Source organism: Phascolarctos cinereus, unplaced genomic scaffold, assembly GCF_003287225.1.
Source record: "Phascolarctos cinereus isolate Bilbo 61053 unplaced genomic scaffold, phaCin_HiC Scaffold_7;HRSCAF=346, whole genome shotgun sequence".
Lineage (NCBI taxonomy): Eukaryota > Metazoa > Chordata > Mammalia > Diprotodontia > Phascolarctidae > Phascolarctos > Phascolarctos cinereus.
The window spans coordinates 126,580,070-126,724,248 of NW_027556180.1; the positions used below are offsets into that span (position 1 = coordinate 126,580,070).

General features: G+C 35.1%; 1 pseudogene; it reads right to left on the reverse strand.

Annotated features, from left to right (window-relative positions):
• Positions 1–17,614: 17,614 nt before the first annotated feature.
• LOC110200131 (zinc finger protein Gfi-1b-like) lies at positions 17,615–79,082 on the reverse strand (annotated as a pseudogene).
• Positions 79,083–144,179: the final 65,097 nt, after the last annotated feature.

A 144,179-nucleotide genomic window follows, 5' to 3' on the forward strand; every position in this document is an offset into this window, starting at 1 on the left:
TTTCTAAGTCTAAAAATCTTTAACTCTATGAATAAGTCATATGTCACATTCTGACAGTTGGTTCCCAATTCAACAAGCCTTTTTAAAGAACCTGCTATGTACAAGGTACTGTCCTAACATTATTAATCAAGCATATATAACAGTGACACCAGTCTGCAAAATAGGTAGTGGGTTGTGACCACAGATAGCAGCAAGTTAAGGTTAAGAGCGGTGGAAACCAAAATATACTACAGCACACTGAACCTGTCACTTCTCGATGCCATTCTCTCCAAAATTTTACTTCACTTTACCTTATGAAATAGTGTTTCATTACTTGTCAGCTAAAAGAAAAAGATGGTAAACATAATGGATCACTATTATTGCTATGGAAAATAAATATCCTGTGTGCCCATTGAATAGCAAAAATCAAATAATGCATACATTCCAATGTCAACCTGAAGTGACCTGCAGGCTTCCTCAAAATGTGAGAAGACAGTGCCAGCTAGGTGGTGCAGTGGATAGAGCACCGACCCTGGAGTCAGGAGGACCTGAGTTCAAATCTGACCTTAGACACATAACACTCATTAGCTGTGTGACTCTGGGCAAGTCACTTGACTTCAATTGTCTCATTCAAAAAAAAAAAGTGAGAATACCACTTTGATTGCAAAAATGACAACAACTATAACAAAATGTATTTCTTTCCCTTTGTTGAAGTCTGAGAATTAAGGCTGACCAATATATTCCTGTACTTTGAAGGGCCTGAAAGAGAAAATATATTCAAGATCTTGTCCATAACTTGAATTTGTGAAATCTTTCACTAAGGAAATCCAGCATTTCCTCAGCTAGGATTTTGTTTAACTTGGCAATTACTTGATTCTATCAGTTACTTATGAAAATATTTCTCCCAATTTCAATACTTATTCACCTTTGTTTATTTTTTTTCAACAAAAAAGGGAAAGAGATTTATCTGTAAGTTAGGATGAGTCATTTAGAAAAGTGTAGGCTAAAGGTAAATCAAGTAGGTAGCTATTGCCAAGGACTACCTGTGAACCTGGGTAAAGAGCAGAAAAAATTAAAGAGAAGTAAGAGAAAAAAAAAACGGCTGTGTATTCTGAGGGCCCTCCAGTTGCTCTATAATTATGAAGCATAGTGACATGTAGGAAGTTCAATTAAGACTTAATTAAAGGGGGGAGACTTAAAATTCAATAGCTATGCCTGTTTAAAACAGGAAGGATTCCTAGGCTCAGATGGCTTATGATGCTAAAATGATTTGCTCCAATTAGCAGTGCATGTATTGGCATTGTGTGTTTACAAATGTAATTTTTTGAAAAAGAAAATTGTATTGCTAGATTGTAAATAGAGATTAAAAAAAGATTAACTGGATGTTAAGGGGATAAAGGGTGACTTCATATAGAGCTCAAACTATGTACACATACATAGACACTAGTTGTCACCTAATGCCCAGAGACTGACTTGACATAAGCTGAAATATTCAAATACTTTTGACATATGATGTCTTCTATGCTCTTTGTCTTGATTTCTTCCAAACTAAGCATTCCTAATAATTTTTAAACAGTCCAATAATTTCAAATAACATTTTTCTTAGCTAGAGAATGTGCTAGACTATGATCTCTTCTAAAGGGCCCTTAAAGACATGTCAGTCTGAATGTCAATAGCATGAAAATATGTACAACAGGACACTATAGCATTTTAAAAATACTTGAAATTATTCTTAAGTAATTAAGTCCCATTCAGGTTCAGATCTCTGTTTTGCTGCCAGCTGGTACATTCCTTTTCAAATCTCATTCACATGTTTGTTACAAAAAAAAAAAGGATTCCTAAAGTATAGTGTCCCTAAAACATTGGAACATTCTTTTATTTAACATATATTCAGAGTACATATATCTAACTCTGTGTACCTCTGTGGATATAGGCAGGATGGTGTTTTGGATAAAAAGCTTATTTTAGGGTTAGGATAACTTTTCTACCCTTACATATATTGGATGGGTAACTTGATACAATTTAATTAACTTTTAAAAACCTCATGTAACTCTCTAATAATTGTTGTTGTTCATTCTTTTCTGAAGAAGACCGGTGACATCACAAGGTGATGATTTGCAAATGAATTGGATTTAAGTGAGACAGATTTGCACAAAGTTGTCATCATCACTCTCTCTTCACATTACAAGACAAAAGTCAAGACAACTGGCCATGGCCAAGGATGCAGTGGATGACCTCAGTATCTTCAGTCTGACCAAGCTTTAAGTACTCCACAGTGTTTGCTTCAGCCACCTTCATGGACGTTGGAACAAATTGTTCTCATCCTTCTATTCAACCAGGGAAAGGCCTCACATCCTTTGAGTAGACATTCCCTTAGCTCACTGATGGTAGTAGGTGTTTATGTTACATTAAGAGACATGTGCTAATGACATGATTTGATCTATGATTTAATTGAATCTTTAGCATTAAAGGAACTTTATTTATTTCTTCATTTTAAGATTATACTTAAATTAAGATTAAATATTTTCTCCTCAAGGCTTTTTTTTTACAGCCCAAGAAAATTAACCTATGACATAGTAGAGTTTATATTAGTCTTGTGTCTATGACAGTTGCCTGGAGGTAGAGAACAAATTATGTGGTTCTGTATTCTTTGAGGTATATTCAACATTCACTCTACCATGTGCTTTCTCAAATGAATTTCCTGACTATTGAACTTATTTCTCAATCCCAATGCTATAGACATAGCAATCAGCCCATATTTTCTTTGAAACTAATGGATTATTTAGAATAGAAAGTTGTCCTATCTGATTTATACAACACACACACACACACACACACACACATACATACATACATATATATATATGTATTATCCCAGACTTCTTTAGTTGCCACCCCCCCAACAGTTTCATTTGAAACTATTTACTATTTTTAATTTATACCTTAATCATCAAGCTATATATGACTTACATTTTAACTAGTTATTGTCTACTATATGCCAGGCATATATAATAATAACTAGCATTTATATAGTTATAATAACTTTTTATATAGTATTTCCTATGTGCCAGACCCTGTAAAAACACTTTAACAATTATGATCTCATTTGATCCTCACAGCAACTCTAGGAAGAAGTGCTGTTATTATCCCCATTTTATAGATGACAAAACTAAGACAAATAGAGGTTAAGTGCTTTGCCCAGTGTGACACAGCCAGTAAGTGCATGAGGCCCGATTTGAACTCAGGCCATCCTGACTGCAAGCCTTGCACTCTATCCATTGTACCTCACTCAAAGCACTTTACACAGAAGTCACTTAATAAATTATCATTAAATTGAATGGAGATCATAGATATAGAGATGAAAAGGACCATAGCAGTCACCTAATCCAACCTCCCAATTTTAAAGATGAGGAAACTCAGGCTAAGGGAGACTTGGCCAACGTAACACATTTAATAAATGGCAAATAGAAGATTTGAACTTGAGGTCATATCTGTCTGTATTGAGTGCTCCTTCCACTATATCATAAGATAGAAGAGAAGTGATTTTAAAAAATCAGTAGAGACACTTTTCTGGCTTATTAGTAGGTAAGTTCTTACTTGCTTTCAAACCTATATTTTGAGTGGGAGGGAGGTCAGGAAAATAATGGCATTGGTTTCAAGGTCAGTCACTAGAACACTTTTTTATAAATGTCAAACTCATAAAAATGGCCTACTATATACATACATATATATATATATATATATATATATATATATATATTTGATATAATATAATATATTGACATTGAAAAATGTTTTTCTTTTCTAAGAAAAGAATTACCTTTTTCATGTTTCAAAATTTGTTGTTCAGTTGTTGTTCAATCATGTCTGACTCTCCATGACCTTATTTGGGCTTATCTTGGCAAAGATTCTGCAGTAGTTTGCTATTTTCTTCTCCAGCTTATTTTACAAATGAGGAAATTGAGGTAAACAGGTGTTAAGTGACTGGTTCAGGGTCACACAATTAGGAAGTGCCTGAGGTCAGATTTGAACCCAGGAAGATGAATATTCCTGACTCCAGAATAGGCAGTCTATCCACTGCGCCACCTAGTTGCACCTTTCAAAATTATCCTATAAACCTGAAATTTTGGAGTTTTAATTTTTTTTTAGACTTCTATTTTTTTTCTTTTAGTGTACCCTTCCTAATATTCCCAAGGTAGAGTGTGTGAAGAGTGGGGGCTAGAGATAAGGAAAATTGAGAATTATTTCTAATGTATTCTTAATTTCCTTCAGCTCAATAAGCAATATTAATTATTGACCATAGGCAGAACATTATAGTATTATGATATGGAAAATATAAAGCAAATACAGCCCAATATTGGACCAGATGGGGCATAACCTGGATTGTCATTCTACCCACAGAAACTAACAAGAGGGTTTTTGCAAGGTAGTATTATTGTAAAGCAAATTGGAACTCTATCACTTACTACCTACATTATCATATTAAACAGTCCCAATTTATTTCAGTTTTTGTGTCCCTCATCTGTATGTGGCTAAGAGCCCTTCTACTGCCTCCCTCTTAAGGTGAAGGTGACAGAAGCATTTAATAAAGCTAAAAGTATAATAGATCATAATCCTCCTCCTCCTCATCATCATCCTCACGTCACTTTGCATGTTATCTTGACAAAAGTTCAGAGAGAAATGGTGTTGGAAGAAGTTCTATTTTCATATCATTCTTTTTATATGAATTGTTCTATGGACTACTGCCCATATGGAAAAAAAAATGTGACTGGTTTTTGTATTTGAAGAAAAATGTTAGGATAAAAACTTATCCTCTGAAGGTTCATTGAAAATTTCCTTAGTATGTAAGTAGCTTAGAGAACAGCAGGAGAATATTAGTGTCATTGTCAGCATAATCATCATTATCCTTGTTCTCATCTTATTTTCAATTAATCCAGAAACAAGTTCCTATCTTACTATTTAGTTCTTTTTTGTTTACCTTTATTTCTAATTGTTCTGGTGGACAAAATGATTGCTTTTGGAGTTGAATAAAAGGATTGGAATGTAAGCTCATATTATTTCAGTTTCTATGAGTTATTACCACTATTTTCAAGGACATGATATGTTTAAAATGTTTGGGAAACATAAATATCCTTTTAAATGTGTTTTTTATTGTTGATATGAAAATTAAGCAACAACATGTGAATACTAAACGATATCTAAGGGGCATGCATCATTACATCATTTGTCCCAAGACTTGTAGCTATTTTTTTTTATCAGACTAAGAGAGGTTGGAAGTTGTTATTAATAATGAAGGGATTTGGAATTGTGAGGATTTTATTTTTCTGTGTGGAGTTTAGTTATTCAATTATCTCTTCATTTTATATCTTCTCCCAATAGCGACCAAAAGTGATGGCTATAAAGAAGGTGATGGCTTATGGGTAAAGGGTGGAGGTAGTTTTGCTTCCCACAAACTCCTCTCTTGGCCCCTACAGAGAGTAGATTATAACAGGAAACTTAAAATTGGATTATCCCATTTTAGCATGCATCACGATAAAAGGTTACAATATCCACCTTCCTAAGAAGCTAGTCAGCATTTGAATAAGTGACCTCTCATAATATTCCATTCTGTGAAAAGTTGGTGGTCTGAGTGTGGTTCCTAGCAAACAGCATTTGCTTTATACACACACACACACATACACACACACACACACACACACACACTAAAACTTGCAACCTCAATTAGCACTCATTTTAGGCAGGCTGAACTCAAAAAGCAAGCAAAGATGGGCGTTGAAGTTTGGTTTCCCTATCAATCTTCACCACAGCCCTTTACATGTCAGGCTACAGGCACATTAGAGTAGCAGTATGGGAAATTTGCACTGGGGTCATCTCTATTCTATGTGTTCTGGGGACCAATGAGATCTTTAATCCACCTTGCTGTTAATTTGCCCACATTCACAAGGGCTTTTATTTAAACACACCTTTTGAAATAACATAGCTTGGGATCTCTGACCATCATCCTAAGTGAATAAAATAATTTCTAATGAATGACTGACTTACCATTTTCTGTTTTGTTCATTGAATTGCATTGTTGATTCCCAATGTACGTAGTTATATGTTAACAAAACTACTTTTTGTGCCCTGTTTAAATTCCCACTAAACAAGTAAAATACTTGAGAAATACTAATTTGTGATAGCAGAAATTATCAAATTCAGATAAAAATCTATACAGCGCTTGCAGTTAATTGATTAGAAGAGATGCTGATTTAGGGCAAAAAGCAGTACTAGAATGTAGCTTCAGCTCTACTACTAAGTTGGTTCAATGGCAGCTTTGAAGTTAGAAGTTACAAGACCTGGGATCAAATCCCAGCTCTGTTGCCCACTTACCTATGTGATTATGGGCAAGTCACTGAATCACTCTGTATTTCAATTCCCTTTTCTCTCAATTGAAAGGTTTTGACAAGTTGGTTTCTGAAGGCCCTACTAGCTCTAATATATGGTCTTATAAATATCTGTGAGGCTTTAACCAAATTATTGTTCTTCTCTCTATCCCCATCTGTAAAACAAGGTGGTTTTACTAAATGAAATCTAAGGTCCCTTGCAGTTCTAAAGCTTTATGACTCCTAACTACAAAAGTGTTTATTAAGTAATAACTGTGTGTATCTGCTTTCAGCAGAATATTTGTTTCTTCTTTTAATATTCTTATCCTTTTCTTACTTTGAATCAATTTACTCTTGTCTTTGGTTTTATTTTTTCAGCTTCACTATTTATCTATTGTTTCTGAAAATCTGTATTCTATCACAGTATTCAACTTGCAATCTAAGATTCATTTTGGACTATTAATCTGCCCTCAAGTAAAATATGCCAGTGGTTCTGTTTTGTTGAGTCTGTTATAACCTGAATGGCATTGCAGTAAGCTATGGCTGCTATTTGTCGAGATAGTTCCTTCTTGGTTGCCTTTTCAATCATTTAAGTTAGCATTGCAATGATGGAAATGACTTAATATCAAGGGAAACACAGGGAAATACTATAAAGGTATGTATAATTATATATAATTATGAATACATAATATAATATAAGTATATTACATATTTATATTTTACATATAATAAATATATGTGAACTATTGGAATATTTGTCCAGGTATATAAATATAGATATTCAATTGGAGAGAAATCTAGGAAATGTAATGTTGAAAGAGCTCTAAGATCATAGGCACCTGAAAATTGGTTTTAGACTCATAAAAGGTATATGATCAATTTTATACATCATGGTTCCAAAACAAGAAAAAGTGCTGTTTCTCAGTTGTGGATTCCATATTGTCAGAAAGATATTAGGCATCCAGAAGAAGGAAGTGGTTCTATTACAGACTAGCCTACAAAAGTTGATCCAAATCCTTAAACACATGTGATCCTTTTGGTTGAGAAAAAGTGAGACAAAAGGTTTTAAAACAAAAGTTAATGAAACAAGTGAGTAAAGAAAAGGATAGTTATGTGGTCCAAGAATATGGCTACTAGTTATCTGGGTCAGAGTTACAGAAATAAATTGAAGTCATTTAGGTTTTCTCTCCTGTTACCCAATAAATCAGGAGAAGACTCAGCATGAAGGAAACAAAATTGTCAAGATGACTGACAGCCTTGTTTTTGCTCCATAGGTGAAATTGTCATAATCTTATCCTTAAAATTAAATTTTCCTTAAATTATAGAAACCCAACCAACCCATTCCTCTTACTTGCAAACTTTAGTTGTATATACTGAATTTTATTTTTAAGGAAAAAAGTTACAAATTTCATGGAAATGAAAGATATCATAGATTTAAAAAAAAAACCAGCAGCAATTGAACCATTACCTGGCAATGTTCCAAAGAAGAGATTTTGCCTAAAACTTTACTAGGGATGTGATGAAGCTAGATTTTACATCAATTTTTAAATTTTCAGTAGAGCATTTACATAACTAAAATCATCAAATATACATATATATGTAGTATATACATGCCTACATATGTATATGTATATATAGATATATATGTAATACATATATAGTATTTATATGTAGTATATACGATCTACATATGTATATGTATAATGTATATGTATATGTATATGTATATGTATATTGTATTAATGATATTATATGTATATGTATATGTGTTATGTGTATGTGTATGTATATGTATATGTGTATGTATATGTATATGTATATGTATATGTATATGTATATGTATATGTATATGCATATGTATATGTATATGTATATAAAAACCAGGCTTTCATTTATTGTTTTATTGGTTATCTAGACTTAGGAAAGTGATTAAGAAAATGTTAATAAAGTGGATAAAAATTTCAATGTTTCTTTTTTAGAGGGCCAGTTGTTAAACATTTACTAGCACACTCCATCCCAACATCCTCTGCTTTTATGCTGACAACATATTATAGAATAAGAATTTGTGATCTTGAGAAACTATATTATCAATCAATTAAAGGAAAATTAATTAATACCAATATACTCTACTTATTAAATCAGGTATGTATATTTCCATTTTTACAAGGATTTTTTCAATACTAAGAAGGAAAAGAAAACATAACTGTTGATCACATTTAACTTAAAATTTAAATTAATGAGAACTTCTTCAAAATTTTTTCTCATCTGTTATACTATTGCAACCTCTTCAATAGAAAATAATTTGATTCAAGAATTGTAGCTAAAGTTTTAGAAAAATGGAAGTAACTCATTACTATATGATAATGGGAGTTCAGAATATTTTACTACTTAGAATCATTTGCTATATAATTATCAAATTTTAAGGGCAGTTAGGTGGGCAGTGGATAGATTGCCTGCCCTGCAGTGAGGAGGACCTCAATTCAAATCTGGTCTCAGACATGTACTAGCTGTGTGACTCTGGTCACGTCATTTAACTCTGTTTGCTTTAGTTCTTCATCTGTAAAAATGAGCTGGATAAGAAAATGGCAAACCACTCTAGTATCTTTGCCAAGAAAACCCCAAAAGGGTTCATGGAGAGTCTGACATCACTAAAATGAGTCAACAACAATAATCTAATTTTACTCTGGTAGCAACCTTGTGGAGATAGGCAAAGTAGGCACTGTTATTCCTTTTTCACAGATGACAAAGTAACTTAATATGATCATTGATTTGTAACTAGAAGGGAACTTTAGAGTTCTGCTAGTTCAACCCCTTTATTTTACAAATGAGAACAGAAAAGTTGACTTACTTAAGATCACATAGCTAATAAATGGAAGAATTAGGGCAAGATTCATGGTTTCCTTAATCCTTGTCCAATAGTATTTGTAAACCAACACAAAAGCCATATGAAGTTTGCGAGTTCCTTAAACTTGATCAGTTATAGAATAATGAGGATTTTTTGAGGCTTTTGATTGTATTTGTCTACAAATTTGTAGGATTTGAACTCAGGTCTTATTAACTCACTATCCCATCTTCTCCAGCAACCTTTCCAAAACTTTGCATCCCTCCTCAAACCTTCCATGGTTCCCTTTCTCTCTATTCTCTCAGCTGAGACTCTTGACTCATTTTAAAGATTAAAGTTGTGAGCTGTCTCTTCTCCTCTGTTCCTCATTTCATCACTCAGATGCTTTCTGCCACTATCTCTTCCTTCGCCCCGTCTCACACGATGAGGTACAATATTTCATGCAAGAGTAAGGGTTATATTTCAACAATCTAAATTACAATGGGAAGTAGAAACCCTGATCATGTATTCAGGGATGGAGTCAGAAAATATACAATGCTTTTATTATTAACCAAAGGTATGATTCACAGACTGAAGGAAATGCATTAGATGGTCAATCACAAATCATCAACCTTTGTGATAGCCTTTATGTAGTTTATGGCTTTATAGATTGGCTATTATGTATCTCTGTGTAGCAGGGAGTTGATTAACTTCCTGTTATATATGCATTTACGTAATGCCTGCTCTTGTGGTATTTTGACCTAGACATATATGACATTCCATCGTAATTGGTTTTTTTCAGATAAGAAATTTTAAGTACAGCTGAGATATCTGAATCCTGGACATTAGACTAAATTTCTTTAGTTTCTAGCCTTGTCAGTTCATGATCATGAAACAATCATTGTTCAACACAGTCAGAAACATCATAAATTTATATACTTATTTGAAAGGTAAAACTGGTGTTCTTCATATCCTGCTCGATTTTGCCCAGTAAGCATAGGCAAAAGAGAACTGGTTCTAAATTCAGAGAACCTGTGTTTAAATCCCTCCTCTGATTCTTAATCCCTGAGTGATTTTGGAAGTCATTTAATGTTTTTGTACCTCTGTGTTCTTGCATGTAAACTAAGAAGAATATGATCCTGATGTAGTAGATAAATTAGGAAATCATCTGTAGTAATAGTGATCTGAGAATTAGGGGAAAAGCTTCCTTTGCTCCAACAATATATCCACTACCCAAATGTCATAAGGCCTAAAATGCCATCCCTAATGATTTATTCCTTTGCAAAGAATAAGAGTGTGTGCACAAATATGCAGGTGTGTGTGTGTGTGTGTGTGTGTGTGTGTGTGTGTGTGAAAAATATTCATGGGGGAAGTTAATATACAAAGTCAATAAGAGCTTAATGAGATTTAATACTTTTCAAATGCTGCTCTATGTAGAGAGCCCAGAATAATAAAATCACAAGAACTGATATTTGCACACGTCATCTCTTAATTCTTAAAACAATCATGTAATAGACATTACAGATATTATCCCTATTTTATAGGAAAGAAAATTGAGGATCAGAGTGCTTAGGTAACTTGCCTATGGTGCAACATTTATTAAGTATTAGATGCTAGACTTGAATCAATCCAATATACCACTTTGCCTCTTGGAAAAATATTCGTGTGTCAAGCAAACATGTTGATAGGGTAGGAGGCCCAGAGAAAGGAGGATGGGTTCAGTTTCATTCAAAAAAAATTCCATTTAGTTCACAAACTAGTCGCTTCTACTTAATGTAGAAAATTAGGCTTCATATTTGTGTATGCATGCATGTGTGTATGTATGTGTATGTGTGTATACAATATTATAAATGTGTGTGTGTACGTATATGCATATGTGTGGGTGTTTACAATCAGTCAATACCAATACCACCTGTAGGCAACCTTTAGTTAATAATCAAAAAATCAATATGAATACTTTGCTATGGTAGATGATTATACACACACACACACACACACACACACACACACACACACACATATACATATACATACATATTTATATATGTAATATTATACCTAGCATAAGGGAAATGTTTTAAGAATAAATCAACTGCAATACTACGTGTGTATGTATGCACATGTGTGTAGCTCCACTGGTGATGTTGAATTATAAAAATAGATATAGCTATCTCAATGTTGTCAATGTCAAGAGAATATTTTTTTAAGAAATTAAATACATTGTTATTAGAAAGCCCACTTACGGAAGTCATTGCTGAAAAGTAAAAATAAATTAATTAATAAAAAAGTCCACATAAAATAATAACTCATAGAACTCACTATCATTCCTTAAAACCCACTCAAGATCATTCTATAAGCTAAATTGCCTTTTTAGGCATTATTATTTTATCAGAGGAAAAGGGTGCCCTCTGGTGGTACACTTCAGGATTAACGTTTTTTGAAGAATTGATTTGAGACAATGCTCATTACGTTCTAAATGGAAAATTCTAGTATTGTAAATGAAGACCTATAAAATGAATATTACATATTATATACTATATTTTATATATTAAAAATGCATTTTCTTTTCAATGAGTTTGGTCCCAAAGTAAAAAGTTAAGAAATACTTGTTGAAAAGTTACAAGCTAAAATAGTTTGTTTTACACTCAGAACTAACCTCTCATAAAAATTTGCTTATATTTGCAAACATTTATAATTCTCGGTACTAATTTAAATAACAGGTAATATGTATATAATGCTCAAGGACTACTGCATGTCTATATTGAGAGCTCCTACCCAAGTCTTTTGTTTCCAAGTCAGTCCTCTTTCTTTATTGTGAGTTGCTTTAAATGTTATATAAACATTAAAATCTATTCTTTTAATATACAAACAATATCTTAAATTTTGATCTTATTTCACATGACATTTATTATCTTAAGACCTCTAGGGTCTCCTGTTTTAAGGTAACAGTGCTAATTGTGTTTCTAAGCATGCTATAGGGGTTGGAGAGAGGAACTTGAAATTCTCCATGGGATCCTAGAGACATTTTGAGGATTGGGGGATTTGAACAAATGTGCCAGTTGTACCCCATTTAACTGGCTGATGATAGGTAGGAGTGCTGCATCAGTTTTTTTGTTCTTGTTTTTCAGTAGTAATTCTCCTAATCCCAGACTATGAATTGTAAACTGTTATTCTATTTAGAACTTCTAGTGAAGGACTCAAGAAGACCAGAGAATGCAAACCCTAGGAATATTTCCCAAGTCTCAGAAAAAGTGCCTACTGTTTGCAAGTGAAATGTAAAGAGGGAGGACATGTGGGAGGACAGTCAATGACCAGCAATAGCAGCACCCACAGGACTTTGGAGAACTCAAGAGGTCCATGGCAGCCTTGGATCCTAGCAACTTTGTGTATATCACAGGATAATTAGGTGTTTCATGGTGGGGCAGGGGTAGTCCACAGCAAGGCAAAAGTAATAATGCTCAGTCATCCTACAGCAACACTTTGTTCCAGTTTAAGGGAAAGTTCAGGCTGTACAAGTAGTGGTTCACCTGCTATATGACAAGGGGTAGCAGTTGATTCTGGCAGAGTGAGTATGACTGAGAGTAGGCACTGGAACAGGCAGTGACAAAAGGCCACTCTTGGAACCTGTTACTGTAATGTAAAACTTATTGATCTTTCCACATTGCTGTGAGTATAAGAGCCAGGTGTCTTTATATAGCCCCTTACCAGGGAGGGCCTGGAAGACTAAGGTGTAACATTTTGAGGGGGAAGCTTGCTTTATAGAAACAAGGGAGACATGAAAGCATCAAGCTAGCTCCTGGAGAAGAAGGAAGGCAAGTCTTCTAACAGGGCAAAGGTGAAGTAACTGGGCCATAGTTAAATAAGGCATATGAGGCAGAAATAATATTTCAACACAGGATCTCTGAACCAAGAGCTAGAACATTTTGTACTATACCAAAATGATGCACTGATTCAATGGACTGCTCATTCAACTACATGATAAACTGGGCAATATACATTCTCATCCACTTTTTTTTTCTTATATGGATTGCTAGTTTGATTTGAGTTAGTATGAATTTCATGGTAGAAACCTTATGGTAATCTGGGACTTACTGCAATTAATGCAAATATCATCGACAATAGCAATAGCCTTCTTACCTTATAATATATTCAGAAACTGTCTTCAATTTAGGTTACATATAGGGTGTGATATGAGAGTGACAAATGATTTTTTATCTTATGTGAATTAGTGGAATACTGAAGAAAATGATCTTTGTGACTGTCTCTTTCAAGCAATCTTCTATGATCCTAACATATGCAAGAGAGACTCCTTCTTGATGAGATTTCTTTCTGACTGCACTATGAGGTCAAATGTCTTTTCATAGTCAACAAAATAAAAGTATAAGGAACTTGTATCTGTCATAGCTTTTGGTCAAGAAGTGAAGTATTCATTGTTTTAAAAATATAATATGTGAAAGCCTATCTTGCAAAATTTTCTCAGCCTCGCTTTCCTCATAGATAGAAATCAACTAGGCAATTTCTGAGATTTTCCCCATTCCCCAGGCCTAAGTATGTGACATTATGACTTTTCCTATATTTCCTTTTTTTAAATAAAGCATAATCTTAATATATTTCTGGGTTATTATGATAAAGATTTTATATGTTCATGGGTGATAGTTGATATTTTGTCATTTTTTGGTCATAAAAAATTTTAGCCTGCTTTTTTAATTCTTTTATAATCATACTTTATTTAAAATATTTTGAAAATTAAAATCTTAATATTATCAAAATTATTTTAGCTCCAGTCCAAATTTATTCTATTTGTACTTGGTCAGGGTTTGCTGTATTCCCACTGAAGATCACTGCAGGCTTACCTTGCAGGTTAGGTATTGGAGTGGTTAGAGTCCAAATGGGAAGGTTATATGCTTGTTGGTATTGAGGAGAGATAGATATAGCAAGATTACTAAATGTTTCATATTTTGCAGTCATTTGTTGCTATTCAGACAGTTTGATTTATATGTCCTTTTTAAAAATATGATGATCTGGAGTAGTCACATCTCATGTCTTAGGTTCAGTTTTTCAGTCACCACTTTTCTTTCTGTTTTTTTGTTTATTTTTTTAGTGAGGTGATATTATTTACTATTTTCTTTTTTAATAACATTCCTTCATAATTGTTTTGAGCTTTTGTTCCAAGTTGTTATTTCTCTTATTGGTATGTTTCTGTTATGATGCAACAGAAATCAAATATTTTCCTGGTAATACAATTTTTGGGGTGCCTTTGGCTTTCGTATTTTGGTTACTTTTAATGTAAGGCCAAGTGACTTAAGAAATGGTGAAAATCAGAGTTGATATCTTTACTTTCCATATGAACTGATGCAAAGCAAAGTGAGCAGAGCCAAGAGAACATTGTACACAATAGAGGCACTATTGTATGGTGATCTGCTGTGAGTGACTTAGCTATTCTCAGCAATACAATGATCCAAGACAATTCCAAAGGATTCATGATGAAAAATGCGATCTACCTTCAGAGAAAGAACTGATGGAGTCTGAATGCAGACCTGAACACATTATTTTTCACTTTCTATATATTTTTTCATGTTATTTTCCCCTTTGGGTCTCTGTCTTCTTTCGCAACATGACTAATATGATAATATGTTTTGCACGACTGAACATGCATAACCTATAGAAAATTGCTTACTGTCTCAAGGAGAAGAGAGGTGATGGAGAGAGAAAATTTGGAGCTCAAAAAAATTTTTAAATGAATGTTAAAAATTGTCTTTACATGTAACTAGGGAAAAATAAATAGTATTAAAAAAAATCTTTGCTTCCCATTATTTATTTCCTGAGGAGGCAGCTAAGTGGCTCAGTGGATAGAGCACCAGGCCTAGAATCAAGAACACCTGAATTTCAATCTGATCTCACATACTTGCTAGATGTGTGCCTCTGTCACTTAACCATGTTTGTCTCAGTTTCCTCATTTACAGAATGAGCTAGAGAAGGAAATGTCAAATCACTCCAGTATCTTTGCCAAGAAAGCCCCAAATGGGACTGTGAAGAGTCAAGCACAACTCAAACAAATGAGCAAGAAATTGATTTCCCATTTTTAGAGTCAACAGCTTATTTTAAAAGGTTGAACTGGAATTGCTGAAATTATTCAGAGTACCTTCTTTTCATCTTTATCTTTTCTTTTAATGAGTGTTGAGTTTTACATTTTATCTAACTCATCGGTGACATCATTGTAAAAATACAGATGCTTGGGATTCCATTTCTATATAAATAAAAAGCCATTTCTTATGATCAAAAATGGAAGAGGCTCCTTAGAGATTGACTTGATAGTAAAGGTAATTGGCCCAGAGAGAGCAAGTGACATAACGAAGGTGGTAAGAAGAAAGTTCATTCTAATCCAGAACGTGTAACCACAAATGAAGTTCTAATACAATTATAAGAAAATATATACTTTAATATCCTCTAATGTGTTTTAATTAATAATAACTAACTTTTAAATAGTGTTCTAAAGTTTGTGATATATTTCTTATACACAATTTCATTTGATCCCCATAACAAGCTGGAGAGAGGTGCACACTATTTTAAAGATAAAGAAACTGAAACTGAGAGAACTTAAGTGACTTGTCCACAATCACACAATTAGTGTTGGTTTCAATGCAAACTAGTTAGGCTTTTCTATTAATATTATAGCACATTATCCACTATGCCACACATTCTCTTGTAAATAAAGTATTGTACTTTTCTGAAACTGAATATTCCTAAGTCAGCTTTGGTTTGCTTAGCAGATCAATGGCCATAGTTTTAACAACAATACACGATCATGTTCTACATTTCCTGAGGGTTTACAAAGTGCTTACCCAATAAAAACCTTGCAGAAGAAATTCAGTTTCAGAAAGATATGAGGAATGTTGGATGATTCTTCATTGCCATAATTTTTATCTAAACCATTTATTAAATATTTCTTTAGGGGTTTTTTGGTTTGTTTGTTTTTGTGAAGCAATTGGTGTTAAGTGACTTGCCCAGGGTCACACACCTAGTAAGTGTGAAGTGTCTGATGCCAGATTTGAACTCAGGGCCTCCTGACTCCAGGGCAGGAGCTCTATCTACTGTGCCACCTAGCTGCCCCTATTTATTAAATATTTTCAAAGGACATTGCAACTTATTTGATACCAAATGAGGAAACTTCTTTCAACAAATGAAAACAAATGCCATTGAAGAAGGCTCATTACCGTATACTTTTGTGCTATACTTTAAGATCTTCTTGGACTGTCCGTTGATACCATTTATATATGTTGTCTTCCCCTTTTAAAATGTAAGCTCCTTAAGGCAAATAGAGTCAATAAAGCACTGGGACTGGTTTAAGGAATTTCTGAGTCCAAGTCTGGCTTACTAGCTGAATGAGGCTGGGAAAGTCACTTAACCTCTGTCTGCTTTCCTTTCCTTTATAAAGTAGGGATAATAATAGCATCTACCTCCTAGAGTTGTTAGATTCAAATGAGATGATATTTGTAAAGTGCTTATTACCATGACTGGAACATAGTAGGTGCTTAATAAATGCTTGTTTCCTGCCTTGAGAGGAAGAACTATTTTCTTAATTCTATTTGTATCCCTAGTTCTTAGCCCAGTGCTTTGCTTGTTGTTGATGTTGACATTTGTCTTTTATGCTCAAAGAGGACCAAAATTACATGATAATGTTGGGGTCAACATACATCATACCTGACTGTGGTTATTCATACCAAAAAGAGTTCAGAAAGCTCAATCACAAGTTGGGCACAAATAGTCCATATGGCCATTTGGGAGGAAGATGTCTATAAGCTTGCCCATCTCACATTTCTTTTTGCGCTACCACTATTCTGCTTTGCTAATAGAATACAGTGCCTTCTTTGATGCAGGCACATCATGCCAGATGATCCTGTGGCAATGTCTCCCATGTCTCACAATCGACAGCAAAGTTCTTTAAAGAGACCTTGAGAATTTCCTTGTATTGCTTCTTCTGATCACCACATAAGTGCTTGGCTTGCATAAATTCTCTGTAAAATAGTCTTTCAGGAAAATTTGAGAAATGTAGCCAGCTCATTGGAGCTGTACTCTCTGAATAGAGTTTGAATGGTTGGCAGTTGAGCTTGAGGAAGGAAAAAGAAATAGATTGTCCTGTGACTACCAGTGGAGGGGCAGTCATCTTTCTTAGTCATTGCCAGCAAGATTCTCCCCAGAGTTCTCTTTAATATCCTTCACCTGGGAGATGGTCACCTACCCAAGAACCAGTATGGCTTCAGGAAGGACTGAGGAATGATCAACATGATGTTTGCTGGCCTACAACTCCATAAGAAATGCTAAGAGAACAATGTTCATTGATCTAACCAAAGCCTTTGATACTGTCAGTAGTGAGGGCCTGGTAAGAAAAATCATGAGAAGATCATGGTGAAATTTTGTTGCCTGGAGAAGTTGTCAGTATCATGTGCTAGTTTCATGAAGGCATACTTATACTGGTTCTGAATAATGGATGATGCTCTCCCACTTTCCCAGTCACCAATGGAGTAAAACAGGACTGTTTGCTTATTCCTGTGCTTATTAGCTTGATGTTATCGGACACCTTCAAAAGGACGAAAATGGCATTAAAGTCAACTGCCGCACTGACATTAAATACTTTAATCCGTACTTTGCACAAAGTAAGCAATTAATGAATGCTTTTTTTTTCATTCATTCATTCTGATGTAAGACACTGATACGGCACATTGAAATAAGTTAATAATCTACATAAGAAAAATAACAGCATTGTAGAGTTACAGCAATAAATATGGTAAAATACAACAAAATACTGTCATGGTAAGTGTAATTGGTGGGGCAGGGGTGTAGAGGAAGAGACGGAGAGCCATCAGCAACAAATTTGGCAACCAGGGAAAGCAACAGGGAACAGATCAACAAGTCTATTTTGTAATTCATAACTTGACAATAATGAAAGAAATAAGAAAAAAAGTTATGGACTATCTGGAAAGTTACTATAGTAATTTATGGAGAGCAATTATGAAAAAAAATGAATGAATTCTTTTTACTAACTCAGGACTAAATCAATTGTTTCTATTGAATAAGGGTTAGTGCTAAATTTTTGAACCTTCTAACTGCAGAAACTAGTCACCCCAGCTTAGTTACCCCTTTATGCAGGAGTAAAAAGAAGTATAAAATATCAGTGGAGGGTAGGGAAAAAACATCTGAGTATTCAAGAATCTTATCAAATTTTTTTATTCTTTAAATTTAAAAATTATAAAAATCCATAGATGAGTAACCATCATTACAAAAGCAATTAATATCACATTGGTAACAATTCAATTCCTCTGTCTTGAATATTATACTATTAAAAAGGAAAGAAAAGAATATAAAGGACAAAAATTGGTTATAATTTTGAAGTTACTTTAACTTTTACTCACAATGCATTGATTTCAAGTTTTAGGTATGCTCATTAATAACTGATGAGGACTGGTGGTTCAAATATATAGGAAATTCACCTTTGATTTTTACTATTGATTTTTAAACTTAATAGCCTCCTATGAGAGTTGGCTGGTATTTGAAGTTTCAGAATTAGTTGAGACCCAAAGAGTCTAGCCAGTTGTGAAACATTATATTTGAGGAAAAATTCCTTTCTGTCTCTTGAGGTTATCAGTTTATGCACTCAATTGACAGGTTTATTACTCTAATACTGAAGATTGAAATTCTCATATTATAGGTCATAAAAGTCATTCGCAGGGAATTTTTTTTTCAAGGAACTTCTGCAGTTAGAAATGCCAGAAGCACTATGGAGAGCCACAGACTAGAATGTCCATTTCATGCACACCCAATATCAAACAACATTTAAGTACTTTGTAAAATATCAATTAACTGAGCAAGGCTAAGTCTATTTATAATAACAAAGTGCTCCTCATCTGCAGTACATGCTTTGTCTTCAAGGGATGTGCCTTCTTTTATTGCTCCCCCCTCCCCCAGGCATTATAAATGACTAGAAAGGTAGGAAACCAATCCACTTATATAATCAATTAGCAAACTATTGTCATGGAAAGTCCCCTTCCCCCAGATGTTTCAGGATTTTGAAAGGAAAGTGAAATAAATTGTGGAACCAATTCACATTTTATTAGAACAGTTATTCCCACAGAATGATCTCTGTCAAAATATGGGGTAGCTTTCCTGAGATAATATATCTCATGAAATATAAAGCCCCTTGTTGGGGAGGGAATGGTTCATCTCTCACGTAGAATATATTTTATAACATTATTTTAATAAGTGGTCATGGAGTTTCAAAATTTCAAACTAACACGTCTCATTATAGTATCATATCCTAATAAGCCACTATTTCCTTCTAACCAATTTGGTGCACCAGTCAAATTCACATTATGAGAGTGATGTGACCATTCAGGCCCATAACTACTTTGCCCCAGGGTGCTGAGGTTTAGAGGGTGCTTACAATTCTTGAAAATCTTCAGCAGTATAGAAAAAGCTAAGCTTAGCAAGAAATAGAAAAGCAAATAAACAAACAACTTGTTCAAATAGGAAGTCATATAATGGCACAGGTACGTCACAATTTTCCCTATATGGTACCACCCCAAATTGATATCTTCTTTGTCCTACTTCAGCTTATTAAGCCCTGGTAGCCTCTGTCAGTAACTTCATGATATCTCTGAGTATTTGCCCACTGGGATTATCCTCTTCACTTCTACCCCTTCTCTCTCAGTGTTTGAGAGCACATTTTCTGTTGTTTACCTTGGGTATCTTTTGTGCTCCTTTGTCTCCAGGTGTGAAAATTTGCTAGTTATGGTTCTGTTGTCATTACAACCAACAAACAGATACAAAATAGACTTCATTAAGTTGGGGATATGTTTTTTCAGGGACAAAATGAGGGTCATGGCAACTTGAGCTCTTGGCCAAAGAACCCAGCTGTTGACCCTCTTAACAAGCCCTCTTTATTTGACATCTGCAAACATTCTGAGGAGGCTAACTGATTTTTATCTTCCAGCCTCCTAATATAAAGCAAGCAAACAAAAATAACACCCCTTATTATTTGTCTTGAAACTATCAATCTCATTTCCTTATGAAGAAACTCTAGGAAATGGTGACTCTGGCTCCTTAATGTTTTATTGGCCTAATAAAATATATTAATCCCCCCAATAACTTGTTCCACATGTCTGAACCATAAAAATGCAGACGCATCTTTTTTTCTAACACCCATAATGATGTTTTTTTTTTTCCCTCAAAGTATTCAAAACTAATGTTAACAGAATACCAGCATACATCTTTTATCTGTAAGGATTTTTATCTGGATCCACAGATCTATTGTGTGCATATGTATCATTTTTAATGATATAAAATGCATGAAAGGAAAGCTCATATCTGTAATAGGTAGCTTCACTTCCCCCATCCTTTTTCAAAGACATCTAAGTTCTTCACTGTTATTGCCAACCACAAGGGCTATGGGAAGTCTGAGCGCTCTGAAAAGCAAAGACAGCCACAGAAGATGGGAATGGGTGGTAGAGAGAAGGGTTGGGGGAAGAGGTGGGAAAGGTGTATTTCTTAAGCACAGAGTGATGGGGAAATAAATCCTGCTAGTTTTGTGCACCCAGATGTAGGATCTAAACTGATCCATGTTATGGTTAGGCTAGTCAGATTCATATGTACCTGAAAAGAGACTCATCACTATTTGCTAAGATAATTGCTAAATGAATACGGAAATACAAAGAAGACTTTAAGTAGAAGGTCAACAGGAAGGCCTTCAAAATCCCATTTTGGGAAGGCAGAGAAATATCTCACCCATAGCAGAGAAGGGGGAGAAAAATAGAGTTCTGCCCTGTCCAGGGGTGAGATGTAAATGGCTCTAAAGACAATATCCTCTTAGTTCAGACGAAATATTGGGAAGAAATGAGGGACTCATATATCACAGAATCTTTAACAAAAGAAGAGGTTTACTTTGTCCTAACATGGCAAGGATATCCAGCAAAGACATAGTGGCCCTTAGCTTGTCTGGAACCAGCCTTCCTTGTTTCCATCTAGAAATGCATCTGATTAGTCAATAGAATACAATGTTTGACATGGTCTTGGGCATCTACCAAGTCTAAGAGACACTGATTACATGAATCTGGGAGCTTCTATGCCCCTAGACTAAGAAGCTGCCTCAGGGAAGCTGGGACCAATCAGGTTGCTTGGGGGAAAGAACCTGTATCAGCAGAGTCAGGGAGGCTCCCTCAGGAAACTGCTGGTCATATCACATGAATTAAACAACTTTATTTTATGGATTTACCTCCTCTAAGCTGGTAACAGCTTGAAAATATTTGAATCTTAAGCCCAGGTTTTTAATTTGTGGTTCTATTGTCACAAAACCCTGTTTATCTAACTACAAAATACCTAAGACCATTTACTTCTATATAAACTAGGGAAGCTAATAGTAGAATAGTGCTCAAGGAATGCTACTCTTTCCATGTCAGATGCTGTGAGTCCACTGGCCAACTGGACCCCTTCTTATTCTCACTAACAAGCTACAGGAATTGCAATCACTATTATACTTTATTGAATCTTGCTGCTACCCACCGTCCTTCCTAAGCCTGTTTCTCCAAAGCAAACTGACTGGCATGCAGAAAAACACACAGATCTAGGTCATTCCCTATGCCTGATTCCTGAAAGTAGCTTGAAACCTCTATCTTCACTGCTCCTAAAGGATTATACTGCTATGTACTACAAGGAATTTGGGATAGGGAAGAGGACAAGTGTTCTTTCCTTCTCTTCCTCCTACCTATTTGTAAAAATAAATCAGCACAGTGCTTGACATGTAGTAGATTCTGGATAAAGTATTTTCCCCTTCCCTTACCTAATGCCCTACACCTAGGGAAAGGACTATTTCCCAACTCGACACTCATATTTAGAAAATACTTGGTCCTAGTTCCTTATGCTTTCTTTGTTGCTGTCTGATTCCCTTCCATATGTGTTCATAAGATCACTCATTTAGAGTTGGAAGGGACGGGAGAGGTCATCTAATCTATCCAACCCATTCATTTTGCAGATGAGGAAGTTGAGGCCAAGAAAGGTTAAATGACTTGCTTGTGATCCAACAGGTAATAATTGATAGAACTAGGCTTTGAATTCAGGTCCTCTGTCTTTGTATCCAACATCATTCTACTGAAGCAAACTGTCCATCATTGCATCTGTCTCATATACAAGCTAGGAGTAGGTATTCTGGGATTGACCCCCCTCCCTTTTCCTCTAAAGACAGCTAGATGGTACAAATAGAGCACTGATGTAAGAAAGGCTAGAGTTCAAAACCAACTTCAGATACTTATTAGCCTTTGACCCTGGGGAAAACCATTTAACCTCTTTTCCTCAGTTTTTTCATCTGCTAGATGAGGGTAATAGCGATCTCTCTCCAAGGGTTATTGTGAAGATCAAGGGAGATAATATTTGTAAAGCACTTAGCATATTTCCTGGCTCATAGTAGGTGCTTAATAAACTTTATTCCCTGCCCTCTTACTTATTTCCTTAGCCTCTATGTAAGCTAAGGCAAACTGGCTTAAGACAATATGGCCTTAAAAATGAAGACCTGGGTTAAATTCACAGTCTGGATATATGTTGGCTATTTGACCAGGGCAAATACATAATTATCTAAAATTATTAATCAAAAAACAATCTATATTTGTAGAAATTTTCCTTAACAGCACTTCCCTATACAAATAAAACATAGATCTCATCCTTTAAAAAAAAGAGTTAAGTAAGGCTTTTTTTTTTCCCACTTTCAACAATTTGATAAAGACTTAAGCAGAACTTAACTTAGGGAATTTTCTTATTTTTTTTAACAACACTATTTTTTTAAATGTAAATTTCTGGTTTCTGATAAGGGAATGGATTTTCATTAAGTTGTTCTCAGTCCTCAAAATGAGAAACTACTCCCTCTCTGCAAAATGAAGTCAGACTATCTCTCTCAGATGTTTCACTAGTTTTCCAGAGCAGAAGTACCTAAATCAAAACAGAGGAGAAAGTGAATCTGGTCATATCTACTCATCCAAGCTTATGTCTCTTGTAGATAGGAATGGAGTGTGGTATATTAAGCTGGGAAAGGTGAAGGCTAGTGAGGCTACCTCACATATCAAGGACCTATCCTCAATCACAGAGTTGGTGTTAGGAGGAAACAATAAACTTCTGTAGAGGTAAAGCTAAACCTTAAAGTGATCTGTGATGCTGTGAGGAAATTCCCTAAACACTAGATGTCAGCCCTTGGTAGATGTTTTAGAAATTTGCTAGTTTTACCCAAAATTACTCATCTATTAAGTATCAAAGACAAGATCTGAGTCTATGGCTGTTTGAGTATGTCTCATATCCTATATACCACATGATGATAAATTTCAAAATAATCACCATAAATACATTTTAAAATATTCTATTCCCTAACACCCTTACTAAGAGATTTTTAGACACCTCAAGACTACTTATTTAGACTGCTCTTACTGAGTCCTTGCCCTTCACATCTTTCACCATAGCAGGTGTGCCTATTTTAACCTCATCTTTATTAACATCTATAACAAGCATTTTTGTGCCATAGGCAACATTTGACAATTCCCTCTTGCCTGCCTTCATATCAAAACTGGGCCTCCTTTGTGTTAGTGTCCATTCTCAGCTTTGAGTCATGACTATAAAAACTGGTACTTGACTTATTTCAAAGTAAGCCACAGAGAGCAGTTACATTGCAATAAATATATGTGTTTTTATAACAACTATTCTTAAAAAGTATCTTTCATTGCAGTGCTTTATCCATTCAGCACATGTGTCATACTAATATTCCTTAGATCCAACTTTATAATATTGCTCCCACACTCAAGAATCTCAGGATCTCCCTATGTCTTATGATATTTACTCTAAATGTCTTTGTCTAACTTGCAAGCCCCTCATGTGGACCTTACTCTACCTATTCAACATCATTTCCTTCACCCAGAGCGTCTTTTCTAGTTGTGTAGATCTCTCTTCTCTTTTGTTAATATTCTATACATATATACCTCTGCAGTTTTGTTTCTCTCTCTGTCTAGAAAGCCCACCCTATCCCTTCTATCTGATTCCTATACATGTATTTAAAATAAATTTAATTACAACTCTTCCATGACATCCTCTCTGATTATAGCAATCTTGATCTTCCTTCTCACTAAACAAATATTTACTGAATACTTATCATGATAAAAGATTTAGGTGAACCTCTACAACATTTAGAGTCTAGGCCATGCAACGTAGCATGAAATTGAATATGATATTGCATGGTTTGCTCATTGTGTCTTCTTTGCTAATGTTGCCTCCTTTTTTAGACTGAAAGCTTCTTGAAGGCAAAAATCATTTCTTATGTCTCTTTCATATACCATATAGTACCTAGCACAGTTCTGGGAACATAAAATATGCCCCATAAATTGTCATTGTTTCATTATTGTTCATAGCTGAAACCATCCTGTCTTTATCAATATCCCTATAGCCTTTCAATGTTCATAATGCTATATGGCCTAACATAATTTTGAGTCAATACTTCTTCATTTCAGAGGGATAAGTAGTCTTACTCTTGAAACTTATTGAAGATTTAGCAAAAGTGGTTGACTCTCTTTGAGAGCCTATTTATTTTAAGAATTAATTTTTCTGGGTCTAATTCAGTCATAAGCTTCTCTAAATTTGTTTAGGCTAGTACATAGGTAATAGCTCATTTCCAGTTCTGTATGAATAGGTGCCAGAGCCAAAAAGGTTTATTCCTTCTATTGTCTTTTTTTTTTTTTATCCCACCCAGGCCTTTGATTCCATTGGTGTAAGGAATTCCCTGTAATGAAGAAGTTCCATTCACCTAATAATTAACAAGCCACTCATAACTTTTTATCTTGGAAAGTTTTCTGCTTAAGGACACAAAGTGATAAAGAGTTGAGCAAATTTTGAACAACTAACATCTAGTTAAGATGGCAGCTGGGAAGGTTGTAGAGACAAGCTTTCTCATATATATATTCAGAAAAAAATATAAAAAGGGCAACAGATTGAATACGGATCAATAAACAAAGCGACAGTATAGTAAGTGGCTTTACCCAAACCAAGACCCCAAAAAAATATAATCAGAAGTCTAAAGGCATTGGGAAAGGTATCATACAGGGAATCTAGTGTGGACTTAGGCAAACCAGCCCTAAGCACAGTGCCTGGCATATAGTAGTTGCTTAATAAAAGTATATTGATTGATTGAAAACCAGTCAGAAGCCTGTTAGGTCTCTGACTAGGAATGTTCCAGTCTCATCTCAATATAAAGCATGACTAATCTCTTTCATATGATAGTTTTTCAAATCCTTGAAGAAAACTGTTATACTTTCTTCCTTACTTGTTAGGGTAAAGATTCCTAGTATCTTCTGCTAAATCTTTATGGCATGGCCTTTGCAATCCAGGTCAATTCTCTATGTATGACCTCCAGGGTGTCAGTTTTGCTATATCTTTCAGAACTGGCTACAGTACTCTAGATGTGGCCTGACCAGGGCACAGTACAGTGGAAAAATCAGATCTTTAATTCTGGGCATTCTGTATTTCTCTTAATATAGCCTAATACTGCATCTGATAGAATATGTTGACTCCTGTACCTCAGCTGAACAGTGGTCCCTTTCCCCTTCTTGTACCCAGGTTCCCAAATACCAACTAACTCTATGTCCTCAAAATTGCACAATTTTTCTGTAAATTAAAAAAACATACAACAAAGCAGTTATTCAGTCAATCATATTTTAAATACCTCCTATTTTCCAGGCATTGTATTGTACATTTTGGCCCTTCATCTTATACTATTTCCTATATTTAAGCAGTTCTGTAGTTATTAAAAAAAACCAAACAACTTGACTTGGATACAGGAGGAAATTTAGTTTGAATCTCTCCTCTCTTTGTCCATTATTATAAAACCCCTAGCATATGGTCCTTCTCTGAACTCAAAACAAAACCAAAAAGGACATTCAATACTATGTGATCACGGGAAAGTCACTTAAACTCTCTTGTTTTCAATTTGCTCATCAGTAAAACTGGGATTATAGTAGATACATTACTTAGCATGGTGAGAATCAAATAATATATTTAAAGCACTTTGCAAACTATAGTGTTAAATAAATATGAAGTATTATAATTTAAATTTATTTCAAATATATTTTTCCTATTCCCTCAATGATGCTGAAAACATTTTAAGAAAGGGAGTGCAATTTTTTTTGCATCCTTTAGAGCATATAACAAAGTTTTATACACAATTTGGTTTTAAATATCAGAGTGTTGACTTCAATTAATCTAAAGATTCAAAGACAATGGGGAAATATTAGGTAATGTCTTAAAGTTTATTAAAAAGTAACATGACTGCATAACGAAATTACTCCTTTTCCTAAGAAATAAATACCCTTGAAAAACATAATTGTCATTGAATTGCTTAAAACTAGCCTATATAAATGTGAAGGATACAAATATCTATCTATCAATCCATCTAGATTTCTCTGATGTGGCATCTAAGCCTTTCATGCACAGAGTAATTATACACCCTCTAAACAGAGAAACAACAGAGGTTTCTAAAATAACAAATTTATTTTTAGATATTGTTAAGTGCAAAAGAAAAATAGAACTCTATTTAAACTTATTTGACTTTTCCACAATCTCATCATTTCTCTGGACATTGAAAATGAAGAAAGTGCACTTCTAAATAATATATTATCTTGCTGAAAGTTTATAGGAAACTTCACTATCTTATTGTATTTCTAAAAAATCTAAAAAAATCTTTTCTTTAACATCCCAACTGTCTCGAAGAGCATTACCACAGAATCTTGGGAAGGTCACTAGTGGGGTGAAGGTAAAGTTTAGGAAGGTTGCCCTCTCTATAACCCCTGGCTAGAGTTATAAATGGGGCAAAGAACGCTAATAAGGGGCTCCGTTTTACAATGAAGCACTTCACCATTTAGAACAGACCAGAGAATGGTCTTTATTATCCTAGGAGATTGTTCCATTAGGCAGTGATAGTTCATATGCTAATGGTTAATTTTAATGGAACAAATCTTGGCATGGTTCTGAAAGGAGTTTAAAACAACATTTTCACAGCCTAAGGTAATATAAGAATTCTTACAGTAATAAAACATCCTATCAATGTGGTACGGCCAAAGACCTTCCCTCAGTGAGAATATGTATGGTTTGAATTTATATGAGATATTTCCAAGCCATATTTAACACTGATGATATAGATTTATGATAGAGTATGTTCGTTTAAAATATTTAATGACAAAACATGATTAAAGTGAACATTTCCTGTGATCTCTCTGATGATTCTACTTTTATGAAGAATACAACCTGAATGAATTTATTTGCTTCCTGATATTAGTAATTAATAAAACTTTAATCAAGGGCCTATTGTCAACAAAGCACATGCTAACATCAATGAAGAAAGAAAGGGATATAAAAGAAAAAAAGTCTCATGACTGAGGAGATTTAAATTTTCAGTTTTGTCTAGAGAGCAATGTGGGTGTGTATGCATGTGTATGAAGAAACATATGTGTGTGCATATTGACAAAAAAGTATGCATATACATACAATATATGCATGTGTATATATACATATATATACATATATATGATGAGTTCATTATTAGTGTTCTTTACCGTATTTCTCTCCTGTCTCCACATACGTATGCATATATACATATACATACACATATACTATATGTGTATTTGTGTGTATACAAATATATATATATCTACATATCCATAAAATGAAGAAAATGAATTAAAAAGCAATTTAAACATTCTTAAATGATATTGGCATGAGGGGTACATATTGGAGTTGCATGTGATCTAGCTCTTGTGTATAAAGATAAGCACAAAACTATTGAATGTTCAATTTGAAAGGTTGAGTTACTTCTGATAAAACTTCTTATCATTGATGATTGAACATGAGATCAATCAATAGGACCTACATTCTAACCTTGTCTCATACAGTTACTAATCATTTAATCCTGAGCAGGTTTCTTTATATCGCTGTGTCTCTGTTTCTTCAGCTGTGCAATGGAAATGCACACAATAGATGTCCTTGTTAGCAACGTCCTGTTAGCAATAACTCTATGATAACATGATATTTTTGGATGCATGTGTTTATTTTTCAGATCTTTCTTAGTTGTACAAAAGCAATGCGAAAACTCTAAGCCCTTTGAAGGCATTTAGTTTGTTATTTTTCATTGTTGTATACTTAAACTTTCAGTGCCTTATAATTTATAGGAACCTTAACTAATGGTTGTTGAAATAGTGTAGTTTATATGAAAACAAATTCTGGAAACACTGCATAAGAATGAATATGGCTTTTTTTGTCACATACAGCTGGACAAAAAGAAGACTGTCATAGTTTAAATGTGAAGTAATTCTACTATAATCAGTCTAAAATAGAAAAGGATTATAAAGATATTCACTTTCCATGAACAATTGTTTAACTACAGGCAAGGAAATTAAAAAAAAATACTGGTGCATGGAATATGTTTTCCTTTGTATCTGAAGATAAATAATGCCTAGAAAACTATTGTGGCTGAAAACTACTATGGATGTTTGATTTAGACATAAGGACATATTTGGCTATCAGCATAACAAAGTAGTGGAATTCATTTTCAGTGGTAGATGTAAAAAAAATCCTTCTCTTCAAGATAAAATAAACAATAAACAACTATCTATCTAATACACACACACACAAACATACACACATACACACATCCTATTTCATAAAAGCAGTGAGGCAAACCAGTCAACTCTCAAAAACTTCTGGACATTAATTATTATCACTATTGGTAAAAGTAAGAATATTAATAATCAGGAAACAAAATCTTTTTAAGAGAATAAGAAAAGAAAAAGAGAAAAAGAGGAAAGGTATAACATAGTATAATTACTATTGGACTGAGAGTTAAGAAATTGTTTTTCTATAAAAAACCTAGCCACTAATTCACAGAATGACTTTGGGCCAAAATTTTTATCTCTTTAGCTTTTTTATTTTTTTGTCTGTAAAATAATATGCTTAGACTTAAGTCACTTCCAATTAGATACTTTCCAGCTCTATGAATTTTCTCCCTCTCTTTCACTGAGAGGTGGGGAATTGGTGATGCATTCACTTAACTTCTCTGAGTATCAGTTTCCTCATCTGTAATGTGGAGAAACTTTTTACTAGCTATCTCATGAGATTATTGTGAGGAAAATGACTTATAAAGTACAAACTTGCTGAAAAGTTTTCTGACAAAATATAACACTCATTTCTCTTAAAACTGCAACAACAACACTGAAAGCATAGCTATGGGAGGACCTTTTTTAACACAATCACAAATACACAACTAGAATAATGAACCAGTATTATTAGCAATGGGAGTTCCCCCCCCCCAATAAAAACAAAGCTAAATAAAGTATGACTCTATTCCCTATTACAACAAAAGAAAATAATTTTTAAAACTGTAAAGCAGGAAAATGAAATTAAAGGTATACACGTTATCAAAAAAAAGGAGACATATTGTTTCCCTATTTGCAAATGACATGATGGTTTACCTAGGAAACTCTCCAAATTTTGTAAAGAAATTAATTGAAATGATTAATAGATTCAGTAAAATAGCATTACACAAAATAAAACCACAAAATCATTAGCATTTATATGTAGTATTAACAAAGAGAAAACTATGAGGTAACATTAGTAAGAGAAATCCCATTCAAAATAACTCTACTAATACCTCAATTAACAAGATACATTCCAAGCATATATGAATACCACAACAAAACATAATTTACAGAAAGAGAAGGTTATTTGTCAGGACTGGTGAAAGACTGGGTGGAAAGACAGATAAAGGACTTAGAACATTTCTTTCTTGAGACACTGAAGTTGTAAAGGAGGTACTGAAGAGAAATTTCCTTATAGAACTGAATTTAAATCTCTCTTGTGAAGAAACCTTAAGGCAATTGTGAAATTCAGTTATCCTGAGAGAACTGGATCGTGGGAAGGCGTTTTTAGAATTGTAGCGCAAATACTTAATAGTCAGAGGTGATTCTACATATAGTGCTTCTCAGTGAAGTTTTTTTCTCCAAATATTTCAACTAACTTTGGATTTTTTTTTACATTGTTAATAAGTCATGTAGTAAGTAACACTGATATTTATTTAAGCCTATGAGACGGTAGGGTTGTGAGAAAGACAAAAGAGAAAAGTTGAAGAGAAGAGATTTTCCTGGTTTGCTTTATAAGTTGGGGTGGGGGCTCACAGCTAATTTTTTAGCAATAGAGATTGTGCATTTATATTAGTTAATGAGAGAATAACAGAACATTTCTATGAATTGCCTTAGAATCTAGTATGACAAATAGTAAAGTCACAGTCAAGTTGCAAGCTGAAGGGGAGGTATTTAGTGTGGTTGTCAATCAGAGTAATGCACTCACTACACAGCCCATTTGACCACTAATTACATGTGGAGATATCATCTTCTGAAACCTGTTTTATATTGTTATTTTTAATCTGAACTTAAATCACACCAAATGAAATAGGCATTTTCCTAACCCTAACCCTAACCCTAAATATAAAAGAGCAGAAAGTGGATTGTACATGAAAGTGAATATTGATAATATACAGCTTTCTTTTTCTTTAACATTAATAATAAATTGGACAAGCTACATAGCGTTTCAAACTATGCATGTTTGATGCCATGTCAGAGAAGAGCCACTAGGGGTAGAATATTATTCATCTGAATCAACTACTTTTTATAGTCAATAAACAACATGCACCACACAGCCTATCATACAATGCTGAAGATATAGTCAGATATAGAGTATTGCCCTTTTGAATTCTCCTGATTCTTTCTTACATTTCCTTTAAGGATATATTGAGTATGTATGTAGATCATTGTCAAATAATTTCTACACAGAAGTTAAATGTATGAGTTGTTATTTATATTTTCTTGATCATTTTTTGTTTCTTTAATATATAAGGTCTAATTTCCACCCAAGCATTTTCATCCTCATTCTGATATCTTGAAAAATATCCCCTCAAAGCCCTCAAAATCATGTCATATCTAGCACAGACTTCTGAATACACTTTGTCTAGTTCAGGTGCTCTTCCCATCTTTGTTTTCTTTAGGGCCACTTCAACTTTATGATGGAGCACACTGGAGTCTTTGAAATTACTATCCAAATGTGGTAACCTAGCTATCACAGGTGGAGAAAAAAAAACTTAACTATAGTAATCATTACAAATATTTTCTGACATTTGTTTTTTACCTCTGCCCAGTGTTCACCCTAGAATGTACTTTGGATGACTTTACTTAATTGGATCTCTTGACCAGTGCTCTAAAACAATTTTCCCCCTTTGTTTTGCACTTTTTTTGTGAGTTAATAATGATCATAATATTCTATCATGCTCCTCAGTAGTATTTTATAAACAAGTTTATATTCTAAACTAGTGATGCCCGTAGCCACATCTGCTAAGCAAATGTTTTCTATCTGAAGTGGTTTCTAGGATCTATTTCTCTCCTTATTTTGGTAACAGATTCATATTACTTAAACTTCCTTATAAAGCGGTGATCATCCATATCTGAGCTTACTGTTTTATGCATTTCCCCTTCGTATCATCAATAAATTCTTTAAATGAATCAATACGGAGCTACTTCCACTTCATGATATTTTGTTTCATTTACATTTGGGGTTCTGCTTTGGTATCTATATTAATCTTTGCTTTAACAAGTCAATGGACAAATTGTACATAGTTTTCTGATTCTGACATATATCTACCTTGTTACTCAGTCATTTCCTGACCAGTGTTATATGGTCAGTTTTACATTTTTGTGATGTTGTTTGGTAATCACTGTATCTAGCATCTCTCTACTCTTCTTTTGGATACTTCATGATTGATAAATGTGAGGCTTCTGAAAATCCATAAGCTTCTGACTTCTTATTTCTTTCCTTTGAACTAGATTGCATGCAAACACACACACACACATACACATGACATATAACTAAAATTTAGAAAACATACACATATGCACATTATACAGTATACATACATGTAAGTTTATCACAGTTCAAATTCATATGTGCTTATATACCTTTTGATTGTAAGATATATACATAACATATTTATATATGACACATGCATACATTTATGTCTGCATACATTATATATGTGTGTATATATGTGCACACATGTGTGTGCATGTGTGTGTTTATTTATCTATATTTATGTATCAGCAATTATCCTGTATCCCAATTTTGGTATTGATATAACCAAATATTAAATAATGTAAATATTTATTTAGTTTGGAGGGTCTTATCAAATTTCTCTACCTCTTCATCCTTTCCAACAGATGTTGATTCATAAACTATGATGATTTCCATAGTGGTTTATTTCTAAAATGATCCTGATGAGGTATTGCAATAAGATTAGCAAATATCAATGCCTGACTTTTGATGAAGGGGAAAAAAAGAAGCAGAACAACAATGATGTTACACAGTGGGAAAAAGCCCTATTTCTGTAGTCAGAATATAGGCTTGGCTTTTCCATCTAAGACCTCCTGAATGTGTGACCTTGGTCAATTCGGTTAACCACCATGGACCTCATTTAATTATTCTCAACTTCAAGAGCTCTTTCCATCTAAAGCTATTTGACTCTTCAAAGACAGGCTATAACCATTCCTCCTTTAACTTGTAACTTCCTTTTTCCTTCTGGCTTAATTCATATTGACAATATTGAGACCAATACAATTCATTCCTTCTAGCATGGTGCTTATCACATTTATGGTACCAACAGCTAGGCTAACTATGTTTATATGCATATATGTTTAATATATGTGTAAATGCATGATACATGTTTGTGGAGGTCAATTTTATGAAGCATTCTCAGAGTCAACATTCCTTGTTGTAGTAAATTATGTGGAAACTTTTGGGCCTTCATTTTCTGAGATCTTCTACCTATGTATATTGTACATATCATCATACGTAAATATTATAACAATTTTAAAAGAAGTAGAATTTCATTGATGTGAATATTACTTTTGCAAATTTCAGCCCCTCCACATTTTAATAGAGTGTTAAATGAATTTCTTGGCCAAAATTTATCACCTATTCATCCATGTTCTGGTGACTGAATTTTTTTTACCTAAAATTAACTGAGTTGTTATTGGAAACTCATGTCTTAGCAAGCCAGACTTCAAACTTTAAGCTTGACAGGATTTACCAGGGGTTGTGCTTCCCATTAATATGGAACCTAGGATTTCTTTCCCACCTTACTATAGCATCTGAGTGGGGCTTATATAGACATGTATGCATGTGGGTATACACACACATGCACATTTATGTGCATGCGCACAGATGTATATATGCATGCATATGTCTACGTACAGCTATATGCATGTGTATGTGTATATGCAATCTTTGTGTATATACGTAAATGCATTCACATGCATATTGCATGTATGTTTATACACATAAGTTGATACACATGTGTATGAATGTTCATTTTATACATGTATCTATGCATGCACATATGTATGCACAACAGTATTTATTCATTGTGTGTACACACAGATTTTAATATATGCATATGTTTGTAGGTATATCTTTTCCTTCCTGCTACTTACAGATACACAAAGATAGGTGACTTTTTCCTCTTTCTTTGGTCTCTTTGACTTATGTGCCAAATATTTCTGGGTAAAGCACAGGTCTATTTTAGTGGTTTGAGTGGCATAGTCTATAATTACTACACCAACCACACATTAGTTTTGTTTTTCTGCAGATCCTTCAATGGTCTTATCCTCATCATTTTTTTCCCTTTTGTCATCATTATGGTGGGTAAGAGTTGAAGTCTTAGAGTTGAATTAATTTGCATTTCTCTAATTACTAGTGATTTGGTGCATTTTTTATGGGAATTTTTTAGCTTAGATGATTTTCTTTAGAAACTGTTATTATATTTTGACAATTTATATTTTGGGGAATGATTCTTGGTCTTATATTTTGTATTTGTTACTTTATGTATCTTTGATAGGAGACCCATGATTACAGAGGTAGCAAAATCTGAACCTGGATTTTAACTTAGGTGCTCCTGACTCCAGGCCCTACATTTTATCCACTGTGTTACCTAGTTACCTCTAGGTTTGACATTGTACCGCACCTTCAACTCATCTTGGCTTGTCTCTATTCAGAGCTTCTGTAGGATTCTAGCAGTGTTTTGTGTAGTACTGAGCAGGGCAAAGGAATTCATACTTGATTTCTTTTTTTTTTTAATTGGGTAGCTACCTAAAAAGTCCAGAATTTGAGAATACTTTGAAGAACCAAGCTGTATCAATTGAGACAGTGTGTTTTTGTTTTAAATATAAATCAAACAAATATAGATAGTAGGATAAAAAAATTAAAATAAAAGTATAATAATTTTGTATCAATTTACGTGCTTAGGCCTTCTAATACTATAATTTACTGGGGTAATTGTGGGGGATCTGGCCCCCTATAGGTCCTAATAAGCCATTGACTTCCCTGGAAATTTTGTTTTTAACAATTAAATTTTGATGACAGAAAAGAAATAGTTTTGATAAACAACAAAATTGATAGTCATTTGAAGAGGTTGATGTGTCTGGAAAGAATACATGCAAAACAACTTGCATTTTAAACAGATACCTAAAGAATATGGAAATCAAATAAGCTAATGACATATATCAAAAATATAGCAAGAAAATACTGAGTGCTAAAATTCAGAATAGCTGATGTTAATGATAATAATTAAGGAAAACATAAAGTTTTGGTTCGTTTGTTTTAAAGGTATTTTGGGGTAAACAGGGAAATCAATAATGTCATATAACTCCTGCTCTATGCATCTCACATTCTGAGAGGATTCTCCCTCCAATGATACTGATTTCTTTGATTGAGAAAAACTATACTTCTCATTAGCTCTTTTGCTAATTAGGAGCTAATCTGTAATTAAAGACCACTGCAAAGACTACTATATCTTGTTTCCTCTATAAAATGTAAGATTTATTTCATTTTAACTCAAAGTGTTTCAGAGATATTACTTAATTGTTCCATAGAAATTCCACAGAGATATAGACACTGTGAAGCAAGGGCAAAGGATTTTAAAATAAGATGTGCAATACATTAAAGGTGATAGGACCTCAGAATACCCTTTGTTTTACTCTAGTTTTTTTTTTCCCTGAGAAGGTGCATGTGAAACCTTGATCCAAGTAATAAAACAGATCTAATTCTCTCACAATTATTTTTTATTTAAAGGAAGATTAATCAATCAATCAATTAACATTTATTATGCCCTTAATTTGCTTCAAACACTGAGCAAAAATGTTGGGATACAAAGAAAGGTAAAAACAATTCTTGACTTTAAGGTCACATTCTAATCAGGGAGACTACATAAAAGCAACCATGTACAAACACAATATATAGAGGATAAAATGGAGGTATTCTCACTGAGAAAACCCTAGAATTTAAGGAGATAGGAAATTGGCCCTTGTAGAAAGTAGGATTTTATCTTACACTTGAAGAAAAGCAGGGAAGCCAGGAATCTGCAAGAAGAGAAAACATGTCGGGTGTTGGGGCCAGATAGATGAAATGCAGGGAAACAGGAGTTGGAATGTTATGCTCAAGAAAGAGCATAGAGGTCTATGTTACTGGATCATGGAGCTTATGAAGAGGAAGACACTCTTAGAAGACTGCAAAAGGTAGGAAGGGGGCAGTGAATCATTTAAAATTTATATTTGATCTTGGAGGTAATAGGGAGCCATTGGCATTTATTGAATGGAGAATTAGTTAGACCTTCACTTTTGGAAGATAATTTTGATAGCTAAGTGGAGGTTGGATTGACTAGAGCAGGAAGAAATTTTACAGGTACACCAATGAAAAATTATTCTAGTAATCCAGGATTAAAATCCTGAAAGCTTGTACAAGGGTTGTAGTAGTGTCAGAGGAGAAAAGAGGACATATATGAGAACTATTGAAATGTAAAATTGTTAAGTTTTGGCAATAGACTGTGGGAGGTGGGGGTGTGTGATGGTGAAAGAGTGTGAAAAATCAGTTATGATACCTAGGTTATAAGCTTGGGTGACAAGAAGGATAAAGTTTCCTCAATAGTAACAAGAAGATGAACATCATTTAAAGTAAAAGAAATCCTGTTAATTTCAACAGCAAATTAAGTAACTTGCAGCACATTTCTGGCATGTCTGCAATATTCTAGTTATTGCTAGGTTTTATACTAAAATAAAAAGACTGAAGTGAAAACTCATAATTTGTAAATATCTATCTGTTCTGAAAGATTCATTTCTTCTGTACTAGAATACTACAAAATGAAAAGAACAAAGAGCAATTGTTAATAAGTTGGGACTTTTCTTGTTTTAAAAGCATCATTTTTGAAATACAACTTTCGTCAGTGATGCTTATATAATAACAATTCTTTTCCATGACTGTGGTAAACCCAATAGGATGGAGACAAAGACAAGGTCACAGAGGTTAATCCCATAAGAATGTGCTTTATAGTATGCTAAATCTTACCAATTCTTTAATAACATGTGCATTTTTGGTAGAACAGATAAAATATAGTTCTTTTGAAAGATAATTGACAATCAATAACATTATCATTGTGATCATCTTTACTTAATGTCTAATGCAAGGAAATACAATTTTAAAAATCCAATTTGAAAGTCTGTTAATCAAGTCCATTGTCAACAATAATGGTTTGTATGAGCTAACCTAATGTAAATTCTTTAAAGTTAATATTGGTTGTACTGACAGAATGCATGCTTAAGCTTCACAAGTTTGTGATCTAGACTTATAGGTTATAATTTCATACAAAATTTTAATAAATACATAATGTTTTTTTTTTTAGGAAGGAACCACAAATAATACTACCTTAATGGGCAGTTTTATCTTTCTTTCTTCTGAGCCCTGATTAGTATTTAGCTATGAAATTTGTATAATATAAAATATGTTTTTAGGGTTAAAAAAAACAACTACATATAGCTTTGAGACTAGATCATTACGCCATTTACTTAATACAGTTTATTTCTAAAAGTATATTTCCAGCTTAATTTAAATAACTATTAATCTATGGAATTATAATCCTTATAAATGATCTGCAAGACCAAGGATATAACTATCTTTATGTGTACTTGAGGTAAGGTAGAGGAATAAATCATAAGAAATGAGTAAATTAAGGAAATAGTAAGTAACAATATTTGAGGCACATCATTGTGTATGTTGAATTCCTCTGGAATGAGAGAAGGAAATGGGTAGAAGAGAAAAACCATGAGCCAGGCACTGAACTTGTTATGGAAAGAACAAGAGAGTACTAGATGTCAATAGATAACATCTATGATATTCTTTGTTGGGTGATAAATATTGATTGCTTGAAGGATTAGAGGTTACTGGGCATTACTGATGGAGGGAGAGTATGGAAGTGACAATGGGAAACAAGGAACATTCTGACTCCCTCACCATTAATAGTTAGGAGTACAAATAAAAATGCAATCATGCTGGGAAGGGAGGCTAGGGATGTTGTGTCATCAGGAGGCAACAAGTGGATTCAAGAAGATGGAAGACGTTGCAAAGGAAGTTTTAAGATTAAAGTGTGTGTGTGTGTGTGTGTGTGTGTGTGTGTGTGTGTGTGTGTGTGTGTAACTTATTAAGCAGAGAGTACAGTGGAAAAGCTGGGTTTATCTGGACTGGGAAGTTAGGAATTTGAGCTGAGGGAAACGGCAATAAAGGAACAGTCAGTTGTAATAATGGGGAATGGGTTTTGTACAATGACAGCTAGAACTCAGAATCAGTGGAAAGGGAGAGCATGATGGGCTGGGCTATTGTTCTGCAATCTCTAGGGATTTTGCTAAATTCCCTTTTACACTCATGATTTTGGTTCATTTTTCTGTACAGTCTAATTCATATTCAATGTAATATGGCTATTTAAAAATATATGTTTTCTCTTTGTATTCTTAAGATTTGCTACTGCTTTAACTGATTATGAGCCTAGCCTTCCTCTCCTGGATTTTTTTTCTTTCACCTATTTTTTATATTCCAATAGGCTGTCTCTGGCTTCTCTTTCCCAGTTTCTGATACATTTTCTTCCACAGAGACCATGAAGTCTGGGTATACTCAACCTTCTGTATTTGAGAGTTGTAGGGTACTAGCTGTTTGAATCTGAAGTAAATTCTATGGGGAGAAGACTGATCCTAGCTAGCATTCCAGTTTTTCTTGCTGTAGGCATGAAGTTCATGAATTTTAAAAGTATGCTTGTACATTTCTCATTGGAATTATGTACAAACCCATTTACCTGTTTTCATGCAATCTTTATGACAAGGATAAAAACTTGAATCCAATATATCTTTGTTGAAAATGTGAGAAGAGATTAATAATAGCAATAATAATAATAAAATTTTGACAGCAGGTCGCATTTTCACATTCACATAAGAAATAAGTTATTTTCCCTCTAGCCTGATTTGTTCTCCTGGTTTTTCATACAAATGACCATAGACATACCTACTACATCTCCCTACATATCCCCCTATCCACCTGGAGATACACTGGTAATCTTTTTTCTGGTATGAACGGGCAAAAGCAGTGTTATTGCCTGGATTCCTAACATGTAAGGGAGGACAAGATGGCAACTAAGGTCCCATCACTTTCAAATTTGGTAATTCTCTGATTTTCTTACCTCTGTTGGCATACAAGGAGTGGAATTCAGAGTGAACAAGCACTGCAGGAAGCTGAGGTTCCATACCACAAAATCTGAAACATAAGACTGGAAAGGTGACATATTAGGTAGGTTGTGGTTGGTGACAGTAAGTGGGAAATATAAGTATTTACCCTGTCCATTGTTATTTCATGAGTTGATTACCTTGTGCAGCATTTCCATTTTCTTCTCTTATAGATTTGATTTTAAGTACTCTAGATTTATAGCAGATTTCCTTTTATAAAAGTTTGTTACATTAAAGTGATATGTGGAAGGCCACTCCTCTAACATCTTTCTGATCTTGTAATTTGGTAATATATATTTTACATGTGGCCTTCTAAAGTGCACCCATATTTTTTGTCTAACCCAAAGTAGTAATGATGGTAATGTAACACAAAGTTAAGATGTGTCAGCTCCTTGAAGACCAGAAGGGAAGATATTAAGGGTACCTAGATAGCCATTTGTTCCACATTCTGGATAAAACAAAGAAGCAAACAGAAACCTTTTCATTTGATCATGTGTACAACTAAGGCAAAGAAAATGTTACTGGCAGGAGACATTCACATCAGATTCAAAGTTACAAAAAGAAAAATCTTGGAAGTGGTTTCCAGGGACAATGAAATTGTCACTATGAAGCTGAAGGATTGAATAATAAAGATAGTATTCTCATTCATTTCTCCAATTAAAACATGGGATTCAAGAAGCAAACAGTAGCTAAGATCATAAGATCATAACAGATTTATAGAAAGGATCTTGGAAGCTTAGAAGCCCTTCATGTTACACTTGAGGGAAATGAATCACAAAAGGGCTAAATGACTTATTTGGCCTTACACATCTACCCAGCAAATAGGCAAGGTTTGAAGATACACCTTATGCTAAGGCGAGGGTTTTATCTATTGTACCATAGGAACAGTTGCAAAAATAAAAGGTATTGAAAACCACTGGTCAGTTTTACTTTCTTGCTTTCTGATACCAGCCTGAGGGATTCTTTGCATGGGACAGAGGTCCATCACAAGAGGATACAGAAGAAAGCATTTCCCAAGAGACTTGCCAATCTTTCAAGGGTGCTTCCACCAAAAATGGAAATGGAAAGAGAGAAGCACTCTCATAAAACTGTCAATTCTAGAGCTTAGAACAGTGCCTGGCACACAATTGATTGGATTCCAATAATGAAGATTATCACCATCATCATCATCATCATCATCATCATCATCATCATCATTACAGGCACAAAATACAGAGGAATATAACAAAGGAAGTGACATCCAGAAATTAATAGTTACAAATAACCAACAGCAAAACAGAATATGGTGTCTTAGAAACAATGCTAAAGATAACAATAAGAGCTTTTGCATTTATTTTCTAATAAAGAAGATTAAAAAGGCTATGCTTTTGTTGGGGGAAAATGGTTGTAATTTTAAGAATTAATAAAGGCTAAGAAGATCTGCTCAATTCCAATTTTGTGTCTCTCTTTCCTGTCAAATACAAAGCATAATTTTCAGCATAGAAGAATAGAATAGAGGGGAAATGGAAAGGATGGAAATGAAGCCCAAGATGAGCCAGGAGATAGTATGATGATACCTAGTTGATATAATTAGTTCTAAGGCATTGTTCTGGATAAATTACATTTTAAGGTATTGAGAGAACTTAAAGCTGTAATAGTAGAGTTCATAATATTTAACTAACAGATATATGGTGATAAATGTTTAATGATTGGCTCTCTGAGGTGGTGGTGGAGAGAAAGTGCATGCATGATATCCTTTTATATTTTGTTTGCACTATTAATATGTCATCCATCATTTTCTCAAGACTAGACAATCAATAAAAAGATAAATCAATCCCTGATTCACAATGTTTGCTGATTTCTGAGGTGTAAGTGTTCCCATCTGAAAATTTATCAGTTGGCTCTTCTGAGACATCACAGATAGCTCCAACAAACATCTGTATGAAGCAACATAGGTGCTGGAAGACTAGATACAGGTAAATAAAAGTCTTAATTTTCAAAAGTGGAAATGAAGTAGATTTTTCAAAGTGGAAAATAATTTCATATAAACTGCCACTAAAATTATGGGATGAATCATAAAGTAGATACTTTGTAAAGTTTGGGAAAGAGAAACAATGATCTTTAAGAACTAGAATGATCCTTAATGACCAAGGGTCATCAGGAAATGTTCATGCCAAATATCATTTCCATACTTTTTCCCATACAATCAAATCATGGAAATTCTATTAACATAATCTATCATCATTTTAGCAAAGCATGTCCAACAATCATCATATCCTTCTGGAAAAGATGAAGAAATGCATAATTGTTAAAATATAGCTATATTGGGAGTAGGAAGACTGGTTTGATTAATATTGAAGGTCATTTACTAAGAACCTTGTACAGCAGGGTGCCACAGATATCTGATGGAAACCTTTCTTGTTCAATATTTCTATTAGTAATTTGATAAAGGTATCATATTTATCTACTTTATGAGGAACACAGGTCTAACTAGAATAACTAATTTATTGAATTATAGGATTAGGACACCAATGTAATTCAACAGACTAACACTATGACCAAAATTCAAGACAAATTTTAACAAAAATAAATATTACCTTATAATTATATATAGAGAGCTCTCAAAAAGTTTCCAATTTAATTATGAGTCAATGATTTGACTGGACTGGAAAAAAAAATAACTGACTTGATTTTAGATAGTAAAGTAAATGGTTATTCTGTTAATCAGAATTTTGTCTTTTGGTTATCACATTTTAAAAGATAGCTAGAAGCATATCTGTGGATGTAGTTGGAATGGTAAAGGGATTCAAAAGCATGTCAAATGAGATATAACTGAATAACTAGGAGTATTTAGCATGGAGAAGAGAAGACAGAGAGAAATAATTACTTCTGAATTTAAAGGATTTGCATGCGGAAGACTGATTAGACTGATTTTGAGGAATGCTAGCTAGCAAATAGAACAAGGACTAACAGGTACAAGTAAGGTAATGTAGAATGTAATAGAAATAAGGTAATATATAATTTAATAGAAAGATGCTTTTCTTAAAATTAGAGTGTTATAACAAAGGAATAAGTATAATAAAATGCCTGTCATTGATGATACTCTAACCTAGGTGAGTTGTAGATGAAATGCTTGCATTGTAATCACTTACATTGACTTTTCTAGTTAAGGTTTGTAAAGCTCTAGCTTCTAGGGTACCTTCCAATTCTAGAATTCTATTGTTTTAGAAAGAGTGGAAATGAATAAACAAAAACAGAGCTGGAAAAAAAAACAGAAAGGCAAATAGATTGGAAAAAGAAGAGGAGAAAAACAATTCCCTACGATATTTTTTTCCCTCTAGAAAGTTAATGTTATGAAAATCTGCTTTATAATGCAAGTCCAAACATATCTTCCAATAAAAGTGATGTGCCCTAATAGCTTTAGAAGACATTAATTCCACATTGTTCAGTGATACTCCTAGTTTAAGACTTTATATGGGATAATTCTTAGTATTTTCCAGTTACTATAAATAGACATGAATAGAATAAATGAAATAACTTGGTTGGACTTTCACTGAATGTCATGATGTATTTTTTTTTTATTACTTTTTGGCAAGTGTTCAAGGGAGAAAAAAGACGCCATGGCTAGAATAGATATGAATACTAAATTCAACATTTGATGAAGTTTTGAGGCATTGTGTTACAATTAATAGACATAAAAGCACTATCTATACAATTGATATCCTTTTGGAAAGTCATCGGCTTTTCTCCTATTCTAACACACTGCAGAAATGCCTGATCTGTGGCATCCCTAATGTCTCAATATTTCTAAACAATGAGCTATAAACATCGGGAAGTCTGAGGTGGAACATCTGGCAAACCTAGAGGAAGTTTTAAAGAGACTTGCTAAAACAGGATTATATCTCAAATTAAATAAATATGAGCTCCAGGACATAGAGGGGATTTATTTGGGTTACAATATAAATATTTCAGGGATTTATCCAAAGATAAAGTACAGACCGTAACACAAGCACTAGCCCCATGTAATGTAATCAAATGAAAATCTTATTTAGATATAGCTGATTGTTACAACCCATTTCTACTTACTCTGGTGACTGTGCTAACAATGTTTCATACTTTTTTACCTAACATGTATTGGCATAGAAATCAGGCATTATATAAAGTAATCTTATTCCTCACTGTAATTGTCTGACAACTCATAGATATACTTGTTTATCTTTATACAATATAAGAAGATAAACACCTATTTTAAAGCTATATCTGTGAAAATACATAAAAGGAATAAGCAGAATCCTCACAAATGATTTTCTGTAGTAGTCCACATCTTCACAGTCATAGAGATATGGGGACAGGTATAGGACTTTTGATTTTAATTGAGAAATCTAAGGTGAAGAAACTCCCTTTATCAACACAGGTTGGTACCTTCTCTGCAACATATAATCCCAGGAGTCATTTAAAGCATTGAGAAGTTAAATGCCTTTCCTAGGATCATACAGCTAGGGTATATCAGAGATAGAACTTAATCACAAATCTTCCTGACTTTGAGGTCAACTCTCAATCCATCATATCAAAATGCCACTCACATACTCACATAAATGACTAAAAGGAAAATATATTACAAGATCTATTGTGCATATGGTTTGTTTAGTATGCAAGGCAAGTATTTGCTGAGTAGAAAAAAACCATATTTTAAAGATTTCTTTAAATGGCTGTCTCTTTTGCATATATTTAAATCTCAATATATCCCTTCATAGATGCAACTACAGAGATACTTCTCTTCAACTGCCCATTGATTATTATCTTCAGCATAGGGAGATAGAAGCTTAATAAAGGTCTTTACTACTATCAGGGAGAATGTTCTGCACAGGGTCCAAATGATAGAGAAATTTCCAACAGACAGTGAGGTTTTCCAGATGCTTCTCTTTGCTAATGAAACTGTGGTTATTGCATTAAGCCACTGACCATTACAAAGCCTGCTTAATGAGATGCATGTTTACTTAAAAGAGAATACAGCTTAACAATCTATACTAGAAAAATAAAATGCCTTTTGTCCAGACTATAGCTTCTAGTCAAGTCCATTGTGTCCAGCCCAAGTTCACTGAGCCCAGAACTGAATAGGAGAAAAAACATTGGCTAGACTACCTTTGGGTGATGGTACAGTGGATTTGATGATCCCAAGATGCTCTATGTAACAAAAATCCAACTTTTAATGCAAATTCATGGTCATGGATTTAAATACTCCAAAATCTCTAGAGTTAAAATTTCAGGTAGCCCAAAGAAAATGAGGTTGTGTAGAATAGATTTCATGTAGACTTCAGTATATTTCTGGTGATTACTCACCTTCAGAGAAAAGCGTAAGTTGTCAATGATTGTAATAAGAGGTGTAGCAATAAGGAGACACAAGAACTGGGCACATCTGGCAGCAATACTATGTTTAAAAAAAGTCTCACAGGATGACTTTTATCCTTCAGAAGACTTTGACTGGTTATGATCTGCACCAAAGAAAAAAAAATACTTACATGGATTAGATCAAAGATTTTAGATCATAGATCAAGTATTTCTTGTCTATATCACTCTGTGCTTTATGATCACCTTTTGACTGTGGGCATCATGTCCAAAAGCATTAAGAATAGGGATACGTTTTCAACAGCTTTAAAAAAAAACAGCCTTAGAATGTCTAGAAGAGGAAAGCCAAAAGAGTGAAAGGCCTTATGTTCATGCTACATGACAACCAGATGAAGGAATTGTAAATGTGTCATCTGGAGAAAAGAATTGAGGATTACATGATAGATATCTTCAAGTGCTTGAAGGGTTGTCTTATAGAAGGGCGACTGGACTTTTACCTCTTCTCCACAGAGGCCAGAACAAGGAATAGTGAATGGGTAAAGGCTGCAAAAATGCAACTTCGATCTTGATTAAAGAAAAAAAATCTCTTTCTAATGGTAATAGACTGATTTAAGTGTAACTCTTGGCCAGATCTTCTCACCTTACTCCCTACACCTAAATTTCAACCTCCCCCCTCTAAATCTTAAGATTCTGTGCTCACACGTACTAGAGACTGAGGGAATTTCCTTTGTTTGTTTGTTTGGTTTTTTTCTTTGTTACTCCTTACAGCCTAGTCTGGGGGAAAAATCTTTATAGTTTTATGTATGTCTTGTCTAGAGTTCCATAAACATGGACAGTAGAAATCCCTAGGTCCTGCCACAGAACTTAAGATACCAGATGCAAAAGAGTAGATAAAAGCCTTTATCTTTCCTTACAGAATTTGCAAATAACTTACAGTATTCCATAAACAGACACGGAAAATGCATAAGGCACTCAAAGACTTCAGACAACTCCATAAACAGATACTGAATACACAAAAGCATGCACAATGCTTCCCAGAAGGCAAACACACTTCCTAGCAGCTCAACAAGCAATACCCAGACTTACTGATGAGATTCCCCTTTTGCCCCCTATAAATCCAGGTTCAGCCTATTTGAAGGTTTGAATTTCCCTGGAAGGTAAACATTTTTTGAAGCCGCTATACCATAACCCCCCTTTTCTTCAAGCCTTCACTGCCTACTTAAGTTATTATTATATTGTGGAGGGGATGGGGTTGGGCATCTAGATTATGCAGTAGGTAGAGTGCAGGATCTGGAGTTTGGAAGACTCATCTTTGCAAGTTCAAATCTAGCCTCAGACACTTACAGGCTATGTTTTCTTGGATAAGTCACTTAATCCAATTTGCCTCTGTTTCCTTATCTGTAAAATGAGCTAGAGAAGGAAATGACAAACCACTCCAGTATCTTTGGCAGAAAAACTGCAAATGGGTCATGAAGAGTCAGACATGACTGAAACAACAGTGACAATATCCTTGTGAAGGCTGAAGGCAAGGCCCCTGCCTTTGCTACTATACCCCTTCATGAATAATATACTTACAAGAAGGAAGTTGCTAAGAAACTCCATTTCTCTCTAGAAAAATAAGTTCTTAAACTTTTGAATCTGGACAGATAGTGTTACTTAAGCAATCTCTATTTTCTGGCTAGAAGGTTAAATTTTAGAACTTTTGGAGGCTATTGCCAAGGCAATCCCTATAAGAGAGAGAGAATTTATGAAAGTCATTATATGGAAAGACAAGGTGAAGAAGGAGTGCCCCTCTCAGTTTCAGCTATAATAGTAACCAATCTCTGTCCCTAACCAACAAAACTATTAACACCTGCTTATCCAGGTAGTGATTAAGACCACATACGTGGCCAGTGATATCCCATTCCTGGAGACCTGTTTTTAGGGCAATCTGAATAAAAGGGACTGGTCTTAATAGGCTTCTAGAAGCCAAAATTTGGATTAAGATGCTGATGCCAGAAGGTTCTACCTTGGGTGACATATTGGACCTGGTCTATTCTAGAGCTACTCCTTGCTGCCAGAAATGGAAGTTTATATTCATTCAAATAAAAATTAATTTTGCTACTGTGTTTAGCTTCTTACCATCTGGGTGCTCTCAAGATTCAAATGCTGTTTCTTCATAGGCTATAATTCCAAAGATTGGCACTGCTCAAGAAATCTCCTTTCTCAGAAAGAAGGCTAGATTCTGGGGTAACATTGCCTAGGAAATAGAAATTCAACTTTTTATACACAGAAATTTGGTGTTCAGGAGCATTGTCTATTTACTTTCCTGCTGAGCTGAGTAGGCAAGCAGATGTCTGTGTCTGCCCTGGATTTATGTAGGAACTCAAACATTTCCCTGGATCCTGACATCTCTTGCAATGGGAAAATCCTCTATTGGGTCTCAAGTCTTTGACCTGTATTCATAAAATTGTGAGTAAATACATCTAACCATTATGATACAGTGGAAAAATATCTAGACTTGGAGGCAAAGGAACTGGGTTTAGATCCTGGTTCTGCTACATTGTCTGCATAATTTTAGCCAAATCACTAACCTCTCTAGACCTGTTATCACAAATGCAAAATGAGTAGCTTAGACTAGATAACTTTTACAGAGCTGCGTTCTGATATGTTCTCCAAACAGGGAAAGGTGAAAAGAAGTCTAAAAGGGTTAAGAACAGTTTGCCATTTTTTTCCCCTAGGCATGCTCTGAGAAGTGACTCATTAGACAAATATCTGTCAGCCAGAGTCCAAAGCTGGCCAATGACCTTGGTTAATCTTAGTCACTAAAACCTAATCAAGAAATTTCCTCATCAAGGGACATTCCCACTCTGTAAGGGGAGAATTAAGCTCATATATCCATGCCCCATAGGGGAAGAATTTTGCTCATCAAGTTGGTCAGAAATAATTCCTCTGAATCATTCTCCATATCCAAGTAATAACTAAATGAACACAACATATATAATTTTGAGAGGATTCTTGTGAAGGCATAGGCTGTAGTGGATAGGTCCTAACTATAAGATTTTGTGGTAGCTCCATGGACTGGCAAGGGCACTACACCTCTTTCTGTCCTGGTTTCCTCATTTATGAAAAGAGTTCAGTGATTTATTCTTCTTCCTGTCCCTAAGTTCATTCTTCTTGCTTCTTTTCCAATAAGTGTCAGAAGCCAAAGGAGAGAAATTACGTAGTGACATAAATCATCTCTGTGCACCCCTTCTAACGCTTTTGGTTTCACTCAAATGACCCGGTGTTTTCTAGGGCTAATCCTCACTTCAGTATCTGGCAACTCCCAGTGGTCACTGCCAATTTTATATAATAAAATCACAAAAGATTATCAAGACTCAAAAATGAATTTTTATTATCCTCAAAATTAGTTGTATTGCCCAGCTTCTTTAGAATACTTTTTGCCTCCTCTAATGCAACTTGAATTCCTCCCTTAGAATCAGACTCCCCCAGAGACAAAACACACCCAGCATGCATTCTTTCACTGCCATACCTTTACTCAATCAAAGCCACAGGTGATCTATTTACCACATTTGAATATTAAAGCTAATTAACCAGGGAATGGTCCCTTTTCTCTCTTGCTGCTATGCTTACTTTTCTTGATTCTTTTTCAAGAAGAGAAAAGCCAAAAGAGATTACATAGTGACATAGCGTGTCTTTATATACTCTCTGATGACTTGTACTCTGCTTCCATCTGCTGGTTTTCAGCTCGGTAGCCACTTAGGGTTCTCTGCTGCTCTCTAGTATATCTGCTGCTAGGCAACCTATGCTTTCAGGGAAAGGGCCAAACTCTTTCTGTAGTAGTCTTGGGCTCTGTAGTCACATAGAGCCTGGCAGTCAGCAAAAGCTAACAGAGCTCTCTGATTTAGATTAGATCTGCCCTTTGAACTGGTTTTCCTTTTCGTGGGCCCAGACTCCTTGATCCCAGTCTCCTATCTAACTTGGGGCTAGAAAATTCCTTTCAACTCCTGTCATACCCCTGCTCATTGGTCTGTATCTCTTCAAAACAAGGGAGTTCCACTAAAAAGGAACTTTTGTAAAGTTAGGGTAACCAAGTTCTTTTCAACCCCATAATTCCCCCGGTGTCAGGCATATCTATTTTGAACAAAGCAGAATCAATCTGGTGGAACCGGTAACCTCTGTTCTGGTTCTTTTGTTCTATATTTCTGCCTTTATATCACATTCTTTCCAACAACAACATAGTAACCAACATTTATGTAGTACTTCTATTGCACTAGACACTGTGCTAAGTGCATTATAATTATTATCTTATTTGATTCTCACAATAACCCTGGGAGGTAGGTGCCATTATATCTTTTTTATAGATGAAGAAACTGAATTTAAGTGACTTGCCAAGGGTCACACAGCTAGTGTCTGAAGCAGATTTGAACTCAGGTCTTCATGATTACAGGGCTGGCACACTTTACTATTTGACTATCCCACTGCCACATAATTGATCATTATCAATTAAATTCTATCTATCTATCTATCTATCTATCTATCTATCTATCTATCTGTCTGTCTGTCTGTCTGTGTCTGTCTGTCTGTCTGTCTGTCTGTCTATCTATCTATCTATGTGTGTATGTGTCTCCTAACTTCGCTTACCCAAAAGTTAACCTGAGACCCAGTACTGGTAAGTTTGGGTACAGCTGCCTATAAAGAGTCTGGGGGAATGAGAAGTTATGGGAAAGGATTGATGAGGTGGGATGCCATGATCAGACTCTCAAGTATGGCAACAGCATGGCTTGATTGAACCCTGGTCGTTGTGGTAAGGACAAGAGACAGATAAGAGAAATGGAGGCAACAGGTAATGAATGGAAAGCAAAAAAACTATACCTATTTCATACTTTTGTATCATACTGACCTAATGAAGAAAAGTTTTGCTTTTAAAACAAAAGAAACCTTTCTTTTTAAGATCAAGGCAAGTTACAATAATTCAGGGAATTTTGCTGAGTCTTAATTTTCAGTGAAAAATCAAATAGTAATATGTTAATGCCAAGAAGCTAAATAATGATTATAAATGTCAAGATATTGACATCTAACATAAGCATCTTTTTCCAAACTTATATGTGGCAGCAAATTCTAAATATGTTTCAATGACAAAGTTAAACATATCTGTTGAAGATTACAGACTGTCTCTAGAGAATTAAAAACTGCCAAAAAAAATAACCAGTCCTTAAAATAACAGCATGGCTATGATGAGTTGAGCTAAAGGAAAAAAATAAATAAATACCTGTTTTTTTAAAGTTTTGACTTAGTTTCATATTCTGATTAGATAATTTATTAGGTTGTCATTTTCCACCACACATAAAGTATACCCCAAGTTCTAGGTGCACCCATACCTTTTCCTACCATTATACATGTAGCTTTTCAATGTGTGCAGCTAGTATTCTTGAAACTACCGCTTTCAACACTGAAATAGTTTTTTCCAAGTGCATAGCTATTAAATGCATGACCTAGGAGAGCACAGAGGTTATTAAAGTTGTGTTGTGCACCATCTCTAGGACAGACTGTGCAAGTTTATGAGAGGAGGAATAGTCATATTAAAGGAGTAAGTTAAAATATATGTATATATTTAAGGATTTTTTAAAGTTTGTTTAAAACTTTAAACTGATATAGGGTTGTCAAGCTTAGTTCTATTGCAGAAAAGTCATAGAGCAGCACATAAAAGCCATATTCTTTTTGTGTTGCTTCTGTATAGGTTAAATATGAAGTAGAGAAAAAAAAATTTCTAATAGTCCAACTCTCTCTCTTCTTTCATCCCCTCAACTTTTTATGAAAAGAAATTAGGACAAAAGCAATCATCCCCCTCTCAGAAGTCATGATATCAAGTCAGTAAAGGGGCTCCATATCTTGGGAATAGGGCAAGCTGTAAGTATGAATGTGATGCAAGAAATTCAGCCTATTACATATGTAGGGAAGGTAACTACCTTTTGGTATCATTAGGCAGGCAGCAAAGTCTCTCCTTGAAACAAAATTTTTCATGTCTACCCAAGAAGAGGTGGGGTTTCTGTTGTTGTTGTTGTTTTAATGTACCTCCCTCCCTTCTTTTCAGAGGTGAGGAACTATCAGTGTTGCATATGGCACACACTGTCAGACTCATGTGTTGATTGGTTTGGCTGATCTCTTTCTTTTCTATTTTTTCTCCATTAGATTGCAAGCCCATTGAGGTCAGGATTGTCATTTGTCTCTTTGCATAGTGCCTGGCACATAGTAGGTGCTTAATAAATGTTTATTGATTGGTTGATTTTTTTAACATTTGTTATTATGGTTGAGAGGTAGTAGATGGAGAGCTAGAACTCATCTTGCATTTGGCACATAATGGCTTGTGGTCTTGGACAAGTCACTTACTTAATCTCTCAAGTGTTCTAGACACTTCTCTAAGACCATAAAATGAAGACAGAGAAGGTGATGATTCACACTGGTATGAGGTGTTTTGTCACCTGTGAGTCTCCTATGTTTATGGAATTATAGGGCCAGAAACCATCTCTATCTTACAAAAGTTAGTTTACAGAAAAGTGGAGAGGGACATATTCAGAAAAGAAGCTTATGTAAAAACAAAACACATCCATAAAATAATGTAAAAATGGTTTATATAATTTCTTTTCTAAAGTTTCTAATATAGCATCACTCCTTAAAGTTTAGAGACTTTCACCTTGGCTGTCCTCAGGGGTATGCTGGTAAACGTAAACAACTGGCTAAAAATACAGAAGACCTGCCTTTCTGTTCAATCAGCAATTTAAAATTTTTCTCCTCTACCTTCTTAAGTCTGTACAATCAACAAAATAATAAATCAAGCCTTCACTTGAAATATTTATTTCTGAGGTTTAAATTCCCACAATGAAAATTTAACGATCTGCTCTTTCAAGGCTATTTGAGCTGATTCCATTACATTCCACTGGTTTTCCCCTAACACATTAGCTAGCTCATACAACAATAATGATGAGTTTATGTGATTACCTTATTCACACTCATCTGCCATGAAGAAGAGTCTAGTCTTTGAAGGGATGGGACAGACAATATGTCTGGATATGGAAAAGTCAGGAGCACATAGTTAAACTGGGGCAGAGTACTTGGAGTCACCTGGAGAACAGAAGGCAAAACTACTAGGTTCTTGGACATGGAGTGAGACAATAGAATGTTGGAGTAGTACCAAAAAAAAAAAAGGAGTTAATGAGCTCAAAGGATAAATAACAGATAACATATATGGCTGACCATGAGAACTTCATGAAATGCCTGAGTGTCCTCCTCCTCATATTTATGCTTTCTCCAGATTCTACCCCTATCCTCCTCTGTTGTTTGGGAAAGGATTCTATTTTAACTATCACTGTACCTAGTGCCTCTGTCAGCAGATATTACGTTACTACATGTGTACACAGTGATGTTTTTTCCTGCCTCACCTCTTTCTAAACTACTGCTACCCAAAATGTAAGGGTGATATCAGGGCCATGGGGGCAAACACTGTGAAATGTCTATGATAAACAATGAGAAGGGAAAAATCATCATTAACACAATATTTAAGCCAAAATCTGTTGGGGGCAGAGTAGATAACTTTGGAAGAGACCTCAAAGCATGAGGTTCCATGGGGGAAGAGACCTTGGGACACTTTTCCATGAGGGAGAGACAGGGATCCTGGAACACCTAAAGTCTGCTGCTCAGAAGGCCACTGACAGGGAAAAAAATCAGTGAAGAAGGTACTTAGTTGGAGTACATGGTGGTGGTGGTTATAATACAGTGAATAAATTAGGATTTATTAAGTTTATACACATATATGTATATGTGTATATATGTACATATATGTATATATGTATGTGTGTATATATGTATATGTATGTGTGTGTATATATGTGTATATGTATATATATATTTATATCTATATCTATCTATCTCTATATCTATCTATCTATCTATCTATCTATCTCAGGATGTGCTAAGTCTTGAGAAGAAAAAGAAAAGAAAACAAAATCCCATTCTCAAGGTCAAAGACTAATAGCATGCTATTAGTGAAGCTGTGAGTTGTCTCAACTGCTCTAGTACAATGTGGAAGTATGTTATAAAAGTAACTAAACTGTTCATATCTTCTGAGATAATGTTATCAGTTTTAGACATATAGCTCCTCCCCAGAGGACCGAAATCGGAAAAAAAAATGATTGGGGACTGAGTGCAGGGGAGGAAAGGACTGGCTTATGAACAATGGAATAGCATTGTTTAGCAAGACAGTGGTTATCAAACATTTATAGATCCTTGGAAAAAATTTGTGTGAGATGATGCAGAGCTAATAATCAGAGGTGTGAGAATAATTCACAGATTAATCATAATAATGAAAAGGAAAGTAACACTTTCAGGTTAATATGATTCTAAATGTAACTCTAGAGGACTAGTGAAGAAATGCATTTCCTTCTCAGTAGAGAGGTGTTAGACTACAGGATTAGAAGAAGACATACATTTTTAGTCACTGTCAAAATTTTAGTGTGTTTGATTAATTTTATTTCTTTATTATAAGGAAGGATTAATTTTTTTTTTTGGATGAGGCAATCAGGATTAAGTGACTTGCCCAAAGTCACACAGCTAGTGAGTGTTACGTGTCTGAGATCGGATTTGAACTCAGGTCCTCCTGACTCCAGGGCCAGTGCTCTATCCACTGTACCATATAGCTGCCCCCCAGGAAGGATTAATTGAAGGGATATTGGAGAATGATAGTAATATTTTAAAATGTAGCATCTGTTTTAAATACGTATGCATATGTATGTATGTATATGTATATATACATATGCATATATAGTGAAGAGACTGTAAGTCTGCACAATATATACTACATCAAGAAGTTTGGTGATTTTCTGTTACTTTAAAGAGCAATGGCAGAAAATATTTGGTTAAGGACCATAAAATATTGGAAATGATTTTAGTAAGTGAATGTCACCTGGAAATAACTGAATAATGAATAATTCAACCGTTTGAAGTAGAATAAAAATTGCATGGCATTTTACAGGAAAAAGAATCCACCCAAAATATAGAATGTACATTTCCTGCATATAATTTGTTTGCTTATCAGAAACAAAACAAATTCAAAAAGTGACAGGCAATTCAGCATGCTAATTACTTTTTTTGGGAAAAAAAAGCAAATGAATCTCTGTTTGTCTGTTTCTCTCTCCTAGAACACTCCCTTACATAAATATAACTAATTAAATAAACCCAGGTAGACAGATAGATATGGATATGGATATAGTTTTCAGTTATGAGTACAGTGGTGGCTGCATGGCCTTACAGTGGCTGGAGAGAAAGCAAAGCATTGTAGCTGGTTCCTACAATTTCCCCATAACAGTATTTCCAAAATAGCCCAAAGATATCTAGACAAATACCAAAATTGCTGTTGAAATAATAAAGTTCTGGTACCTGCAGTCATCCTACAAATTGCTAGTAAATAGAGAATGTAATCCATAATGAAAGATACAGATCCATGTATGCCAAAACTTGACATTGTAAGCAATATAGTTATCCTTGCTCATTTAAAATCTTTCCATATTTCATGATCTTATATCTTAACTCACAGATACTGAAATTCTTCATTTCTAGATCTGTTCCTAACCTGAAAATACACCAATAATGAACAGGTTTCTGAAGAATTTAAATGAAACAAATGGATTTGACCTCATTCCTAATTAATTGGCAATAACACTAAGTAACTTTATGATAGCCTTATGATAAAATGATGCACAATAATAAAGTTAAAAACAAACAAAAAAAAGAGTTAGCTGCTGTTTACCATTGTTTAACATTCCCTCTGGCCTATTTCCCTGACTTGTACTCTCAGTCATGTCTTATCTGACAATAGTGCCTACTAGCCGAATGCTAGGGGTAACTTTGAAGGTGGCCATTCCTAATAGTAGAACTCATGAGTCCCCACCAATGTGCTTCCTATTAATAATTGTTCAGTAGACTCAATTACCTCCTAACAAAAGCATTTACTCAAATGTCATGATAAAAACATAGCTACAAAACATTTCTCCCATAAATCTGGGGTGTTTTCTCCCAGAAACACTGACAGCATCCATCGAAAGTATGTATAGACAGTATCCATAGACAGCATCCATGCTTAAACTTGGAGTACAATGGCAGTGAGACATACATATAATAAACACATATGGCAAATGCAACTCAAAATTCCTGGCAAAACATTGCTATGGCTAGAAAGCATTTCTCTCTTAAGAGTATCCTCATGTAGCTCAGCTGAGGAGCAGTATCTATAACAGGTGAACTTCTCATTTAGATGTCCAGCTGGAAACTTACAGATTTTAGGCTTTCTCTCCATGATTTTTTTAAATGGAAGGCCTAACAGAAACCTGAGAATTAACGGATTTAAGTGGAAAGTATTTTATAAAATGATTTCACTGGCTGCCAAATATCACTTTTAATATTCATAACAATAATTTTATTCTATATCATGAATCTCCATAGTAAATCTTAATATTTGCTTGTGATTAATTTATTGATTAGTTTAAAACATCAATTATCTTACTCTTTTCTGCTTTCTTTCCTTCTAAAAGGATAAAAGAATAAAATAGAACAATAATCAATAAACCATTTTATATTTTCATCTGGTATATATTGATAATTTTTCTTCTGTTGCCAGAAATGAATTTGAGCTACTTCAAATATACTTATTGATGGGTTTTGATGGAGTAATATAATTTATAATCATAATTTTTATGTCTATATCTAAAAACTATACTTGAAAACTCCAAAAATAACATTTAGAAAACCCAGCTAGTGCTTTTATGTGAAAATTAATCATTTAAAACTGACCCTTTTATTGTCCACTTCATTTTATCTGTCCATGAATTTTAATTATAGGTTCATTGAGAACCGTGTATAATTCTTTATTTATTACATTGTAAGTACATTTTAAGGAGTTTAAAAATTTTCATTAAATATAATTTTGGCTTTTGGTGTTTTTTTTTATTTTTAAGAAGTTCCTCATAACATTGATTGTTAATTAAAGTATAGGAAATGTGTATATATGTCCATATTATCTATCTGTCTGTTTATCCTCTAATATTTAGATCAGCTATCAATTATCTATCATCTATCTATTGATCTATCTATCGATCTCTCTCTCTCTCTCTGTAGATATCAATTCCACAAATAGAATGTAAGGTCCTTGAGTGCAAGGACTTTTTGATTTTTGCTTTTGTATTTTCAGCTTCTATGCCTTGTGCCATAGTAGTAGACACTTAATAAAACTTTGTTAAATTGTGTTTAATTGAAACAAAATTTACTCAGACCTCTAAGTTTACTAAAGAAATGGCTATATCTATCTATCTATCTATCTATTTATCTATCTATCTATCTATCTATCTATCTATCTATCTATCTATCTCTCTCAGAATATTTTTAATAGACTCCAAAGTGTATATTCCAGTGCCCTCTTAGGTATGAAAGGAAAAATCTATTTAATGATAATAATGCAATTTGAAAGTTTTAAATTATAATTAGTTGCCAAATAATATGCTAATAAATTTAATAATTTAAGTGAAATGGTAGAATATTTATAAAAAATATCAATTGCCCATACTAGGAGGAGGAAATAGAATATCTGAATGGAACTATTTGAGAAAAAGAAATTGAGTAGGCCATAAATGAGCTTTCTAAGAGAAAAGCACCAGGACTAGAAGTATTTGTAAGTGAATTTTATCAAACATTTAAAGATCAAGTAATTATAATATTAATTTTTTTTGGAATAACAGCTAAATAAGGGATTCTACCAAACTCCTTTTATGAAACAAATATGATACCTAAACTAGGAAAAGTGAAAACAGAAAATAAAATTATAGACCTATTTCATTAACAATTGTGGATGAAAAATACTAAATAAAATATCAGCTATAATAATTACACCAATATATTACGAAGATTAAGGATTATGATCAAGTGGGATTAATACAAGGAATGTAGGGATATATGAGAGAGAGAGAGAGAGAGAGAGAGAGAGAGAGAGAGAGAGAGAGAGAGAGAGAGACTTTAATTAGAATCTTCGAGAGTAAAAAGTATAAGTGTAGATTAAAAATTGCTACTGACTGCTAGTTGGACAACATTATGTAGAGTTTCCATATTTGAGCTTGGAGATCCTTGCAAGCTACAAAATTTATAGAGGTTGGATCAGTTGATTTTTTTTTCATGTTCACTTAGTCTTTCTTGTTCTGGGTAATATGAAATATACTTTAAAAGTGTAATTTTTCAGTGATGGTAGCAGAGGAAGGGTCAGTAATTGCCAGTGTAGAATAAGTAAGATTCCATTATTTCTTCTTGGTCCTGTGAAGAGAGTGTGAAAGAAAGATTAACTAGACTCAAAACTTGTGTCATGAGGAAAAAAAAGTTAGGTTTCATTGAACACCAAGAAATGTTTGAGAAAACAATCTAGAATCAGGAATAATATCATAAATTTGGAGCTGGAAAGGAAGTAGCAAGTTATCTTCCCCTCTTCACCCCCCTCTATTTAATGAATGAGGAAACTGAGGTTCAAAGATATGGAGTGAACTTACTAAAAGACATATAATTAGTAAGTGAAAGTGAAAGGATTAAAAGTCAAATCTGCTGACTTTAAATACAGAGAAATTCCTGCTATATCAGGAAAGAGGGGAATTCTTAAAAGACACATAGAAAAAGAGAGCAAAAGAAAACAATGACTGGAGAAAGGATAAGGATAAGTTTGGTAGGAGAAGAAGAGCAGTCATTTATTTATTGTGGAGCCACTTTCAAATCTGATCCCTCAAGGTACTGACATTATGACCCAGGTGTTTTTTACTGCATAGGTCACCAGTCAAGATAGTTTGTGGGGAAATTGGGCTACAAGTAATGGCTACAGAATCCTTCAGGGCAGGGCATAACTTTACAACACAGATTAGATGAGGGAATCAGCTATCCAGTGGACTGGTCCTTAGAAGTTACTGGGATAAGAAGCTTAGCTAGATCCTAGGAATATGTTATCGAGGCCACCAGGATGACCTCTGCCTCCAAAGACTTTGTAAGATTTTGCCAGTCAGATTCCCTTGTAGATTTTGATTCTCCTTATGTTCAAGCTTCCTTTGCCTCTTCACATCTCTTACTTCAAAGGGATGTTTCAGTGTCTTCCTGGCTTCTAGTGCTTAGGAAAGGAACAGAAAACAGACACATCCTGGGGCTAATAAACAACGGAAACCTTTTCCTTCTGTTCTGTTTACTGTTTCCACTTCTCTGTGTTCAGTTTGATGAGGTTCATAGCCCTCTTCCTCTTTCCCTTACTCTGGCCAAGAAAACTTTTTTGGAGTCTTGGTTCACTCCCCCTTATTTGTCCTCCCCTCCACTCCCAAAATTTGGCAGAAAATGAAAAATGACAGCTTCCCAACATAGATAAGAAATTATAATGGACCCATTTATTTTTGCTTATATGGATGTTAATAAACGAAGTCCAGGTAGTAAGGGTCTATGATTATCAAGAAGGCTGTTCCTAGGGTTCTAATGCTAATTAGAAGAAAACAAGAAACTCATTCCCCATGAAGCCATGTACTTTCATCAAAACTATGATATTCAAATTGGTCTAGAATCTGTGAACTGTTTTGGTATCAAGTTTTACAAGCTTTTTTTTTCCTGATTCAGGGCAAAGATGAGTCAAGTTTGTTGACTTTTCATGTGGGGAACCAGTAATGGGCTGTTTTCCATTTCTTTGACTTAATATCCCCACTTAGCAACATTCTTACGTATCTCATATCCTGGATCATAAAATTTTTTTTTTAATAAAAAAAGTTGTTGCTAATCTGGACATACTGATTTCTCTTCCATAAACATATACATTGCTATCCATCTGTCAAAATATATATATGCACTTCAGAGAAATTAACTGAGTTACAGGAAGAAATAAACAGTAAACCTAGTGGGAACCTCAATTGTCCCCTCTCAAAACTTGATAAATCCAGCCAAAAAAGAAATAAGAAAGTAACTAAGGAGGTGAATAGAATATTGGAAAAGTTAGATATAACAGACCTTTAGAGAAAGCTGGATAGCAACAGAAAATAATATACCTTTCTCTCAGCAGTACATGACATCTACAAAAAAAAAAAACATGTATTAGGGCACAAAAACCTCAAAATGAAATGTAGAAAGGCAGAAATATTAAATGTATTCTTTTCAGATAATAATGCAATAAACATTACTTTCAACAGTGGGCATAGAAAGATAGATTAAAAATTAACTGAAACTAAATAATCTATTCCTAAAGAATTAGTAAATCAAAGAACAACTCATAGAAATGATCAATAATTTGATTAAAGAGAATGAAAACAATGAGATAACATCTCAAAATTTATGAGGTGCAGCCAAAAAGGAAGTTAGGGGAACATTTACATCTCTAATTGCTTACATCAATAAAATAGAAAAAAAGCAGATTAATGAATTGAAAATGCAACTAAAAAATAGAAGAAGAACAACTTAAAAATCCCTAATTGAGCACCAAATTGGAAATCCTGAAAATCAAAAATGAGATTAGTAAAATTGAAAGTTAAAAAAAAACTATTCAGCTAATAAATTAAACTAGGAGCTGGTTTTATAAAACAAAAAGCAATAAGATAGATGTCACTGGTAAATTTGGTTTAAAAAAAAAGGAAAGAAGAAAACTAAATATCCAGTTTCAAAAATGAAAAGGGTGAAATCACCACCAATAAAGAAGATATTAAAGCAATCATTAGGAACTATTTTGCCCAGTGATGTTCCAATATACCTGACAATATGAGTGGAATTGAGGAATATTTATGAAAATATAAACTACCAGATTAACAGATTAAGAAATAGAATGCCTAAATAGCTCATCTTAGAAAAATAAATTGAACAAGTTATTAATGAACTCCTTAAGAAAAAAAATCCCTAGTGCCATGTGGGTTCATAAGTGAATTCTACTAAACATCTAAAGAATAATTAATTCCAAAACTATATAAACTATTTAGAAAAATAGGCAAAGAAGGAATCTTACCAAACTCTTTTATGACACTAATATAGTGCGGATACCGAAACCAAGAAAAGCCAAAACAGAGAAAGAAAATTAGAGAGTGATTTCCCTGCAGGGGTGGGGAACCTGGGGGCTTGAGGCCACATGTTGCCTTCCAGGTCCCTGGGGGAGGCCTTTTGAATGAGTCCAAGTACAGAAAAAAATTCTTTTGTTAAGCGGATTTGTTCTGTAAAGTTTGGATTCAGTTAAAGGTCTATGCTTGAGGACCTAGAGGACCACATGTGGCCTTGAGATAGCAATTCCCCCACCTTGAGGCCTAATGAATATAGTTGCAATCCACATCCAGATAAAGAACAGACGGACTCTGAATGCAGATTGACACACATTTTTTTCACTTACTTTATTCTTTTTCTTGGTTGTCTTTTCCTTTTGATCTGTTTCTTCTTTCACAACTGTGACCAATATGGAAATATGTTTGACATGATAGCATATGGATAATCTATATTAAATTGCTTACCATTTTAGGAAGGAAGAGGAGTGTGAGGCAGCAAGAAAAATTTGAAACTCAAAATCTATTAAAAATGAATGCTAAGGGCGGAGCCAAGATGGTGGAGTGAAGGCAGTGACTTGCTTGAGCTCTCCCACAAAGCTCTCCAAATGCTCATAGGAAATGGCTCTGGACAAATTCTGAAGCAGCAGAACCCATAGAAAGATGGAGTGGAGCAAATTTCTATCACAAGACAACTGGTTGATTGATCAGAAAGGTGGATCGCGTCGGGCTGGGAACACAGCGCAGCGCAGCATGGGCGTGCAGGCCACAGCAAACCTGGAGCAGGGCTCAGAGGACTGAATCACAGGCAGCTGTGGAGGTTTCCAGACTCCTCAGTCCACCAATGCCAAAGACAAATTAGAAGGTCAGTGGGAAAAGTCTGTTTCTGCCGGTGCTCAGAGAGGAAGGCAGAGTTTCAACTCCATTCCCCAAGAGCCTGACCCTGGGGGGCGGGGGGGGGCATCTGCTTCCCGAGCTTCCACAGACTGAGGGGTAATCCAGTGGCTGATAAGGGAGGGATTGCAGGGATCTCTTTGCCAGCGCTGAGGCAGGAATCTCTTACTTTGCCCGTGTGTGGATCTGGGTCACAGTTCTGGGTGGCGGTCCTGGGGTGAGGAGGAGAGCTGGTGTGGAAGAGCTTGTAGTGGCTGTGGAGAGAAACCCCTCCTCATAGTTACAGGACAGAAAGGAGTACTTGTGGTCACAGGCCAGGAAAGGAGTAAACACCTCACCCCTTATCATACCACCTTGGAAGACTGAAAATTTAGAGGTCCCTACAAGTATCTCTGAAAACAGCTATATAAACCCCTGAAGCTTGGGACAGTACGCTCTCCACATTGGAAGCAGACTCTTACCTTAACAAAGAGTTGAAAACTCAAGTAATTGGCCGGGATCATGAGCAAGCAGTGCAAAAAGAGGCAGACTATATTATTTTACTTTGGTGAAAAAGAAGATCAAAATATACAACCAGAGGAAGACAACAAAGTCAAAGCTCCTACATCCAAAGCCTCCAAGAAAAATATGAATCAGTCCCAGGCCTTGGAAGAGCTCAAAAGGGATTTTGAGAAGCAAGTAAGGGAAGTAGAGGAAAAACTGGGAAGAGAAATAAGAGTGATGCAAGAAAATCATGAAAAACAAGTCAACAGCTTGCTAAAGGAGACCCAAAAAAATACTGAAGAAAATAACACCTTAAAAAATAGCCTAACCCAAATGGCAAAAGAGGTCCAAAAAGCCAATGAGGAGAAAAATGCCCTAAAAAGAAAAATTGGCCAAATGGAAAAGGAAGTCCAAAAGATTACTGAAGAAAATACTTCCTTAAAAATTAGAATAGAGCAATTGGAAGCTAGTGACTTTATGAGAAATCAAGACACTGTAAAACAAATCCAAAAGAATGAAAAATTAGAAAACAATGTGAAATATCTCATTGGAAAAACAACTGACCTGGAAAATAGATCCAGGAGAGAGAATTTAAAAATTATTGGACTATCTGAAAGCCATGATCAAAAAAAGAGCCTAGACATCATCTTTCAAGAAATTATCAAGGAAAACTGCCCTGATATGTTAGAACCAGAGGGCAAAATAGAAATTGAAAGAATCCTCAGATCTCCTCCTGAAAGAGATCCCCCAAGGAAAACTCCTAGGAATATTCAAGCCAAATTCCAGGTCAAGGAGAAAATCTTGCAAGCTGCCAGAAAGAAACAATTCAAGTACTTTGGAAACACAATCAGGAAAACACAAGATTTAGCAGCTTCTATATTAAAGTACCACAGGGCATGGAATATAATATTGTGGAGGGCAAAGGAGATAGGATTACAACCAAGAATCACCTACCCAGAAAAACTGAGTACAATCTTTCAGGGGAAAAAATGGTCATTTAGTGAAATAGTGGACTTTCAAGCATTCCTGATGAAAAGACCAGAGCTAAATAGAAAATTTGACTTTCAAATATAGGACTCCAGTGGAACATGAAGAGGTAAACAAGAAAGAGAAATCATAAGAGATTTATTAAGACTGAACTGTTTACATTCCTGCATGGAAAGATGATATTTGTAACTCATGAGAACTTTGTCAGTATTAGGGTAGTTGAAGGAAAGAAATATATATATGTATGTATATATAAATAGATAGAGGGCACAGGGTGAGTTGAAGATTAAGGGGTCATATCTGGAGAATAAAATTAAGGATGAGAAAGGATGATACTTGGAGAAGAAAGGGAGAGGTAGAATGGGGTAAATTGTCTCACAAAAAAAAAAACAGAAAAGTCTCTCACAGTGGAGGGGAAACAGGGGAAGGTGAGAGGGAATGAGGGAATCTTATTCTCATAGGATTTGGCTTAAGGAGAGAATAACATACACATTCAATTGGGTATGGAAATCTGTCTTACCCTACAGGAAAAAGGAAAATAGGGGGAGAAGGGGACAAGAAAGCAGCAGGGGATGATAGAGAGGAGGGCAGATTGGGAAAGAGGGTAATCAGAAGCAAATACTTCTGAGGAGGGACAGGGTCAAAAGAAAGAATAGAATAAATGGGAGGGCAGGATAGGATTAAGGGAAATAGAGTTAGTTTTTCACAACATGTCTAGTATGGAAGTGTTTTGCGTAACTGCACATATACAACCTATATTGAGTTGCTTGCCTTTTCAATGAGGGTGGGTGGGGAGGGAGGAAGGAAGAAAATTTCGAACTCAAAGTTTTAAAAACACATGTTTTAAAAAATGTTTTCACATGCTACTGGGAAATAAGAAATATAGGAAATGGGGTACAGAAGTCTATCCTGCTCTACAGGAAAATAGAAGGGGAAGGGAATAAGAGAAGAGAGGGGGGACAGATAGAAGAGAAGGCAGACTAGGGGAAGGGGTATTCAGAATGCATTCCATCTTGGGGTGGGGGGAGGGGTGAAATTTGGAACTCAAAAACTTGTGTAAGTGAATGTTGAAAACTAAAAAAAATAAATTCATATTTAAAAAAAATGAATGCTAAAAGTCATGACATGTTTTTGGGAAAATACTATTAAAAGAATATATATACATATATACACATACATATACATTTATATGCACACCTATATGTACATATATACATATGTAGATATAGATATATAGATACACACACACACACACAGACAGACTTCTTCCAGCCCATTTGAACTCCTTGGTCCTATAGTGAATGAAAGAACATATAGAAGATCAAATGCTCTGCTGGCTATTTTTCATGCATCCTGCTTGTGCCTTACTAATCTCTCTGCTCAGTTACTGAACACTGAGGAAGTACACTCAATATGAAGTTTGGAGTACTGAGGTATAGCAATTGCTTTCAGGTTCTTGCTATCTTTAGTTACAATATTAATGGTGAAATGTGATATTTACATATTGCTTCATTTGCAAAACATTGTTCACATATTAGCTACCCCAGTAAGATTCAATAGTACCAACAAATTTTGATTCACTATAGTCAGACCACATCTTACTATATTTTGACAAATGGACATATTTCTAAATTTGTGGAGGTATTCTACTAACTTACCCATACCTTCCACTTTTTTAATTTGGCAAAGCTAACATGCAAATAAATGACATGAAGATATTGTAATTTATTTTTTAAATGTCATGATCATTTTAAAGATTAGATTCTATCAGGGCTGTAATTTTATTAATATGGGAGATCTAGTGAGGAATTTCCTTCTATCAATGCATATTATTACTTGATCTACAATGTATGGTCTTAAAGAGTGGTCTAGAACACCAAAAAATTAAGTGACTTGTCCCAATTCCATGGCTTCCATTATGTCTCAGAGGCAGGATTTGAATCTGGGTGTTATTTTTTTGTTTGTTTGTTTTTGACTTTAAGATTTTTTTGGTATCACTATGCTATGAACTGAAATTTTTTCATCTGTCTATCCCAACTGTGTAGGACAATGTCTTGCACATATTATGAATAATAAATACTTACTGGGTTGAAGTATTTGGAAAACATACCATGATTATCTGAAATGATAGCATATTGAATTTTATTCTTATAACATTTTGGAATTTCTTAATTATATGATTTCTTCTTCCCCTCTTCTATCGTGTTTTCTCACTGTGTCTTCTTTAAAAACAACAAAGGAAAAATACTTTGTTATTTGCTATTCTGTAAACTTCTTCCATCGTTAATTCATAGCAGGACATTATATAATTTCCCAAGTGATTGAATATTATGAGGCAAACTTGAAATCTACTTAAATTATCTCCTTTTTGTGTTTCCATACTTTCAAATTGCCAACATAGTTGCAAATCTCTTAAGATAGTTTTGGAAGAAAAATTCTCTTAGATATTAGGTTAAATATTGAGAGTGATATAGAAGAGAAAAGATTAAATTAGAAGATGTGAAATCAAGTCTTGGTTCTGCCTTTATTTTCTTGGACAACTTCATCCTATCTCTGTTGGAGGTTCCTGATTTGTTACTGAATATCTTCAAGCTACATATCCAGAAAAAAAATTGACTTAATTAATCATCTTCTCTGGGTAATTGCAAAAATCAAAGGTAATCATCTATGAGTGAATACTTGGAAAAATATATAGTGAGAAGCCAGTATATATTATTGTCAGGTCCAATCACATGGCTATAATTATACATCAGAAGCTCAACCTTTATAAACTGATTGCAATATTGTCTACTATATTTACAAACCCTTCTGAATCTAGAAAGTGGAATGTAGGAGGAGGAGAAGGGAGAAAATTTTAGAACTTAAAATCTTATAAAAATCAGTGTTGAGAACTATTTTTACATATAATTGGGAAAAATAAACTATTTCAAGTGCAAAAAAGTGAATGTACTGAGCCAGAAATAACATTGATCCTTCAACATTTGAGAAAAACTAGTGCAATTCTTCCATACCAAATACTCCTGCTGTCCAAACTGCGTTAAGTGAAAAATTTTCAAAATATGAAGACTTAACAGAAGAAAGTAACAAATATATAGGAGCAAGAGGAGGTGCTTGATACCTTTGTTATTTGTCTGCTATGGGAGTTGTCCAAAATACACTTTAAGAGAATTTGTGGAAGCATGAACTTACTTCCAATTACTCTTAATCAGTTCCAGAATCTTTTATCTACCTGCACAAGGCATCAAATTAATATTAGGAGGAAAGTAACTTGTCCTCAAACAGTTTTATTTTGTAGTAAATCAGAATGAGATGATAACAACGAAAACAATAGACATTGTTATCCTAATGAGTTGAAAAGGGTGAAGGGAGGGTTTGTTCAAGTTTCATAAAAATATATATGGTTATTTTGTACCCAATATTATTCTTGATCTTTAATTCATGACATGCTACTGGTAGCAAGTCACAATGAACAGATTTTTCAGAGCCATCCTTAAGAAGAAATCCAGTGAGTATTATTGGTTCATTGAGTCACATAATCATTGACTACAGAACTCTGAAACATTCATTCCACCCACATCTTCCCAGAAAAAAAGATAATATTTAAGCCATCTCCTAAGGATGAAAATCTTTCTCGTTTTGAAAAATCAATAAATTCCTTGATAACTCATATTAATGATTAACACTCTTTACTTCAGAGGCCTTTCATTCATTTGAAAAACCTGGAAAGAAGGGAAAGCTTTCAGAAGGCAGAGATAAGAACAGTATATTCTAGGAATAAAGATGTAGACAAAGGCATGAGAATGTCACAAACACAATAAGAATGAGGTTTGGGCAATTTATGGTCTGGTGTGGCAAGAGAATGGCTCTAGTTAGTATAGTGGATAGAGTACTGGGACTAGAGTCAGGAAGACTCATCTTCGCAAGTTCAAATCTGGCCTCAGACACTTACTAGCTGTGTGACCCTGGGGAAGTCACTTAACCCTGTTTGCCTCATTTCCTCATCTGTAAAATGAGGAGGAGAAGGAAATGGCAAGCCATTCCAGTATCTTTGCCAAGAAAACCCCAAATGGGGTCATGAAGAGTCAGACATGACTGAAAACAACTAAACAACAACAACAGTGTAAAGAAAGAACCAAGGTCATGTGGTGAGCAGAGAGTTGCCTTGCAGTCAGGGGACGTGGGATCAAATCATGCCTCTTATACATCTTACACTATGTGACCTTGTATAAGTTACGTGAGTGCTCAGTGCTCTGAGTAAACTTCTAAAACTATAAGCTTGAGAGAAGTCATTGACTTGCATTGACAGAGAGAATTTCCTCACCTAGGAATTTCTTTTCCCAAAGAAATCACAGGTCAAATTCTTTATCCCCATCCTTTTGCTAGGTTATAGAGTATGGAAAGGAAAATTTTATGAAATGGGGCTTAGAAAAACATTTTCATATCTATTTCATATCTATTATGTTTAATTTAATGTGAAGGAACTCACATCCTTTAATTGGTTTTTAAAAGTTTTACTGATGTTTTAGTTTTCTATTCTCTACTTCTCACTCAATGGAGTTTTCCAACAACAACAACAATAAACTGTTAAACAAAAAACAATGTTTGAAAGTGTATGCAACATTCTACACCAATAGTCTCTTACCTCTCCAATGAAAGGTAGGAGATGTATTTCCTCATTTCTTCACCAGAGCAAAGATTAATCATTGCAAATACACTTTTTGCCCTGGTAGTAAACTGCCTTTGTGGCCTCTTCCTCTGATTGATCTTTCCTCACAGAACCTCCATTTTAAGGAAAGTATCCAGGTCAACCATGTCTTCATTCCTTTCCAGGTTCCATTCCTGACTCTCTAGAATTCTCCACCATGCCACAGCATCTTTCTCATCCTGGAAGTTCACCCTGATACTGGACTTCTAAACTTAGAGGTTCACTCTTCCTGAGCCTTCTTCCTGTTTGCTTCCAGAAACTCAAATTTAAGGAAAATGAACAGACCCACCATGTTTTTATTTGTCTCCAGCCTTTGTTCCTGACTTTCTGGACTTTCTCCAAAATGCCCCCAAGTGGGTATCTTCTTCCTATCATCCCCTCATTCAGTTTGCTTTTATGTGTTATCTTCTTCAATTATAACGCAAGTTCCTTGAGAGCAGGACTATCTTTCTTTTTGTATTTATATCCCCAATGCTTGACACAGTGCCTGGAAAATAGTAAGCAGTAAATAAATCCTTATTGCCCTGTTGACCTGAACTGACATGATTGGCAAGGGCCATGAATGTCAGGCTAAGAAGATTATACTTTGCTCAACAGGCAAAAAGACCTAGTGAAGTTTTTACAGAATAGGCATAATAATATAATAGAGAAAGGAGAGAATATAGTGGGAAAGACCAAAGATGAAGGCTTGAACTAAAGTGGTAGCAATGTGAGTGCCATCCACTGGAATATATTAGGAGTTTTGTAAATGAGTGTTGTTTCATTAATAGAAAACTCCTACTAAAGTCTCCTGGTGATGGTCATTTGGTCAATTGTCAGGGTGCTACAGGGAACATGATTTTTTTAAACATATTTCCACATTAGTCAGTTTGTGAAAGAAGAAATCAGAACAAAGAGGAAAACCAAGAGAAAGGGGAAAAAAAAGAGAAGATTGTATGCTTTGATCTGCATTCCAACTGCAAAGTTCTTTCTCTGGATGTGGATAGAATTTTCCATCATGAGACTTTTGGAGATGTCTTAGATCCTGCATTGTTGAGAAGAGCTAAATCTATCAAACTTAGTCGGCACATAATATGGCTGTTACCGTGTACAGTGTTCTCCTGGTTTTGCTCATTTTACTAAGCATCAGTCCGTACAAATCTTTCCAGGCTTTTCTGAAGCCAGCTTGTGCATCATTTCTTGTAGCACATTACATTAATATGACACAACTTTTTCAGCCATTCCCCAACTGATGGGCATCCCTCAATTTCCAATTTTGGCCAACACATAAAGAGTTGCTGTAAATATGTTTGTACATGTGGGTCCTTTCCCCTTTTTATGATCTCTCTGGGATACAGACATAGTAGTGATATTGCTTGATCAAAGGGTATGTCCAATTTTATAGTCCTTTGGGCATAGTTCTAAATTGCTCTCCAGAATGGTTGGATCAGTTCACAACTCCACCAACAACACATTAGTGTTCCAATTTTATGACATCTCCCACATTTATTATTTTCCTGTTTTATTATGTGAGCCAATCTAATAGGTGTGAGGTAATACCTCAGATTTGTTTTAATTTTCATTTCTCTAATCAAAAGTGATTTAGGCTTTTTTTTAATATGACTATAGATAGCTTTAATTGCTTCACCTGAAAACTGCATGTTTGTATCCTTTGACCATTGATCAGTTGGGGAATGACTTTTATTCTTATAAATTTCACTCAGTTCTTATATATTTTAGAAATGGGGCCTTTATCAGAGAAACAGGTTGCAAAAATTTTCCCAGCTTCCTGCTTCCCTCTTAATCTTGGTTGAATTGGCTTTGTTTGTGCAAAACCTTTTTACTTTAATGTAATAAAATTATCCTTTTTTAATTTCATAATGTTCTCTATGTACTGTTTGGTCAAAATTCTCCCCTTCCACATAGATCTCACAGGTAAACTATTCATTGCTCTCCTAATTTGCTTATGGTATCACCCTTTACATCAAAATCATGTACGTATTTTGACTTTATCTTCTTATAAAAATACGGTGTAAGATGTTGGTAAATGCCTAGTTTCTGCCATATGCTTTTCCAGTTTTCCCAGCAGTTTTTGTCAAATAGTGAGTTTTTATGCCAGAAGCTGGAGTCTTTGGATTTATCAAACAGTAGGTTACTATAGTCACTGTGCCTCGTGTTCTTAACCTGTTCTTCTGATACACTACTCTATTTCTTAGCCAAGATCAAGCAGTTTTGATGATTGTTGCTTTGCAATGCAGTTTTAGTTCTGGTATGAATAAGCCACTTTTTTTTGCGTTTCTTTTCATTATTTCCTTGATATTCTAGACCTTTTGTTCTTTGAGATGAATCTTGTTATGTTTTCTAGTTCTATAAAATAATTTTTGGTACCTTGATTGATACGAAACTGAATAAGTGAATTAATTTAGGTAAAATTGTCATTTTTATTATATTATCTCAGCCTATCTGTGAACAACTAAAATTTTTCCAGTTATTCAGATTGATTTTGCTTGTGTGAAATGTGTTTTATAATTGTGTTCATATAGTTTCTAGGTTTGTCTTGGCAGGTAGATTCCCAAATATTCTATATTGTCTACAATTATTTTAAATGGAATTTATCTATCTATTTCTGCTGGACTTTGTTGGTAACATATAGGAATGCTGATGATTTGTGTGGGCTTATTTTATATCCTACAGCTTTGCTAAAGTTGCCAATTATTTCAAGTAGTTTTTTCAAGCTGATTCCCTAAGTATACCATCATATCATCTGCAAAGAGTGATAGCTTTGTTTCTTCTTTGCCTATTCTAATTCCTTCAATATTTTTCTTCTTTATTGCTAAAGCTAACATTTCTAGTACAATATTGAATAACAATGGTGATAATGGACATCCTTGTTTTACCCTAATCTTATTGAAAATGTTTCTAGCTTATCCCCCATGGTCTGGAGGCTCATGTCTGGAGAACCCATAGTGGGACTCGACTTTTCACTTGTGAAGTCTGTGGCAAAACATTTGACCACTCAGTCAGCCTTGAGCAGCATGCTTATATCCACTCCCAGGAGAGTATGGATGGCAGATGTGTGGCAAAGCTTTTAAGTACTTCTCCACAGCATCCACCAATCTCCTCATCCATTCAGACAGATGGCCATACTCCTGTCAGTACTGCGGCAAGTGCTTCCAGCAGAAGACAAACATGAAGAAGCATACCTACATCCACACTGGAGAGAAATCTCACAAGGGTCAGGTGTGTGGGAAGGCTTTCAGCCAGAGCTCCAACTGATCACCCAGTCAGAAACACACAGGCTTCAAACCCTTTAGCTGTGAGCTCTGTGCCAAAGGCCTTCAGTGCAAGGTAGAACTCTGGCACCACTGGGAGAGCCAGCACGGCCCCAAATGAATGCTGCTTCCTCATTGCAAACCCCATCTGGCCAGGACCTCAACTGCTGAACCTCAAGAGAAGTCAGAAGCCTCTGCACTTTGGCTTCTTCCAGTGTTGAAGATGTTTCAGAAGAAAAGAGTACACACAGATTGGGAGCCAGGTCACTTGGACTAGCTTATCCTCATTGCATATAATGCTTGCTGATGGTTTTAGATAGATGCTATTTATAATTTTAAGGAAGACTCTTTTTTATTCCTATGCTCTCTAGGGTTTTTAATAGGAATGGGTGCTTTTTCTGTCAAAGATTTTTCTGCATCTATTGAGATAATCATACGATTTCTGTTAATTTTGTTTTTGACATGGTCAATTACACCAATAGTTTTTCCTAATACTGAACTAGTCTTGCATTCCTGGTATTAGTTGTACCTGGTCATTGCATATTATCTTGATGATAGTTTGCTGTCTCTTTGCTAATGTTTTATTTAAATTTTTTTTCATCAATATTCATTAAGAAAACTAGTCTATAATTTTCTTCATCCATTTTGGCTTTTCCTGGTTTAGGTATCTGCACAATGTTTGTATGATAAAAAAGAATTTGGTAGGACTCCTTCTTCACCTGTTTTTCCAAATAGTTTATATAGTATTGGAATTAAATGTTCTTTTAAGTGTTTGGTAGAATTTACTTGTAAATCCATCTGGCCCTGAAGATTTTTTCCTACAGAGCTCATTGATGGCTTGTTCAACTTCTTTTTCTTAAATGGGATTATTTAAGTATTTTGTTTCCTCATCTGTTAATCTTGGCAATTTATATTTTTGTAAATATTCATCCTTTTTCACTTAGATTGTAAGATTTATTGGCATAAAGTTGGGTAAAATAGCTCCTAATCATTGTTTTAATTTCCTCTTCATTGATGGTGAATTCATCCTTTTCATTTTTGATGCTGGTTTTCTTCTTTCTTTTTCTTAAATAAAATTAACTAAAGTTTATGTGTTTCATTGTATTTTTTTTCATAAAACCAGCTCTTAGTTTTATGTATTAGATCAATAGCTTTCTCAATTTCAATTTTATTAATCTCTCCTTTGTTTTTCAGAATTTCTAATTTGGTATTTAATTGGGGATTTTTAATTTGTTCTTTTCTTAATTGTTTTTAGTTGTGTGTCTACTTCATTAACCTCCTCTTTCTCTATTTTATTCATGTAAGCATTGGGAGTTATAAAATTTCCCCTAAGAACTGGTTTGGCTGTATCCTATGAGTTTTGGTATGTTGTCTCATTATTATTATTCTCTTTGATGAAGTTATTACTTATTCTTATGATTTGTTGTTTGACTCACTCATTCTTTAGCATTAGATTATTTAGTTTACAATTAATTTTCAGTCTATCTTTCTGTGGCCCTTTATTACATGTGATTTTAATTGCATCATGATCTGAAAAGAATGCACTTAATATTTCTTCCTTTCTCTACTAGATTGTGAGGTTTTTATGTCCTAGTAAGCAGTCAGTTTTTGTATAAGTGCTGTGTACTGCTGAGAAAAAGGTACATAACTTTCTATTCCCATTCAATTTTCTCCAGAGGTCTACCATATCTAACTTTTCTAAAATTCTATTCACCTCCTTAATTTCTTTCTTGTTTATTTTGTGGTTAGATCTAATTTAGTTATGAGAGGAGGAGGTCAACATCCTCCACTAGTATGGTTTTGCTCTCTATTTCTTCCTGTAACTCACAACTTCTTCTCTAAGAATTTGGATGCTATACCACATATTGCATATATGTTTAGTAATATTACTTCATTGTCTATGGTACCTTTTAGCAAGATGTAGTTTCCTTCTTTAGCTCTTTTAATTAGATCTTTTTTTTTTTGCTTTGTCTGAGATCAGGATTGCTACTCCTGCTTTATTTTCTTCAGCTGAATCAGGTTTCTCTGCAGTGTGGATGAAGGTATGCTTCTTCATGTCTGACTTCTGCTTGAAGTGCTTGCCATAGTACTGGCAGGGGTATGGCCATCTGTCTGAATGGATGAGGGGATGGGTGGACAGGTGGAGGAGTGCCTGAAAGCTTTGCCACACGTCTTCCATTTTAAGCCCCTCTCCTGGGAGTGTATATGAGCATACGGCCCAAGGCTGACTAAGTGGTCAAATGTTTTGCCACAAACTTCACAAGTGAAAGGTAGAGTCCCACTGTGGGTTCTCCAGATATAAGTCTCCAGCCCATAGAGATATAGGAAATACCTTATTGCACTTGACACAGTGATAGGCTTCCATGCCAGAGGAATAATGTAGACTGTAGTCCAAGAGAGGGTCAGAGCTGGGCACCAGTGAGCTGTCATTACAAGCTTATTATGTTCTCTGGGAAGGCAGGTTGTGTGGTGGAGGTAATCTGTCCATAGCCATAAGGGGAAGAGAACACATCTCAAGAGAAGCTGAGTTTTAGTGGGGAGGTGAAGCTGGGGATAAGCCATGGTCTTGGTCCTGGAGAGTCAAAATGGAAATCTCTGTAACTGATGTTGTCCTGGTCAGACATTGATCCTTTTTATGATCTTCTGAGTTATCCCATTCTGGATATTGGTTGATAAGATAGATTTCTGTAACCAACTGAATGTTTACGTTATTCCCTTTTTGAGCCAAATCTAATGAGATTAAGGTTCAAGCAATGCTTGCCTCCCTCCCTTCTCTCTCTCTACTCTAATAGGTTTTTGTACCTCTTCATGTGATATAATTTACCCTTTTCCTGCCTCCTCCTTTGCTCTTCTCCCAGTAAAATCCTTCTAATCCACTTCTTCATTAATTATTTTTATCATAACGTCAAAGTCAACTTATAATCATATATTCTATCCATGTATACACCTTATAAATGCCCTAACACAGATACAGTTCTCAAGAGTTACAATATTATCTTCCCATATAGGGATGTAAACAGTTTATCCCTATTGAATAATGTGCTTTTTTTCTTTCCTGTTTATCTTTTCAAATTTCTCTTGATTCTTGTATTTGAAGACCAGATTTTCTGTTCAGCTCTAGGTTTTTTTTTAAATCAAGAATGATTGAAAGTCCTCTATTTCATTAAATCTTCATTTTTTCCCCTGAAAAAATATGTTCAATTTTTTCTGGGTAGTTGATTTTTGTTTGTAATCCAAGCTTCTTTGCCTTCCAGAATATCATATTCCAAGCCCTCCAATCCTTTAATGTAGAAGTGATTAAGTGCTGAGTAATCCTGACTGTGGTTCCTTAATATTTAAATTATTTCTTTCTGACTGCTTCCAGCATATTCTCCTTTAACTGTTAATTCTGAAATTTCACTACAATATTCCTTGGGCTTTTCATTTTGGCATCTCTTTCAAGACGTAATTGGTGGATTCTTTCAATGACTGTTTTATCCTCTGGTTCTAGGATATTGGAGCAGTTTTCCTTAATAATTTCTTGACAGATGCTGTCCAGGCTCTTTTTTTTTTTTTTTAGCATGGCTTTCACATAGTCCAGTCATTCTTAACTTATCTCTTCTGGATCTCTTTCCTAGGTTAGTTGTTTTTCCAATGAGATATTTTAGTTTTTTTTCTATTTTTACATTTTTAAAATTTCATTTGATTCTTGATGTCACATGTAGTCATTAGCTTCCACTTGCCCAATTCTAATTTTTAAGGAATTATTTTCCTCAGTTAGCCTTTGTACCTCCTTTTCTATTTTGCCAATTCCACTTTTTAAAGAGTTGTTTTCTTCAGTGGATTTTTTTCCACATTTGACCAATTGCATTTTTTATGGAATTGTTTTCTTCCATCAATTTTTGTCCATTTTCTAAAACGTTGACTCTCTTGCATACCTCATTTCTTTTCCCAATTTTTCTCCTACCTCTCTTATTTGACTTTTAAAATACTCTTTTAGCTCTTCTAAGAAGGCTTTTTGGGCTTGAGACCAATTCATATTCCTCTTTGAGGTTTCAGATGTAGGTATATTGACAATGTTGTGCTTTTCTGAGTTTGTGTTTTGATCTTCCCTGTTACCATAGTAACTTTCTATGGCCATTGTCCATTCCTGCTTTTTGTTTGTGGTGTTTGCCTATTTCCTTGCTTTCAAAGTTGAACTTTCCTGCTGGAACACTGTCCCAAGCTTCTTGTGCACAGGGCCAGGGGCCTGGTCATTGGCTTTGTGTGCTGGGGCCTCGGCACGGACAGCTAGGGGCTGTATGGGTGTGCCAGCTTACCTGGTGCTGAGTTGGCATCCTACTGGTCATGTCTGACATGTGCTGAGAACAGATGGTTTTTTTTTCTGTGTTTCCCTTGGGCTGTACTGAAGCCCTTGGAGGTCTGGCTGCCAGAAGATGCCCAACTGCCTGGGACTGTGCTGAAGCAAGTGTTTTTGTTTGTTTGTTTGTTTGTTTTCTCCGAGCTGGAGTTTACCAGTTTGCCTGACTATTCTAAGGTATGAGGGGGGTCCTGGTGTTGGTGTTTACCTGCTCCATCACACTGGGGCTCAGGATCTTCCACTGGTTTGCTGAGGTGGGCCTTACTGCTGGCTTGCTGGGGCTTCCTGTCCTGGAAATCACTCCTCTTTTACCTGAGTGAGATGGACCTTTCTTGCCCATCTTCCAAGTTTCCCAGGCTAGAAGACTGCTCCACTCTGTCTTTCTGTTGGCTCTGCTGTTCCTGGGCACTATTTTATGGTTTTATGGAGGTGAATATGGGAAAGTGACAGGAATTTACTGCTTACTCTGCCATTTTGGTTCCCTGAATCCTGTAGAGGATATTATTGTATAGTTATGGGTTGAACTAGTTGCCTCTTGAACCTGTTCTAACACTGAAACTCTGATTCTTTCAAATTACATTTGGAGCAATAGCCTCAGATACCAATGACAACACAGATACTTTTGAAAGAAGTGTATTTTTCCTTTATTAAAGAAAGATGTTTTGAATTACAATGCATAAATTTAGAAGATTCTTACATGAATCAGTGGAAACAAATGCGGACATTTACCACTCCTTCAAGTTCAAACACTTATTATCTCTCACCTAGATGACTTACATTTACCTTTTATCAGCTCTCCCTTCTTTCACTCTCCTGCCTCTAATCCATTCTTTTTCTGGCTGTGATATTATTCTTAATCATTTTATTGAGTTGCTCAAAAGCCTTCAATGGATCCCCTTCACCTAACAAATGAAAACCATTATCTTTAAGATGGCTTTGAAGAGTCTTTGAAATGTCCTAATTTGGATACATTTTGTGTTACACTATCTCTCATGAGCTCTACACCCCAGCCAATGCAGTTTTAATAACTATCCCCTAAACACATCCTATCTTTTCTTGCCTTGATACCTTTGTTTCCTATTCCTTACGACTGGAATGTTCTCTTCTCCCATCAAACAGATGGTTTTTGTTTTTCCTTGACATACAATTCATGATTCCTGGCTGAGCTCAAATTTTTTCTCTCCTGTTAAATATTCCATTTGATATTTAGTAAATGTTTGTTGATTGATTAGTTAATTCCTATGGCTAAATATGCATTCCCATTTTCTGATATTATTACATATGTATCTCCTCTTATAAGCTCTAATTGGTATATTAGATAGATTGTTTGATTTAGGAAGTCCTGAATTTAAATCCTTCCTCTAATCCTTAGCATCTGTCCAAGTGACTACAGCTCTCAGCCTCAATTTTCTTATTCATAAAATGATGATAACAAGAGTTTCTACCTCACAAGGTTGTTGTGAGAACCAAATAAGTTAATATATGTAAAACATATTTCAAACCTTGAAAAAGCCATTTGATTTCTACTTAAATGATAAAATATCAGGTCATAGAATTTTAGACATGAAGTAGTTGAGACCCAAAATTGGTAAGTGAATTGCCTAATGCAATTTAAATCCAAGTTCTCTGAATCCCATTTTAGAACTCCTTCCACCGTGCCACAATACCTTTCAATATGAGTTATTATTATAATTGGATCTGTATTGCATATTTTTTTTACTAGAAACTTAGTACTACTCCTACATCATATTAATAAGGGATAAAGATAAGGACTTGGCTATCTCTTATAGAGTTGCCTAGAGCTCCTGAGGTTAAATGACTTTTCCTAGGGCACACAGCCAATATGTGTCAAAGTTAAGACTTGAACCCAGGTGTTACTTATTTTTAGCCTGGATATTGATCCACTATAGCATGTTGCCTCTCTTTATATTATGTAAACTAGGCTGTTGTAATAATTAGCTAGTACTTTATGATATCCACAGTACATAATAATTGATATTTATAATGATTCTGAAGTATTACAAAATCCTGAAATCCCTTCTGAATCCTCAAAGAAACAATGCAATCTATATTCAACAAATCTGGATGTTAAATGATAAGTTTAGAGGTAATTGTAGGACTATTTGTCTAAAAGTTCTACTTTGTCCTTTGCTACATAGCATAGTCCACTTATTTAAAGTAAACATTCCCTTAGAATGTGATGAAAAAATAAGCATATCTGTATCTGGAGACAAAACCCTGCATAAATTATACAAATTCAAGGGTAAGTAATGTCAGTTCAACAGACAGTGGTGAGGCAGAGGAGAAGGAAGAAATATAGAAGGAATAAATTCATGCTTTTCCTAGTTTGGCAGCAAATTCTATTCAAGCAGGTCGCTCTCTAAACAGGTCAGTGAGCCAGACAAGGCTCCAATTGGTCATGACTGTATTGATTCCAACAGGGTCTTACAATTGGCTCCTAACCTTGTTCACTTCTATTTGTAAGGCTCCCAAATTCAAGGGATTTTCTCCATCTACTATTTCTCCTGCTTCCCACTGTCCTTCATTTTATCCTTCACTTTTCCATCATCCCCCTTGCTGAGAACGGGCTACATGTGCAAATTCACTGAAAATTGATATTTATATATGATATATTTATTAGGTTTCTATTAAGCAAAAGTCATGAGACAGGTGATATGTATGCTAAATCCATGGGGATTAAGTCACAATCCATTTTCAAACAGCCTTAGGTCTTAGGTTAGATCTTAAATTAAATCCAAATGTGAAAGAAGAAATGAAAGGTAATAGCAGCTCCAGGGTTCCTAAAGGGGAGAAAGAGAGCAGCTATTGGGCTTTAGCATTAACTGACCTAGGAAAAGCCTGGGGTACAGAAAAGTTTTGGGAGGTTAAGACAGGGAATAATATATTAGTAGTACAAAAATTCACCAGAAGCTGCTTGCAGGAGGGTTTGCAAAATCATTCTGGCCTTAATCTGTCTCTGAATACATGCTCTAGGATCACCATTTAGGGCTCTTCACATATAATAGGCATCATTCCCATTGCCACACCATGTTGAACAACAAGGATTTCAGTATTGTTTAATTTTGTTGTTTTGAAGACTGTAGTCTATACTGAATTGCAGAATCAAATTTTATTTGTTCTAGCAAATGAAAGAATAAGCCAGTTCAATAAAAGCTTGAAAATCACCTTATGATTAATTCCATGGTCAAAGTAAGTTGTCTCATCTTTTATAGTTTGTTATAGTATATTTATATGTTATATTTTATTATATATAAATTATATTTTATTTGTTATATAATAACATGGGATATATACTATTTGCTATATATTGTTTATTATATTTTTGTTGTATATTAAATTAAATATACTATATTATATTTATATTTTACACATGTGTAGTTGCACAAGATGGGCAAGCATGGATGTTTTATGATGTGCATCATTGCAGGCAATACCAACATAGATGGAATCAGTGATTCACTTGAAAATTTTTGTGTATGGCTAGCTTTCTTTCTATCTAGTGAGATTGCTTGATAATAAATAAGTTTTTAGTTTCCTAATTGTGCATCCCATAATACTTTAAATTATTCTCTATTCTTCTTACCAACCACTGATAATCATTTTCTATGAGTAGATGTGAGATGCCAAATCATAATTCATTTAAGGAATACTTTAAATTTTACAAAGTTCTTTACTCACAATTCCAACATAGAGGTGTAAGAATTATTTTATTCATTAAACACATGAGAAAACTGATAGAAGATCCCATCAGCCTTAGTACTTATTCTTAATCAGTGTAGGCCACTGGGACCTCTCTGACTACAAAGCAAAGACCTCCTCCTGAAGCTTCCTTTTAAGGAAGGTGCCCTGATCATTCAACACTTCATTTTCTATCTGGATTTCTCCATCATGCTCCCTATTGGGTATGTTTCCCTACTTTCCCTTTCAGCTTTCCTCTTTTATGTTGTCTCTTCCCACTAGATTGCAAGCTCTTTAAGAGCAGGGACATATACATACACACACACACACACACACGTAATATATATATATACATATATATATATATATATATATATATATATATATATATATATATATATATATATATATATACATATATATATATATATATATACATACACACACATACATACACATATATGTATACACACACATACATATCTACATACACACACAGATACACACACACACACACACACACACATATATATACACACATATGTGTGTGTGTGTAAAATTTGTACCCCTAACACTTAGCACAGTGCCTGGTACATAGTAGGTACTTAATAAATGCTTATTGATTGACTGACTTTACCATCTTATTATTTTCTAAAAGGTAAAATAAGGACTTGAATGCAGGTCTCCTGACTACAAGTCACAGGACTCCAGGCTACCTTTCTTACTACATATAATCCCAGTATTAATTCAATTAAGTTAAAAATAAAAACTTTTGAATTCCTGTTATTGTTAGAACATTTTGTTGTCCTGCAGAGATCCATAGGGTAAGGAATTGTACAAAGCAATTTAGAAGCTTTGGAAGGAATCTAGTTCTCATTCACAGTGGCCTAAAATATGGACCTGTCCTTTGTTTCTGCTGCTTTTATCCTAGCAGAAACCTGAAGTACAAGTTTCTTGTGAATTTATGGTCTTGAACACAAAAAGTCAGTCTTGGATTGACTCTGACATTAGTGACACATATTCCTGCATTTAAAAGCAACCTTTTGATAAGGAGCCTGGGCAGTAGTGATAATAGTAGCCACCTCCCTAACATATGAAATTAGTAGTAATTATATTAAATATGAAAATAATTTAATAATGTGTCAGTTTCTAACTAATCAGAAGGCTTATCAATTAAATCTATAGGAACATCTCTTGGGGGAAGTAGTTCATTCAAGGGCAATGTTATCTATGTGTCTTTTACACTCATATCTTCTGAATTTGGAATATATTAGATAATATAAATCATATTCTCCTCCCCAGATCCTTTCTTTTTTTATGTTTCGTTGTCTGAGTCGATATCTTGTTTTTCCTCTAGATGGCAGGAGAGTATTCAAAATGAAGAGAAAGCCATTCACTCCTAAGCAGGGCTAATCACTTACGTTGTACTGGCAAGTATACCTGATGACGTCCGCCCTGGATAAAACATGAAACTTCATGTTGCATATTACGACTCATCTTGAGAATTGTGGAGTACAAAATGGGGCATAAATAGATGAAAAGCAAACAACAATTCTAATGGAGCTGTTTTATTCCTGATAAAGGTAGTGGTGACATGCTTAAACTCAATGAAAGACCTTTTAACCCTCCTGGTGTAATTTCTTTTTTACACATATTTTTAAATGCATTTTTACAATATATTGATTAATATTTTGATTCTTAGACTATCAGAGACAATTCAGTTCTATAAATCATTATTAATCACCTGCTATATTGAAGGTGGAGCAGCTAGGTTGCACAATGGTTAGAGCTTTGTGCCAGGAGTCAGGAAGATGAGTCTTCCTGAATTTAAATTTGGCTTCATACTCCTGCCAGTTTTGTGACTCTGGGCAAGTGACCTAACCCTGTCTCTGTTTCCTCATCTTCAAAATGAGCTGGAGAAAGAATAGGCAAACCACTCCAGTATCATTGCCAAAAAAAAAAATGTGGTCATGAAGAGTCTAACGCAACTAAAAGATCAAAAAAAATTAAGACACTTTTCTAGGTGCTAACAATATGAAGATGAAAAATTACTTCATTATATCCTTTAAGAAGTTTACCATCAAATAAAGCAGAGGGGGAGGGTAAGAGATACACAAAAATAAGCATGATATTCTTAACTGTATAGTTTTGAAGTTTTCCTTATTAAACCATCCTATCTTCAAGAAAATGTTGCTTTTACATTTCAAGAAAATAATGTTTATGATTAGTTCTAAATAATATTGCAAAACAGTCTTCTGTAAGTTCAGCAGTTATTTCAGACACACACACAACTAATATTAACAACTATTTCTTTTTTAATTTAATTTAATTATTTTTTATCAACTGTTTCAGTTATGAGTATCTTTTGAATTGAAGTGAGGTAGTCTGCAACCCTTACTATTCTTCTATGAATCAAAATGATAGATATGATCTTGCTAGGTTTAATCAGTCCTCTATAGGCTCAGAAGATGAATGGGTCCTTCATTGTTCTTCAAATCTCAGACTGACTACTTCAGGGAAATTTTCTAGGCTTTTGCAGACTATAGGCAACCTATATTTATAGTGTATAAACAGTTTAAGATATTTGAATCTGGTGTTTGGGATTTGGTATATATCTTTCCTTCCTTCCCTCGCCAACTCTGTTTCTTTCCTATCAATTTCTCCCTCTCCTTTTCTCTATGCTTCCATCTCTCCTTCTTGCTATAAAGACAGGCAACAAATGATAGATCAAGTGAGTAGGATATGATTCCATATGTATCAGATCCTTTTGCCCTCTCATAATTCCAGCATGCATTACTCAGATTCTTAATTTTAGAGGTTTTTGCTTAACAGAGAGAGTGGCTAGGAGGTTGCAAAGTAAAATATAAAAGAATAAAAATAGATTAAAACATCTCAAAATATCAAAGGAGCAAGAATAAAAATTCTTATGGATGATTGGAATATTTCTCTGCACTTATTTAAACTATCTGTATGTGACTCCTAGTTCATAAGTCAACAAACATTTATTAAGTGCTGACTATGTGATTACTAAGGTACTAATGGGGATAAAATATATATGTGTATATGTGTATGTGTGTATATATATTATATATATGTGTGTACACACACACACAAACAGAAGATAATTTCAGGAAGAAGGCACTAGTTATTGGGGAAAATAGAAAATATATTCTGTAGAAGAATGGAAGAATGGAATTTTTTCTGAATTGTGAAAGAGGTCAGGTAAATCAGGAGGTAGAGAAAAGGAGTCAAATATTACAAACATGGGGAACAACAAATGAAAAGGCACAATTAGGAGATGAAGTGATTAGTGCCAAATGGCAACTAAACTAGTGTAGTTGGATCATAGAGAGCATTGCTGTTGCTATTGAGTTGTTTCAGTCATATCCAACTCCTCATGACCCTGTTTAGGGTTTTCTTGGTAACGACACTGGATTGGTTTGCCATTTTCTTCTCTAGTTCATCTTACAGATGAGGAACCGGGGCAAACAGAATTAAATCACTTGCCCAGGTTCATAAGGTTAGTAAGCGTCTGAGGCCAGATTTGAACTTGGGAAGATGAATCTTCCTGACTCCAGACCCAGTGCTCTGCCTACTGTACGACCTAACTGCCCTCATAGAATGCATAGACAGAGTTTAAAGCAAATGAAGACAAGATATATGGGCATTGCTTAATCTGTGATTGGCTTTAAAAACCAAACAATTTCTAGTTCATCTTGGAGGTAATAGGGAGGCACTGGAGTTTATTAAGTAGGGGATAGTATGGTCTGAATTTGGCTTTAGGAAAATCACTTTGGCTGGTAAATAGATAGTGGATTAGAGTGGGAAGAAACTTGAGACAGAACAATGAGGTTATTGTAATATGGTAGGTTTGATGTGATGAGGGCCATGTCCACGGGTTGTATAGTCTATGGATGAATTTCACTGTGTTAATTTAGATGTGAAGAAGTATGTGTGTGTATATATACAAACACACAAAATATTATACAATACACTTTGTGTGTATATGTACATATTATATATAATATACATACATATGTATATGTGTGTGTGCATATATATGTAATTGCTAACCCTTAAATAAAATATAGCATTTTTTTCAATTGTGAATAAGAAAATGCCTATATTATTCTGAGAAGAGGTTCATAGGCTTCCCCAGACTATTGAAGGGGTCCATGACACCAAAATAAATTAATAACTGGGAGATAATAGTCACAGGAAAACAATAATCTAGAGATGAAAGAGTGCCCAGAAAAGAGTGATTGACGGTGCCAAAGGCTTTAAAGCAGTGAAAAAGGATGAGAATTGTGAAAAGACCATTAGATTTGATGAAGTCAGAAACTGTGTTTCGGGTGGTTTGGAACTGATTGAGAAGAACTGTAAACACTTAGTGTAGATGGTTTGCTCAATGAAATGAGCTTGGAAAAAGAAGAGAGATATAATATGATTTATCAGGGATGGCTAGATCAATCTAGGATGTTGTTTCTTTATTTTGTTTTTTAAGGGATAAGGGAGACTTGGTTGTATTTGTACCTCGTAGGGAAGAAGCCAATAGAGAGAGAATGAAGATTAGCATGTGAGTTAGAATAATACAAGGCACAATCTCCTGGAGAAGACTGGATGAAATAAGTTGAAGAGTGTGCATCTTTTTGTCAAGGCAGGCCATTTCTTCACATGAAACAGAGATAAGGGAAAAGATAATAGGAATAAATGTCAGCATGAGATAAGATGAGGAGGGGAAAAAAGAGAGCTCTCAGCAAATGGCCTCATTTTAATTAAAGTATGAGGCTAATTTTTAAGGTGGCAGAGTGTGGTTGGGTGGCTTAAGAGGCTTAAGGAAAGGTGAAAAAATTTGAACAGTGTGGTGCATGGGATAGTAAATTGATTTAGAATGTGTAAAAGGACTGCCTTGCAATGATGATTACTCATTTGGATTTATGTAAGAAAAATTTGTAGGGGGCAGCTAGGTGGTACAGTGGATAGAGTGCCAGCCCTGAAGTCAGGAGGACCTGAGTTCAAATTCGGCCTCAGACCAAACACTTGACACTTACTAGCTGTGTGACTCTGGGCAAGTCACTTAACCCCAATTGCCTAAAACAAACAAAAAAAAAGGATTGTAGTCGACCTAATGAGCAGAGTTGTGAGATTTCCTCCAGCTCCATTCAGCAACATATGAATAATAGTGAAATGTGGTTGGTGAGACAAGTAATCCAAGGTTAGAATGTGGAAACCTGTGATTAGCTAACAGACAAAGGGGAAGAGAATTGAACGTAGAAGACAGTGTAGATTTGGACTGAATAACCAAGGTAATTAGATGAAGAAAGGAAGACAATGAAATTCATGCAGAGGTGATGTTAAAGGGTAGAGGTATTGATGATAATGGTGAAGATGATGAAAAGGGATAGGAAAAGCTGGAAAGATGAAAGATTCTGGTCAAATTAAGAATTACTAAGTAGCTGTGATTGGTGAAACTGTCCAATTTACTGTGACATGGAGCTTGAAAAGATACAGAAAAAATGATGATTAGAGAAAGCAAATTCTTAGATTCCTAAGGTAAGGCATTGAGTTTAGACATCCTTGCCTCCACTGCAATGTCTATAACACAGTGCCTTGCACAAAGTAGGTGCTGAACACATATTGACTACCATTGCTCTCTATTCACAAAACACCATTCCTTTAATTTCTGTATACTTATCTATTTCACTCCTCCTCCTCCTCCTCCTATTCCTCTTCTCCCTCTGTCCACATGGTGAATCATACCCTTATATGTGGGTAATCTGTCCAAAATATAAATTTTGATCATTTATACATTGAAAAGTCTTGTGGGTTTGGGGGCTAGATATATTCCCTACTTGTTCTGTCACTTTTTTTGTGGGGTTGTGTTTTTTTTTTAAACTGGGACAATTAACTCTTTTGTCTCACGTAGTTTTCATTTATGATTTATTGAAATATAGCTCTGGAAAACCAGACTTTGATAAAGTCCATTGAGATTCAAATGGATTTAACTGACTATGCGATTAAATCCAAATTACTCTGGCTCTCACTGACTGACCAATAATAGATCCCAGCCCAAGCCTCAAGTGCTCATTGTTTAGGTTTTGGTTACTCAGAATGAGTGCAAATAGCAATTGCTTTCATTCTGACCAGAAACTCTGAGGGACTTCACCTCCCACATTTTTTTTTTGTGAAGACAAACTAGGCCATCTTTTGCCACCATTTCCACCTAACCTTTAATTACTGAAAGAGTGTTGCCTCAGACACACTCAAACCTGGGAAACATCTGGGTAAAAAAGGTCAAGGTATCCCTTTGAATCAGGGGACATTGCCATTTGTCCTGGCTTATGTCTTGCCACTGTACTCTGATGACTCTGGAGGAGAAAGTGAAGCAGATGACTTTACATGGTTTTGCCTTACTCAAATCCAATTCACTTGCAAGTCAAGACACACTCTTTAGATGTCATTGGATGAATAACAATAAACAATAACAAGCAACAATTCATATCTCCCAACCTTCACCTCCATTATAAATGATTTCTTTCAGTCATTAACCAATCAAAAGAAATGTCATTTGAAAAGATACAGAAAAAGATGTTGACTAATGGAGACAATTAAGATAGATGTCTCCATATATAGCATTATTAAGTCACATTCTCCCTTCACAACTTGGGAAATTCTGTCATTTGCTAGTATCTATTTCTTCCTTTATCCTTACCCTGTGATGAACTCATCATTGGACTTGGGAAAAGACAATGTAGCTATTAGACACAAGCTTTTTCTGATTTGTCTACACTCCTACCTGTTCACCAAAGAAAATGTTCCATCCTTCAACTAACAATTATATGATAAAAGCACAATTTGATGGCAATAGACTTCCCCCTAACTATGGTGCAGAGTGAGAGTACCCTATAGTGTGTTGGCTCTTCTCTTCTTTCAGGAATACCCTTCTCAAGATCCCTGGTGTTTATGAAGACAACAATAGAATCTAGTAAAGGTAGAAGGGTGACATCCATTGGATAGAGTTCTGTAGTAAAAGAATATCAGTTGAGAGGTGGAACCAAGACGGCAGAATAAAGGCAAAGACACACCTGAGCTCTACCCCAACCCCTCCAAATACCTTTTAAAAAATTACTCTAAACAAATTCTAGAGCAATAAAATCAACAAAAAAGATGGAGTGATACAAATTTGCAGCCCAAGATAACTTGGAAGGTTGGAAGGAAAGGTCTGTTGCACCAGAGTGAGAGAGGAGAATAGTCTAACACAGGCCATGCCAGTGGAAGCTAGACCCTAGCAAATTCAGAGCATACCTCGAGGCAACTGAATCACTGGCAGCAGTGGCAGTCCCAGGCCTCTTAGCCTACAGACATCAAAGACAAGTTAGAAGGCCAAGAAAGTCAGCAGGAAAGGTCTGTCACACCTGGGTGAGAGAGGAGTGTAGTCCATGTGGGCTGTGCTAGCAAACCAGGAGCAGGCCTTGGGAGCCACTGAATCTGCAGCAGCATTGACAGCAGCTGCTTCCAGAGCTCTCAGCCAAAGACAGTAAGGGGGTTGAACAACCGGTGAGAAGGAGATAACAGGAGTCTTTAGCTAGCACTGAGGTAGAACTCTGTTGCTTTGCCCATACTCAGATCTGGGTTGCAGTCCTGGGTGGCAGTTCCAGGGTGAGGAGGACCACTAGCATACCAGAGCTTGTGGCAGTAGTGGAGTAGGGACCTTCATCACAGTTCCAGGGCAGAAAAGAGTGCTTGTGGTCATTTATAGAGCAAAGCACAGGCTAGGAGAGTAGTACACATCTCTCTTTAGATTAGATCACCTTGGAAGAACTGAAAGATTATAGCTGCACAAAACCCCTGAATCTTGGAATCTGGAAGCAGAGCTCTACTTTATCAAAGAGTTAAAAGTTAAATGGCTGGGAAAATGAGCAGAAATGCAAAAAAACTCTTGAGTATAGAAAGTTACTATGAGGATAAGGAAGATCAAAACACACTCAGAAGAAGACAACAAAGTCAAAGCTTCCACATCCAAAGCCTCCAAGAAATGTATGAATTGGTTTCAGGCCATGGAAGAGCTTGAAAATCAACTAAGAGAGATAGAGGAAAAATTGGGAAGAGAAATGAGAGTGATGCAAGAAAATCATGAAAAATAAGTCAACAGCTTGGTAAAGGAGACACAAAAAAAATGCTAAAGAAAATAACAGCTCAACAAAAAAAAAAGACTAAGAATATAGGCCAGGAAAAGAAAAAAAGGAATTGAAAAAAAAATTTCATGAAAGAAAATACTCTGCTTGGAAATATTAATAAGATCCTAACAAATGATTTCATTGATACAGGTGAAAAAGCTCATTCTACCAATGCAAGTCAATATCTTTTCTTTATCTTGTAGTCTTAGAGAGTTGCTTAGAACACTGAGCAAGTAAGTGACTTTCTCAGATCACACAGTCAGTATTTCTCTAGGTAGGACTTAACCCTACATTTAAAAAAAATAAATTTTCTTTTTATTTTCAGTTCCAAATTCTTGAATATGCATACAATTGGTTCCAAGGCTGGTTCTCTACAAGAAGCCTTTGTGGTTTTGGCCTTACTTTTATTATCCAGAAAAGTATCTCAATTCCTCACTTAATTTCACCTGTAAAGGCTTGGCTATGTTGTATTTATTATTCATTTTCATTTTGCCATTTGAAATTATTTAGTCAAAAACCAAAATAATGTTGGAGGCTAACAAGGGAGAAAAGAACTTGATAACTGTACAGCAAAGGTATCAAGCACTGAATAGGAAGCTGGTATATGTAAGTTATAGGCCTTGCTTTCTCAGAACCTGGCCCATGATCTCTTGGGACCTCAGATTCATTATTTGTAAAATAAGGAGATTGGCTAAATAACATAAAAAGGTTCTTTCTACTTCTAAAAATCCATTACTCTGTATGTAATTTAAGCCATTTACCCCCCTGAAGTTCAATGTGTTTTCCCTTACACTACATTTTATCCATGCTATATCCTCCAGAGTATTTTGGCTTGACAAAATCAGTAGACCTTGGATATTCACCACCTTCTAGCACATTTATTATATTTGCTTCATTTCCTTGGACTGTTTCTTCTCTAGTCTCTGATCTTGTAGTTGGTCACTGATCCATGAAGAAAATCACCTTACACTACTTTGATGGAACTAAGTGCTTCTTTAGAGATTGCAAAATGGATATCCCTGTACTAAAAGCCAGGAAAATTGGAATCACCATGGTCACTTAGTGACTGATTCTTTTCTTTGGTCTCTTCTAACTGTTTAAATACTTCCCAATTTCTCTTGTCACTCAACATGATAACATTTTTAGCATCTTAAATAACTCCCTAATAATAACACTTTGTCTCAGGAATATTACAGGAATTCTATTGCTAGTTTTGATCTTCAGTAATAGGCAATTTCTTGTAGGTTCATGTTGATTTATAGTTTCTATGAATTGTGTTTTATCTAATTCCTTAGGAAAGCTCTTATTCAAGAAGATATCTCAAAAGTTATGATTTTCTTTCAAACTAAAATTTTGTCTTTATTTCCTATTTTATTTTTATTTGATAACTCCACATTTCTTCAACACTAAAATGAAGAAATTGGACCCAATGTTTCACTAAAAACTTTTCTAGCACTAAGTTTTTGGTAGTTTATTTAACAATTAACTTCTTTAGTCACTTATTTCCTTCTTAAGTTATGTAAGTATTCATTAAAATACCTTGGGAGATTGCCATTTTGTGTATGTAAATATTTTTGAAATGTTGAATGCTGACTAGTACATTCACAGAATTCAGACTGAAGATGATCATATCTTCACCTTAAATTGTTTTCCTAGGAAAACAGGTCAGCATCAGCATATATTTCAACCATTTTTGCTTATATCAGGTTGAACACTGTATTGTACTATAGTGTAGTGTGAAAAGCTTTGGATTTGGAATCAGTAGACAGTAGACCTGATTTGAGGGCCTCTACCAGTGGCTCTTATTATCAGCCAGTAGGTTCAATTAAGTCTTTGAAAAATATATATTTATTTTTAGTTTTCAACATTCAATTCCATAAGATTTTGAGTTTCAAATTTTCACCCTCCCTCCCCTCTCCTCCCCCAAGACAGCATGCCATCTGATATGGGCTCTATACATACATTTGTATTAAACATATTTTCATATTAGTCATGTTGTAAAGAAGAATTAGATCCAATGGAGGAACCATGAGAAAGAAGAAATGAGAGAGAGAGTGTGTGTGTGTGTGAGAGAGAGAGAGAGAGAGAGAGAGAGAGAGAGAGAGTGAGAGAGAGAGAGAAAGCAAATAGTATGTTTCAATCTGCATTCAGACTCCACAGTTCTTTCTCGGGATGTGGATAGCATTTTCCATCATAAGTCTTTTGGAGCTGCCTTAGATACTTGCATTGTTGAGAAGAGCTAACTATCACAGTTAGTCATCACACAATGTTGCTGTTACGTTGCACAATGTTCTCTTGGTTCTGCTCACTTCAGTCAGCATCAGTTCATATGAGTCTTCCAGATTTTTCTGAAGTCCACCTACTCATCATTTCTTGTAGCACAATAGTATTCCATTACATTCATATACCACAACTTGTTCAACCATTCCCAAATCTATCGTCATCTCTTCTATTTACAATTCTTGGCCAATACAAAAAGAACAGGTAAAAATGTTTTTGTACTTGTGGGTCCTTTTACCATTTACTCGATCTCTTTGGGACACAGATCTAGGAGTGGTGTTCCTGGGTGAAAGGGTACACACAGTTTTGTAGCGCTTTGGGCTTAGTTCCAAATTGTTCTCCAGAATGGCTGGATCAGTTTGCAAGTCCACCAACAATGCAGTTATTGTTCCAATTTTTCCCACACTTTCTCCAAAATTTATCATGTTCCTATTTTGTTATATCGGCTAATGTGATAGGTATGATGTTGCACCTCAGAATTGTTTTAATTTGCATTTTTCTAATCAATTAGTGATTTAGAGCATTTTTTCATATGACTATAGTTTTAATTTCTTCATCTGAAAACTGCCTGTTCATATCCTTTGATCATTGCTCAATTGGGGAATGATTTGTATAATCATAAATTTGACTAAGTTCTCTATATATTTTAGAAATGAGGCCTTTATCGGAGACACAGGCTGAAAAAAAATTTTCCCAGCTGTCTGATTCCCTTCTAATCTTGGTTACATTGGCTTTGTTTGTGCAAAATCTTCTAAATATAATTGAAATCATCCATTTGGCATTTCATAGTGTTCTCTGTCTCTTGATGGGTCACAAATTCTTCCTTTTTCTATAAATCTGACAGGTAAACTATTCCTTGCTCTCCTAGTTTGCTTACAGTGTCAGCCTTTATATCAAAATCATGTACCCATTTTGACTTTATCTTGGTCTACAGGGTAGGGTGTTGGTGTATGCCTGGTTTCTGCCATGCTGTTTTGCAGTTTTCCCAACAGTTTTTGTTAAATAGTGAATTCTTACCCCAAAAGCTGGAGTCTTTGGATTTATCAAACAGTAGATTATGATAATCATTGACTAATATGTCTTGTGTACCTAACCTTTTCCACTGATCAACCACTCCATTTCTTAGCCAGTACCAAGAAGTTTTGATGATTACTCCTTTATAATGCAATTTAAAATCTGGTACAGCTAGGCCACCTCCCTTGCATTTATTTTACTTATTTCCCTTGATATTCTAGAACTTTTGCTCTTCCAGATGAATTTTGTTATGACTTTTTCTATCTTTATAAAATAATTTTTGTGGTTTGGTATGTAACTGAATAAGTAAGTTAATTTAGATAGAATTATCATTTTTATTACATTAACTTAGCCTATGCATGAGCAACAGACATTTTCCCAATTATTTAGATTTCACTTTATTTTTGTGAAAAGTATTTTACATTTGTGTTCATATAGTTCCTGGGTTTGTTTTGGCAGGTAGACTCCCAAATATTTTATATTCTCTACAGTAGCTTAAAATAGAATTTCTCTTTCTATCTCTTGCTGTTGGGCTTTGTTAGCAATATATAGAAATGCCAATGATTTATGTGGGCATATTTTAAAGTTGTTTATTATTTCAAGTAGTTTTTTTACTAGATGCTCTAAGAATACCATCATATCATTTGAAAGAGTGATAGCTTTTTTTCTTCTTTGCCTGTTCTAATTATTTTGTTTCTTCTTCTTCTCTTATTGCTAAAGCTAATACTTCTAGTACCATAGTGAGTAACAATGCTGATAATGGACATTCTTGTTTCAGCCTCAGACAAGTGTTTCAGTACTTGTTTCTCAGTACTAGAAATGCTTCTAGCTTATCCCCATTACATAAAATGATTTCTGATGGTTTTAGGTTGATGATACTTAACTTTAAGGACTACTCCATTTATTCTTATCCTCTCTAGTGTTTTTAATGGGACCAGGTGTTTTTTTTTTTAGTTATTTATTTATTTATTTTGCCAAAAGCTTTTTCTGCATCTATGGAGATAATTATATTATTTTTGTTAGGTTTGTTGTTGATATGGTCAATTATGCTAATGATTTTCCTAATACTGAGCCAGCACTGCATTCCTCATATAAATCCCACCTCATCATAATGTATTATACTTGAGATAAGTTGCTGTAATCTCTTTGGTAATATTTTATTTAAATTTTTTGCATCTATAGTCATTAGGGAAATTGGTCTATTATTTTCTTTCTCTGCTTTGGCTCTTCCCAGTTTAGGTATCAACTCAATATTTGTATCATAAAAAGAACTTTGCAGCACTCCTTCTTCACCTGTTTTCCCAAATAGTTTATGTAGTATTGGAATTAATTGTTCTTACAATGTTTGATAGAATTCACTTGTGAATCCTTCTGGCCCTGGAGATTTTTTTCCCAGAAAGTTCATTGATGGCTTGTTCGATTTCTTTTTCTGAAAAGGGATTATTTAAGTATTAGTTCCTCTTCTGTTAATCTGGGCAATTTATATTTTGTAAATATTCATCCATTTCACTAAGATTATCAAATTTATTGGCATACAATTAGGCAACATAGCTCCTAATTATCGTTTTAATTTCTTCTTCTTTGGTGGTGAATTTACCCTTTTTATTTTTGATATTTGGTTTTCTATATTTTGATTTGGTTTTCTACTTTATTTTAATTTTCATCAAATTGACCAAAGTTTATCTATTTTATTGCTTTTTTCCCATAAAACCAGCTTTTAATTTCATTTATTAAGTCAATAGTTTTCTTAATTTCAATTTTATTAATCTCTCCTTTGGTTTTCAGAATTTCTAATTTGGCATTCAATTATAGATTTGTAATTTGTTCTTTTCTAGATTTTTTTAGTTGTGTGCCCAATTCATTGAGGTCTTCTTTCTCTATTTTATTGATGTAAGCATTGAGAGTTATAAAATTTCCCCCTGAGAGTTGGTTTGGCTGTATCCCATAAGTTTTGGCAGGTTGTCTCATTATCATCATTCTCTTGGATGAAGTTGATTGTTTCTATGATTTGTTGCTTGACCTACTCATTTTTTAGGATTAGATTATTTAGTTTCCAATTAATTTTTAGTCTATCTTTCCATGGCCCTTTATTACATGTAATTTTTATTATATCATGATCTGAAAAGGGTTAATTTAATATTTTTGCCATTCTGAGATTTTTATGCCTGAATACATGGTCAATTTTTGTGTAAATGTCATGTACCACTGAGTAAAAATGTATATTCCTTTACATCCCCATTCAATTTTCCCCAGAGGTCTACCATATCAAAATTTTCTAAAATTCTATTTACCTCCTTAAATTCTTTCTTTCTTATTTTGGGGTTAAATTTGTCTAGTTCTGATTATCCAGAGTTATCTAGCATAGTTTTGTTGTCTATTTCTTCCTGTCACTTTCTTAACTTCTCTAAGAATTTTGATGCTATACCACATAGCACATATATGTTTAGTAATGATATTACTCCATTGTCTATGCTACCTTCTAGCAGGATGTCATTTCCTTCCTTATCTCTTTTAATTAGATCTATTTTTGTTTTGCTTTCTCTGAGATCAAGATTGCTACCCATGCTTTTTTTTTTTTACTTCAGTTAAAGCATAATATATTCTACTCAAGCCTTTTACCCATACTCTGTGTGTATCCCTCCGTTTCAAATATGTTTCTTGTAAACAATACATTGTAGGACTGTGGTTTTTAATCCACTCTGCTATCCACTTCCGTTCTATCAGAGAGTTCTTCCCATTCCCATTCACAGTTATGATTACTATCTGTGTCTTTCTCTCCATCCTATCCCCCCTCTTCCATTTATGCTTTTCTCTTTCCTTTCTCCCTTTTCCTTCTCACTAAAATTTTGCTTTTAACCACTGCCTCCCTCAATCTGTCCTCCTTTCTATCATCCCCCTCCCTTTTCTTCCTCTTTTCCCTTACAACTTCTTCCTTCCCTTCTATCCACCCCTTCCTTTCCTTTCCCTTTGCCCTTCTTACTTCCTTTAGGATAAGTAAAATTTCTATGCCTAACTGTGTTACTCCCTCTTTGAACGAAATCTGAGATTAAGGTTCAAACAATAGTCATCTCCCTCCCTTCTTTCCCTCTTTTGTAATTGGTCTTTGAGGCTCTTCGTTGATATAATGTACCCTTTTCTTCCTCCTCCTTTAGTCTTCTTCCAGAACAATCACTTTTTACCAATTTAATAAACTTTTTTTTTATCATCACATCAAAGTTAACTTATATCCACACACTTTGGCTATGTATCCCCCTTCTAAATGTGTCAATAAAGATACAATTCTCAAGAGTTACAAGTATCATTTTCCCAAGTAAGGATATAAACAGTTTGCCCTTATTGATTAACATGTTGTTGTTGTTGTCATTTCTGTCCTGTTTACCTTTTTATGCCTCTCTTGAGTCTTGTATTTGAAGACTTTGTATTTGACGATTGGAATTTTCTGCTGAACTGTGGTCTTTCTATCAGGAAGGTTTGGAAGTCCCCTATTTCATTCAATGTGCATCTCCTCCCCTGAAAGATTATGCTCAGTTTTACTGAGTTGGTTGTTTTTTGTCCTTCATTCTCAGAGGACCAAAATGACATCATTATGCTACTGTCAAGTTTCAGCATGTCTGACTGCACCTGCTCAGACCAATATGTGCTTGGAATGTTCTACCACAGATCAGGCACAAATAGTCTGTGAACATCTGAGGTGGCTTACCTAAATTTGCCCATCCTGCATTTCCTTTGAGTTGTTTCAATTCTACTTTGCTCATAAAGCACAGCATCTTCTCTGATGTGGGCACACTATGTGAGCACCAGTGTCTCCCATGTCACACAATCAATTCCACTCTTCAGAGTGACCTTGAGAGTGTCCTTGTATCACCTTTTCTGACCACCATGTTAATACTTACCCTGTGTGAATTGTCCATAAAACAGTCTTTTTGGCAAGTGTACTTTTGCATTCAAACAACATGGCCAGCCCATCAGAGTTGAACTCTCTGAAGTAGAGTTTGAATGCTTGGCAGTTTAGTTTAAGAAAGGACCTCAGTGTCTGGTATCTTATCCTGCCAAGTGATCTTCAGAATCTTCCTAAGACATTTCAAATGGAAGAGATTCAGTTTCCTGGCATGGTGCAGGTATACTGTCCAGGTTTCACAGGCATACAACAATGAGGTCAGCACAATGGCTCTGTAGACCTTCAGTTTGATAGTCAGGCTAATACCTCTTCTCTCCCATACTTTCCTTCAGGGCTTCCCAAACACTGAGATAGCTCTGGCAACATGTATGTCAACTTCATCATCAATGTGTACATCCCTGAAAAGTACACTACTAAGATAAGTGAACTTATCCACAGCATTCAGAACTTCTCCATTTGCTGAAACTGATGGTTCCATGTATGGATGTTGTGGTGGTGGTTGCAGTGGAGCACCTGCATTTTCTTGGTGTTAATTGTTAGGCCAAAATTAGCACAAGAAGCGGAGAGATGACCCATACTTTGTTGCATCTCAGCTTCAGAGGCTGTGTTGAATGCACAATCATCTGAAAACAGAAAATCATGCATCAGTACTCCTTCCACTTTAGGGTTACCTTGTAGCCTTTTCAAGTTGAAGAATTTACCATCAGTGCAGTAGATGACCTTGATGCCATATTCATCCTAGTGAAAGCATTTTGGTGAGTAGTTGATCCTTCATAGTAATCCTAGCTCCTTTGCCTTACAGAAAATAATATTTCAAGCCCTCTGATCTTTTAATGTAGAAGCTGCAAGATTTTTCATAATCCTGACTGTGTTTCCATAACATTTAAATTGTTTCTTTCTGGTTGCTTGCAGTATTTTCTCTTTGATCTGATAATTCTGGAATTTGGCTACAATATTCCTTGGTACCTTTGGTCTGGGATCTCTTTCAGGAAGTGATAAGTGGACTCTTTCAATAACTATTTCACCCTCTGGTTCTAGGTCCTCAGTACAGTTTTACTTGATTTCTTGAATGATGCTGTCCAGCCTCTTATTTTGATCATGGCTTTCAGGTAAACCAATAATTCTTAAATTATCTCTCCTGGATTTATTTTCCAGGTCAATTGTTTTTCCAGTGAGGTATTTTGCATTTTCTTCTATTTTTCATTCTTTTGATTTTGTTTGATTGATTCTTGATGTTTCATAGAATCATTGGCTTCCACTTGACCAGTTCTAATTTTTAATGAATTGCTTTCTTCAGTTAGCTTTTGTACTTCCTTTTCCACTTGGCCCATTTTTTTTTAAGGAATTATTCTCTTCAGTGAGTTTTTGTGCCTTCTTTTCCATTTGGCCGATTCTACTTTTTAAGGAGTTGTTTTCTTCAGTGTACTTTTATTTTTTCCATTTGGCCAATTGTATTTTTTAAGGACTTATTTTCCATAGCCAATTTTTGTCCTTCCTTTTCCAAGCTATTGACTCTCTTGCATACCTCTTATTTCTTTTCCAGTTTTTCTTCTATCTCTTTTATTTTACTTCAAAAATCCTCCTTGAGTATTTCCAAGAAGGCTTTTGGGGCTTTAGACCTGTTTATATTCCCCTTTGAGGTTTCAGAGGGCATATTGACAATATTTTCCTCTTCTGAATTTGTTTTTTTCTTTTTTCTTTTTTTCTTTTATTTTCTTTTATTTTCTTTTTAATTTTTTTTTCCATGTGCTTTTGAAAAATTTTTCTCCCTTTTTCTCCCTCCCCCACCCTCCCCAAGACGGCACACAATCTGACATAGGCTTTACATTTACATACCCATTAAACATATTTTCACGTTAGTGAAGTTGTAAGTAAAAATTAAAACCAATAGGAGGAACCATCAGAAAGATGAAACAAAACTCAACAGAAGGTAAAAATAAGGGATAGCAATTTGACTTCCACAGTTCTTTCTTTGGATGTGGACAGCATTTTCCATCCTGAGGCCTCTGGAGATGTCTTAGATCCTTGTAATGCTGAGAAGGGTTCAGTTTAACATTCCTAGTCATTGCATAACGTGGCTGCTATTGTATACAAAGTCCTCTTGGTTCTGCTCACTTCACTCAGCATCAGATCATATAAGTCACAAGGCTTAACAATATATTGTTGTCCTTTCATAGAGTTCTCATAGCAGCTAGGTGGAACAGTGGATAGAGTTCCAGGCCTGGAATCAAGAAGACATGGATTCAAATTAGACTAAGACACTTAATAGCTAACTATGTGACCCTGGGCAAGTCACCTAATTCTGTTTGTCAGGGTTTCCTTATCTGTAAAATGAGCTAGAGAAGAAAAAAAATAGACCTAATTAAGAGATAATCGGAGTAACTGTATTTTGCTAAAAGTTACCATAGATAATGAAGTAATATAAAAAATGTTTACAGCAGGTTTCTCTGATAAAGTCATAGTTCTCAAATACATACAGCAATGAGTCAAATATATACATATATATAGATATAGATAGATAGATCGATAGATAGATATAGATATGTATAGATAGATATAGATAGATATAGATATGAGCCATTTTTTATTTGATAACTGGTCAAAGGATATTAACAGAAACCTTTCAGAAGAAGAAATCAAATCTCCCTATAGTCATATGAAAAAATGTTCTAAATACCTATTGATAAGAGAAATGCAAATTAAGATAACTCTAAAGTGCCACCTCACACCTGTCAGAAATAATAAATGCTAGAGGGGTAAGGGAAAATAAGTATTTTAGTGAATTGTTGGTGGAGAAGCAAACTGTTCCAACCATTCTGTAAAACAATGCCCAAAGAGCTATAAAACTATGAATACCCTTTGACCTAGCAATGTCACTACTAGATTTGTATTCCAAAAAGATTTAAGAAAAATAAAGTAGACCTACATGTACAAACACATTTGTGGCAGCCTTTGCTATATTGGATTGGAAAGGGTTGGAAATCAATGGGATGCTAAAGTAGTATAAGAAATGATGGGGGGGGATGGTTTCAGAAAAGAAAAAAAAATATTTAAACACATGTATAAAATTATGCTAAGTAGAGTGAGATGAACCAGGAAATCATTGTGCACAGTAATAACAATGTTGTAATGATGATCAGCAGTGAAAGACTTGGGTACTCTGATCAATACAATGATCCAAAACAGTTACAAAAGACTCATGATGAAAAAATGCTATCTCCAGAGAGAAAACTGATGACCTCTGAGTGCACATTGAATGATAATTTTCTCACTCTGTTGTTGTTGTTGTTGCAATATGGCTAATATGGAAGTGCATGCTGCATAATTTCACATGTATAATTGATATAACACTGCTTGACTTATCTGTGTTAAAATTAATAAATAATAAAAATTCAAAAGTTAGGAGAAAAGAAAGAATCTGGAGTACAGTCTCTCCAATCTTAACCGAAATTCTAGGTTAAGGTCACTAATGAGCCTTTCAAAACTGAAATTGTGGGCTTAGATTCTTATAATCTAGTCAAGTACTCAGATTCTTAAAATCTAGTCAATAGCTCACTAATGTTCAGACTACCTAAGTTTCTGGCCAATATGACAGATGTTCCAATAAACCTTGTCTTTGGCTGAAAGAAGGCTTGGGTCAAATTCTTTTGGACAGGACCACAAGTTTTAATTTCAGGGTCCCAGAACCCTTAAACCCTAAACTTCAACATTTTGGTAGCTCATATGGGGAAACTGCCTAACCCCAAGTTCTTCTCCATTCAAGACTGGAAGGTACATAAGTCTTCACCCCTACCCCCTTCTTGCTATGCAGTTGGGGTCACTCTCCAAGAATCAAGGCTTGAAGGTGCTTTTCAGGCAGATAATTATGAGCTGTCTCGCACTCAGCTTGATGCTCTCATGCTCCTGGTCCACTGGGTCAGTTCAAGGCCATGGACCTGGGTACACCTTCTGCAGCATAAAGGACTAGGATGGACACCCTATTTGGAAGTGTATGCCCAATTCTGTTAATTCTCTCAGAGGTAGAGAATTGGGGAAAACTGCAGTTGCTTTTTAGTTCCCTGAGGCTTACTTACTCACTTTCTCTACAACCCTGAATCCTCCTTTATGGAAGTTACAGGGAAAAGTTAGAACAGATAAAAATATCTTGGCAGATTTTGGAGGTTTTGTGATTGATCATCAAGGAGTTTTGAAATTCCTCCTTACAACCCTGCTCACTCCTTTCTCCCACTCCCTTCTCTTAAGTCAAGAGGTTATCTGTTAATCCCTCTCATAGCTGAAGAACATTTCACCCTTTACCTTTGATTTTACCTTCCCCAACCTGGGAAAAGAAGGAGGGGGAGGGGCAGCAGCTACAGCATGGGCCCTGGCCTTTGGCCCTAGGGCAACTTTTGCCTGGAAATCACCCAGGTTCAGCACATCCTGCTCAAAGTAATGAAGCTTGCCTCTGAATTTTGGTAAGCACAGTCCTTTAAATTTGTCATTTTAACTGTTAATAATGAGATGTAGATTCTCTGTGTAAAGTAATTTGAAAATGCATTTAACAAAACTGAAGTCACCTGATTGGTAATGGGTTTGTTTCAAGTTTCAAATTGGTGAACTTTTTGTATCAGTTATGTCAAACAACTCTTCATAACTTGATTACCATTAATAGAATTTGGCAATTGTGGATTATTGTTTTAATGTGTAAACTAGCCAAAAAGATTGTTTGGGTTATGTATGGCTTACTGAGAATTTGCAAGTGTATAGAAATCTCTAATGGTGGCATTTTATACCAGGACAAATTTAAGTTTGAGATGTAAATTCTGGAAAAGTTTTTTTTCTAAGCTGTGATTAGTGAAACTTGCTCTTTGAGGTAAAAGCTCACAGGATTTTATTTTGAGTTGTCTGATGGATCACAAGCCATTGAAAATCAATAATCCACCATCTGAGAGAAATGCCACAAGCTACTCAGAGAATGTGGTACTAGTGAGAAGTCAGCATTGGGAAATGCTGAGAGGACAATTTTAGCCTCAGTCTAAGATGAGATCCTCCTGGCTTCCTCATTATGTTCCTTTCAAAGGGAATGTTACCCACCTGCCTATTCCTGAGTCTGGATATGAGGTGGATTTGATACTGCATGGTGTGGAAAACTGAATTATCTGAATCCAGACAGAGCTAAGAAAGTTTTATGCTCTCATATTAGGGTCCTAAATCTAGTCCCTGCTTTATATCTGGAGCTGCAGTCTTTTCTGTCAGATTTGTGTCTTCCAGTCTACAAGCCATTCACCTACAGTTGGTACCAATCAGTAAGTACCAGCTAATGCCTCCTCCCACCCCATCATTCCCTGGATGCAGCTTGTGCTTGGTTCCAATCAACCTCCTCTTTCTTTTGGGACCCCATTGAGGCAGGGACACCACTATGCCCCTTGCCAGAGGAAGCAGTTTCAGAAGCCTAGACCTTCACCCCTTACCTGAAAAGAATTTGGGTCGCATTTGTTTCAGGGGGAAATGAGGATGGGAGCTAGACCCAAAAAGGAAAAACCCTGGACTTTCCCTCATGGCCAAATCTCTGGCATTTGCCTGAGGCAAATCCCATCAACTGGCCTTTCATTTTGGCTACACCCAATCTCCCAATTCTGTTACCCTTATCCTAGCCTAGCCCTCCATTATTTTACCTCCCAATAGCCCCAGGCCACTTCCCACCCTTAATCCTATCTAGGCTCCATTCTCCCTTAGCCACTGGTATGGGTCCCTGGAATTCTATTACCGCATAGATTACTAGGCCACTCCTAGATCCCTCCCATAGGCTCTGTATATATATGGGCCATCTTGTCTCCATTAAGGTGCTTAGATTCTTAAAATTTAGCCACTGCTCAGATTCTTTTAATCTAGCCAAATGCTCATATTCTTAAAATCTAGCCACAGCTTAGATTCTTTTTAAAATCTAGCCAATAACTCACTAATGTTCAGACTCCTTAAGAGTCTGGCTGGATGTTCTAATAAACCTTGTCTTTGGCTGAATAAAAAAAACAAAAATAAAACTGAAATTGTGGGATTTCATGCTATTTCCATAAAATAAATCTGTGAATGTCAGGAAAAAACAAACAAACAAACAAGCAAACAAACAAAAAAAAACACCCTTTCTTTTTTGTTCCAGCTCCCAAACTGGCTAGAGAAGTAGCCCTATATTTTTATTCCTATGAAAATAGGGACTTGCAAGCAATAAAATAACCAAGTTCACATAGTCTGTATCAGAATGGACCTTATGTTTCAGGGGGAATGTAATAGCCAGAATTTTAAAAGAATAATCTTTCAGGGTTGACTTATATAGTAATAAGAGACAAGGACCAAAAGAGAGTTGCAAAAGATCATAAAGAAATAAAAGTAAATGTTACCTTATACATATATAGACTTGTCATATGGAAAAACAAATGAAATAAAAAATATTACATGATGGCTATTAAAATCTCAAGTCCTGTGAGAATTTCATAGTATAATCTGTTTTCTTGCCCATTTCCTTTGTAAGACTTACCATGTTATATATTTAAATATTTCTTTTCCTCTCCTGTACTGATGTTCTCTTTTGTCCCTAAACAGCCCTGGTTCATCTCTCAGACTATTTCTCCCTGTGTTGTACATAAAGTCTCCTTAATTATCAGATTTAGCTAGTAAGACAAATATTTCTTCAAAAGATTGGCTGTGGAGAAAGACATAATACCCAGTGCATCTGAAGAGAGATAAGCTACCAACCATGGTTTAAAGAGTTTGAACTCAGTGGAACAGACAGTACAGATCAAGTAGACACAGGATTCTGTAAAGAAATCTTGGGAAGGAAAACAATAGCCAACCTTTGGAAATCTTCCAGCAGCATTTCCTGCTGTTCTCTTCATTTATGATGGGGTAAATAGGCAACATACTGTATAAAGAAATAGCATGGCTCATTCTTCATGCACTGAGCTGAAAATCTTCCCCTTTGTCTCTTCTTCCCCATAGAAGCACTGACAATTTCTGGTCCATGATAGTAAACATGCTTTCTTAGAAGATATTACCTAATGAAAATACCTGAACTTTTCACAAATTGTGACCATACATCCCAATTAAATCAATGTCTTCAAGTAATGTTCATTGAATACTTGCTGTGCTCTTAGAATTGGAGGGTATGCTTTTGAAGAGGATGAAACTGTAGATCAAGAGATCAGTTATTGTAATTGCACATGAAGGGAATTAGGTTCTGAACTAAGGCAAGTGCAGTGTGAGTTAAGTGAAAGGAATTCATGGAAGGGATAGAACTGCTTTTGAAAATGATGGTATGTAGGAGTTAGGGTGAGAGAACAGAATCAACAATTCTTGAAGATTTATAGCCTGAGTTACTGAGTTAATGATAGCACCTATAAGAGAAATGAGAAAGTTGGCTGGAACAAGTGTACAGGTGAAGAAAATGAATTCAGTATTGGATATAGTGAGCTTGTGGTATAGATATTCAGCCATCTCCTGGAAACAGGGGCCTGGAATTAAGGAGATATTAAAGATTTTCATGGAGATTTGTAAATCATCTGAATCAATTGAAAAAATAAACCTAAAATCACCAAAGGAGAGAGTATGTTTTGATGTAAGAGAAAAGCTTATAACAGAACCTTGGGTGTTAGCCACAGTTTGGCCATAGGAGAAGGATGATAAACAGTGAATGAGACCAAGAAAAAGTGGGCAAAGACAAAGGAAGAGAATATACAGTCTTGTAGTCTCATGGAAGCTAGGGAAATAGACAACATCTAAAAGGAATGACTTGTCTGTAGTCTTTTTGTTTTTAAGGTTGAATTTACATTTTATTTCAAAAAGGGGGGAGTACATACATGAGGAGAAAAATGAGAGTAGAGAACAACAATTATCTGAAACTGATTTCTACAATTTTATCTATAACTTTTGATTTTGTTTCAGCAGCTGTTTTCCTGCTAATATATATTCACTTGCAGCTATTAACAAGGTTGTAGATAAAGAAACATTGTCAGAATTTAGGCCTCAATGGAAAGAAGAGTAAGTTATCATACAACAATGTGATTTTATAGTATACATTTTCTTTTAAATGATGTAATATAATTACAAATTGCAAGGAGATAACAATACTAACTCAAGAATAATCAAATTTGTGTGTTATCCAAGTACAGCAATTAACTATGTCTGTAGTCTTGAATGTTACATAAGGGTCAAAGAGTTGGAAAACTGATAAAAAAAATCATTCGATTTAGCAATTAATATGTTATTGGTAAACAATTAGAGTGGTTTCAGTAAAGTTATGGGGAGAGAGCTAGATTAAAGGGAGTTAGGGAAGCATGGCAGTGTGCACAGTGTGCTGGATGTGGAGTCAAATGACCTGGGTTTGAATCCTGCCTCTATCTCATACTTCATGTGGGAACTTGGTCAAGTTATCTACACTCTTTAACATGAAGAGTGTGGGCTAGATGACCTCTAAGAGCCTTTCCATCTCTAAATCTATTGTCCCGTATGGTGGGGAGGAAGTAAAAGCAGTGAACGTGGGCTACGAGATATAGTCCAGATTCCTTAGCCTGACATTCAAAACCTTCCACATCAACCCGACCTACGGTGTCAGTCTTATTTTTCATGGCTTCTCAGCCTGCACTCTACCTAGGCAGGTCATCTCATGGCCCCTTTACTAGGCCATACTTATTCATGTCTTTGTTCATTTTTTAGAATCTGTGTATAATGGTCTCAGTTCAGCTTTATACCCATTTGAATCTTTCAGGTCTCATTGACTATTCTCTCCTGAGGCCTGTCCTAATGACTTGAAATCACACAGATCTTAAACTGTATTATTTATGCCCCTCAATTTGAGAGGACATCATATATTGCCTTGTATAGGTTTTTAAATTCCCTTATATATGTAATAGGTGTATATGTATAAGGTACCTATATATGTATATGTATATGTATATATATATATATATATATATATATATATATATTATATATATATATACATACATACACACACACACGTTTGTGTGAAAATAACTATACAAGACAAAATATGAGCACATCTTAAATTAAGGGGCACAAATAATTCAGGTTATTATCTGTGTGATTTCAAGTCATTAGAGAAAGCCACCTCAAATTTTTCATTGCATATCTGACTGCTTCCTATCCATTGCTCCTAAAAGAACACTTGAGGGTCAAAGGCTAGGGGAGAAAAATAATGAGAAGAATCTTAGTATCCTATGGTCCCTATATTAGCATAGTACCCTTCTCTTTTTCAAGACTATTTCCCACACTTTTTACCTTGGTCTCTAACTCTAAACCAGGACTTCCTTCTGACTTTTAATGACACTATCATTCTTCTAGTCAATGAAGCTTATGGCTTCAGAGTCATCCTTCACTCTTGTCCTTTGTCATTCCCCATGTCCAATCACTTTCAATGTTCCTCTGCTCCAGCCTTTGAAATATTTTTCTCATCTAACTTGGCCTTTCCACACCCATCTTCCTAGTTCATATTCCCATTAATTCTCATGTGGACTGCTGCAATAGTCCATGAAATTGTTTCACTGCCTTTATTTTCACCTTTCTTTAATCCATCCTACTTAAAACTGAAAGATAAAACTTTTAAGAGATTAGCTCTAATGATTTCACATCCTTTTGATCAAAAACTCTAATAATTTAATACAAATTGCGAGCCTCATATTCAAGACTTTCCAAACTTGACCCTAATCTATCATTCCATGAATATCTCATATTGAGTCCGTGTTGCATGCTTTATTTTCAAGACAAACTAGACTACTTGTCATTTCCTGCTTTTCACTTGTTTGTCTTTATTTACTCTATTTCCCATATTTGTGAAATACTTCTCCAGCATATTTTGGCTAATGTAGGTCTATCCTTCAAGGTGAGAAAATATCTCCACCATGAATTTTTCCCTTCATTTGCTTTAAAAGTGATTTTTACCATCCTCTGAACTACCATGGTACTTTGTTTTCCTCTTATTATATTTTCATCTTCTCCCTGAACATAATCACTTATGTATATATCTGTAGAGATACAGCAATACAGTACTTCTCTTTGGTTGAAGTTTAAAAAAAAAGCATCTACTGGAAATATAGCCAATATATGAAGCAATGTTTTTGCTCTGATTTTCATATTAATAAAACAGCTGAAATAGGTTTTGAGATCAGAGTTATGAGTAATTTTCCATCCTAGACATTTTCTTGTCTGGGTTCATTGATTTTGATCAGCACAATACAAAGGGAAGCTAAAAAAATAGTTTTAATTTTAGGTTGGGTTTATTCTGTTGACTTTTGTTAGGTTATAGGGCATCAGTTTATCCTTGTTGGGCAAAGACTTTCTAGTCAATATCCACTAGTAGGTGGGGATTAGAAGGAAGTGGGGAAGAAGAGCAACAATTATCCTTAAATAATGTATGGTAGCAAAATACACTTCAGTGACCATGAGAACTACAGAGTTGCATAATAGGGAAAATAAGATGTCAATGTTGAGGAAGAAACACATCAGTAATCATGATAGAACAATGGGATGACATCACTAGAAGACATTAACTACTCTGAAATACTGAAATGTTGAAGACATGAATTCTTCAGGCCACACACATGGTCATGTTACATAAACATGTGACCTCTGAATATGCACTCTGGGCCCAGGGATTATTTGTGTCTTCCCCATTCATATTTGTTCCCTTGCAAATCATCTCCCCATACAGGGCAGCTAATTGGTGCAGTAGCTAGAGTGTTGTATTTGACTAAGGAAGACCCAAGTTTGAATATTACCTTGACATTTGCTAAATGTGTGACCCTGAACAAGTAGCTTAAGCTCAGTTTCCTTATCTAATAAAAAGGGAATATTAATAGCACCTATCTAATAGGAATGTTGTGAGGTCAAATGAGTTAACCTGTAAAGCTCTTTGCAAACCTTAAATTGCTGTATAAATACTAGTTATCATCATCATCATCACACTGTAACCTCATGTCTATTTCTTCTTGATGCATTTTCTTCATGTCCCTCTTTGTCTGTGCAGTCTCTTGAAGAATATGCTCCATATGTACATGAAGAGATTTGTGTTTGTCACTTTATTTGCTGCACTCTTCAATAAAATACTTCTTAGTCATAGTTGATTGATAAAAGCAAAAACATCAATCAGAGATTGTGACTCATGAGTTTGAGTAGCTATCCCCCAGCAGGCCTCAAACTTGGGATAGCTTTTCTGGCGGTCCATATATATGGGAGTGAGGGGCAAGAGATATGTCTCTTTACTCCCCAGTTGCCTATAAGCTTCTTGAGCAAAGAAACTGTGACTTTTTCATTTTTATAGTCCCCATGGCACCCAGTTCATGGTATTCAATATGTACTGATTCAGGGACCATGTGAAGAGCTTACTTGCAAAAACTAAATTTAAAGAAGGAGGCCAGATTAGCTATCTCATTTCCTTCCTGGTTCACTACTTTGGACTTCTCCATTATACCCTTTTGCCTGGTAATTCCCACCCCAACACTGCTTTTTTTTTTTGAAATCAGATTTCTTTCATGAGTTGTGCTCTCCTATTATATTTTAAGTTCCTTGAGGGCAGAGATTACATTTCTTTTTCATATTTGTATCCCCTTAGCACAATTCTGACACACAGTAGATATATAAATGTGTTTACTTACTGTGTAATTGAGTAAATTTGCCAACACTTTAAGGAAGTGAGATATTTTGAAGCAGCTATTAAATTGCCATGCATTTTGGTGGGTAAATTCAATTCAGCTTTCCCTCTATTTTGCCATGTATATGAGCTTAATAAATATTTCATTAAATTAAGAGTTCAGGGCTTTTCTATGAAAAAGGGGTGCAGGATGGTTGTTCTCTCCATTTCTTACCAGCTACATTTCTTTTGGACTTTTCTGGAATTCTCTGTTATGCCCCAGTGTCAAGTACCTTGTCCCTTCTCTTGCCTACCCAAGTCTTTCAGCTTCCTTTTTTATACTGACTTCTATTAGATTATAAACACCTTGAGGGCAGCCCCTCTGACTTTATTTTTATTTGTATTTCCAGTGTTTAGCACAAAGCCTGGTACATAGTAGATATTTTATGAACATCTATTGATTGATTGATTAAATGGTAAACTAAAACTAATACTGCTTTAATGGAAAAAAATTGGCTAAAACATTTTTGTATAATTGTAATAAGCTTACCACGTTATTTTGACCCATATTTAAAGCAAAAAAAAAAGAATCTGTTTTCTAAAGAAAATAAGATTTAGAGCTAGAAAGGATCTGATAGATCATCAAATGCAATGTCTTTATTGCACAGAGAGGAAATTGAGGTCCAGAGAGTTTAAGAAACTTGTACAAATCAACCAATCCATAAACACTTATTAAGCACTTACTATGTGCCTGACAATGTTCTGAACTTTCCACTAGCATGTTTGATGTTTGATGTACTGATATTTGTAACAGCAGAGCAAAAGAACAAGTAAAAGGGGAAATTGTGGTTTTCTGGAACTCAGAGTAGAGCAAGTCTTTATCTTGATCCCTAATATAAACCTATGAATCTACATAGTTTAAATCTTCTAAATTATTTAAAATCAATATAATCATCAGTATGTGGACATTAGAATTAAAATATAGTATAGCAAGCAGCTAGGTGGTGCAGTGGATACAGCACCAGCTTTAAGTCAGGAGGACCTGAGTTCAAATCTTGCCTCAGACCAAACACTTGACATTTACTAGCTATGTGACCCTGGGCAAGTCATGTAACCCCAATTACCTAAAAAGGAAAAAAAAAAGAAAAAAAGCGGTGTCAAAATTATTCTCAGAGAGAACAGCTATATATACTGTCACATGAAAACTAGATGGTCAAAGTCAAAGGATTCAAAGTCAGAAGGTTAGACTTAATTAGCAAGAAGATAATTTCAGCAACTATATAGAAGATGGAGGGATTGGGAATTGAAAGTTGATATATCAATCAGGACATTACAAAATAGTCCATGCAAGAGTTGGTGAAGTTTTGAGATAGGATAGTAGTTTTGTGAGTATAGAAAAAGGGGGAGAATATGAATGACATTAAAGATTTTGAATCAACAAAACTTGGTGACTAATTTAAATAAGAAAAGAGAAAGGGATTTATTTCACTGTTATTTCATTTGCAAAAGGAATTACTTAGACTCATTTTCCTTGACTATTGTGGGCAGAGTAGTTGATAGTTGTTTTTATGTTCAGTCTACTAAGGTTCAGTAAGGATGAAATTCCTAAAAAGTAGAATTATCAAAAAATGAAATAGGCTGCCTTAGTTAGTAGTGAGTTTCCTATAATTAGAGGTGATCAAATCCAGTAATTTATACAATTGAAAGGTATGGATTTACAGACACTGACCACAGATAGGAGTCAGATTTTCTTATTCCTTTAAGTTAATTTGATAACTCCAAAAAATATGCTAACTCATTGATTGGTCACATCCATACACAAGTCCATGATAACTTTTTTAGAAGCCTGGATTTCTTTTTTTCTCTTTCTTTCCTTCTTTCTTTCTTTTTCTTTCTTTCTTTCTTTCTTTCTTCTTTCTTTCTTTCTTTCTTTTTCTTTCTTTCTCTTCTCTCTCTCTCTCTCTCTCTCTCTCTCTCTCTCTCTCTTTCTTTCTCTTCAACTCTGATGGGTATAGAACTTAGGGAGTGTGGCAATATTTTTGCCATTTGTGGAATAGTGATAAGATTTAAACAAATTTCTAGGGCTTAAGAAATTTATTGCTTTTATTTGCAGCTTTCTGGTAGATTTCCTTTCATGTACTTATCTCTCTTTATTTTCCCTGGTTGTCCTGCTTAGACAGTAGATAACCAGGTACACAAGTACATTAGGTTCAAGTTTTCCTCCTTAGCAGACTTCTGTACTGTAGCTGCATTCAGTAACTTCCCAGTTGGTATTGAAGTCAGTGTTCTAGTAAAGGTGAGTCTGGGAAGATAAGACTATTCATGTAGTCTAGGTTATATTTCTGTTCCATCTTCTCCCCTTCCCCCCACTCTTCCATCACATCTGCAAAGCTATGTGCTTGAGATCCCTCAAAGTAAAATAAGGCCTGAATTATCCCTTACTTCTTTTAACTTGATTTTGATGTAATGATATGATGTCTTTGACTAAATATGATTTATTCACTAATAAATCAGCTGAAGATCTACATACTATGAGACTTGCTAACACCCCACTTCGTGTAGGTATCACTCTTGCACTCATCTCCTAGAACTGAGTATATGTATCAGTCTCTGGTCAAGGTGCTGTTTGTGAATGTATCAGCTGGAACTTGACATTATTAGCTGTTAATGGAGGTGGTATCACAGTGGAGAAAGAAGAATGAAGGGATATGTGTCAGAAAAAAATCATGTTGAAATTCCCTTCCTTAAGAATTAGCAAAATAGGGCAAGGATGCTGGAGTGGGATGGGGAAACAGTTGTCTCCAAATGCCTTTGAGAATAACTTCTGTAAAGCAGTTATGTTTTACTGTTTTACATTTTATTTCAAGTCCTACTTGGTCATTGTTTGGTCCCTGGCTCAGAATTAATGTAAATAGCATTTGTTTATGTTTTGGCCAGAAACCCTGAGTGTCTTTCCCTCCCAGATTGATTTTTTTTTGAGGGGGGGAAAGGTACAGAGGCCATTCTCTGCCTCAGGTTTTATTAATCCTTAATCACTGAATGGGCTTTGCCTCAATCAAACTGAGACCTGTTGAAGACCTTAGCTTGAAAAGGCCAAGGTCTCCCAATGGATCCTGGGCCATCTCCAGTCATCCTGATCTATATCTGGCCACAGGACCCAGATAGCTACAAAGGAGAAAGTGAAGCTGATGCCTTCCCTCACTTAAATTCAATTCACTTGCATGTCCTGGCATCACCTCCCTGATATCATTTTTTTTTTTAAGAACAAAGAACAGCAGCAACACTATGAAATGAAGCAAGACTGTATGTCAGAGTGGATAGAGAGCTAATCTCAGAGTTAGGAAAACCTAGGTTTAGTTCTGCTGCCTACCTATATTGGCTGTGTGATTTGGGAGAAATCATTTAACCATTCTCAGGGTTCTTGACTATAAATTAAAGATCAGGTATAGTTATTTATTTGTAGAGGAGATTTCTTTAGAAGATAAGATTGAATTAGCTGAGAGTTTGCTATAACAGTGGTCACTGGGGCCCCTGGTCACCTGTGAGGGAAGGAGTCATGACATAATATCAGGTGACCCTTGAAGTGTGTGATCAGTCAATCAAAAGATGAAAAGATCAGTCACATCCCACCCTCTCCATGATAGCCAATTATGGTGCTTATCTCCAACTCACTTATATGCAACTATCCCTCAAAACTCACCCAATTCCTCCTCTGGCTCTGCTTTGGAAGCTCCCTACTTCTGAGCTTACAGTCCTTTCAAGACAGTTGTAGCTAACCTTTACTGGACAATCACAATTACACAGATTGCACTAATACTATTAGAAAAATTACCTCATCCCTCTTCTCCATCAGCATACTCATCCCCAGCTCTCCAGATGACCTCATGGTTTTGGTAGGTAACCATTAGAGAAAGATCTTTGCATTCTGGGAATGGATGAATTGAGATTTGCTTAGCAGACCTCTTTATTTAATCCTACCTCCTCCACATAAACTCCAATACACTCCTCTTCACAAATCCTTTACTAAGGAAATGCCCTGTTAATAGCACCACCAGCCTTCTAACCACAGTTCTAAAATCTCCTATTATCTTTGATTCTTCCCTTTCATTCATTCCACATATCTAATTTTCAAATCTTTGTATTTCTCTCTGTATCTCTCTCATGTCTTCTTTCTATTCATATAGTAACAAACTAAGTTGAGGCCCTCACCACCTCTTGCTTGGTCTACTGCAATGGTCCCCTCATTTGTCTCCCTTTTTCCAGTTTCTCCTCTCTAACCTATCCTCCAAATAGATGTCAAAATGACTGCTCTAAAGTGTAGATATAATAGTGTCACTCGCCAGTTGGATCCAGAATAAATTATCCTTTCATCTTTATCTCATCCTTTAAAAAAAAAAGTTCTACTTTTTTGTAAGTTTTAAACGTTCATAGAGTGCATGTATATAAATTACAGACGAGTAAATATATATATTTTGGAGATGCATTTAAAGGTTTTTAACTAATAACTTATGGGAAGGGTGTAATAAAAAAATTTCTTTGGAGAACACTGGGCCATACTATTGCAATCACAGGAGGAAGGAAGGAGGAAGGAAAGAAGGAAGGAAGGAAGGAAGGAAGGAAGGAAGGAAGGAAGGAAGGAAGGAACGAAAGGGAATGTAAGGAAAGAAAGGGAGTGGAAAGAAAGATAAGGAAAGAAAAAGAAACATATAAAGAAAGAAATCTAAGCTTCCAAAAAGGCTGTAATGGACTTATGCCAATCACTTGTCACATTTCTTAGAGTTATTAAATTAACTCAGAAGAATAGAAAGGTCTGATGCTTACCTGGTTCTATTAATCAACATCTATCATTTGCATAAATTACTAGATTCAAGAGGTTGTAGGACTATAGAGACTAGAGGGATATAAGATTTATAAGGAATGAAGTCAAATTCACTAATTTACCATTTTCAGGGGAACTTTATGACTTCAACTTTATCTAATTCTGAATATCCAAATATATTGAATTAAATTCTAGGGAATGAAAGCTAGTAATCTATGTTTCAGTATCCCTCTTTATAGAATCCTGAGGGACATACCTACTGGGCTGTAATTATCTCTTACAGTTGGAAATTTTTCATAGAGTGCCTAAAATGAGAAGAGTTGTGAGAGAAAGAGCAATCAATTTTTTTAAAAGGAAAAGGATGGAAGCTGTGACATTTGATTTATGATTATTGTGAATTATGAAAGATTATTTTATGATAATGGATCCCCCTACCCTGTATGAAGAAATAAATTGACCAGAAGTTAGTCCCCAAAGTAATTGGGAGATTAAATTTTATTGACACTTCAGGGGAGACATTTATGGGAATTCAGACGCTATAATTGTCAGTTCACAGTAGTTTATATCAACATTGTTAATGATGTTTGTAGAGAAAGATAACATGAAATAAACAACACATACCCCAACCACTTTTATTCCTGTGTTCCAGTTTTCTTAAATTTCAAAGTGACTACCTATGTTTGCAAGTTTGTGATCTTAATAACAATAGTTCCCTTTTTATTGTACTTTAAGGATCAAGAATATTTGCCTTTCAACAACCTCTGAAGCAGGCAGCAAAAAGCTTGTTTCCCTCACATGATCAGTAAAAAAATTGAAACTCAGAGAGTTTATGACCTGTCCCCAGTCACACAGCTAAGAAACACATGAATAGAAACTTAAACAAGCCTTTTGTCTTCAAGTTCTGTGGTTTTGCACATTATGACCAAGAATAGTAGATGTGGAAAATTACCCTAAATCCACTGCCAGTTAGACAGTGAACCAAGAAAATAGTCTCTAGGTAGAAAAGACATGTGACTTAGTCACTTTTGCTTTTTTTTTTTAAAAAGGTCCTAGGGGGCAGATAAGGGGCAGATAGATGGCAGTGGGTAGAGCACCAGCCCTGGAGTCAGGAAAACCTTAGTTCAAATTAGGCCTCCCACACATAACACTTACTAGCTTACTATCTGTGTGACCCTGGGTAAGTCATTTAACCCCATTGCCTAAAAACAAACAAACAAACAAACAAACAAAAAAGTCCTATACATACTGATAATTAGCTTTTAATAACCTGTATAGAATTTTGCCTTTCCTCTTCAATATCAATTATTCCTTCCCTGAGTATTCACTTTAATTTAAAAAAAAAAATTAATGCTCAGCATATTGTTCATTTCAATCCCATTTATGCCTTATAAAACATTAGGAGTTGAGGTAGCTTCTCTGGGTGATTTATCCCCCTCAGCCTAGGATTGTTCTGGATCCTACACCCTCCAAAAAGAACCTTGGGAAAGCAAAAGCAAAAAAACAAACAAGTAAAAGAAAACAAAACTTCTCCACTCTTCTTAATGAAAATCATCCCAACACAGAAAGAGGCTAAAAAATACCTCATGATTCATGAAATTTAAGGATAGGTCTGCACATCTGATTAATCAGTAAGGGGTGAGTAATTAAAATGAGATGGTAGAAGGAAAAGAGCAGGGGAAACAGAATCAATCACTCATTACTGAAGCATAGTGGTATTTATAAAATAAAACTGTACTTTTACATGATAAAAATGAGACTCATTGCTCTTTTCATCCATTACTTGTGACACCTGACACACCTTATGCTGAGGCTGTGTTTGTACAATTCAAGATCAGGCACAATTTACTTATTTGTATTAACTTTGAATCAGCCTTGGGGATTAGTATGAGTTCTGGTAGCACAGCTTGTTATTCTGGGCAAATTGAGTTAGCTACATGTTAGGGTCCAATTCAATACTCACCCACTCACAGGCATGGCTTAAATCCCCACTGCATCAAACACTACATATATCTGTACACTGTAATGCCTTAGGAGTGCTGAAAGTACAAAAGCCATTTCCACAGGTGTCTGGTCTACTCTGAGAACTGGAGCTGAGGCATAGGCATTATCTGGATAAATGTGTTGTGTTGTTTTTCCTGTTGTTGAACCTTTCGTTGTGAAAATAAAGTTCAATTTCCCTAATAAGTACATATTCAATTATTAAGATCATTAAAAAGAAAATTGAGCAGCTTGACATCCTCAGAAGTAATTTGCATCACACAAGGCAGCCATGTAATGCCTCAAAACAAGACATTAAGAATGGCTAATAGCTGTTTATAAGACTTTGAGCCCAGAATAGATTAGGGATATAGGTCTTGCCTGTGACAGATAAATAATAATAAAATATCAAGATGTGAATGGGGTTATTTATCCAATGACATTTCAACCTTTTCTCCAATCATCCTGTAGAAAACTAGTTATTGGTGAGTATTAACGATGCCTCATAAAGAAGATACACCAGGAGACATGTAAAGGTAAGGGGTCTTTGTAGAACAAGTTTACTTAGTTTTCTTTTCTCAGCTGACGTTTACCATTCCCTCCCCATCCATCTTCTTCTATGATTCTAAAGAGAATAATAAAATGCAGCCATCTAATTAGGGAAGATTTTTAAAATTTGTTTTGAGAAAGGTGAACTGCTGACATTTCCAGGTCGGTTTTAAAAGTCAACTCCAGCAATTACTATGTCCTTTGAGTAAACGATCACTGTTGAATAAACACATCAGAACAAAGCTCTGAAAGATTTTAAAAAGCTTAGCCAAGATTTCTGTGCTATAATGTATTCATGAATTTTCACTTTATTCAAAACATTATCTTCAAGTAAGTGGGTATTTGTATTAATAGATTATCAATTGGGGAGTAAGGATCAATTTTTGTTCCTCTTTCTATTTTAAAAGGGTTGAACAAAAAAAGGCCACACTCCATTTTACTATTGCTGCCAAAATTGTGAATAGTTTCTTTTGTTGTCAGGAAATTCTTTTGATTTGCAACATTTCAAGAGAGAGTAAAAGGCCTCATGAAAGGGCTAAGAGGAAGTTGGTTATGTGAATCTGATCTAAAAGTTTATCAGAGAAAAAGGATTAACTTTACAGAAAAAAAAATACCTTGGATATTGTCTTCAGTTTGATAGCTTAAACAGCACTTTAAATCGATAACAGCAATAATAGCAACAATGAAAAATGGCTTATATTTATATAGTACTTTAAGGTTTGCAAAGTGTTTTTACAAATCAGATTTTGATCCTAAAACTACCTTTTATTTATTCTGTATGTATCTTATGTTTACCTATTTATGTACATGCTGTTTTCCACATTAAAATGCGAGCTTCTTGAGGGCAGGGAAAGTCTTTTTTTTTGTATCTACAGTTTTAAGTATAGTGTCTGAAAAACAATAAGGGATTAATAAATACTTTTTAGTTTTTTCATTGATTGAAAGAACTATCTACCTGATATAAAATTTAACCCTTCCTTTCAGAGGCTCTTTTAATATATTTTGGTAAATATATTTTGATAAAATTGGTCTCCTCTATAAATCTATACATTTTGTTTTATGAATGAAAAAAACAACAAAGACATTATATTGGAAAATGGTCTATACATTTCACCAAACTGCCAAAGGGGTCCATGACGAAGAAGGTTAAGAACTTTAGCAGTCTAACGTATTTTTCTGTTAATGGAACCACAGTTGTTCCAGTTCAACCAGTGTTGTAAAGTTAGAGGCACCATGACATTTCCCTTCATTCATCACATACAATATAATTCATTGACAAGGTTTGCAGGTTCTATTGGTCCCAGACAATACCTTCTGGAGTGCTCTTTTGGGGTCTGGAATATTATAAAGGAAAACCTGATTTATCTAAGTTCTTTAATATATTCACATAGCTGGCTAAAACCCTTAAGGATGAGTTTGTTGTATAGACATGACTTGACTTTCTCTATCCTTCTTTATAAAGGACCTTATATTCAGTAGGCTAAGCTCATTTTCTTCCTATCCCCATGGCACTTACATGCATCACTCCTTTGGCAGCTTATAATAAAATACTTTTAAACTAAACCAAAGCCCTGTCCACTTTTTCCCATTTTCTATAGAGGCAACTGGTGGTGTAGTGGATAGAGTGCTGGGGCCTGGAGACAGGAAGACCTGAGTTCAGACAAGTGCTTAGAGGCTTACTAGCTGTGTGATCCTAGGCAAGTCATATTAAGTCTGCCTCAGTTTCCTCAACTATAAAATGAGGATAATAATAGCATCGAAATTATAGGGTTAATGTGAGGATCAGAAGCAATAATATTTGCAAAAAGTATGCAAGTCCAATCATGTCTGCCTGTAATGCTTCCCCTGCCCTCACTCAGTAAACTCTGGTGGCTTCCTATTGCCTCCAGGAGAAATACAAAATGCTTGGTTTGGCATTCAAAGCCCTTTTTAACCCAACCCCTCCTACCTTTCTAGTGTTCTTATATCTTACTCCCTAACATGTACTCTTCCATCCAGTGACATTAGCCTCCTGGCTGTTCCATGAACAATCCACCCTATCTCTGGGCTCAGGGCATTTTTTCCATCTGTCCCCAGTGCCTGGGAGGCTCTTCCTCCTTTGTTCTAAACAATAGCCTCCCTAACTTCCTCTATATCCCAATTAGCATCCCATCTTCTACAGAAGTCTCCTTTCCTAACCTTTCTTAATTTCAATGTCTTAATTTCAATGTTTTCTTTAATTATTTTCTATTTATCCTGTACATAGGTTTTTTATATGTATTTGCTTGCATGTTACCTCCCATATTTGATTATGAGCTCCTTGAAAGCAGGGGATATCTTATGCTCTTTTTGTATCCCCATTGCTTAGCACGATGACTGGCATGTAGTGGATGCTCAATAAATTCTTATTGATTAATTGATTGATTACTGCATCAAACATAGTAGACACTATATAAATGCTTATCCTTTTCCCTTCCCCTGCTGACTCCAGCCTCTAGCTAGTTTAGAGTTTTGTTTACTCTAACAAATCCTACTTCTGTGTGTAATATCCTCATCCATCTCTTCATTTCAATTCCTGTGGCCTTCACCCTTGCTCAGCTCCTAATCTATTTTCTTGCTTAAAATATTGTACAATCTCCTAACAGTTATTACCATCTTCAGTCTATCCTTTTCCAAATTTAGTCTACAAAATAGCCCATGAGCAATTATCCTAACAGACTGCATTGATCATGCCTCTCTTCTCAAAACTTGCAGTTGTTTAACATTACCTGCAGAATAAAATATAAACTACCAAAAATGTCATTCTAGATCAGGGTCATGACCCCACAGTTTATCTAGATCCTGAACAATGTTTTCAGTCTCATATGACTCCTCTTGGCTTACACTATACCCTAAACTTGAAAGAAACAAGACTCATCCTTCCCTACCACCTGCCCTCTACACACCTCTTGCCTAGTGGACATTGGGTAAAACCTTTCCCTTCCTTGGAGTCCAACTCAGGTGCCTATCTTTTAGCAAGATGGCCCTACCTATCAGCATTCCCCTAGGCTCAGGTGAAAGTATTTTCCTCATTACATTTTCTGATTGCATTTTGCTTGGACCTTTCCTTTGTATTTAGTTCATTCTCACTGATTTAAATTTCATCTCTTTCCCCTTCTTATACTTCGATATCAGTGTTAAAATGCTGTGGAAATGATCCAAATTTACTGTCTAAGAATAAAAAAAGGAGAAAGAAGAGCCTAGATAAACTGCAAACTAGATAATCAACCTGGTGAGTAAATTGGTTGAATATAACTACGAAATGCTCCTTTTCCTCCCCAGAGCCTCATTCTTTCTATAAATTTTTCTAACATAACTGTGTTAGCTTGTAGCTTAATTGAGGTAGAAGTATGAAATTGGTTTTCCAAATTGAGAGATTGACTTTCTTCATATCTAGGATAGTCACAGCTATTGTAGCATTGTACCTTTAGCCGATATGGCAAAGCAGCCCATCTGTTATGAGAAAAGGCCATTTCTGCTTCATGCTTCAGAGGACAGGAGATGTTAAGGCAAGAGTGTAAATGGAATATAGGAAATGCAACACTTAAAAAAATAACTTCTAGGAATCAGAATTCATGCTGTTCGAATTAGAGTTTCCTTTTTGCTGAAGTAAGCAAAGAGGAAATATGAAACCCTTACCCTAGTAAAGACTAAATGCCAAAGTTAAGGAGAAGTAAACCAAAGAAACACACATGCAGCTAACCTGCCTCAACCCTCAAGGCAGGCTTCTGAAACTCAATTTTGGTGAAACCTAGTGTTCCATATGATATAAAGAGGAATCCACGAGAGAATTGTTCTACTGATCGCATTTCCCCTCTTGGAATACTATTTATTAAATCATATGTGTTTCAAAAATACTTTTTATGTTCAGTAACTTGGAAGTATGAAAAGTTTTTTTTTGTCTTTGTTGCTTTTATATCTCTCAATCCTTTTTTCAATCTCATGAGGATTCCCTACCCCTAATCTCTTAGAGCAGAATTTATGTGTTTTGTCAATAGATTTCAAGCTCAAATGTATTCTATTCCCAAATTAGCTCAGTTAATGTTTGTGTAAGGCATTGACAGAAAAGTTGTTTTGAGGAAAGTATTTTGTAAAGTATAAAGTGCTATATCAATGCGAATTTTTATTAGCTGTATTAAAATATATTATGCTGGAGATTTTCTCCAGGGCCTACCTCTTTGTCTTAAAAAAATGGCATCAAGAACTAACACAATAGTAATAATTTATGAACTCCTTATATTAGCACTTTTCATAGGTTGTTAAAATTTGTTTCCTACATATATGACTTATTAATTTAAAAAGTGTTATTTATAATTTTTAATTCCCTAATAAAACTTTGCTATGGTCATTCAGTAGCCACCCCCCCCCCCAAATATACTAAATCTTAAATTCTACCAAAAGTCCAGCTACTTTTAAAGTATATAGCATAAAGCTAAAGTTGGAATCACAGGATCTGGGGTACAATCTTGTCTCAATAACTTACTATATGTGTGATCTTAGTTAAGTCACTTTGCCTTTGTAGGCCTCAGTTTTTTCTTATGTCAAAATTACATTGTTTGACTAGATATCTTACACTATTCCTGTTATTTCTAAATGTTTGATTTTTGGGATTACAAAAGTAATAGCACCTCAGAGTTAAAAGGAAGACCAGAGTCTATTCACTTCAATTCATAACTGACCCATACTGCTATACAATATTGGCAGTAAACAGTAGTCATTAAAGACCCTGCTTGAAAATGTCCAGTGTGAGAGTGTAAAGAAACTAATTACCTCCTGAAACAATCTATTACACTTAGGAACAACACTAAGTGGAGAGAACTTTCCTCTTATATTAAGATGAAATGTTTTAAGGAAGATAAATTAATCATTTTTATCCATCATCATTTTACTGCTTTAAGTTGAAAGTTATTATTTTTAAAATATTTTTGGCCGTATGTTCCCATTAATTGTGCACTATTGCAGATTGATACAGAAAAGTAGACAAAAATGTAGCCAAATATAGCTTGAGTCTGAGTTAATTCATACTTTCATTTAACATTTAATTATGTTTAATCTTGTATTTCTTCACTGGGAATGATTAGAAGCCCTCTATGTCATTACAACCTCATTTTCCCCCTTGTAGCATTAACCTCAGTTTTATTGTAAGTTACTCTTGGCTGTTAGCCCATATATATACCTTGCATTCTGGAGTATTTTATTTTAACTTATCTGATCCTTTATAATGGTAGCAGCTAAATTATGTGTGATTCTGATGATAGCTCCTCAGGATTTGAATTCTTTCTTTTTGGCTGCTTACAAAATTTTTCTTCCACCTGGGAATACTAAAATTTGGCTATAATGTTCTTGGGAGTTTTATTTTGGGGGTTCTTTAGGAGCTGAGCTGCAGATTCTTTCTATTTCCATTTTCACCTTTGGTTCTAAGGTATCTGTCTATTTTTCTTATAACATTTCCTGGGTAGTATATATTTTTTTGTTTGTGGAATTTTGATAGGCAAATGATTCTTAATTTTTCTTCCTTCTCTGTTTTCCAGGTCAGTTTTTTTTAAATGAAATACCTTAGATTTAGTTTTATTTTTTTTTCAGTCTTTTGACTTTGTTTTAACATTTTCCCCACTATGTAGTCATTGGTTTCAATTTAACCCATTCTGATTTTCAAGGGGTTTGTTGCTTGGGCAATGTTTTCTACCTCTCATACCAAGCTCAATTCCCTTTCAAATTCTTTCTTCTACAACTCTTGTTTCATTTCTGATTTTTTCCTTAAGTGTTTTAATTTCATTTATTTAAAAAAAGTCTTAATTTTTCTCCTACATTTTTTCCAAGATTTCTCCTGTTTGTGTCCAAGCTGTGTTTTCCTCTGAAGCTTTGCTGTTTCATCTTCTGGGTTCGTGTGTTGAGTTTTCCTGCTACCATAATAACACTACCTTGGTAGAATTCTTCTACTCTTATTTTGTTTGCTCATTTTTCCAGATTACTTCCTGATTTCAGACTTATTGTGTGGGGTGGGTGTTTAGCACTTCTGGAGAGAAGGTTCAAATCCTCCTGTTTCTGGATTCTTGTGGTATTGAGTGCTGTGTCATTCTAGTATCTAAGGGATATCCTGGGGATTTGTAAGCTTTGAGTGCTCTCAGAATCATCTGATCCAAGGCGAAGTCTGATTGCTGCCCTCTCTTGTCTGAGCTCTGCAAGTTACTGACCTGAGTTTCATTCTGAATAGAGTAGATTGCTGCTGGATTTACCCTATCAGTTGAAAAGCTTTGTTACTTTGGAGTGATAGAATTGTAAGTTCCATGTGGTCTGGGAATTTTGCCCTGGCTACTGCTCTGCAGAATGGGCTAGATGTTGAAAATAAGACCCTGCTCTGCACCTTAGGTATCCCTGAAGTCCGAGCCATGTTACTGTTGCTGCCGACTTCTGAACTTTTTTCCTTTCTTAGTACATATCCCAGGGATAACTTCAGTTGTTTTTTTTCAGTCATGTCCAGCTCGTAGTGACAACATTTGGAGTTGTCTTGGCAAAGATACTGGAGTGGTGGGGGCAGAGACAAGATGGCAGAGTGAAAGCAGTGACTTGCTTGAGCTCTCCTCCAAACCCCTCCAAATACCTGTAAAAAATGGCTCTAAACAAATTAGGAAGCAGCAGAACCCACAAAAAGACAGAGTGAAACAAATTTCCAGCCCAAGACAACCTGGATGGTTGATCAGAAAGGTATAACATGCCGGGCAGGAAGAGTAGCACAGTTTGATGTGGGCATGCAGACCGCAGTGAACCTGGAGCAGGCCTCAGAGGATTGAATCACAGGCAGCTGTGGAGGTTTCCAGACTTCTCAACCCACAAACGCCAAAGACAACTTAGAAGGTCTGTGGGAAAAGTCTGTTTGTGCAGTGAGAGAGAAACTAGTCTCAGCCCCAGTTCCCAAGCACGGCCCCAGGGTGGCAGCTGCCTCCTGAGCTTCCAGCCTACAGACTGAGGGGGAATTGAGTGGCTGATCAGAGGGGGATCTCTTTGCTGAGGCAGGATTCTCTTGCTTTGTCCATGCTTTATCTGGGTCACAGTTCTGGGTAGCGGTCCTGGGGTTGAGGAGGAGCACTGGCATGGTGGAGCTTTTAGTGGTGGTGAAGAGGACAGAAAAGAGTGCTTGTGGTCACTCATAGACCAGAGCACAGTCGAGAAAAGGAGTAAACACCTTGCCCCTTGTCATACCATCTTGGAAGAACTGAAAATTTACAGGTCCCTAGAAGTATCTCTGAAAACAGCTGCCCAAAACCCCTGAAGCTTGGGACAGTACATTCTCCACACTGGAAACAGACCTCTACCTTAATAAAGAGTTTATAACTGAAGTAATTGACTGGGATCATGAGCAAACCTCGCAAGAAGTGTCAGAACATAGAATCTTTTTTTGGTAACAAAAAAGATCAAAACATACAACCAGAAGACAAGAAAGTCAAAGCTCCTGTATCCAAAGCCTCCAAGAAAAATATGTGATAACATCTAGCTCCCTTGGTTGTTTTGAAGATCAAATCATAAAATATTTGTTAAGTACTTTGCACAGTTGCTATTGAATTTGTACTGAGATACCCTCAGTGGGTCTACAAAGATTGTACTCATGTCCCAACACCAATGCTTTTTTTATTTTACTTTGTCTTAACTCTTTTACCCAGTAAAGCGGCCATTCACAACCTGATCTCAATACTGATTTACACAGACTCACTAATGTATCTAATCTGGGTTAGCTTCTCTTCCTAGACAGTTTGGTGGCCCCAAGCAGTTCACCATAATAGTGGCAAGGCACATACTATATTATCTAGGTAGCAAAGTAGAGTATTTTAACTTCAGTCAGAAAGTTCAGAGTTGAAATCCACCCTTAGATAGCTGTGTGACCCTGGGCAAATCACTTAATCTATATCTAAGTTTTCTCCTCTGTAAAATGGGGATAATAATAGCACCTACTTTTCAGAATTTTGAGAATAAGATGAAATTATATTTATAAAGTTATTTATGAACCTTAGAATGCTATATAAATAATATTTACTCCTTGTCCTCCTCCTCCTAGTACTGTTACTGTTATCACCACTGCTGTCACCACCACCTCCACCACCATCACCACCATGTATGAAAACCTGATTGTCTTTAATTCTACTGAAGTTTGGAACTCCCAAACTCAAGCTATTCACCAACCTCATCCTCCTCAATTATATGGCTTACAGGCAAGAACCATTCCTTAAACCTCCATATTTGTATTCTGCTGCAAAAAGCAGCTACCATGCACCTGGGTAATAATCTATAAAACATTAAATATAAAAGAAAAAATTCAGAATGTCCCAGGAACTCTTCTTTTTGACATTCCTAAATGGATGAAAATAAAGACAATTGTAATAATGGAAGACTGAAAATATCTAGTGCCTACTGAATACCTGTTAAGACATGGCCTAATGGCTAGAATCATAAATCAGAAACTCTTTCTCTTGCATGTACATATAGACAATATGTGTACCCAAATTACAAATAGAGATCTCAACACATCCTGGAGAATTCATCCAAAAATCTGTACTGGAATGGAATAATTATCAGAGACCAAACTATTCCCTAATTGCCCAGATATAATATTGATCCATGAGAATTTAAGAATAATTACTCTAATGTGTGTCACTGTTATGAATAATCACAAAAAATGCATGGATCAAATTTAAATTTGATTTAAAATATAAAAAGCTGGCAGCAAAGATCAAAATCTTGTTATACTACACATCTTCCTTGCTGTCCTGTTTTGTACTAGAAAGTATTATTTCAGTGAGGCTTCACAGGGTAAGCTTATGCACTAACACTTGTCAATTACAAAAAAGCAGTCATTTTATTCACTCATGTAATAGTTCATAGAAAATAGAACATAAAAAAGATCATGGCAGAATAATAACTTTGTTTTGTGTTTTTTTTTTCTATCTGAACCACACATGCAATGTACAATATAAAACTGGAAGAGGGAGGATATGATTACTGAAATTTTGAGGGATAGGCCTATTTGAATTCAGAAGAAAAAATCCTTTGGCCATGGTAGCTTAGTATTTCCTAAATTTATGTTTATTGCTATTTTATTCCACTCTCATTCAATTTTTTTCTTAATAAACATTGTAAAAAGTAAAATTAAGTAGAAAAAGATTTTATATAGGACATATTATGGTAGGCAGCATAGCGGACAGAGATAAGGAAAGAAGTCTGGAAGACCTGAGTTCAAATATGGCCTCAGACACTAGCTATGTGATTCTTGGCAAGTCACTTAACTCTGTTTTTATTTCCTTATATGCAAAATAGGGATAACAATGGCACCTCTATCTCAGGAACAAATGAGATAATTATAAAGTGCTTGGTATAGTGCCTGGCACTATATAAATAATAATAACTATAATAATTATTATTTATCTATGTGGCATGACAGTGATTGGGTTAAAATTAAGATGTACAGTAAGTAATTATACAAGAGATTTTCAGTTGTAAAGTAAAATAAAATTTATTGACCTCACTTTTAAGAATAGGTATCCACCAGCATACCATTAGCTCTTTATATGCTTCATTTCCCAAGCAATGCACTAGCAGGCCAAATGAGAGCTGAGTGCCTTAAGCGCTGCCCCACCCCCAGGACTTTCATACATTTTGTTCATTTATTCTTTTTTTTTTTTCTTCACTGAGTTCCTGTTTCCATAGGTGAGAATACAGTGGATTCTATGAGCAACGTAATGGGACTTTATGAATATTTCAGGATGACATACTTTCTGCTGGTATTGCAAAGACAGCAATTGAAAAGAAATTAGAAGCTGAGGGTAAATGGGATCTACTTTCCCTCTTTCTGGAGGAAAAGCAGATACTAAGAAATATTAATTATAGTGAAACCAAAATATAAAACAAACAAAACACCACAAAAGTTTAAATCATTGCCCTTCTGTTTACCATTTGCTTTGAATTTGGGCAGGATACAACATTTGCACACCTCAGTTTCCCCATGTGTTAAATAAGGGACTAAATGTTCTCTGAAGTTGCTTTCTACGAAATCTTTGTCTTTGTGTGAACTTTACATTTTATTTCACTTTTGGTAGCCAGTTACCCACACAAAAAATATTGTAATACTTCCTTTCTGTGATCTTGTTTAAATATGTGATAGCTCTTTTAATTTGAACTACTTTTTGAGAGTTTTTAAAGAATTTTTAAAAGCAAATTCAAAGTCTAGAAAGGAAAGGTTAAATGATTTTAATGCTATTTAAAATATTATCAGTCTCATGAACTTAACATTAGGAGAGCAGAAGAGAAATACATAGTCTTGCAACATTTATAAAAAAAAGAATGTTAATTGTACTGATCAGTTTTGAAATGTAGGTTTGGCAAATATAGAAACTTAAATATTAGAACAATATTAGCAAAGAATGAATAAATTAACTAAACAAAACAACATTCATATTAAAAAACAAACAAACAATAAGAACCATATTGGATTTGTTTCCCAAGTTCTTTTCATATTTGCATCCGATTAACAAAAGGAACAGTAAGTTATAATCAACTACCCACATATTTGACAGTCAGCAATAAGCACTTATTAAATGCTTACTGTGTGCCAATTACTGAGCTAAAAGTCAGGGATATGAAGAATGGCAAAAGATATATTTCTGATGTTATATCTATCCATCCATCCGTCTATCTATCTATCTATATGTATGTATGTATGTATACACACATGCAACATGCACACACACGTATATCAGAAAACAATGATAATAGTTTCAGTCTTGCCCATATGCAAAGGAAATAGTAAACAGGAGAGTAATACACTAATACACTTTAATACAATAGTATTACAGGTTAGATTTAAATTTAGAGGGAGCCCGGGTGATTGAGATGGGAGTGAGAAGGGAGAACATTCCAGGCACAGGGGACAGCCAATGAAAAACATGGAGATGGGAGATGTAGTGTTTTGTGAGAGGAAAAGCAAGAGTCTAACATCACTGTATTGTATACTGGATGGAGGGGAATAAAGCACAAGAAAACTAGAAAGTTAAGAAGGTGCCACGTTGTGAAGGGCTTTGAAAGCAAAACAGAGTATTTCATATTTGATCTCAGAGGTATAAAGGAACCACTAGAGTTTGTTGAATAAAGAGATAATATGATCAGACATGTTCTTTAGGAAGAATCACTTTGATAGCTGGGGAGAAGATAGAGTAGAATAGAGAGATAATTGAGCCAAAGAAAACAAACAGAAAGCTTTTGAATAGTCTAGGAGTGAAGTGATATGGGCATGCATCAGGTTTCTGGCATTATCAGAGGAGAGAAAAGGGAATATGCCTTAAATATTTTGCAGGTAGGATGAATAAGACTTGAAAATCTATTGGATAAGATTATTGGGTGCAAGCAAGGAGTCAAGGATAGTTTTTAATACAAATTATTGGAAGGATGTTGTTCTTCAGTGGTTTCCGTCATATCTGATTCTTGTGACCACAATAAAGGTTTTCTTGGCAAAGATACTGGAGTGGTTTGCATTTACTTCTTCAGCTCATTTTACAGATGAGAAAACTGAAGCAAAAAGGGCTAAGTGACTTGTCCAGGGTCACATAGTAACTGTCTAAGAATAGATTTGAACTCATGAAGATGAGTCTTCCTGACTCCAGGCCTGACACTGTATCCACTGTGCCACCTAGTGGCCCCTTATTGGGAGTGTAATGGTGGCCTCAACAATAATAGGGAACATAGGAAAGGAACAGGCTTCTAGAGGAAAGAGAGAAGTATGTGTAAGATTCCTATGGGACATATGATTTGAAGTTTGAAATGCTAGGCTGGTGGTCAGGAGATTAGATCTAGATAAATAAAATCATTAAAAAGAAAAAAAAAGGCAAATATTGTGTGATTTCCTGACATTTGGTGGGAAATCTAGGGACTTAAGAGAATGTAAATACTGGAAAAAAGACTCAACCATAAAGCAGAATATGGCATTTAAATAGCAAACATATGTAGATGTGTACCATAACATAATACACACATATTCAATTTAACACTGAACTGTAAATTTAGATTTCCAAGTTTTTATTAGTGTCAGGGGATCTACATTTTATCCATCTTCCTTCACCCTCCCCAAATTCATGCCAGTCTAATTTTGTTCATTCTAATTTTCTTTTCTTCCTCAGCCTCTTCTCTTCCGTAATGAAGCTTTTAAATTAGAATTGTTACATTTTTCTCCTCCTCCTCCTTGTTCTCCATTTTAGCTGTCCCTGAAGCTATTTTTACTCAGGCTTTCTCCCTACTGTTGCTCAACCATTCTCCTTTTGAATCACTTTGCCTTCACTACTGAAGACTTTCTCTGAATGTAGATGCTGCTTCTTTTCCTTTAAAATATGCATCATAAATAATAAAAAAATAAAAATATGCATCATACTCAACAGTATGAAAACCAGATAGCCCTTTCTACCACATACTTTGTAGTTTTTTTCTTCCACCTGAATCTTCCAATCTAGAATAGGTGATTCTTCTGTCATTCTTGTTTTTCTTTTTTTTTTCCCATATGCTTCTCACCATCACCCTAACTTAATTGCTGTATATCATTCCTGTAAACCAATTTTGTTAGGTTGATTGTGAAGGCAATGATACCTTGAGTTCAAATTGAGAAATATAAGAAATGACTACACAAGAAACTCACTATTATGTAATCAAGTGAGGTTTGTTGATGTAATAAATAGGAACAGATGTTAAATAGGTAGGCCCGTCAGCAGTTTGAAGTTTCCTAAATGATCTTGAATGTAAACACCTCTATCACCAGAGATTCCAAGCTCCTGATTAATATGTACATTGTCAACACTACCGATAAAATCAGCTCGAAATATACCAGAGACAGTTGGAGTATGTATTATTTATTAAGTGTATCCAAAACCTCAGGGAACCTATTTTTATGCCTATTGGAGGGTAGGTGAAAAGTAGTAATATATTTTCCACCTATGAAGATAGTTCCCATTGTGTGGAGATATGCAGTTGAGCCTCTGACCCAAGGCTTATAGTATCATTGTTTTGAAGATGGAATTTTTACTACCTGCCTTTATAAAAACATAATTAAGAAGAAATCAGGAAATGAAGGCAAATATTGTGTTATTTCCTGACATTTGGTGGGAAACCAAGAATTTAGGAAAGTTTAAATCCTGGGAAAAAGGCTTTTAAACTGAAAGCAGAACCTGGCTTAAATTTATAATTTATGCAGCACTTTAAGGATTATTAAGTACATTGCATAAACTACCTTCTCTGTTTTCTCACAGCTCTATGCTATTATTGTTCCCATTTATAGATGAGCAAACTGAAGCAACATAGTTTTTTTGTTTCAGCTCTTTCCAATCCTTTTTTTGTTTTTGCAAAGATACTAGAGTGGTTTGCCATTTCCTTCTCTAGCTCATTTTACAAATGAGGAACTAAGGCACACAGGGTTATTTTACTTACCCAGGGTCACAATTAGTGTCTGAGACTGTATTTGAACTCAGGAAGATGGGTCTTCTTGACTAGAGTCCTGGCTCTCCATCCATTGTGCTTCTTGGCAGGCCCTGTGCCACCCAACTATCCCCAAATGGTTTATGTCTGTCCTAATTCATATAACTAGTAAATATCTGGGAACAGATTGAAGAGGTCTTCTTGCTTCCAAGTTCATTGCTCAATCCACTACACCATATTTTCTTTTTTTTTCTGCACCAAATGGTATAACATCTAAATTTTTTTATTATTTTTGTTTAGTATTTTATTTTCCCCAATTAAATGTAAAAACAATTTTTAACATTTGTTTTTAAAACTTTGAGTTCCAAATTCTCTCCTTCCCTCCCCACCCACTTCATTGAGAAGGCAAACAATTTGATATAGGTTATATATGTGTAGTCATGCAAAACATGTTTCCGTATTAGTCATCTTCTGAAAGAAAACATAGATAAAACTCAAGAAAAATAAAGTAAAAAAGGAAAGTATGCTTTAATCTATATTCAGACACCATCAGCTCAATGTCTGGAGATTGTTAGTATTTTTCATCAGAATTTTCATGGATCATTGCATTGCTGAGAATAGCTAAATTATCACAGATGATCATCTCACCATATTGCTGTTACTTTGTACACAGTACATGCCACTTTACATCAGCTTCTGTAAGTCTTTTCAGATTTTTCTGAGGACATCCTGCTTATCCTTTCTCTTTCTTTCTTTCTTTCTTTCTTTCTTTCTTTCTTTCTTTCTTTCTTTCTTCTTTCTTTCTTCTTCTTCTTCTTCTTCTTCTTCTTCTTCTTCTTCTTCTTTTTTGTGAGGCAATTGGGGTTAAGTGACTTGCCCAGGGTCACACACCAATAAGTGTCAAGTGTCTGAGATCGGATTTGAACTCAGGTCTTTCTGACTCCAAGGCCAGAGCTCTGTCCACTGCAGCACCTAGATGCCCCTCTCATCCTTTCTTGTAGCACAATAATATTCTATCACAGTCATGTACTGTAATTTTTGGGCTATTCCCCAATTGATGGACATCCCCTCAATTTTCAATTCTTTGCTACCAAAAAGGAGATGCTATAAATATTTTGATACATATAGGTCCTTTTCCTTTTTGGTTTTTCTGTCTTTTTGGATACAGACCTAATAGTGTTATTGCTAGGTCAAAGGGTATTCACAGTATTATAGCCTTTTGGGTGTAATTCCAAATTGCCCTCCAGAATGATTGAATCAGGTCACAACTCCACTAACAATGGCTCAATTTCTCATTTTGCCCACATTCCCTCCAACATTTGTCATTTTCCTTTTCTGTCCTATTAGCCAATCTAATGGGGATGAGGTATTACCTCAGAATTGTTTTAGCTTGCATTTCTCCAATCAATAGTGATTTAGAAAACTTTTTTATTTGGCTATAGATAGTTTTGATTACTTCGTCTGAAAACTGTTCATTTCCTTTGATCATTTGTCAAGTGGAAAATGACTTATTTTTATAAATTTGACTCAGTTCTCTACAGTATTGAGAAATGAGGTCTTTATCAGAGAAACATGCTTCAAAATTTTTTTCACAGTTACTATTACTGTTCCCCTCCATTCTATTTTCCCTCTGTTTATTCTTTTCTCTCTCCTTTCACCATGTCCCTCCTCAAAAATGTTTTGCTTCTGACTACCACCTCCTCTAATCTGCCCTCCCTTCTATCACTGCCCAACTTCTCTTATCCCCTTCTCCTTCTACTTTCCTGTAGGGTAAGATAGATTTCTATACCCTATTGAGTGTGTATGTTATTCTGTCTTTGAGCCAATTCCACTGATGGTAAGGTTTACTCCCTCCATCCCACCTTCCCCATCTTCCTGTCTACTGTAAAAGCCTTTACTTTTTGCTTCTTTTATGGGTGATAATTTGCTCTTTTTTATCATGGGTTTCATAAAGTGCAATAATTTTTAAATTATCTCTCCTGGATCTATTTTCTAGGTCAGTAATTTTTCCAATGAGATATTTTACATTTTCTTTTATTTTTCTCATTCTTTTAGTTTTGTTGTATTGTTTCTTGATTTCTCATAAAGTCATTAGCTTCCATTTACTCAATTCTAATTTTTAAGAAAGTATTTTCTTCAATGAGGTTTGTACTCTTTTTGTACTTGGCCTGTTCTACTTTTCAAAGAGTTTTTTCTTCAATGAATTTTTGTACCTCTTTTCCCATTTGGCCAATGCTGCTTTTCAATGCATTCTTTTCCTCATTGGCTTTTTGTGCCTCTTTTACCATTTGACTTAGTCTGTTTTTTAAGCGTTATTTTCTTCAGGGTTGTGTGTGTGTGTGTGTGTGTGTGTGTATGTGTATGTGCATTTCCTTTACCAAGCTGTTGACTTGTTTTTCATGAATTTCTTGTATCACTCTCATTTCTCTTTTCAGCTTTTCCCCTATTTCTCTTACTTAATTTTCAAAATGCTTTTTGAGCTCTTCCATGGCCTGAGACCAATTCACATTTTTCTTGGAGATTTTGGATGTTGGAGCTCTGACTCTGTTATCTTTTTTTTTTTTTTGGCTAGGCAGTGGGGTTAAGTGACTTGCCCAGGGTCACACAGCTAGTAAGCATTATGCATCTGAGGCTGGATTTGAACTCAGGTCCTCCTGAATCTAGGGCCAGTGATCTATCTACTGCACCACCTTGCTGCCCCTGTTATCTTCTTCTGAGTGTGTGTTTTGATCTTCCTTTTCACTGTAGTAACTTTGTATGGTCAGAATTTTTTTCTGTTGTTTCCTAATTTTTCCAGTCTATTTCTTGATTTTAACTTTTTGTTAAAATGGGCTCTCCTTCAAGAGAGGAGAATGCACTGTCCCAAGCTTCAGGGGTTTTGTGTAGCTCTTTTCAGAGATACTTCTAGGGACACGTAAGATTTGATTTCTTCCAGGTTGGTATGGTCTAAGGAGAGGTGTGTTTACTGTTCTCCTGGCCTGTGCTCTTGACCATTAGCACTCTTTTCTATCCTGGAACTGTGATGAGGGTCTCTGTTCTACTACAGCCACAAGCTCTGGTGTGCAAGTGCTCCTCTTTAGCCTGGAGCTGCCACCAATGCTGCAACCCAGATCTGAGTATGAGCAATGTAACAGAGTCCTGCCCCTAGTTCCAGTAAAGAGACCCTTCTAATCTCCTTCTGATCAGCTGCTCAACTCCCTTACTGTCTATGGGCTAAGAGCCCTGGAAGCAGCCACTTTCACTGAATATTCAGGGGCTCCCAAGATCAGTTCCTGGTTTGCTGAGGTCTGGTCTGTTCTGGTGCAGCAGACTGCACTGGACTGCATTCCACTCTCAGTGGTGTGACAGACCTTTCCTGCTGACCTCCTAAGTTGTTTTTGGCTGGAAAATTATTTCCACCCGTCTTATTGTGGGTTCTGCCACTCTAGGAATTGTTTTATGGCATTATTTAATGGTGTTCAGAGGGGTTCTGGGGTGAGCTCAAGTGAGTCACTGCCTTTTCTCCTCCATGCTCTATCTCTTACACTATACTTTCTAAGACAATAACATGTTGTCTTAGGAGCTAAGAATAAATTCAGTGAAGTACTTGGTCCTTTCAAGATGATTCACAGGTTAATAATATAACTGCTTTCTACCAAACATACTAAATGACCTTTCTACTTGATATATATCAAAATCTATTTTCTTCTCCCTCAAAACTAAAATAGAATCCATATTGATTTATATCTATTGTGTAAAGGTTTCCCTTCAAAAATTTTGTAGGGTACTTTGTGGAGCTATGGTATATTGTATACTGTTGAAGAGTATTGATTTCTTTTTTTTTATAACAAAGGAATGTCATAGAATCAGTTGTTTGCACTAGATTCTATGTATTTTATTGAAAAGAAAAAAGGAAAGATCTTGAGCTCTGGGTAAGGATTCAAGGGACCAAGTTTTCACCCTAAGTAGTTGGGTGACAAGTCCTCTGTGGCCTCATTTTTCTCCATTGTACAGTGAGAAAGTACTGGACCACATTAGATATCATATACTACTGAGTTTTCCTGTTCTATGACTAACTTGCAGTATTTTGTCTTGTCTACACGAATAATGTAAAACATCAGTCTCTGAAAGGAAGCTACTATTAGACCAATGAACATTGCTAAATATCAATTGTTAAAGTAAGAAAAATGAAAAGCAGGGTGAATCAAATATATTCTAAGTTTTTTTAAATGAGTTTGCTAGAAGACAATTGTTTTCTTTTCATTAAAAAAAACCACCTATGTGGTAAGTATTCAAATAGAATTTCACTGAGACTTAAGCATAGCTTTTAGAAAGTTTATTGCATATTGCCCCTGTAATATTCAGTGCCCAAGGAAATGAGTCATGTAATGAATGCCAGCTACCTTTACAGACAAGAACTAAATGAATTCATGAAACATTTGATGGGAAATGTGGCCTTTCAACAAATTCCCCACTTACTCGCATTTGGTCAAACTGTTACATTATTTCAAAGGTGAAGTGCTACCTCATGTACCCAGGAGTCTATATATCCCCATATATTATGTCATTGAATGGATATCTCAGAGCTTAAGTTCTTTTTAAAGAAAAAAAAAAGATAGTGAATATGTGCACACTTGAGACAGATTTCCTTTCAATTCTGAAAGTAACTGAATCTTGAAATAAAGTGGAAGGTTGACATAATTTTCATAAGACTGGGAAAATACTCAAAATACTTGCATCTATTTGTTTCTTTTTAACTCACAAATATTTCTTTTATTTTTTTCAACAGCAATTTTTTTAAAGTAGTAACATTTTCTCTACTAAAGTTAACACTAAAAATTGAAGATCCTAGATGTAACTTGAAGTACTTTTTCCCTTTAGTAAAGTAAGTAATGGACAGACCAAATTTCCACACAATTTACTGGAAATAGCCATGCCAATTTGGTTCTAAGAGGTATCATCTGTTAGTTTTTTTCTACGCAGTCAGGATTTGCAAATCTACTGAATGATGAACACAAATTATTGTTTTGCCCACTTAGTTATTATTATAGTGTTGGAAGGGACCTCTGAAGTCATTCATCTGAAATAGAAATCCCATTTACGTTTCCAAGTTAACCACTGAGCCTCTGCTTAAGATTTCTAATGAAAGGAACTTTCTACCTCCCAAGATATCCCATTCCACTTTTAGATGCCTCTGTTGAGAAGTTTTTCCTTACAAGGAACCAAAATTGGTCTAAATTAGTATTGCTGTTGTCTTGTGCTGAGCCGTTAGCTACTTTAGTAAAAATAATTTCTTGCTTTTAAATCTAAAGGTAAAATTATTTCCTTTTGTTAGCAGAATCCCAATTCAAGTTTCTACCAGTTGATATCTTAAAAAGATAAGGAAGCCAGGGAACATTCCATAGTACATAGACATTTATTTCTGGAATTAGAAATAGTTCGTTAAAACATGCATCTATTTGTATCAGTTCTTGGTGTGAACCAAATGAAACGCATCTTCCTTCTTGATCCCTCTGAATTGATCTTTTCTTTATTTCTGTCACCTACTGTTCCTCTTCCTCCATTTAACAGAAATGTTGGAAAGTACCTCAGTGATTGTCTAGCCTAACACAAACTTTATCAACCATACCTGCTCCAACATAATTAATACATAATTAATAGGTAATCACCAGCCTTCTTTCATGAAAGTAGGCAGTAGCACCTAATTCCTCTTCTCTCTCCTCTCCTCTCTTTCTCTTCTTTCTCTCTTTCTTCTCTGTTTCTGTCTTGTTCTGTGTCTGTGTCTCTCTTTGTCTCTCTGTCTCAGTCTCTCTCTCTGGGTTGATTAGGACACCCAATTTGCTGGTCGAGTAGGGTGAGGTCTCAGAGGCAGAGGCCACTGCTCCAACTAACAATATGAGGGGTTATCATGGTGGGTGGAATCTCATTTCTGAGCACTGTATTTCCTGAAGACCACTTCTCCACAGTGATATGTTTCTCCTTTAACAAATCAACTTCTGAACACAATTAAATCTTAATTAGAAACATTTATTAAAAGGCAAAGCAGAGTAATAACAAAACATTTCACCAATAAACTATAATTCTCAACTTCAGTCTTCCATATTCATAGGTTTCTTCTTGATACTTATAAATATGTCCAGTTCTCTCCCATCCTTAAGAAAAAAAAATCTTGACTTGACGTTTTTTTCCTCTTACTCTTTATATTTTCTCCACTTTACAAACTGTTAGAATTATTTTCATGTTCTTCATTTCCTAATCTCCAATAACTTATCAATAGCTTATAATTTGTTTTGTAACTCTGTAACTTTATTAAAACTACTTTCTTTGAGGTTGCTAATGATCTCAACTAGTAAATTAAAGTTTTTTTAGTCTACTTCGTAGATTATGACATTTTTGATCAACCTCTTTCTGCAGTGTATTTCTTCAATTAGTTTCTTCAACAATGTTCTTTCCTGTTTATTGTCCTGGACCACCATGTTAGTGAACTTATCATTCCATATATTGATTAGTGGTATTTATATCCAAGACTACACATTCAGTCTTCATCTCTTTATTTAAAATCCACTTTCATATTATCAATTACCCAATGGACATCATTACCTTTTTACTCTATTGATACCTCAAACTTGATATGTCCAGAGTGGAACTTAATACCCTATCTCTTCCCCAAACTTCCTTTTCTCTTTTTTTTTCTTTTTAAGAGCACTACTATACTTCTAATTATGCAGCTCTATAATGATAGAATCATTTCCCTTTACTCTTCCCTCTCTGACCCTGATTAGTTTCCTAACTATTTTTTGCTAACTTCTTTTGGATCTATTCTCTTGCATTCACTCAGAGGATCATAATCCTAGTTCACTATATAATCAGTCTAAATCTGGGCTCTTACAACAGCCTCCTAATTATTGTCCCTGTTTTCAATTCCTCCCATCTGCAATCTATGCTCTGTGCAGCAGTCAAGTTAACATTTTAAAAACACAGGTCTGACTATACTACTATAACAGTAAAATTTTTCCAGAGTCTGTCTGTTGCTTCTAGGATAAATTATAACCCCTGAGCTTGGCCTCTAAGGTCATTCTCAAACTGGTTCCTACCTATCCTGCCAGATTTATTTCATATTAATATCTTCTATACCTTCTAAATTCCAAACAAATGTCATTGCTTTTTCCCATTCTTAATATTTCACATGCAGACTCAATGCCTCTGGGACAGGCTATCTCCTGGTATACATAATCAACTATTAGCTAACTTCTGTAGCACAGCATCCCTAGTTTCCATCTCAGTTCATTTCAGATTTCATGTCTTCTCCAAGGCCTTTCCTATCTGTCCCCAGTTATAAGTATTCTTTCTTTCCTGATATTATTTTCAACATATACTGCATGTCTGTCCTTCGTTCTTGGGGTTCTCTCTTTCTACATCTCTAACTCTTGGTTTCCATGACTTCCTTCAAGTCCTAGCTAAAATTTTACCTATTAAAAAAGCCTTTCCCAATGCCCCTTAAAACTAATGGCTTCCTTTTGTTGATTGTCTTAAATTTATCCTGTATTTATTTTGTTTGTACATACTTGTTTTCATGTTGTTTCTGCTGTTAGAAAATGAATTCCATGAGGATAGGGTGTGTCTTTTGCTTTTCTTTACATTTTCACACTCAGCAGAGTGCCCCTCACATAGAAGAAAATTAGTGAATGATTATTGACTGACAGCATCAAAGCAGTTTGTTTATCTTTGTATTCATATGCTTAGCGCAGTGCCTTAGCATTATACTTTGTATGCCTTTAGTGAATATTAATGGAATGGGGAAAGGCAATAAATATTTATATGGCATTTTCTATATGCCAGGTACTGCTCTAAGCACTTTGAAGTTATATCATTTGATCCTCATAACAACCCTCTGAGGTAGGTATTGTTATTATCCCCTTTTTACAGTTGAAGAAACTGAGGCAAACAGAGGTTAAGTAGTTTGCTCAGAATCACACATGTAGCAAGGGTAAGAAGCTGTTTCTGAACTCCAGGTCCAGCACTGTATGTACCGATTGATTTAGCCTGCCCCATTCCCTAGCTGTGAAATTCATTATTAAAATGTTGTTCAATTAAATTGTATTTGCAGTCCACTAAATCTCTAGATATTTTTTTTCAGGCAAAGTTTTCCATATGTTTGTCCTCTGTCTCTTACTTGTGAACTTGATTTATTTTTTCAACCAAAGTGTAGGAATTTTCATTTATCCCAGTTAAATTTATTATTTGGTTCTACCAAGGTGATTTTGGGTTCTCATGCTGCCAACAACTATTACCAGTTTTGCATCATCTGTACATTGTGTCATTTTAAATTGAAAAGTATCTTAGATGTTACATAGTCCAAAATCCTTACTTTTAACTATAACCCAGAAATATTCAGGGAGCTGTCCAAGGTCACTTTACTCAAAACCTATAACAGCATCCCACTGCTTACAAAACAAACAAACAAAAAAACTTCCAAGTCTGGCAATGAAGGCCCCAAATGCAACTTGCTTTGACATACACTTGATATTCCAGTCAAATTGGTTTGCATGTTCTTTCCAGCCTCCACCTTCATTTATCTCTCTCTGTCTCTGTCTCTCTGTCTGTGTCTGTCTCTCTCTCTCCCCACTCCCTTTCTCTCCCTCAGTCTCTCTCTTTCTCTCTCTTGGTTTCTGTCTCTCTCTTCCTCTCTCTGTCTCTCTTTATCTCTCTGTCTCTTCATCTCTGTCTGTCTGTCTCTCTGTCTTTATACACACAAACCTCCTACTTATTCCCTTGACTAGGTTAGTATTCTCTTGAAGGCAAAGATCTTTTATCCTGCCCTTAACAGTACACATACCACGGAGTGAATACTTAATAAAAGTGTGTTAATTGATTGATCCTTTAATCTTCTGTTGTGTGTTGTGCAAAGTGAGTACTTAAATGTCTAAATGAATGAAATGACTAATATTTTGTTTCAAGGGGCAGGACAGCTTTCTGAGAGTGTAGAAAATATATAACATTTTGAATTTTATAGGAATGATTGTGAAATACAATAAAATTTCCTAACCTTCCATCCCCAACAGAAAAGCAGCTCACATTGTAATATCTGTATTATTTCTAAGTTATTCTACCATGGTATTTTTCTGAAGGGGCAGCGAAGTGATGTAATGGACCTGGAGTCAGAAAGACTTGAGTTCAAATTTGGTCTCAAAGGCTTACTAGCAGTGTGGTCTGTTTGCAAGTAGATCATAATGGGAGGCAAACAGAGCTATGACCTATGAATTCACTGAAAAATGTAAGCTACCTTGAATAACTGTAAACAGCAAAAGAAGCTCCAACTGTACACTGGGAAAACTTGAATGTGACCCTGGACCATTCCGGCATTATTCCTTCTTTTTTTTCTGTTTCTATATAATACCTGACCTGGCCAGAATTGGTGCAGAGATCTACTTTGTTACTTTTTCTTGCTGCCACCCAGGACAACTGGCCTCTTGTGAGTAAATTCCCTTAAACAACCCAATTAACTGTGATAAAACGTATTAATAACCAAGCTGATATCACAGTTGCTATCAGTTTTCTCTCAGCATGTCACCCTATAAATGGCATATTTAGGACGGAATAGATTTCTCGCCTTGTGTTTGGTATAGTGGGCAGGATACTTCACCCTCTTTTTTTTTGGGGGGGTGAGGCAATTGGGGTTAAGTGAGTTGCCCAGAGTCAGCTAAGTGAGGTCAAATTTGAACTCAGGTCGTCCTGATTCCAGGGCCATTTTTCTATCCACTGTGCTACCTAGCTACCCCTATATTTTGCCCTCTTTACATGACCTTGGCCAAGTCACTTAACCATATTTACCTCAGTTTCCTGATTTATAAAATGAACTGAAGAAGAAAATGGCAAACCACTCCATTTTCTTTGCCAAAACAAAATGAAACAAACAAACAAACAAAAACAAATGAGTCACAAGTCAGAAGTAACAGAAATGACTGGACAACAATAATATTTTTGGAAGACTTTGTGATTCTCAGGAGGAAGCAGTGAGCTTGCCCTCAGGCAGGAAAACATTGCTCTACCCAACTTTGAAGCTTTGCAGTTTTTCTTGTCAAAACTGCTCTTTTAAAGCCAATTCTGATTGAAAGTACCTCTATCTTCAGAGGAAAGGAAAATTAACACCTGAGAAGCAACAGAGCCATCTGGAAAGTCAGGAGGGTCAACTAACTGATGCCAGAGCTATCTTATGTGAGTAGGTTATCAGGGTCCCTGAAGCAATTAGAGATGCCCTAGGCTGGAAGAATGTCTATTTGAGAGGCAAGAAGGAAGCCTAGCAGTAAAGCAGGAAAATAAAAAGGATTGCAGATAATTAAATGATGGACCTAGGCATGTTTAAGTGTGCTGTTTCAACAAAAAACCAACTTTGTTTGCCATGAATATTAAACAAAGGCTTAAAGTACCCTTATTGGAACTCTGGTCAAGTTATTGTGTGAGGTATGAGTTTTAACTATGAGTTGGTCCTTTCCTATTTACTATAAATATTAAGGAGGTTTTACAATTGCATTAGTCAGTGATTCATAATGGGCATGTACTAGTGCATGGAGAACAATTACAAAAATGCTTAGGTAGCATTATTTGCATGTAGCCATTAACAGAGCATGCAGGGGTGGTCTTTTATTAACTAAAGAGTCATCCATCTACAATGTGCATTTTACATTATTTTTCATATATAATGATGTGTTTAATGATTTCCTTAGCAAATGCAAATATCCTGAAAATTGCTGATGGAGAAGAATTTTTTAAAAGCACTATAAATTGCAAATGATACCTAAAAACAGGTGTATGGAGTTGATCACGTAGTATGAAGTACAAAAAGGAAAATAAAATTGTCTATAATTTGTATCTTTCTTTAGAAAATACTTTAGTTACCTTCTACAAAAAGAAAAGTAAGAATTTTAGGAGACTGTCCTAGAAAGAGATTTTGTTTTGTCACCCAGAATGTGTTATTTGTTTTTTCTTTCCTATCACTTGACATCACCTCCTTCCCATATTTTTGCCAAGTTGGTAGAAGTTCGAACTCCCTTCTGTGGCTCCATGTCAGCAAATTAATATTTGGAGATAATATATTAGTAGATAAAAATTTAAATATCACCTTTCCAATTATTTAATTAAAAATATTTAGTTAGTTCCTACATCCATAAGGTTTTGTACCAGAAGGAACCTTTAGAATGAACTAGTCCAACTCTTCACATTTTACAGAATAATAGGAATTCATTCCTTCATTCATTTTTTCAAGGCTTAGCATGTGAAAAATGCTTTACTAAGCACTATTTGAAATACAAAGATGAATAGAATATGGCCCCTTCCCTAATGTATTAACAAATTAATACGTAAAAGAGGAGAGGGGCTGATCCTGTGTTGTGAATGGGGGAGGTATCTGATTCATGGCCCTAGTATTGGTATTCTCTTGATGTCAAAGCCTTGTGAATGGTCAATTTATAGGAAGACATGGGCACACAGGATAGTCAAGTGTGAATAGAGGGAGATATTAATAACTGACAAAATATTAATGAGATCACAAATGCATTTGTTATAATTTAAAAAAGAGTTAATACTAGCTACTTGTTTATAAATATTTGCATTTATAAAAATGATGGTGAATGATAATTATTGCAATTATGGATGAAGCTTGTTTACAAAAAAGGAACTGAAACAGCAGGAAAGAATATCATGAAATACATAAATGTAAGAGAACAGTAAGTGGTTAGTGACTAAGAGGAAGTATGGTACAAAGAAAGAGCTATAGGGAGTCAGAGAAGAGACCTTACCCCTGGCCAGAACAGAAAAACTTCCTCTTTCTGACTTAAGAGTATATTTCCAAATTTCCAAATATGTGTGTGTGTGTGTGTGTGTGTGTGCATGTGTGTGTGTGTGTGTGTGTATATCTTTGTGTGATATATTGAAGAAAACAGCAATAAATGTAGCTCCTGCAAAGCTTCAAAAGGATGAGGATGCCCCTGTTTGCAGATGTCATTAGGTTGGTTGTATTAAGCCCTGAAACACTACAGAGCCTCCTGGAAGAGATCTGTAAACACCCGAAGAAATTTGGTTTGTCCATTCATACAGAAGACTAAGTAGATGAAGAATGTTTATTGTCTGGATTACAATATGCATTTGGATATACAATCCATAGAATTTGTCCATCAGCATGTATATGAGACAGGCAGTACAGATAGACTGAGTTGGGACCAGAATTGAGAAGATATTCACTGCATTATTTTTGTGAAATTTCAAAACTCCTTTAAAATCTGCAAATTTCCAATGTAAACAAGGGATCAACTTTTTACTTCTACCATATCAGCCATGTCACTGTGTGGACATGTCACAGAGACTACCACAACCACTGAAAAATTAAAAATAAATGTCATGAAAAAGACAAGGGTAAGATAAATGATGGGTGTGAGGAGATTTCAATATAAATCCAATGAGAAATTTTAAAAAGGAGTTATAAGAGATGTCATCAAGAAAATACATGGGAAGAAGAGATGGACTAATTATATGGTGAGAAAGAACAGACGCACAACTGCTGTGCTCCTGGTGCCCTTTGGATATGAAGAAGCAAGGAATACTTCTAGCATTTTAGGTGGAAACCCTGGGAGGGTATGGACCCAAAAAAAAAGCTACTTGTTTATAAATATTTGCATTTATAATAATGAATGATGATTACTGCAATTATGGATAAAGCTTGTTTACAAAAAAGGGAATTGAAATAGCAGGAAAGAATGTCATGAAACTCATAGATGTAAGAGAGAACACAGTAAGTGGTAAGTGACTAAGAGGAAGTATGATACAAAGAAGGAACTATAGGAGATCAGAGAAAGAGACTTTACCCCTATTTAAGCAGGCCATGCCCTTTATGACCAATATCACTGAATGGAACTTCCAGTAAATGAGGTGATAGATTGATTTTAATATTAAAGATCCTTAATTGTATGTTATTCCATAGCAAACCACTGATAAATAGATAGCACTAAATACTAAGGTCAGATTTGAACTCAGGTCTTCCTATTTGCAGACCCAATCCCTCTCTTTACTGCACCACCTAGTTGTCCCAGCTATTTTCCCACTAGAGTGTAACCTCTGTAAAGATAAGGATTGTGTTGCATTTATGCTGGTATCTCCCTAAGGACAATGCTTTAAGTTCATAGAATTATAAATTCTGGAATGAAACCCAGAAATCATCTAGTCAAACTATTTCAATTGATAAATAAGAAGAGGGGGACTCATACGGTTAAGAGACTTGCCAAAGGTAAAGCAGTAGTAAACAACCGAGATAGCATTAAAACACAGATCCTCTGATTCCTTAATCAGTGTTATTTCCACTGTCCGTGCTGCTTTGCACAAAGTAGGAGTGTAAAAACTTATTTCAGGAGACTTTTTCAAATTGAAGATTGATATTGAAACAATTCATGGATGTAGATTGGCTGAAATGATATTTTAGACTTAACAAAGAAAAGGTCTATCTAATGTTCAGTAGCAGAAAAGTTATAAAAGGTATCAAACAAGAGATATGCTTTGCCAAATTTAATTTTCACAGTCCCAGCACATATAAGCAATAAACAGTATCTAATTAATTTTATGACTCCCTCATTGCTTTGAATATCTTCGAATTCTTCTTTTAGCTTGTTATCAGCTAACTTCTAGTTTATTGGTGGCTTTTTGCAAACCAAAGGGAAAAAACAGTATGGTGTTTAAATAAAAATGATGCTTTTTCTCTTGATCATCCCTTTTATGACTTTGCATGATTAATTTCCAGTAACCAAATCCTCAAAGAAGGAACAAAGATTAAGCATCTCGGAAGGTGTTTTAAACCATATGCCATAGGCTTGGATGGCAATTCTGAATGTGAAATAGAGCCACTCCCTCTGCCATTCAAAAAGTTGCCAACATCATCTTCCTATGGCTCAGGTTTTATCATGTTACTTTCCTCATCAAAACCCTTCAGTGTCTCCTAATTTCATCTATAATAAAGTACATTTACATTTAAGACCTTCCAAAGCTTAACCCTAGACTATCTTTCCAGACTTATTTATTTAACTTCTCTTAATATTTTTTATGTTATATCCAGACTGCATTATTGGATGTCTTCTGAAATAGGCCTGCCAAATTTCATTTCTCTGCATGAGCCCAAACATTCCTATATAGCTGGAATGCCTATTAATCTCTGAATTTCCTTTTTCAAGAATTCAGTTTGTATCACTTTCTCCATTAGGTCTTCTTAGACATATCTCTTCTGTCTCATTTCTTAGTAATTGTTTCCACCTAAAACATTCCTAGAACAATTTCGTCTTATTTCTCTTTTGTCCATTTCACTCCTTTTTTCATAGTAAAATCATCTACAATTGTGTCAGTCTCCCAATAGAGCCTAGGTTCCTTGAGGGTTGGGACTGTTTCATGCTTGATTTTGGATTTGCATCTCCAGCATCTAGAACATAGCCTTAAGCCTAACAAGCACAAAATAGATTTTAGTTGAATTGAATTAAAATGATAAAAGTAATCCAGTCCCAGTTTAAAGATTTGGGAAGTTGATGACCTGAGAGGTAAAGTTTTGGGCATAATTTTGCAGAACTATCTCTGAAAATTGATATAGCTCATGTCTATTTTCTTCATACTCACTTCCCTACCAACTATTTTCTAGGTCTTCCCAAAACAACTTTCAGAATAATTTAGTTCCATTTTTTATGTATCAATACCACATGTTTTACCAGTCTATGTTTTTGAATCACCTATATGCAAAGAACATTTTATTTAGAGATAAAGAATCTGTGTTCCAGTACTGTTTCTGCTGTTTTACTTCCATGGAGAAGCTTTTTTTGTGGATGGATGTCCAGCTGTCCTAGAAAGCAGAAACTTGTGATGAAGTTCTACCTTTAACAACTACTGTCTATCTGACCCTAAGGGTGAGGCACTTAGCCACTTAGTATTCTAGCAAATTCTCTAGGATTTTTAATTGCAGAGAAGGTATTTACCTGCACATAGAGTTTTTCTCCCTCTGAATTTCTCTTATAAATTTGAAATTCCTTTTATTCAATTTCTAATTAAATAATTGGTCCAGAAACTAATCTCAACTTCTTATGTGACCTTAATCTAAGCTTTTAACTATTCTGGTCTTCAGTTCTTCATTTGTAAAATGAGAAGGATGGAAAGATGACTTCTGAGATCTCTTCCATCTCTAAATTTCTCATTTTTTGTTACTATTTTCTGTACCTTATTCAAATCCTGAAGTTATCTAACACTAAACTTCCTGAATTTTCTTCTCTTTTTACTTTGTCCTATCTTAAGAGAGATGGTCTAGGGAAAAAAAATCTCAAAATTAACTGATTTTTTTAAGTTGACTTCACTAATCTATTTATAAGCATGCTAATAAAATATCTTTCTCTTTGCAATGATTTGTTAATGTGGTTGTGTATCCTCCTAACCAAAGGGAAAAAGAGGTGAGTGTTATACCTTGGGGTGCTACAACCAGACAGTGAATGACTGCAGACTCAGGTTTGAGATACTTAATCTCCTAAACTAAATCATAAATAACAATTCAATTATTCTGCAACCAGATTTTGCAATTTTCTCACTTCGTGGTTGTCATTTACTAATATCTCCCCATGACAGAGGATTTCTTTTCTGTAAAAGTGTAATACTTTAATTCCCAAGTGTCTTTGGGCAAATCAATTACTTAATGAGGTAAAGGGCTTTGAATAATGAAGAGTATCATATAGATGAAAAGGATAAGTAAATAGATTATCATTTTACTACTTTAGAATCTGATCTAAGTATTCATAGAACCTTGGGAAAAAAATTCAAAATTCATCAGTATTTTGAAATTTCTAGGCTCTACAATTTCATTAAAGCATTTGTGGGTAAATCCTTTTAGACTTCTTGCAGCATTGTCCTCTTAGTGGGATGTATTTATACTAAACAGAGCAGACTTTCAAAGAAATTCTCCAAAAGTTGTCACAATAAAGTATAATTATTATTGTAGCTGTGAAATTATTAAGTCTTCTTACCTTGGGCTGAAAATGTGAAATGCAAGAGAAGACCAACGTGGAAAGGAAGAACACACACTGGATTGTCTTTTAAGTTCAAAATACTTACAGCCATACTTACATCTGTATGTAGCTATCTAAGGCAATACAACAGTTAAATAATAATGTTGAAATCTGTAACATAAAATGATCCTATAGATTTAGAATGCTTGGAACATAATAAGTTCTTAATATGTTCATGTTAATTGATTTATTGATTTAGGACTGGAAGGGACCTTAAAGGTCACGTCTTCCAACCCCCTAAAGTTACAGATGAAGAAACTAAGTCCAAGAGAGGTTAAGAACTTGATCACTTCTGTTGGCATTATTGGAAAGAGAAAATAATCACATTAGACACCTAAATGATGTATTAGGCAGTTTCATGGCTTAGAAGTTGAATAATCATACTTCACATCCCTTAGACTTTGTTGCAGTTAAAAAAAATGAAAAGAGTCCACATAGTAATCTGCATGTCTCTATTCCGAATCTTTTTAGCTGTCAGCTTAGGAAAGTTACCTAACTTTTAAGATTTTCACTTTCTTCACATGGAAAATAGGGTTATCCATAACCTAAAGACCTCATGACTTCTATCTCCCATGCCTATCACAGGGATTAACATAGAGTAAATACTTTCTGATTGATACTATCCATTTTGCAAGTAGAGATTGAAAGAAAATTGCATACGTCATCAAGAAGATAGGTCCTGGTTGTTTTTATTAATTAAAAAATGTAGTAAGAAAGCATCATCATGATGTAATGTTTTTTAAATTCTAAGGAATTTATTCCAATTCTTAATTAATCCCAGACTTTGTTTTCCATGGTAGGGAAGAATTATTTTATATTTCAAAGTGCACAGAGTAATTTTGTCAGAACCATAAGAAGAATGTTTGAAGCTAATGAATTAGTTTAATTACAGCACAAATTTAAAAAGGTGGAGAATTCTTAGAAAAAAGTACAAAAAAGGAAACCACCTACTTCATAGTTTATCACGATTATTAAAAAAAAAAGAAAAGCCCAGCCTAATAGGTCATATACAAAGATGTTTTGACTAATTTGAATTTACTATAATAGAAACTTTTGCTCTAACATGTATCTGCTAGGAGGATAAACAAAATCATAATAACAACAAAAAAGCCATTAGTTCTAGAGACAAATATCCTCCCACAAGAATCAACAAATTATAAATTATATAATATATAGAGCCATGCACATATATATACACACATCTAATGCGTATATATAATTTCTTGGTTCCTGGTCTCTAAAACTATGTGTATTTATATGCGTGTCTGCATTCATGTATGCATCATGTAGATAGACATGTGTATATGTGTGTATAAAGACATATGTGTATTTGTTTATATAGAGAGTTCATATACGCACATATACACCTATACTATACATAAATGTTCCACACGCACACATACACACACACATATATTGCTGACATTTGGGCACATAGAGGTGTAGTGTTTTGCTCAGGATTTTACAGCTAGTAATTATCTAAGGCAAGATTTGAACTCAGATCTTCCTGACTCCAGGTGCAGTGTTCTATATACAATGCCACTTAGCTCTTCAATACATACATGTATCTTTATACAAACATACACAATGTGATATACACATTCTATGTATACACATATATACACACATATATACTAAGACTTTTTGGACAAAATATTCATATACAAAATTATATAGTGAGATATGCAGTAGCAATTATGATATATATGTATGTATGTATATAGATATACACATATATATGTATATGTATATTACATATGCATATGTATATATGTATATGCATACACATTTAAAGAGGTTCATTGCCTGGTAGTCAGACTCATGGCAAAAAAAAAAACCTTAAGTTTTCTTAAGTATAGTCCTCAGGAGATGGAATCAATTTGTGTTTGTACTCTTACATAATTCAAGCCTTTATTTTGTGCTCTATTGCTATGGTCTTTAAGAAACCTACGTTGTCTTAAGGATACATTGATTCATCAAAGTAGAATTTTAGTGGAGGAGTTAAATAAAAAATCATTCACCTCTTTGTGTCTTATTTTCCTCATACTAAAATGAGGAGATTGGACAAGATGGCCTCTGAGTTACCTTTTATATCTATACTAATGATTATATAAATTCCTTGTTAGTATCTAGGAATATATCAATCATTAAGCATTTATTAAATTATTACTATGTGTCAAACACATTTCCAAACACATGAAACAAATACAAATCCTTGACTTCATAGAACTTACATTCCAATGAGGGAAGACAATACACAAAAGAGAAATGAAAAGAGAAGGGGATTAGAGGAGATACCTAAATCCAGAGAGTATGATACAAAGTCAAAAGTGGAATGAAGGATAGCTGTCTTGGAATCCTCCCAAAAATGGAGGCCCCAGGAAGAATTCCTCAATGACAAAAGATGTCCTTTTAGGTATAGGGATGTTCTAGGGTGAGAAAGTGTCAGGCACTGAAGAAAGTTCAAGAAGGAGAAGGTTTGAGAGAAGGCAGTTACAGTTGTCAGCTATGAAATCACTGGTAACTTTAGAGAAAATGGTTTCAGTGGAAAGGTGAGGTTAGAAGACAGATTGCTTCTTGTTAAAAGAGTGTTGAGGAAGTACTGAGTATAGCTGACTTTTTGAAAGAGTTTGTCTGAGAAAATGAGTGGAGATATTTCAAAATATAGAGAGGGGATGGAATGGACTAGAGAGATAAGTAGAATAACTACTTGTTTACAAAAACCTTTTAGAAGAAATTACTTGCAGCAAATATGG